The sequence below is a fragment of the Pinus tabuliformis genome, chromosome 3_2 (assembly GCF_031772625.1).
Source record: "Pinus tabuliformis cultivar Carrire ecotype Pingquan chromosome 3_2, CPIR1, whole genome shotgun sequence".
Lineage (NCBI taxonomy): Eukaryota > Viridiplantae > Streptophyta > Pinopsida > Pinales > Pinaceae > Pinus > Pinus tabuliformis.
In genome coordinates this window covers 220946899-221091077 of record NC_142302.1, presented here as the reverse complement: position 1 = coordinate 221091077, position 144179 = coordinate 220946899, and positions in this window count along the sequence as shown.

Sequence of the window (144179 nt, the reverse complement as noted above, 5' to 3'; positions counted from 1 at the left end):
TTATTATTGTTATGTATGATCTAATTATATTATGACCCCTTAGACTCCTATATATAACAAGGAGGTATTATCATTTGTATCATCCAATATTTTTTCATTTATATAATTTAAATGATGTTTTCCCCTCGAAGAGAACAATTCATAAGTTATTGAACTATGTTTTCTTATGTTCTTTGAGCTAGTTGCATAAAATTTTGTTTCAAAGCAATTTATAGTTCCTCCATTTGCACTGATCACTTGAAACTCTGGTGTTGGATATAGGAAGCAACTTAATTCCTTGGCTATCTTACAATGAATAAAATTATGGGTACTACCTGAATCTGTCAACATTATTACCTATTTCTTCTTGATATATCCTTCTACCTTGAGAGTTTGATGAGTGGTAATTCTTGCCAATGCATTGTAAGATATGGACAAATTCATTTCTTCTTTCTCTGGGGTTGGTTCCTAGTGTATATCCTCCTATTTTGATGTTTCTTTTTCATTTTATTCCTCCTCTTCACAATCTATGTAGAATAATTTATTGTCAACACACTTATGACCTTTACTGTATTTTCTATCACAACTATAACAAAGTGCTTTTGCTATTTTTTCCTCCAATTGTTGTGGTGTCAACCGTGTAGGTCATGGAGGGCTAGGAGTAGTAACACTTCCATCTTTATATTTGTGAGTGGTAGACTTCCTTGTTGCCATAATTTTGTTTTCAACTTTTCTTTCCACCCTGAATGCCTTCTCCAATGAATCTTTTTCCCAAAGGTGAACCTCATGTTGGATGTTATCCTTAAAAGTACCTATGAAGACATCAATCCTATGATCCTCTGGAATATCAGTTACCTTGATATTAAATTTTTGGAATTCCTTAATGTGCTCTGCCATTGAAACCTTCTATTTGAGATTTATCAATTGACTAAAGAAGGTGTTTCTCTTTGTATCCTCATAATGTGTTATCATTTCCTTCATAAAAATTGACTAAATGAAAAGTGGTATACGAGAAAAAATACATTGATACCTTAAAAAATAATCAGGTTTTAAATATAAATAAGTAATGTGTACCTTTTGTGTGTTTTGTACATCACGAAGATCAAAATATTGCTCCATATGTAGTATCCAATATGTTATTGAATCCTTTCCATAAAACTTCCTCATATTGATCTTTGGAATGGGGTGGTTCTTAAACCCAACATTGGAGTCTCTAAAATAATAATTCATATTCCTTTTTTCCTCATCATGATTTTCATGGATTACCTTGTCACCATTGGGAAGCATTTCTTCTAGCAACTTTTCCAAACCTTCCTTCAACTCCTCTATCTTGACATTCATCATTTCTTCCATGTCTGCTTTTAAACCATCATTCAAAACTCCCATGTCCCTTTTTATACCATATATCTTAACATTCATCATGACTTCCAATTAATTTTTTTATTTGTTGTGAGAGCGAGATTTGTTGCACTTGGTCTCGTAAATTTGATATATCATGTTGCATTTATTCCTCTTCTTCATGCACCATAGAAGATATTTATAGTTTCTTACTAGGTGTGTCCATTTTCTTTTGAGTAATTTTGGAATCAAACAATAATATCTATGCTTCACTATGCCCTTTGAATTAATTCAAACTGATTTTTCAAACAAAATTTATGTAAAATCTTAAAAAATACACAACTTTTTCTTAGGAGCTCTATATTGAAACTGTTGTATCTCTGTAATTTCATATCTACAAGATATTAACTTTCATCGTGTGGTAGCCCTCTGGTTCTTCTTTCCAACCCCACAAGTCAGACCGAGATTGGCTTCTTCAAGAAAGAGTTATGCCCAATCTTCCACGATGAGACCTTAGTATTATCACCTCAGTATTCAGGACCCCAATGTTTTCCCAAGGTATTTGAGGCTCCCAAAGGACTCCCACCTATTTTAGATCATGACCATGCTATTCATTTGATTCTAGGAAGTGTTCATCCAAACATTAGACCTTACAGATATCCCTATGCCCAAAAGAGTGAAATTGAATGTATGATCACATAAATGCTAGAGGCTGGTATACTTCAACCTAGTCAAAGTTATTTTTCTGCTCCAATAGTATTGTTGTACAATAAAGATGGATCATGGAATATGTGTTTGGATTATAGGGAGCTCAAAAATCTCACTATTAGGGATAAATTTCCCATTCATGTCATTAATGAATTGTTGGATGAATTACATGGAGAAATTTACTTCACCAAGTTTGATCTTCATTCAATATATCATCAAATTAGAATGAAGACTAAAGACATTCTGAAAACAACATTCATAACTCATGAGGGTCATTAAGAATTTTTGGTCATTTCTTTTGTCCTTACTAATGCACCTTTGACATTTCAAGGTTTGATGAATTCCTTTTTCAAACCCTTCCTTAGAAAGTTTGTGTTAGTATTTTTTTATGATATACTAATCTAAAACAAGTCTTGGAAGGATCATGTTCAACATGTTGATAGGGTGCTCAAACTATTGGAGGAGAAATAATTATATGAAAAAACCTCCAAATGTTTCTTTAGAGTACAGGAGGTGGAATATTTGGGTCATATTGTATCTCATGAGGGTATTAAGGTAGACCCTGACAAACTTAAAACCATTAAGGAATGGAAAATCCCCACAACCATAAAGCATCTGCGAGGATTTATCGGATTGATATGGTATTATTGCAAGTTTGTTAAGAATTATGGGAGAATAGAAACACCTCTAACAACATTATTGAGGAAAAGATGCATTTTCTTGTACTCTATAAGCAAGGCCTTTCAACATATTAAAGAGGAAATGTTCCAAGAACCGGTCTTAACTATGCCTGACTTCACAAAAACCTTTATTGTGGAATGTGATGCCTCAAGAAATGGAATTGGTGTTGTTTTAATGCAAGAAGGAAGACCCATTTCTTTTGAAGGTCATCCAATCAAAGGAAAGTATTTACACAAACCTATTTATGAGAAGGAAATGTTGGCAATACTACATGCACTAAAGAAATGGAGACTTTACCTAATGGGAAGAAACTTCAAGTTAAAAATATATCATTATAGTCTTAAATAATTTTTGGAACAAATATTATCTTCGGAAGAGAAGAAAAAATGGGTTGCAAATATGTTGAGTTATGACTTTGAAAACATCTACAAAAAAAGGAAGCAAAATTTGTTGCAGATGCCCTCTCAAGAAATGTTGAGGATTGTGGAAGTGTTGATTTGTGCCATTTATATTATCCAACCTGATTGGATAATTGAAGTAAGGGATTAATGGAAGAATGAAGAAGAGGTGTGGACACTCATTCAAAAGTCGCAACAAGATCTTAGTACATATGATACATTTAGATGGAAAAAAGATTCATTTTGGTACAAAGATCACTTACATCTTTGTAAGAATTTCCAACTCAAGAAAAATATCCTTTTGGAATTACACACCACCTCCTTAGGATGGCCCTTAGGATTTTTAAAAACTTACCACAGGGCTAAGAAGATTTTTTTTTGGGATAGCCTTAAATCTTATATTCAGAAGTTTGTGGCAGAATGTTTGGTTTTCAAACAAAATAAATTCGAGACAATTAAGACCCTATGTCTATTACAACCTTTATCCATTCCAAGTTAGTGTTGGGAGGAGACCCCAATGTATTTTATCGTAGGTTTACCCAAGTCTGAAAGAAAGAGTGCCATCATGGTGATAGTTGATAGACTTACCAAGAATGTACACTTTTATGCATTATCTCGTCCTTTTAAATCCAGTACAGTTTCTAATGCATTTATGGAAACAATTCAAAATCTACATGGAAACCCGAAGATTATTTTAAGTGATATAGATCCCATTTTCACTGGAAATGTTTGGAAAAAATTATTTTCTTGTCTTGGTAATCAAATAGATCATAGCTCATCTTATCATCCTTAAGGTAAACTGAGATAGTGAACAAATGTTTGGAAGTGTATCTTTGTTGCTTTGTATCTGATAAACAAATGTAATTGTTCAAGTGGTTACCTCTAGCTAAATGGTTACTTCCTTCCATACTGCAGCAAAAATGACCCCACTTATGGAACTTTATGGATATCATCCACCATCAATCACACCATCTTTAAGAGAAAATTCTAAGGTTCAAGTAGTGGAAGATCACATCAAGCATCAACAAAAAGTTCTCCAACTCTTGAAGGATAACCTCACTATAACACATAATTGAATGAAACAATAATTAAATCAACATCACAATGAAATAATTTTTTATGTAGGCAAATGTGTATTTTTACGGCTACAACCATACAAATCAATGTCCCTCAAGCAAGCAAGTATAATAAATTTTCATCCAAGTATTATGGTCCTTACAAGGTGTTACAAATGATTGGTACTATGGGATGAAAATTGGAGTTTCCTGCATCTTCTCGAGTACACCCAATTTTCCATGTTTCATGCTTAAATAAGGTTATCAGTGACAAGTTCCTAGTTCAAACAGTGTTGCCAGAACTTAACAAAGAAGGAAAAATCATATTTGTTCCTGATGCAATCACGGAAACAATAAACTAATAGCTACGGAATTGATTAATTTCAGAGTGTCTCATTAATTGGAAGGACTTACCCACTGAAGATTCCAAATGGGAGGATGAGAATATTATACAAAAACATCTAGAACTACTCAAGCGTTGGGGAAAACACTTTTTTTAAGGATAGGGGCATGTTAGGTTCCTATAATACTAGTGTATTCCCCTTATTGTTATTTTTAGTGTATTCCCTTATTTTTATTGTTGTGCCCATGTATCCCCAATGATGTTATTGTTATACCCCATAGAAGCCCAATATTAATATTATTGTGCCCTTACATTATTATTTTTATGTAGGCTCTGATTTTATTGTGACCCCTTAGACTCATATATATACCAAGGATGTCTTATCATTTGTAGCATCCAAGAATTGTTCATTTATGTAATGTAAAGGTGGTTTCCCCCTCGAAGAGGACAATTTTTAAGTCATCGATCTATCTTTTATTTTTTTCTTTGGTTCGGTTGCATAACACCATTTGATAGTTATTATTACAACTTGACCCATAAACTTCCTCAAACGAACTCATATTCAAGGAATCCTGAGACCCATTATTGTAAGAAAAATCTACAAGTGGAAGATACTCCTCCCACCTCCTTTGTTGGTGCATGAAATACAATCTCAACATGTCCTCTAGAATATTGTTCACCCTCTCTATATGTTCATCTATTTGTGGATGATAAGTTTTACTGAAGGAAAACTATGTACCCAAACCTAAAAATAACTCATTCCAAAACATGGAAATGAACTTGGCATCTCTGTCTGACATAGTCTTCTTAGGAATACCATGCAACCTCACTATCTCCCTGATGAAGACCTGAACTACCACACTAGATGAATTAGTAGACTTAAATGGAATGAAGTGAGATACCTTGGTTAACCTGTCAACCACAACCATGATGGAATAATTCTATCTAGATTTCCTTGGCAAACCTATGATGAAATCCATGGAAATGACCTAGAATTTCCACTCTGGAATTGGAATTGGCTGCAATATACCACCTGGATGCTTGCAGTCTGCTTTTACTTGTTGAAAATCCAAACAGCTTGAGATGAACTCAACTACCTCTTTCTTTAGATTCGGCTAGTTGTATAACTTCTTCACAGATGTTAGAGTCTTTTGATATCCCAAGTGACCTAAATATGACTTGACATGAAATTCCCACAAGATAAGCTTCTTGAGCTCATTGTTTTTTGACACATGGATCCTATCCCTAAATCTCACCAAACCATTTGTCATGAGATGATAATACTCATCCTGATCACTTGTACCCCACTGATATAACCTGTTCTTAAGCTAATGGTACCTATCATCATGTTATCCTTCCTATAAGATATGATCCTATAAATTTGTCCCATATGAACTCAAATTTGCTATGTGATTCATCTACACTCTTCTGCTAAGAGCATCTTCAACCTTGTTCTCCTTACTCTTAATGTACTTAATCTTGAAGTCATGTTCATTGAGCATGGCAAACCATTTAGCCCGACTAGAATTCATATTAGGTTGGTCAAACAAGTATCTCAGCCCAATGTGATCACTCATCAACACAAACCTTCTATCAAGAATATAGTGTTGTCACATCTTCAATGCATGAATGATCACTACCAACTCAAGATCATGAATCATGAATTTCTTCTCATGATCATTCAGTTTCCTTGACTCATAACACTTGTCCTTCCTGCATTAGGAATCCACCAAGTCCTCTCTTGCAAGCAGTGGTACATACCACAAACTCTTTATCTGGATCTACAATATTTATAGTTGGGGCATTTGTAAGTAACTACTTCAACTGCTCAAAACTAGTTGCACATTCCTCTGCCCATTCAAATTTCTTTCCTTTCCTCTACAATGATGTAATATGACATAGGCAATCTGTGAGAAGTTCCTAATGAATATCTTGTAATAACCTGCTAACCCCATGAATGATATGACCTCATCCACATTCCTTGGAGCTTCCCATTCTATGATAGCTCTTATCTTTTCTGGATCCATTGTTATTCCTTCCCTGGAAACAACATGTGCCAATTAATTTACCTATGTCTGAAAGAAACTGCATTTACTAAGCTTGGCAGACAACTGATGCTCTCTCAATAGTCTTAACTCTGTTGCTAGGTGTTCTGCATGTCATTAATGAATATTATCACAAAATTTTCCATATAGGGATGCAACAAACTATTCATCAAACACAAAAAAGTAGTTGGAGCATTAGTTAGACCAAAAGGAGCCACAACAAACTCATAATTCCCATAATTGGTCTAGAAAGCATTCTTGTAAATGTCCTCTTCTTGGATGTGTACCTGATGATATATTGATCTCAAATCAATCTTCACGAACACTGCTTCTCCCTTCAAATGATCAAATAAATCATTGATCCTTGGTAATGTGTACTTTTTCTTTATTGTCACCTTATTCAACTGCCTATAATCAATGCACAACCTAAGGGTACCATCCTTCTTCTTCACAAACAACACTAGTGCACCTCAAGGTGACATACTTGGCCTAATGTTTCCCTTGTCAAGAAGTTCCTTCAACTGCAACTTCAATTCCACTAATTCTGGAGTTCTCATCCTTTAAGGTGGCTTTGACATTGGTGTTGCTGCTAGTACCAACTCAATATAAAATTCCACTACCTTGGGAGGAGGAAACTCTGAAATATTTGTTAGAAATACATCCTGAAACTACAAAAAAACTGGATACCTCTTCAAGACTTCCACAACCTCAATATCCCTACCTTTATTATTGGAAACATTTACTTCAAACAATATACACGTTGACTTGCAACTGTGCTTTGCCTGCATAGTTGTAACCATTTGTACCGATGTAGACTTCTTCTTACCTCGCAAGATCCTCTTTTCTCCATCATCATCCAAGCACACAATAGCCTTCTCATAGAAATCTACCTTGGTCATATGAAGGAACAACCAATCCATACCCATAAGCATATTATATGATCCCAATGGAGGCACATTTAGATGCCCTGTCAGAGGCATACCATTCATCTCAAATGTACAAGCTCTTATCCAATGATGAAATCTTTCCTTATTACCTATAGCCAATGACACCAACAAAGACTCGACACGCAATTCTTTTCTCAAACAACACTTATCCACCAGGTTAGGATTAGCATAATTGTAATTAGATCTAGGGTCAATCAAAATAGAAACAAATTGATCACAAATCTTACCTTCCATCTAAATAATAAATGCTTAGTGATTCACCTGCTTGCACTCAAAAGTTGCATAGATCCATGAATGCTTTGTTTAACATCCCCAACTGTCTGTGCCTCTTTGGCATTGTAGATCTAAGGCTTACCACCTTGATATAGTGGAAAATCCTTCTTGTGGTGATTCTTTCCACATATACAACACCGCAAAGGTCCACTACCTATGTATAGTTGTTGTCTAGGCTAAGACCCATGTCATTTCTCAACTACATTAAACTTCTTGTAAGGAGAAACATTCTCTTTCTCACCTGCATCCTGAGGTCTTTCCCACTGCAATGGACACTTAACTTTAGTATTATAATTCAATTTCTGACCTTTCTTAGACTTGTTCTTATGCTTTGATTTCTCATAACATTGCTTCAACTTTGCAATGACTTCCTCCAACAACTAATGCTAATCATACTCAATCTTATCCTTAAATGCTAATTGTAGTCCACTGATAAATATCTGAACTTTTGTCTTCTGATCTTTAAGATAAGGCACATACCTAAATAACTCTAGGAACTTAGTCTTTTACTCCTCATTCGTCTTAGATTCCATCTTCAATTCATAGAAATCCTTAGCATTAATATCATAGTACCTTTATGACAAATACTTCTTCCTAAAGGGTCTCTTGAATTCATGCTAACTCGATTCCTTTGTCTTGATATCTATGCCATGATTCACATATTCACACCAGATGTTTTCTTTCCCTTTGATATTGTAAATAACTATCTTGGCATTTATGTTCTCTGTATATTCATGCAAATCAAATAACTTTTTGATACCAAGCAAACATGCCTCTGCATCTTTTGGTTCCTTCAACTCTCCATCAAATGTAGGTGGCTTGGATTTCTTGAATTCATCCAAAAAAGATCCCCTCTCACTCCTCCTGTAAGGGTGATAGTGATGACTACCATGATATCTGTTTAAACCAAAACTAAAGTAGAACCCGTATCCACTGCCTCTCCTGTCAGGTGTATCAAAAATCCTGTCATCTCAGACTATGTCATCCCTATCTGGCATGTGCCCACCATGATACCTTCTACCATATGCCCCATTATTCCTGCCCTCATGTCCATAATTGATCCATGGTTTCCCCTGTCTTTGCAAGTCTGAAAAACCCTTAAGGGTAAATGCATTGACCTCTACTTGTTTTTCTTGTGCCGTGGAAAGCCTTTCTATGACTAAATGATCTTGTCATTATCTTCTTTGCAACTTTTGATTTCTTCCCTTAGACTTCTCAAGGTATCTACTATGTCCGGAGAGTACTCATCTTTGTGTTGCTCATCTGATCTATAAGGATATTCTCATGAACTGTAATCCACCATTTTCCTAGTCATCTATGATAGTATTCTTCTTATAAACATACCATGTTAGATAAACCAAATATAAACTTAATAAACATACCTCGGTGAAGTTTAGAGGAGGATATCTTATTTGTAAAATCAAACAGATTAGCAAGATACATGTATATACGTAATCATATCAATATATCGACATCATGAATGATAACACTAACTACACATAATCACCTCATGCAAAACAACCATAACCATGACAATGCATGTACAATGACATGCATCTATCCCATCCAGTCCAAGTATTTGAACCATGCATTGATACAAATTTTTAACACGCTCCTCCCACATTTACCCACTTTAATTGGCCTATTCGGTTAAACATGAGATGAGGGATACTATAACATGACCCAATCTCCCAAATACAGTTAAGTAAGTTCAATTGACAAAATAAAAATTTACTGATGTTCCTGAGGAGCTACAGGAAAATTGAGAGATAAAAAACAACTCCAAATGCCCAAACCCTGCGTTGGGTTTCAATTTAGTGACTCGGGCCCACAAACACATGCATGACAAGGCCTCCATGAAGTTATAGGCCTCCAAAATCATGCATAAACCTATAAGGGTGCGGTTATGGACCAAAACTTCTAGTCCAGAGGGTGTGGTCCTGAATTCTGATCCACCATTTCAGGCTAGCCTTCATATCGTTGGCCTAAACTCAATGAGACATTCTAGAATGATAAATAACATCAAGACAAATCCATTAAACAAAACTTGATCAAGGACTTGACCTAACTAGGCCTAACCATGACTGACATTTCATCAAAAATATGGTGAACATGTAATCTATAGGTCATGAATGCATATGTGAACAAAAGAGTATGAAAATTATCTTAGATTCACCAAGAAGGTCTTATGCCCTCTCTTAATAGATGCAATAAAAATCATTAACAATTCATCAACTAATAAAAACATATCAAGAGCCATAGCTAGAATCTATTATGGAACTATGCTTATAATCAGCTTATAACTGGAATAATAACCATGATAGAACAACCATCAAAGCCACATAATAACAAGTATAAGTACTCATAAATTAAAACATGAAAATATCTCTTAATAACATTTGAAAAATCCAACCAATTCAGGGGCTGAACCAAACATTTATTTCAACCAATCATCCCCATGCCATATTCCAAGCATGAATGTGGAATTAAAGACATAAACAACCAAGGCTTCCTGGAGATTAAACCACCTCCACCCTCATTCTCCCGTGATCTCGCTCAAATTGGTCAAAATATCACATAATAAAATTGGTACATAAACAACCAGGGCTTCCCATAGATTAAACCACCTCCACCCCCAACCCTTGGGAATTTTCCTAAGACCACCTCACCTAGTTCCAAAATCTTCCAGCAATCCAAAGCTCAACCAAATAACAAAACCCCATCACACCATGGATATCCAAAAATGGAAAGGCAAGGTTGAAACCACTATCACATTGGGAAAAACACATGCCAATGACAACAAAAGAACCATATACACAAATGCATGTACCATCCATTCACAAATCAGCTAGGAACTCACAAATGCAACCTGTTACCTGCAATTCTTCCTTTTGAAGTTTCTTGATACACCCTTCATTGATCGTCCTTTGCTTCCATTGCCATTTCTTTTCCTTCCTTTACTTTCTTCCTTGCTTCCTCCTCTTGGTTCTCTTCTCTCTATGAAACTAATTCCAAATCCAAAGAGATAAAAGGTCAAGAACTGATCCTCAAAAGCTTTTTTATCATTAAGGCTTCTATTTTCTTAAATTTCCTCTATTTTTCCTTCAATTTTCCTCTCATGCAAACATGCAACCTTTCATCTCCCTTTTCTCCTATTTTCCTTTATTTTCTTAATTAAATGTCAATTAATTTCTCTTTTCCTTTACCAATTTCCTGAGCAATAATAAACTGAAAGTGACACCCACTAGGATGCTTTACCCAATAATTATCTTGAAATATATGTCCCATGGACTTGGTCTTATTTTGCCTTTATTACATGAACTTTTAATATGGGGTTGTTATGCCAATGGTGTGTTTAGTTACGCCAGCAACCACCATTGACTCCCCCCCCCAAATCATGGATTTGTCACCCTTATATTTAGTTACAGCTAAATATAAATATATATGTATTTATAATCATTACAAAAATATGGGTGCATACAAGGGGTGTTACAAACCTTCCCCCCTTAAAGGAAACATTGTCCTTGGTGTTCTCTGTAACTAGAAATCAAAAACAAAAATGGAGCTTTATATACATCTACATCTTCTTATTCATCAAATAAAAATGGGTATAACACCATCATTTGATCTTCCATCTCCCAAGTGGCTTCATTAGGTCCAAAGTGATTACATTGTACCTTTACCTACTCTATTGCTTGATTCTAGAGCGTAGTCTACCTTTGAACCAAGATGCAAAGTGGTTATGGTTGGAACTCTCTCTCGGATTCCACCTATATCACAAGCCAATCAACAATGAGATTAGCATCATGTACATACTTCTTAAGAAAATAAACATGAAAAACATTATGGGTATTCACCATGGGTGGCACAACCAATCTATATGCCATTGGCTCCACTCTTTGCAAGATTTTAAATGGCCCACAAAATATGGGTGCCAACTTGGCATAAGACCCCACTTTCAAGGAGATCTTCCTCAATTTGATGTAGAGACACACATGCTCTCCCACTTGGAATTCCTTGTTCATCCTATATTGGTCTACATAATTCCTTTTCTTATCTTAGGCTGCCTCTAATTTCTACTTGACCTTGACCACTTCCTCCTGCATTTCCTTCAACATATCAGGTCCAAGAAATAATTTGTTTACTGGGTCATCCCAGTTGATAGGAGTGTTGCATTTCCAACAATGCATTGTTGCAAAAGGGGTCATGCCTAGTGACTCATGTTGTCCATTATTATATGTAAACCCCACTAATTGTAGGGAATCTCCCCACTTCTTTGGCTAATGCATGACATGCATGCTAAAAATTTCCACCAAAACTATGTTCATTGTTTCTATTTGGTCATAGGTATAAGGATGATAAGCAACAATAAAAGCCAATTAGGTTCCAAAACTAGCAAACATTGACTTCCAAAAGTTAGAAGTGAACTTAGCATCTCTATCTAATACAATATCTTTCTATGTACACCATGTAATTTGATGTTGTGAATATATGTGTTTTTATTAAAAATTAATTCACATAATCAATGGAATTTTCAACCAGGGTTTGTAAACTTACGAGGACTTCATGTTGTATGCATGAGTACTAAGGCTCCTAACAGGTGATATGTTTTTCAAAAAATATATAAATAGTGGTGATCAAAATTAGGACAGGTTATTCTATTCTTTTGGTCTAGCTATAAGTTCACCCAATTATTGGAGAGAAAAATTGATAAGAAAAATCAACTGTTTACACAGTTTTTTTTTATCAAAACCTAATTTTGCAACAGTTCTGCAATTTTTCAGAAGTGTGTTGATTTCATAGCAATTGTGCCACCACTTGAAAAAACACACTCAAGGAACAAACAAGGCACAAAAAATTATTGAAATAAACATTACACCAATTATGCTGAAAACATTATAAAGTCTACTTGGCTAATTCTAAATATTAATGAACATTAACCAACTTAAAGCCTATAAGAAAATGACATATAAATAAATAAACTTGGAAAGAAAAAGTGTGCAATGCCTTACCTCGAGCAAGCTCAAACTCAATATTTTGCCTATTCTCAAAGCTCAATTAAACACACATAAATTCAGTAGCAATAGAAACACATCCACTAGAAACTTATATTATCAAAATTATAATAGAGTTTTGATATCAGTCGTCATTGTTTTTCAAAATATCACACATATTTATAAGCATGGAGGAGAATCTTGACCCTAGCAATTGACCAAACATCATCCCTAGAATCTACTAAAGTTCCTAAAATCGGAACAACCACTAGTTACACAAATTTAGCCTGTAAAATTATGGGAAAGCATCACACAATGTGTGTAAGGCATCATTCGGTTGGTCTATTTAATACAAATAGTTTTGAATATTTTTCCTTGGGTTGAATAGCATCTTGGAGCATTAACAAAATTTTGTAATTGGCTATGAACAACGTTCTAAAGGAATATGCCATATTAATGCATAACAAGAGGTATCAATACCTAGAAAGATGTCCGCTGACATTAGAGAAATTTTGAGGTCTAAAATGGGCCTCCCTAGGAATATTATAAAATAATAGTGAAACTAATAAAATAAAATTAGATCACATTATCAAATTTTATAGGGAAAAAAGAAAAAACTATTTTTTTTCAACTTGCATTTTCAACTTATCTCCCTACCTTTTTACTCAAATTTCGAGTAGGACCACTCATTGGATGCATAATTTAATTCCTCACCCAACGAGTATACATGTTGCATACTTTTGATGGACCTTGATACACAAAAAATGAGAAATACATGAAAAAATGTGATTGCAATAATATTTTTCTTGTATTTCTCATTTCTCCTATAGAAGGGTCCATCAAAAGTATGCAACATGGGTACTCCTTGGATGAGGAATTAAATTTCACATCCAACAAGTGCTCCCACTCAGAACATGAGTTAAATTGTAGGGAAATAAGTTGAAAATATGAATTTAAAAAGTAGTTTTTTTCTTAATCTTTTTACCTTTTTACTCCAAAATTGGTGAATCATCCCCCATGGTTGAAATCATCATCATGAATATCCTATTGGTTCTAACAAAGTTGATTTTGGTTGCACATTTTTGTTTTGAGGCTCATTTTTTACTTCAAAATTTTTCTAATGCTATCTTTTGACTTCTAGTATCCTTTCTGCCTAGATGTGTCATAATACGACTAATGTGTTCTTGAAAAATGAAGTTTTTGCAATATTGAAAAATGAAAATAAGTGTTGCAATTTATTCATAGATATATGTATATGGAACATCATACTATTAAGTACATCCTTAATTAATTTCTAGCTCTCTTAAAACAGAAAATAAGAGACTAACAAGACATGCAAGATACCTTTGATAACACTGTAATAATCACAAGATTAAAGAGTGTTAAAGGTGAAGGAGTGATATTGATAGGGAAAAGGAGGAAATATTTTGCAGCAAAAAGGGGGTATTTCATAGAAAATATTATTCATTTTGTAGCTCCAACACTCCCCCTACTGAAACTGATGCATGTCCACATGCATCATCATCATCTTATACTTCATGAAGTTCCGCATGTATGTTGCTCTAGGAATAGGATGGATGGTCAAATTCTCCCAGGTAATAGTAACCAAGACAACACTCAAGTTCCTTCCATCGATTTTTTTCCTCCAATTCATCTGAAGTAATAGGGGCCTGGTACTATCTGATAGGGAACCATAAAAGAGGAAAATGAAACCTTATGCCAATCCAATGAGCCCCATACTTAAGTAAAGAGTGATGGTATAGTTTATCCATGCTCAAAGCTAGACAAAGGTATGGGTACCCCATTGGAGACCTCTGTTGGAGGTACCTTGGGATCCCTTCCCATATTTCTTGTGCAATTGATAAGACTTTATAAGTTTCACCCTTGGCTATTTCCCTGAATTCAGTAACAATGTATCAATGATTGTGCAAATGATCATAGTATCTCCTACTTCCATCCTTAGTTGATTTAAGCCATCATGGATTAATCTTGTCAAGGGGTACTCCTCTATTCCCATAAGGCTTGAAGCCTCTTCATTGTTACATAGAAATTATGACCTTTTCCATTGTAGTAGGTTATTGATGTAGGAGACCAGTGTCCACAGGTGAATATCCCATACAAATGAATTTGGGTTCCACCTTGAGTTTTCTGGAAGAATAAAGATAAAAAAGATATAAATCACATAAAAGATTATAATTAGATTTCTCAATATTACTATATATATTTAGAAATTCCCGGGGTTGTAATATTTTATGAGGTTTCCCTGCAAACATTTGTTGTAACTAGAGAGTTACCCAACCCTCATGTAGGTAGACATAATAGAATCATGAATGGATCTGGGCAGTAAGTCGTTGCATGGCTAGATCAATTGTGTTTGCTTCAAGTTCTTTCTCATTTTGGACCTTCTCTTTCCACTTTTTTATTTTAGCTTCCTACTTGGCCTCTTGAGATATGTACATAGTGAACCACCTCTTCTTCATTTTTTCAATTACCTTCCTATGAGACTCATTGTCAATTATTCCCAAATCAAAAATATCATCCTTTATTTGTCACTATGGAAGATCAGGCTTAAGTTGCAGAAATGTGTAAGTATTAGTGATAATATCATAAAGAATAATGTTTATGAAATATTATGATTTGGTTGTAAATTCCTAAGAATATTGATTAGCCTTTGCCTCTAGGCCTTCCACCTCATCGATGGATTTCAACAAAGCATCCATATTTTGTAGTTTTGGCCTAAAATTTTGCAATTTTGCCTTTATCTTTTGATTTTGGAGCAATAATCTCATGTTTTTTTCAATAATGTTTAATATGTCATGCTGCAAAATAGAAATATTTTTGGCATAACCATCTTACCTTTTACATTCTTAAATTAGGTGTCAATTGTGCCAATTTGAAATTACATACCCTCCTATGGTGGACAATCACCCTTGTTACAAGTAGGCCGAAATTCTTGACACAAGCGTCTTTCTTGTTGATATTGATGGGCTCAAACTCCGATTCTGGTCCTATTTCATCATAATTTCCCATAGTATCATTGAGGATTTCCCCTAATTTCTTTCCCTTTCCTTTTGAAATGCTCGGTTGAAATAATGCCACTTAGAGCTTGGTTGCGAGACAAGCTCTATTTTTCCCCTAGCTACTAATTTTTTCGTAAGAGGGATAACAAATTCCCTTGGTTTCAACTTGCCACCTTGTTAAAATGGCCCCCACATAAACCCTATCCTAGATAATTCCTCTTCAACAATATTCCTTATGAGTCCTTGGTGGAAAAGTTCCAACTTAGGGTTCTTTTGTTTGTGAACGGTCGAGGCCATTTTGGTCAAGATCTTAAGAAGAAAGTAGGTCATATTCATTTGCTTAACCAACTAACTGCATTAAAATGTTGGGTCCCTATAATACTAGTGATTACCCCATTACTATTGTAGTTATACCCCTTATTAATATTGTTGTGCCACTATTGCCCCCATATTGTTATTACTGTGCCCCATAGAATCCCTCTATTGTTATTTTTGTTGCTTTATATTATTATTGTTAGGCCGGCTGGATTATATTGTGACTCCTTAAACTCCTATATATAGAAAAGAGGTTTTGTCATTTGAATCATCCAAGAATTGTTCATTTATGTAATGTAAAGGAGGTTACCCCCTGTAAGAGGCTGAATTCTAAGGCGTTGATCTATCTTTTCTATCTTTTCTTGAGTTGGTTTCATAACATTTGGTATCAGAGCTTTGGATTCTAGGGTTTTGCTGCTCCAAACAGGTCATCGTGGAATTTTCGCTATAACCTTTTTTTTCTATGACGTTTCAGAAGTCGTAAAAAAAACCCATTTGAGAAGAAATCGCGCTGAAACCTGGGTCTAAATTTCAGAGCTTTTCGCGCGATATTTGCGAAGATATGATCTGAGGAAGTTGGCCTTTTTGCAGACTCCTGAATTACATTCAAAACAGGTGACCTGGGGAAAATCGTCATAACTTTCTATCTGGGGATCGGATTGAAATTTCGTAAGAAGGTATAGAAAGAGGACGGACTGTAGTTTCTTGTATGCATGTTTCAGATCTAAAGGTCGAAATAGTGACTCTTGGCACGTCATACAAGTTCGCTCTACTGAACTAGTCTATAAGAAAGTCACTGTTGGAGATTTCACATAACTCTTCCTTGGAGAATCCAATTTGGGTCAGACTTGTGGAATTAGAAAGAGGACACAAAGGGCTACTACAGCTCACAAATTTAGAACTAGATGATTGGAAAGTAAAGAGATACATCAGAGGCAATATCAAGCTCCTACAAAGTGAAAAAAAGTGTGTAGATTTTCTTAAAATTTTGCTTAAGCTTGGTTTGAAAATTTATTTTGAAGGAATTCAAAGGGAATAGTAGAGCATTATTATCAGTAACTGATGCCCTGAGGAAAGAAAATGCAAACACCTAGTAAGGAACCTGAAAGCTCTAGCATGACTCATGAAGAAGAGGAAGAAATGCAACATAATATATCAAAATTACAAGACCAAGTGCAACAACTATCCCTTGCACAAAAAGGAACAGAATCTAAGATGGATGGTTTAAAGAAAGGTGTAGAAGCTAAGATGGATTGTTTAAAGAAAGGCGTAGAAGCTAAGATGATTGATGTGGAAGCTAAGATGGATGATTTGAAGATAGATTTGAAGACAAACATGGACGAATTAAAGATAAATATGAATAAGTTGCTACAAGAAATGGTCCCTAAGGGTGAAATGGTACTAAAGGAAACTCATGATGAGAACAAAAGAAATGTTAATCATGATTTCATAGACGCTAATGTTGGATCGAAGACTCACCATATTCCAAAAATCAATATGAGGAAGTTTGATGGCAAGGATCCTGCCACATGGATATTACAGATGGAGCAATTCTTCGATCTCAATAATGTGCAAAACACATAAAAGGTACGTATGACAACTTTATATTTGGAACCAAATCAGTTTGTATGGTATCAATGCTCTCGCAAACCATTTATCACTTGGGCAATTTTTATGGAAGAATTGATAGCACATTATAAGGATACAAAAAGAAACACTTTTTTTAGCCAATTGATAAGTCTCAAACAAAAGGGTTCAATAATGGAGCACATTGAGGAGTTCCAAAAATTGAACATAAGGGTAAAAGATATTCCAGAGGAGCATAGGATTGATGTGTTCATAGGGTCTTTAAAGGATAATATCCAACATGATTTTCAACTTTGGGAACCTGATTCATTAGAGAAGGCATTCAGGTTAGCAAGAAAAATGGAAAGTAAAATTATGGCAACCAGGAAGCATACCACTCACAACTATAAAGATGGAAGTGTTGTTTCCCCTAGTCTTCCACAACCTATAAGGTTGACACCACAACAATTGGAAGAAAAAAGAGCAAAAGGGCTTTGTTACAGTTGTGATAGCAAATACACTAAAGGTCATAAGTGTGCTGAGAAGAAATTATTCTACATAGATTGTGAAGAGGAAGAAGAAAATGAGCAAGAAAGGTCAAAAGAAGAGGATATACTCCAGGAACAAAGCCTAGATGAAGAACAAATAAATCCGACCATATCTTGTAATGCATTGGCAGGAATTACCACTCCTCAAACCATCAAGATAGAAGGACAAATCAAGAAGAAAAAGGTAATAGTGTTGATTGATTCAGGAAGCACCCACAATTTTATTCATTGTAAGGTAGCAAAAGAATTGAATTGCTTCCTATATCCAGCACCAGAGTGTCAAGTGATGATTGCAAATGGAGGAACAATAAATTGCTCTGGAAAGTGCCATAATATCAAGCTATCCATAGGAGAATATGTATTGACTAGCCCAATGCTTTCCATTCCAATGGGAGGTGTTGATGTTGTACTAGGAGTCCAATGGCTACAATCCCTGGGTACAATAGCTTTTAATTTTCAAGAAATTTTCATCAAATTTTCTATGGAAGGAAAGGAAGTTGAATTAAGGGGTATTGCAGGGAAACCAGGAAATATAATCAGCTCTAATAGTATGAAAAAGCTTCTAAAAAGGGAGCAAAGAGGTGTAATTGCACAATTATGCTCGCTAGATGTTTCCACATCGGAGTCGTCTATTTCTCCAGATCTCCAAAAAGTACTGGAAAATCATTCCAAGGTATTTGAGACTCCCAAATGTCTCTCACCTATGCATGATCATGATCATGCTATTCATCTGATTCCAGGAAGTGTTCCTCCAAACATCAGGCCATACAGATATCCCTATGTCCAAAAGAGTGAAATTGAACGTATGGTAGCAGAAACGCTAGAGGCTGGTATAATTCAACCAAGTCAAAGTTCTTTCTCTGCTCCAGTAGTATTGGTGCACAAGAAGGATGGATCATGGCGCATGTGTCCGGATTATAGGGAGCTCAACAAGCTCACTATTAAAGATAAGTTCCCCATTCTTGTCATTGATGAATTACTGGATGAATTGCATGGATCAATTTACTTCACCAAGTTGGATCTTCGTTCAGGATATAATCAAATCAGAATGAAGACTAAAGACATTTTGAAAACAACATTTAGAACTCATGAGGGTCATTATGAATTTTTGGTCATGCCTTTTGGCCTTACCAATGCACCTTCAACATTTCAAGGTTTGATGAATTCAATTTTCAAACCATTCCTTAGAAAATTTGTGTTAGTATTTTTTGATGATATACTAATCTACAACAAGTCTTGGAAGGATCATGTTGAACATGTTGACAAGGTGCTACAACTATTGAAGGAGAAACAATTATATGCAAAAAGATCCAAATGTTTCTTTGGAGTCCAGGAGGTGGAATATTTGGGTTATATTGTATCTCATGAAGGAGTTAAGGTAGACCCTAGCAAAATTAAATCCATTAAGGAATGGAAAATCCCCACATCCATAAAGCATCTGTGAGGATTGCTCGGGTTGACAGGGTATTATCTCAAGTTTGTTAAGAATTATGGGAGAATAGCTGCACCTCTAACAACATTACTGAAGAAAGATGCATTTTCATGGAATCTGGAATCAACAAAGGCCTTTGAACATCCTAAACAGACAATGTGCCAAGCACCGGTCTTAGCAACACCAGACTTCAAAAAAACCTTTATTGTGGAATTTGATGCTTCAGGAAATGGAATTGGTGCTGTTCTAATGCAAGATGAAAGACCCATTGCTTTTGAAAGTCGTCCAATCAAGGGAAAGTTTTTAAGCAAAGCTATTTATGAGAAGGAAATGTTGGCAATACTCCATGCACTTAAGAAATGGCGACCCTACCTAATGGGTAGACACTTCAAGGTAAAAACGGATCATGATAGCCTTAAATACTTTTTACAACAAAGATTATCCTATGAATAGCAACAAAAGTGGGTCACAAAGATGTTGGGTTATGACTTTGAAATCATCTACAAAAAAGGGAAGCAAAATGTGGTGGCAGATGCACTCTCAAGAAAGGATGAGGATGTGGAAGCATTGTTGTGCGTCATTTCTATTATCCAACCAGATTGGATCAACGAAGCAAGGGAGGAATGGAAGAATGACGAAGAAGTGTGGGCACTTATTCGAAAGTTACAACAAGATTCCAATATGTCTAGTACATTTAGCTGGCAAAATGATTCGTTATGGTACAAAGATCGCTTATACCTCTGTAAGAATTCCTAGCTAAAACAAAAGATTCTTATGGAATTGCACACTTCTCCCTTAGGAGGGCACTCAGGATTTTTAAAAACTTACCACAGGGTTAAGAAGGAATTTTTTTGGGATGGCCTTAAATCAGATATTCAAAAGTTTGTGGCTGAATTTTTGGTTTGCCAACAAAATAAAGTTGAAACAATTAAGACACCGAGTCTATTACAACCTTTATCCATTCCAAGCCAACGTTGGGAGGAGGTTTCAATGGATTTTATCACAGGTTTGCCCAAGTCTGAGGGAAAGAGTGTCATCATGGTGGTAGTTGACAGACTTACCAAGTATGCACACTTTTGTGCGTTATCACATCCATTTAAAGCCAGTAAAGTTTCTACTGCATTTATGGAAACAATTCAAAAGCTACATGGAAACCCAAAGATTATTGTAAGTGACAGAGATCCCATTTTCACTGGAAATTTTTGGAAAGAATTATTTTCTTGTCTTGGTACTCAGTTAGCTCATAGCTCATCTTATCATCCTCAATCTGATGGGCAAACTGAGATAGTAAACAAATGTTTGGAAGGATATCTTCGTTTCTTTGTATCTGATAAACAGACACAATGGGTCAAATGGTTGCCTCTGGCTGAATGGTGGTATAACACTTCCATACAGCAACAAAAATGACCCCATTTATGGCACTTTATGGGTATCAACCACCTTCCATCACATAATATTTAAGAGAAAAATCTAAGGCTCAGGCAGTGGAACATCACATCGAACATCAACAACAAGTCCTCCAACTCTTAAAGGATAACCTCATGTTGGCACAAAATAGAATGAAACAACAGGCAGATCAACATCGCAGTGAAAGAAGTTTTGATGTAGGTGATTGGGTATTCCTACGGCTACAACCATATTAGCAAATGTCCCTCAAGCAAGCTAAGAAGGATAATAAATTATCACCAAAGTATTATGGTCAGTACAAGGTGTTGCAAAAGATTGGTACTATGGCATACAAATTGCAACTTCCTGTAGCTTCTCGATTGCACCAGTTTTCCATGTTTCATGTTTAAAGAAGGTTATAGGCAACAAGCTCCTAGTTCAAACAATATTTCCAGAACTTGACAAGGAAGGAAAAATTATATTGGAACCAGAAGCAGTCACAGAAACAAGAATTCGATAGCTACGAAATCATTCAATTTCAGAGTATCTTATCAAGTGGAAGAACTTATCCGCTGAAGATTCCACATGGGAGGATGAGAATTTTATGCATAAGTATCCAAAACTACGCAAGCGTTGAGGACAACACTTTTTTGAAGGAGAGGGGCATGTTGGTCCCTATAATACTAGTGATTACCCCATTACTATTTTAGTTATACCCCTTATTAATATTGTTGTGCCCCTATTGCCCCCATATTGTTATTACTGTGCCCCATAGAATCCCTCTATTGTTATTTTTGTGGCTTTATATTATTATTGTTAGGTTGGCTAGATTATATTGTGACTCCTTAGACTCCTATATATAGAAAGGAGGTTTTGTCATTTGAATCATCCAAGAATTTTTCATTTATGTAATGTAAAGGAGGTTGCCCCCTCGAAGAGGCTAAATTCTAAGGCGTTGATCTATCTTTTCTATCTTTTCTTGAGCTGGTTTCATAACATAAAATTTGAATGTGATAATGATAAACTTTGTTATAGTGACCTTCACAAGTAACAAACCTCTGGAAATAATAGAAAACATCCAACCATACCTGTTGTAATAGGTTGTTGGCTTAGGGGGTCCTGACCCAGGTTCAAAGTTAAGTTTGCCAAACAAATCCCTGCACTACTGGCCCTTTCAGCACCAACCCATGGAGCGCGGACTAAAGTCTCACCTGAAGCAGTATGGGGGGATGTTGGAACCAAGTTTCCACACCCAAAGATAAGCGTGATGTTGTTTTATGCCTAAACCTGTCTTCGTGCAGATCGATAAGCCCTCAAGGATTATCGATATAACTTCTCTTAATGAGATTCTATACCTCCGCGAAGGTATACGATTGTCTTTCATGGTCCCTAAATAGGTGAATCAACCATTTACGTGCCTCTGTAACTACCTTTAAGTCTATATTTTCCCAGATCGACTTAATCATAATATTAACACGCAATAAGATATTCTTCGTGTAAACAATTATTATTACTCGCATTCATATGACAATGAAAACCATGTAAAATCGCGCATCAATATCATGTTAATTCATAAACCCATCATTCATAATAGCATAAAAGTGAATTCATTCATAGCAGAAATAGATAGACAAAACACATATATTTCTAGAATAATCCCTTTATTAATGCTTATGTTCTTCTTACAGACTCAAGGCTTCCTTACACACTTAGCTGTAAGGGTCCACAGACTCAGCTACAGACTCTACTCTAGGCCTCTACATGCAGAGCTACAGAGCCTCTCTACTACTCTATGACTTATTCACTCTTACTTCTTATAACCCATTACATCTTCATTCTTCATTACTATATATGCCTTAGACTCTATAAGGCTCTCCTTTTTATACAATCCCATGGTCGACGAACCATGGGTAGCTCTATACAAGCTGACAAAAATTATATAACAGAAGGGTAAAAGCATTTATGACACTTTACCATCTATGCGCTCCACGACCACATTTTAAGGAGACTTTACATTCTTTACAACAAAACTTGGGATTTTTTCCCCAAAACATGGGCTTTTTCCGCAAAATTGACCCTGGGGGACCTTGTCCCATTAGGTCTCCACCAAAAATATTGTGACTCACCTCCGAGTCACTCTTCTAGTGTGGAGATCTTACTGTGGAGACCTCCCAGTTTGACCTGTGCCACTTCTACCTCAGTTGCACTCTGCGTGGCAACCTGCTTGATCTGCTCCACCAGCTGCTCCGTTGTTGGTCCTACACTGTCTTCCTTTATCTTTTGTTGTGTCCTTTGTAGGCCTGCCAACTTCTCTTCAATGGTGGTAGAGATAACATAGGCCTCATCTAGCCAAGGCCCTAATCTGGCCTTGAGGACCACCTCTTTCCTTTGTGTTGCCTCCACCTATTCGAGAAACTAATTCACCTCATGTAGCTTAGCAAATCACTATGATATAGCAACTCTGCACGTCGTCACTCTTGCTTCATCATACTACTACTGTAATTCAAGGGCTTCCATATTCAATCTCTCCAGGTTAGGATCCTCCTGGAGCGTCGTGACTACCTCCATGGATTGCTCAAAGAGCGTGGTGCAGTTCACTACCACGACATCTACTGCTGTGAATCCATCCTTTACAACTGCCTCGTGCTGTTCTCTGACCTCTGGTGGATTTAATGGTTGTGACTTCAACTCGAGCTCTGTTATCTTCAGATTCAGTTCGAACTGAACCTTGGCCACTTCTAGTTTTTCATCATGCACACCTGCAACCAACTTCCTAATCTTGGCCTCCAACGACACTTCTTCTGGTATATGCAGTTCTGGAATGCTTCTGCATGCTTTAGCTACCATAGTTATGGTTTGCTCGTTCTACTCCTGAACCTTCTTCCATTCTTCTAGCATTGTTGCCTTCTCAATGAACATTTGTTCGTTGTTGACCTTGTACTCACTGATCATGCTCAACATGCGCTACCCTCGGGTCTGAATTTTTGTAATCACACCTGCTTATAGTGTGTGAAGGAATTCACTAGGGAGCGCAGCCAAGTTCAGACCAATATTCCTTAAACTGCCAACAGTAGCCTTTTTAGTGTCTACCCCCACACTTAAGGTTCCATTAGGAAGCGCGATTGTCAGGAGATCCAAGGATTGAACCAAATCTATTGCTTGAGTGGTTCCTAGTGCCAAACTGGTTGATGTCGCATTGCTCTACCCCGCACCTACCTAGAGTCTAGTTGTTTGGATCTGTAGCTCACACAGACCTAATTGTATGGCGACTAGTGCTTGCCTCTATTGCTGCTCAAACTACTATAGTAGTTTTGTTATTGTGTCATGCACCTTATCATAAATATTGTCCAATTCGACCTCTATCAAGGTAATTGGATCTAGCGATGACTTGGAGGCCTTTGTCTTTTTGCACGATCCTTCCTTCTCCTACTCCCTATATTGCTTCACCCATAAGGGAGTGCTTTCCTACTGGTCTTCGCTGCCCTGCTCTGACCCCTATTCTTCCTCCATTTGGGGTGAAGGAGATTTTTGACTCCTTTTGGAGACATGCTCTTCCTGCTCGGCCTTTTCTTTTGTGGTGTGCTCTACTTCTGCTCAGACCTTCTTTTCAGTCTCCTTCTTCCTCTTCTTAGCCACCAGTTGTACCTTCTGTCTGGCCACTTCCTTTTTCTTTTTCTCCATGGACTTTCTAGTCCTGATGGCCTCATCGGGTGGAACATGCCAATTTCCTGGCCAACGCTTGATGAATTTTGTAATTGCGTCATCTGTGGCCAGGTAGGGTAAGTCTAACCATTTCTGGTCGGGGTCCTTGCACACCCAGATTTAAACATGGTGGAAGTCTGCCTTGAAATATGCGTACCCCGACAACTGCTCAAAGACAGTTGGTGACAACCATGACTTCCATTTGATGGCCATGCAAATACTCACCTCCATCAACACCTAAAAGACTTCATGTAGATTGATAAGCCCTCAGGTCTTATCAATATAACTTATCTTAATCAGATTTTATACCTCTGCAAAGGTCTAGGACTATCTTTTGCGGTCCCTAAATAGGTGAATCAACCCTTTACACACCTCTGTAACTACCCTTAAGTATGTATTTTCCTAGATTGGCTTAAGTGTTTGATAATATTAACACGCAATAAGATATTCTTCGTGTAAACAATTATTATTACTTGCATTCATATGACAATGAAATCCATGTAAAATCACACATCAGTACCTTGTTAATTCATAAACCCATCATTCATCATAGTGTAAAAGTGCATTCATTCATAACAGAAATAGATAGAAAACACACATATATTTCTAGAATAATCTCTTTATTAATGCTTATGTTCTTCTTACAGACTCACGGCTTCCTTGCACACTCAGCTGTAGGGGTCTGCGCACTCAGCTACAGACTCTACTTTAGGCCTCTTCACACACAATTGCAAAGATTCCCTAATACTATAAGACTTATTCACTCTTACTTCTAATGACCCATTACATCTTCATTCTTCGTTACTATCTATGCCTTAGAATCTCTAAGGCTCTCCTTTTTATACAATCCCATGATCGACGAACTATGGGTAGGTCTATGCAAGCCGAAAAAACTTACATAACAGAAGGGTAAGACCCTTTATGACACTTTACCATCTACATGCTCCATGACCACATTTTGGGGAGACTTTACATTCTTTACAAAAAAACTTGGGATTTTTTCCCCAAAACATGGGCTTTTTCCCCAAAATTGACCCTAGGGGACCCTGTCCCAACAGGTCCCCACCACAAATATCGTGGCTCGCCCCCCAATCACTCTGCTAGTGTAGAGATCTTACTACGGAGACCTCCCAGTTTGACCTATGCCACTACTACCACAAATGCACTCTACGTGGTAGCTTGCTTGATCTGCTCCACCCGCTGCTTCATTGCTGGTCTTGCACTGTCTTCCTTTATCTTCTAGTGTGTCCTTTGTAGGCATGCCAACTTCTCTTCAATGGTGGCCGATATAACATAGGCCTCGTCTAGCTAAGGCCCCAATCTGGCCTCGAGTACCACCTCTTTCCTTTGCACTACCTCCACCTATTCGAGCAACTGCTTCACCTCATGCAGCTTAGCCAATCGCTGTGATATAGCAAATATGCGCATCATCGCTCTTGCTTTATCATATTGCTACTGTAATTCAAGGGATTCTGTATTCAACCTCTCCGGATTAGGATCCTCCTAGAGCATCGTGAATACCTCCATGGATTGCTCAAAGAGCACGGTGCAGTTTGCTACCATGACATCTACTATTGCAACTCCATCCTTTACAGCTACCTCACGATGTTCTCTGACCTCTGGTGGAGTTGATGGTTGTGATTTCAACTCGAGATCTGTTATCTTCAGATTCAATTCGAACTGAACCTTAGCCACTTCTGGTTTTGCATCGTGCACACCTCTAGCCAACTTCCTAATCTTGGCCTCCAATGATGCTTCTTCTGGTATATGCAGTTTTGGAACAGTTTTGCATGCTTAAGCTACCATAGTTGCAGTTCGCTCATTCTGCTCCTGAACCTTCTTCAATTCTTCTAGCAATGTCACCTTCTCAATGAACATATATTCATTTTTGACCTTGTACTTGCTCATCATGCTCAGTGTGCACTGTTGTCGGACCTCAATTTCTGCAATCACACCTGCTTGCAATGTGTGAGGGAATTCACTAGGGAGCACACCAAGTTCAAACCAATATTCCTCAAAGTGCTGATAGTAGCCTTTTTAGTGTCTTTCCCCACACTCAAGGCTCCATCAGGAAGCATGATTGCTGGGAGATCCAAGGATCAAACCAACTCTACTGCTAGAGTGGTCCCCTGCGCCAAACTAGTTGATGTCGCACTGCTTTGCCCTGCACCTGCCTGGAGTCTAGTTTTTTGGATCTGTAGCTCGTGTAGACCCAACTGTATGGCAACCAGTGCTTGCCTTTGTTGCTGCTCAAACTGCTGTAGTAGTCTTGTTGTTGTGTCATGCACCTTATCGTCAATATCATCCAATTCGACCTTTGTCAAGGTAATTGGATCTAGAAATTACTTGGAGGCCTTTGTCTTTTGGTATGGTCCTTCCTTCTCCTACTACCTATACCACTTCACCCAGAAGGGAGTGCTTTCCTACTGATCTCCTCTGCCCTGCTCTGACCCCTCTTCTTCCTTCATTTGGCACGAAGGATATTTTTGTCTCCTTTCAGAGACGCGCTCTTCTGCTCGGCCTATTCTTGTGCAACACGCTCCGCTTCTGCTTGGGCCTTCTCTTCAGTGTCCTTCTTCCTCTTCTCAGCCAATAGTTATGCCTTTTGTCTAGCCACTTCCTTTTTCTCTTTCTTCATGGACTTGCTAGTCCTAATGGCATCATTGGATGGAACGTTCCAGTCTACTGGCCAATGCTTGATGAATTCTACAATCGCGTCATTTGTGGCCAGGTACGGTAAGTCTAGCCATTTCTGATCGGGGTCCGTGCATGCCCAGATGTAAGCATGGTCAAAGTTTGCCTTAAACTCCACATACCCTGATAACTACTCAAACATGGTTGGTGACAACTGTGGCTTCTGGTTGATGGCCATGTAAATACTCACCTCCATTGGCACCCAAAAGACTTTTCTTTCGGTCACCTGTGCAACATCTTTCATGGCCGAAAGAGACACGAACTTTGCTGCTTCTGGTAAATCCTTCTCCACAAGTGGAAATTGGCTATCCTCTGGCAAGTCCCACATGACCAATAATATTGAGGGCAACAACCACGAATAGTGAAAAGTCTTACTCTTGTTCTGCACCTCTCTGTAGTTCGCGAGGAACTTGCTACACAGGTAGTGCGCCTAGTTGAACTGTACGCCTTCTGTGCAATAAGCCACAAAAGAAACTACTAGTGTTGGAACCTTGTCCACGTAGCACTTTCTCATCACCTTTCCAGCCAGAATTTGTGTGGAAATCTTGACTGCGAGGTTGGTAATGCAAGGTGGGGGAACCGCTCAAGGTCTGCCAAATCCAAGTCTTCAAGTTTCAAATGCGAGACACGTGCCAAGAGCGGACCTTCAAAGGTAATATTCTTTGGCAACAGGGAAGTGTTGAGGGAGAATTGTCTGACATCTAGGCCCTTCGAGACCTTCACCTTGCGCTTTTGTGGAGGGATATACTCTAGCAGTTTTTAAATAGGGTCCACCCCCTCAATGTCAATATCCTCTACGCCCTCCTTTGCCTCTAGATCGACGACCTTTCCCTTGTTACATGGAATTTTGTCACTGTCCCTTTACTCCCCGTTCCATGATACTAGAGGACCTCTACATTGAACCCTACATTCTTCCTCTTCATGAAGAAACTCCCATTGTGTCCCTCTTCATGAGCAGAACAATTCCCTTTTACATCATTTCCAAAAAATATTATGTTTTTCCCAATTTACAAGATCGGCACTAATTACCCTTGTTCTCCTCGTGCTGATATGCAGGGATTATAACTATCCCTAATTCCGACTGGAGCAATTGAGCCTTGTTCCAGTCGCACCAATCCTCTTTTGGAAAGTTTTTTAAATAAGGAGCCGAAGCTTCTAGCTCTAGAAGCTTAGTAACGAAAGTCTGGTAGATGGTTGGGTCGGATGGAGTCGAGGATGTCAGTTTGGGCTCCTTTCCCCTATTAGGATGGAACTATCTCAAGAGATAAAACCTTATCCCATGAGAAGAGGAACCATCTCCCATCCATTCATGCTATATAAACCTCCCTTTTTCCCAAGCACAAGCTAGTGCTAATTAAGTTTGGAGTAAACAACAACCTATTCATAGTTGTAGCTCTCTAGTTGTGTGTGAGGGAGAAGTGTGAATTTAGTTTAGTGTGAAGCCTAAAGGGAAGAGCCTTAAAACTATCATTGTTTAGGCCATCATGAAATACTAATGAAAGTGTGTGGGAACTTGTTGAGGGCCAAAAATGTCTACCTTGTTAGCACTAAGAATGAACTTCAAGGCTGAGAAAAGGCAATTCTGAGGTTACCACAAACCAAGCTTTTGATCTGGCATCTAGCCCTGCCAGAACAAAGAGGGCTCTCTCTTTGCCAACAAGATGTGGCTGCAATAAATGAAATTTTAGGCTAGATATGGAGTGCGGGGATTTGTTTGAAAGTTTTTGGGTCGAAAACAATAGGAGAAAGGACCATTTGGGCTATGGAGTCGATGCCAGTTTTTGCCGACAAACTTGGGGTAAAGTAAGTGCAATGTTCAGCCAAATAATGGATTGAAAATGTGAGAAGAATAGGGGAGAAAACTAGCTGCCCTGCAGGCATCAAACATGGGATGGATCTATAGTAGTAGCGTTAGACGAAAGAGAAACACGAGGTTGCTCAACAGAGCATCTAGCAAATGATGAATTCTGCAAAGGCAACCATTACATCTAATAGAAAAATCATCATGAAAGGAGCATCATTACAGATAAATTCCTAACATATCTCTTAGATCATGCTGAAACAAGGCAGAAAAACAAAATATGTAAGTGAATTATAGGAAAGACATACTAAACATAAACACCATGATGGATCCCAGGTCCAAAGGGAAAAAAACTGCTTTTTAAAAATGATATTCAGAAAAAATAAAAGAAAAAATAATTAATTAATTAAAATTACACAATGCCAATAAACCTCTCTGTCGCCAAAATCGAACCTCTACACTATGAAATTCATCAAATATATACATTTAGCTCATCCCTGTACTAAGGGAAATGAGCTCAACCATCTTCTTCAAAATAGAATTAGTTACATTAACCTTGGACCGAATTTCTGAAAATAGGTGTTAAAGATGAACTCATATCTCTTGAACCGTAACACCTGTTACAAAACTGAAAGAGGTTTTTGTATATAAGGTCATTTTGGAGAAAATCCTCTCTCACAATTTGGAAATTAGTTTCCAGTTGCTCAGAATATGTGCCAAAAAATCATCTCTAAAACAGAAAATCATTAAAAATTTAAATCTCTAAAAATAAGCTGTAAAGATCTAGTCAAATATTCCATTTCACAACACCTGTGAATAAACTGAAAGAGGTTTTTTTTATATGGCTCGTGGTTAGCAAAAATTTCCTCGGGCTTCTCTAAATTACTTTCCATCTGTTGTAAAATGGCACCACACTAAAATTACTAAAACAGTAAAATAAATGAAAATTTTGTTTTGTTTTAATGTAGGCTCCAAATATCACTTCATATCTCCCACATAGTAGCACCTGTGTATAAACTAAAGGAGATTTTGTTATTTCGTATGTGATAGACAAAAGCCTCTTTCACTTTTGTAAAATTCCTGTCCAAATTGATTTGTTAGTAAACTTGTCCCTGTGTGTAGCAACTGACCTCAAAACATGCATAACCAAGAATCAATCATTCATTTCGATCATATCTTCTGATCTGGGAGCCGGTTTTGGGAGTGTGATATACTGTTGGAAATATTTTTCTGAGCTACTTCTGATGAACATGCTTCAGATATGATTTTCACTGAAAATAATGTGCAAAACATAGAGCCCATTTTGATCCCTGGTGAGAGGTTGTGAAGACTGGAACTAACATGCCTCAACATTGGGGGATAACCAGCTGGTCCGGACCTTAAAGCAACTCCTTTTCCATTTGGAGTAGTGGCTCCGATTATTTTAACTAGGTACAGTTACCTTTTCCCTATCGCTATTGGTCTATGATGTATCTTTAACTACCAATAGACAGGGATATCAGATCACTTCTTCTTGCTGATCGGGCAAGAGAATGACTCTTAAACTAATTTGGGTTTAGCCAAGCCACAACTAAGATTTTGCCTCTTTGAGAAGAGGACTTCAAAGAATGTAGAACTTAATCTAAATGCAAGTTTATTATATAATGCCAACAAAATAAAATAATCTTAGTCCTATCTCAATTAGGTAGATATAGATCTAACCCAACTAAGAGCAAGATATTTACATGATAAGGATTTAAATATGTCTCGCTTTTAGTTAATATCAAGCTAATGAAGTAATTCAATTAACTGACATTATGGATACCAAAACACATCCTATTGAGACCTCTTAACTGAAATAATCAATCAACAACACTCAGGAAGAAATTCACAAAAATGATATTGATTGTCAAATCAGTAAATCTAATAATTAAACAATAATATGTGGAAATAGTTCACAACACATCACTATTTAATAAATCAGTTTTATAAGAAATATTTCTCAATAAATAGTTACTAAAAAATTATAATTTCATCCATAAGAGCAAAGATACATAATAAAAATATTGAGACGAATTACCCATATCAACACAAGTGCATAAACATGAATAAAATGACACATTCTTGTTATCATAAAAATGAAACTAGTATTTGAAACACACCAATTTATTGAATCAAGTTCTCTGACTTTGGTCTCCAACAGTCCTTTACATTTCTTGAACTTCTTCTTTCAAAGCTAGAGCTACAATAGTGCAAACTCTGCCCATCACACATAATTCAAGATACAAAAGAAAAATCCTCAATAATCCCCAGATTTGAGATTTTCTCTCCTCCCTCCTACAACTCTAAATTCTTATTGCAGAAGTTCCTTTAGAAGTCCAAAATTGCAGAGGAGAGCAGCCCCCCTATTACATTCTGCAATTTTCCATTTATAATATTTCCAAAGGTATTTTTGAGAGGAAATTTTGTTGAAGAAAAAGCAATCTGCCCATTCCAATTTTATTTGCTCAAAATTCCAATCTTTTAATTACTGGAGCATTTTCATTGATTGAGATCTTTTTCTCCATATCCCTTTTACTTTTTTTATGCAAAAAGAAATCAAAATAAATTAAGATGTAACAATAAAATTAAAATGTCATTTCTGGCATTAAAACAAATCTAATCAAATGCAATTAAAAAGGAAATATGAGCTTTCTATTGATGCATACAATGATTTTAATTGGCCAAAGATATTATTGATGCATGAATATGCAATTAGAAGAGGCTTGGGCAAATGAAAATGAAGAAAATAAAACTCAGAAAATTAAATTTGTTTAAAAGTTCAGAGCTTGATCTTCTGCCTATTTTTAGACCCAATAAATGACCAAATCTGTTAGTGAAACCTCCTCAAAAATGTTCTCTTGATTTTATATTTCCAATGAGCCGTCCTGGGCCTCATTTGGCCAAGAAAAACTCAATCTATGAGCCTCCAAAGTTGATGAGACAAATCTAGCACAATTCTAGAAATTCTGTTGCTGGGCTAGAAAATCAGAATTTTAATTAAAAGATCTAATCCTAAATTAGACTCTAATTATCTGATAATTAATTCTAATTTAATTGTTAATTATAAACTAAACTAATTATTTAATAAACTATTTATTAATTAATATTAATCTAACTAACTAATTAATTTTAATTTAATTTAATTAATTATATTATATATTAATTAATTTAAAATTAAATATTAAATATTAAATCTTATTTTAATATTAAACTATAACTACTACTCCACTTTACTCATACGTATGAGTAATTTTGAAACTCAAACAAAACATAAGTTAATGCCTCCATGCCCTTTTCGCAATCGGCAAATCGAGATAATGAGTTTATCGGGGTTCTTTAAAAATGTATCAATTGAGAACTCCCGATGCGATGGAGCGATCACATTATTAATTTTTTATTTTAATATTAAACCATACTCTCCTTACCATTCCATACTTCACTCATTTGTATGAATGAGTTTGAAACCAAAATCGAATCACGAGACTTGGTTTAATATCTTATGCCTTTGACTTTTTTTATGATCGGGAGAATGGGGTTTTCAAGGTTTTTAAAAATATTGCGATTAAAAACTCCGATGTGATCTTCCGATTGCATAATATATTTTTATTTTATATATATTATTTTATTTTTTGATTTTATTTTAATGAGGTTAAGTTATGAAATTATCTAAAGTGTATTTTGCTTATCTAAACTACAACCACTTTGACATTCTGGGTTTTCTAAATTAGTAATCTATCTAAAAATAGAAAATTGGAATAAATGACTGAAATCTCGATGCTACATGATTTGACTGGGTTATGTATAAGTAGAAATGAAAAATGTTAGTAATCACTAACTAGGGATTAATATTTAAAATAAATGCATTATTGAACTAATTTAATTACAAAAAATGGAATATTGTACATTTTACACATTTTTAACCGAGGCGACATAAATGATTAGACTTCAAAGGAGTGCTACTTACAAACCAGTTGACCAAATGAGGCGAAACAAGTATCAATGGAAAGCTTATAAAGAATCGATTTTAACAAAGAAATAAAAAATGAAAGTCTCCCTCGATCGGGGTGATGGAGTGGGTAATCAAAATAATTATAGATGTCAGAGGCTAGGAGGCGAAAGGACTGCCTACCACTGCCTACACGATTATACCGCAGGGCATGGTGGAGTCCTGCATGTCTACAATGATGTCAGAAGGGAGAAATGGCGTTAGGTACGTAGGTAAGAGGAGAGGTGATAAGGACGACAACGTAAGGTGGATGGGATGGCAAGTAGGTAAGGCAGAGTATGAGAGGGAGCATAAAGAAGGGAGGATGGCTAGATTGCAGGGTAGCGAGAGAATGAGAGTGGAGGACTAGCCATATTCGCATTCAGCAAGCAGGCATAATAACCACAGGTAGCAGACATCGACGACATGGCGCATCCAACCAAAGGAAGAGGTTGCGGAGGACGAGGAAAATTTGGTCCTTGTTCAAAGGACTTGGGAACCTCGGAACAAAGGAAAGGCAGAAGACCCATGGACGAGACTGTCAGGGAGGCAACAAAAACATATAAGGAAGGAATGGATGCAGGGATCCAAAAAATTATAGAAGAAATGGAGGAAAGAATTATGGAAGAGGACTCTGAGGACAAAATGGAGGAATGGAAAGACCACATTTCAAATCCTGGGAACACCAGAGAGAGACTACCCCAATTCAAACAGATCTTGCATCTGTACTAGCTCATGAAAAGACTGATAGGAAAATAAATAGAACAAGTGTCCATGGGGATGGCTCTAATCATCAGAGACATGCCAGACTATAAAAAGGACTTACAAACTATCTAGTTCTAGCTCTACAAGTAGGACATAAGACTGGACTGTATACAGCGACACATTCCATGTATTATTGAAATGACACCAGCACCAGGAGATCCAACTGAAGATCCAGTGACAGTTGAGTCAGAACTGGAAGACCTCAAAGAATAGTTGAGCACAATGACCTCAAGTTTTTGTTTTTTAGCGGCTAGCTTTCTTTTACATGCATGTTTATGGGATCTAAGACTATAGACTAGTTTTTAAATAGTTATGTATATATCGCTTGGATAGAAATACTGATAACTTATCATTTTTGGATGGCTTACAATATGCATAGGTGGCCAACAAACTTGGTTTCCCAATGGAAAAGTTGAGGCCACCTATTAACTGTATGTGGTTCCAGTTTTCTTTTATATATTTAGAAAACGAGGCTCTACCTAAGCTTACAAAAAAAAAAAAAATGAAAGTCTAAAAAAAAAATTAACAAAAGCGTAGGATAATCAACTTAAAAAATCCTAAAAGGGGTCTCCATTATTTGAAGTAAACAAATCAAAAATGGGGGGGTTGTGTTTTACCACAACAATGGTGACACATGGGAGAAGGACCAATTCTCTCTGCTTGATATGAATGATATTTTCCTAAAAGCAAAGTAAAAATAATTAAAGAAGAGAGAATTATTTTTTGAAATGTTTGACTAAGTTCATTAGTATGAATAAAAGCAAGAATCATCTTATTGTAATTTTTCTTAAAATTTCTCATAAATTAAAATATTTCAAAACTCCATATCAGTCCTTAATTAGTTTTAGAGATAAATGAGGGGACATTTTACAAGTTAGCTTTTTAAAATATACTCATTTGTGACAGGTAGAGCCATTGCTGCCAACAAACATCTATAGTCTCGACAGGGTTACCTTTTAATCATCGATGATTCAAAATCTCATCTATTTAAGAATTATTAACTTAGAGATAAATCCATTTATATATGTTTATTTTCTTTGTATTTTCTTTTTAGTTCTTAAAAGCCATTTTCCTGGTTTGATAGCCAGATAGTTGACAATGCCATTCACTAGTTATAATTGGACTGAACAAGCTGGCACGTGATGAGACCCCTTGTCTTATAATTGTTTGCAATCATAAGCCATTACCCTGGTTTGTTTTGTATTGTTGGTAATGTTAGCCTATTTTTCTCCTATGATCATGGTAAGCAGGCTCATGATGAGACCTCTTATCTTTTAAGTTTAAATATATTTTTGGATTACACTCTAGAAAAATAAGACTCTTTTGGACAGGGAGAATCATTGACTCCTTAAGAGTTAAGAATGACAATTTCAGTGTTAAAGATGCTTTGTTGTAAAGTGTCTTTACTTGGTTAAAAATAACTTTTATTGACTGATAATAGAATTCTAAAAGACCTTAATAAAATATTGAAATCTCAAAATAATTACAGTTTTGATGAAAAAATAATTTTCTCAGATTTATGATACTTTGTCAACTTCTCTTGTTTTGTAATTATCTTCCTTAAGTATGTCTACCTTTATAATAATAAAAAACAAAATTTATTAAGAGATTTTAAGAAAAAATTAATAGTATACTATTAACAATTTTTCCCTATGTATGCCAACCATTGTTAGGTAACAAGAAGACCCTCCATATAAATCATGGCAGAGTCACCAAAATCAAAACTGAAAACAAAAGAAAAGGATTCTTAAGCCAAAGTGAGAAAATAAATCCGCAAACAAAAATAAAAATGAAGAAATTTAAAAGTGGAAAGGAAAATCCAAGTTTTGAAAGATAAACTCTAACAAGAATGTTTATACCAATGTCTCAACAACATGAAGTAACATAAACTAATCATGTAATTATTCCTTCTTATGTCGAGATTAAGATAAATTATACTTTGCAGGGTTGTAAGTGTTTTATGCTTTAGATAGCAGTGATGATAAAATTCAGCCACAATGAAAACTTTCTATCTGATTTCAATCTTCTTGTTTCAAAGCATCATTTTAATCATTTTCTAATAAAAGGAATGCTTAAAAAAACAAATTAAAGGTTCAGAAACTTCTTAGTGTCTCTGTTTCAATGAAGATTATTTTTGCTTCTTGAAATAAAACCAGGAAAATAGTATAGGACTTCAAAATATGATTTGGCGGAGGATTGAAAGCCTTTATGAAGAGCTGCAAAACAGATTGTTTATATCAGCATAATTTAAAAACAAAAATGAAACTAAAGTAACAAAATGGAGGTTAATGAAAGTGGGTACATGAATCTTACCATTGGATAATTGCTTTTGATCTTACCTGAGAGGTGTCAGTTTCTCCAATATTAATTGACTTCTTCTTTTAGTTAACAATAAAAACATGAAGAAGTTAAGCTAACCAAAATCTTATAACCCAAAATCATTATTTATTTTATATAAACTAAAGCAAGCAGCAAAATGTAAAAAAGGGAATGCTTTGTGTTCAAGGGAATAGAAATTAAAACAAATACATCAGAAATGAGAATGAGAATATGTAGTGATGAATGTTCTCAAAATATTATAAATTACCTATAAACTCCATGATTTTTATAAATTGTCGAGAATTAAGACCAAATCCAAGATGATGAAATTTAAATGTGAGGATAGAGAGGTATTTGAATTTCATATTAATTATGGAATTATATATATTTAAAACTGAGATATATGAGAAATCGAAATGATTTAAATATGATGCAATTTTTTCATCAATTGCTTTAGTACCATAGTGGTTACCCAAAATTGCTCTTAAAATATTTCATACAACACAATGCCTTATTGGATGATTTGCATTGCATGTTTCTTCACCATGCTTAAAGTTCAATCTGCAAAATTTCACCTTTGTTGACATGCCATATATCGATCAAATGTTAATGGCATAGAGGCATGCATTTGAGTCTATCACATCAGAAAATTTTAAGATAAGATTTCATTTTAATTTTGCGATGCGATATATTTGTTGCAATGGAAAATTTGTGATATGAGAATATGCGATGAGATGGAGCGATCACAATATTGAAGAAATGTTATATCGAGGATCGGGGGATAGTCATGTCATGACTTTTACTTTGCAGATCGCAAATTCGGAATTGTGATATGAGCATTAATAAAAACGCGATGAAGTGATTGCGATATCGACATATCAGAATATTGGAAAATAGTCATGTCGGAAATGTTGATATTATTTTGCAATTTTGGCAATGCGATGGATGACGTGGCTCTTAGGTGGGATTGGCTTTGGATCTCAAAAGAAATCGGCGATCGGCAAACTTAAGTACGCGATGTAATAATTTTGATACACCGATATGCGATGAAGAATGGACCTGATAGATTTATTATGAGAATTTAATATCATATCAAATCCGAGACATCTGCACTTTTAAACTTATACCCCTACCATTATTGCAATTGAATGGACGCGATATTGTTTATGAACTTGATTTAACTTTCATATCGGGTCCAGAATTATGTGAACATCACAATATTGGTAAAGTCATTTTATCGGAGAATGAGCGAAAAGGAACATCAGAGCTGTATGAATTTTGTAGTATCGGCGATATGAAATGTTCCAATATGAATCTTTCGATACTTTTTAAATGTCTATTGGGTTTTATAATGAATAAAAGCAAAATTAATAAATGCTCAAATTCTGATGAATCAAATAAATTTTCCCCGAACTTCTTGCAAATTTGAAATGGGTTTGCTGCTTACTTCAAGTTTTGAAAATAAATGGAAACCTGCAAACGAAACAGAACAAGAATGAGAAATAAACTAAGAAAATAGAAACTAAATGACAATGAATTGATAAATGCATACCTGGAAGGAAATTGTCTGTAAATTTTACCTCATGAATCTTCAAATTCTTCTCTGGATTTATCAAAATTATGACTTTGTTCAAAATCATCTCATTGTTTATTCTAAATTAGAGTGGGAAATCAAGCTGAAGGAAATCAATTATTCATATTCAGAAAATTTGAATTTCATAGAATTCATCAGAAACAAAAATGAGAATGTGCTCCCTTTTGAATTGCAACAACAATTTATTACCTCTGCTCATTATGAATTATCTTGAGAAGAATCTATATTGTTATAGTGACTATTCAATAATGCATTTAGTAAATAAATATGATGCGTATTGCAGCATCAAATAATAAACTAAAGATCAGAATAGGATAAAGCCACTCATTATGAAAGAATATAATTGCAGATTCAAATGTGTGCACATAATAGCATGGACACCCTTAGGGTCATTTTAACCAATAACATAAACTTCAGGCGATTATAGTGAACAGTTAGACTGATTAATAATAATCAAATTGGTATTAACGTTTTGAGCTCAGACAATTATATTTTTCATAGGATAATGATGTCAAGAAGCTTTGTATCATTGAAACCTTCGATATATTAATCTCAAAAGAAAATCTTAGAAGGAAATCTTGAAATTAAGAAAAGTGGCTTTGATGTGATCGGTGCCAAGTGCAAGCTCAATTGAATTTAGTCAAGACATTATTCAAAATAGGTAGAGTAGAGGTATTCCTGCAATATATTTTGATTTAAAAATGGGAAGCAAGAATTAAAAAGTTTCCAATGAGAAGAAAATGTTTCACTGAACATGTATGAGAAGGGCTGGTTGCTTTGCTTTATTTATATCTGCAGAACTGTTAAGAATGAATTAACTACATAAAACAAACAAACTAAATTAATTCTACTGCTATTCTAACCATATACATGAAAATGACTAGGTATAGTCATATTTCCAGTGTAACCATTCTCTCATTTTAATTCCTTCATATATATAGTTCAAATGTTAGTAATAAAAATACAAATCTAATTGAACTATGAAAAATAAATCTATAAGTAGAATTTACAGTTATTGTTAGCAACTTAATTAAAATCTCCTTCTCTTGAAATTTCCTTTCCAATTGAATACCAATTGGATCATAGAAATCTGGATGGATTTCTATTAATGATTGAAAAGGTTTGAAAAGAGAAGATAACAGGATAGATTGTTGAGTTAAGATTTTAAATTCAAAGGCCTAGAAAAAATTGTTAGTGTTATGTTTAAGTGTTAAAATATTAACAATCTTCTATGAAGGAAAACTTTCCAAATATTTTTCAGATGAGTTAATGAAAAATGGATGGAAATCTGTTAGATATAATAGAAGATTATCAATTGAATTGGATTGATGGCCGGATTGTAAAAATACACTCTCTTGTTGACACTGCCTTTGAGAAAATAGAAGCTTTTGATAAAACATTAGCATTGATTGAAATTGAAATATTAATAGCTTTTGATGTTCATGATTATAATATGAAACTTCAATTTCCCAATAGGGCAATTCATCAATTGAGTGTTTGATAGTAAAGTGCTCAATATTCCAGCGTAAAGTGTCAAAATTTTGAAAAAATAAAATTGGAAAATAAATCTAAATTTAAACAAAATAAGTGAAAAATAAAAAACAAAATGAAATCACTATTGGTACAACTAATGTTACAACACAATTTGGATTGTTTTGAAATATTTTTTTTAACAAGGATTGGCCAGAATAATGAAATTTGAACAATTGCCAATTCCAACTCATGAATTAGAAAGAGAATTATGATTATGAGTAGGAATGAGAGCTTGATCATGATATGAATCATAAATTGGAATGTTTTCTCGAATGGTGAAATCATGAAGATAATTTGCTGCTCTAGAATGAGGGTTGATTGGAATAATTTTTAATTTGAAATGTTCTTCATTTTCAGATGTTATTTGAATTCTCTCATGAGGATTCTCTTGACAAGAATAGAGATCAACATCCTTAATGTCAGAGTAATTATCATAAATGACTTCACAATATTCTCTAGAATTCCCTTCGATATCGTTCAATATATCAAAACAAGAAGGAATAAAAATTTGATGTTCATTAATGGCAAAAGAATGATCAATAATTGTTTCTCGATCTTGACAAAAACTTATTGGTAATTCATTTAGATCAACCTCTTTATTTTCTGAAATGTCATCAATACCAAGAGGGGAAAATTACCATTAGTAAAAATATCAGGATAAAGGGAAAAATGTGAATCTAAAACAATGCATTTAAAAATGTCTCTATTTGAGAACTCTTGTACATTATGCTCATTGTAAATTTCAGATTGTAAATCATTCCTTTGTCTACTAGTGCTTTCTTGAAGAATTGTGCTTTGGTTCTCTGAATTTTGCATTTGCTCATCATGAAAAAATTCATAAATTTGTACGACAATTTGCATGTTATTATTTACTTTAATTTCTGCTTGTACTTGATGATTTGCAATCTGATTTTATGAATTCACTGCAGAGTAACTTTCAGGTTTCAAGGTAGCTCTTTCTCCAAAATTGCTGCTATTGTCTTCTTGTATTTGGTTAGAAATATTTTCTAAGCTTTGTGAGACCACTTCATCATAATTTATTTGAACATCCATATTGGAATTCCCATTTAAGTTGGAAGGGAATGGAACAAAGCTTAGACTAATTTCATATGGATTGGGAATGGGAGGAAGAAAGCAAATATATTCAAACCAATCTAGTGATTCTTCTTCTGTAGGTTTATCTTCGATTTTAAATTTTAAACAATTCAAATGAAATTGAATATTAAAATCTCTAATAGACTCATTTTCAAATCTTCGTAGATATTCAATTTCATCACATACCTGTTCATAATCATAGCTGTAAAATTTAGAAATAAAAATTGTAACAAATTTATTCCAGCCGTGAATTGAAGCAACTGGAAGAGTTCTACACCAGTTTCTGGCTTTTTCCGTAAATGTGAGAGTAAAAATTCTGCATAAAATGCTTTCATCAATTACTTGAAAATCATAATTTGAAACTTTTTGAATAAATTGAAAGACATGATTAGAAGCAGAAGAATTTCTCTTACCATTAAACTTTACCTGAGACAAGAGTCTTACCACTTCGGGTGGAGTATTAGAAGATGCACATCCATGGATACAACTTCAAATTGGAAGTTTAAGAGGAGCCATCGTGATTTAAATAAAATGTTAAAATTGAAAAGACTCTAATAGACAACAAGTTTCAGGCCCTCCTTCTAGCATCGAAAATGTTGAGAGCCAAAAATGTTTGTCTCAACATTGGGGGATAACCACCCGGTCCAGACCTTAACGCAACTCCTTTTCCATTTGACGTAGTGGCTCCGACTAGTTTAACTAGGTCCATTTACCTTTTCCCTATCGCTATTGGTTTATGATGTATCTTTAACTACCAATAGACAGGTATATCAGATCACTTATTCTCACTAATCGGGCAAGAGAATGACCCTTAAGTTGATTTAGGTTCAGCCAAGCCACAACTAAGATTTTTCCTCTTTGAAAAGAGGACTTCAAAGAATGTAGAACTTAATCTAAATTCAAGTTTATTCTATAATGCCAGCAAAGGAAAATAATCTTAATCTTATCTCAATTAGGTAGATATAGATCTAACACAACTAAGAGCAACATAATTACATGATAAGGATTTAAATATGTCTAGCTTTTAGTTAATATCAAGCTAATGAAGTAATTCAATTAACTGACATTATGGATACCAAAACACATTCTATTGAGACCTCTTAACTGAAATAATCAATCAACAACACTCAGGAAGAAATTCATAACAATGATATTGATGGTCAAATTAGTAAGTCTAATAATTAAACAATAATATGCGGAAATAGTTCACAACACATCACTATTTAATAAATCAGTTTTATAAGACAGATTTCTGAGTAAATAGTTACTCAGAAATCAAAATTTCATCCATAAGAGTAGAGATACATAATAACAATATTGAGACAAATTACCCATATCAACACAAGTGCAAAAACATGAATAAAATCACACATTCTTGTTATCATAAAAATGAAACTAGTATTTGAAATAGTAGTATTAGAAATACCAATTTATTGAATCAATTTCTCTGACCCTGGTCTCCAACAGTTCTTTACATTGCTTGAACTTCTGCTTTCAAAGCTAGAGCTACAATAGTGCAAACTCTGTCCATCACACATAATTTAAGATACAAAAGAAAAATCCTCAATAATCCCCAAATCTAAGATTTTCTCTCCTCCCTCCTACAACTCTAAATTTCTATTGCAGAAGTGCTTTTAGAAGTCTAAATTGCAGAGGAGAGCAGCCCCCCTATTACATTCTGCAATTTGCAATAATATTTCGAAAGGTATTTTTGAGAGGAAAGTTTGTTGAAGAAAAAATCTGCCCATTCTAATTTTATCTGCTCAAAATTCCAATCTTTTAATTGCTAGAACATTCTCATTGATTGAGATATTTTTTTCCATATCTCTTCTATTGTTTTTCTGCAAAAAGAAATCAAAATAAATTAAGATGTAACAATAAAATCAAAATGTCATTTCTGGCATTAAAACAAATCCAATCAAATGCAATTAAAAATGAAATCTGAGCTTTTTATTGATGCATATAATGATTTTAATTGGTCAAGGATATTATTGATGCATGAATCTACAATTAGAAGAGGCTTGGGCAAATGAAAATGAAGAAAATACAACTTAGAAAATTGATTTTGTTTAAAAATTCAGAGTTTAATTTTTTGCCTATTTTTATACCCAATAAATTACCAAATATGTTAGTGAAACCTCCTCAGAAATGTTCTCCTTGATTTTATTTTTCCAATAAGCCATCCTGGGCCTCATTTGGCCATGTAAAACTCAATCTATAAGCATCCAAAGTTGATGAGTCAAATCTGGCACAATTCTGGAAATTTTGTTGCCGAGCTAAAAATCAGAATTTTAATTAAAAGATCTAATCGTAAATTAAACTCTAATTATCTGATAATTAATCATAAGTTAATTGTTAATTATAAACTAAACTAATTATTTAATAAATTGTTTATTAATTAATATTAATCTAAGTAAAAAATTAATTTTTAATTTAATTAAATTAATTATATTATATATTAATTAATTTAAAATTAAATATTAAATATTAAATCTTATTTTAATATTAAACTATAACTACTAATCCACTTTACTCATACATGTATGAGTAATTTTGAAACTCAAACAAAACATAAGTTAATGCCTCCATTCCCTTTTTACAATTGGCAAATTGAGATAATTTGAAACTCAAACAAAACATAAGTTAATGCCTCCATTCCCTTTTTGCACTTGGCAAATTGAGATAATGAGTTTATCGAGGTTCTTTAAAAATGTATCAATTGAGAATTCCTGATGCGATGCATCAATGTTCGCATTATTAATTTTTTATTTTAATATTAAACCATACTCTCTTTATCATTCCATACTTCACTCATTTATATGATTGAGTTTGAAACCAAAATTGAATCACAAGACTTGGTTTAATATCTTATGCCTTTGACTTTTTTTTATGATCGGGAGATCGGGAGGATGGGGTTGTCAAGGTTTTTAAAAATATTGCGATTAAAAATTCTGATGCGATCTTCCGATTGTGTAATATATTTTTATTTTATATATATATATATATATATATATATATATATATTATTTTATTTTATTTTATTTTAATGAGGTTAAGTTATGAAATTATCTAAAGCATATTTTGCTTATCTAAACTACAGTCACTTTGACAAAAATAAAAATTAAACTACAGCCACTTTGACATTCTAGGTTTTCGAGATTAGTAATCTATTTGAAAATAGAAAATTGGAATAAATTACTGAAATCTTGATGCTACATGATTTGGCTGGGTTATGTATAAGTAAAAATGAAAAATGTTAGTAATCACTAACTAGGGATTAATATTTTAAATAAATGCATTATTGAACTAATTTAATTACAAAAAATGGAATATTGTACATTTTACACATTTTTAATCGAGGTGACATAAATGATTAGACTTCAAAGGAGTGCCATTTACAAACCAGTTGACCAAATGAGGCGAAACAAGTATCAATGGAAAGTTTATAAAAAATCGGTTTTAACAAAGCAATAAAAACGAAAGTCTAAAAAAAAAGAAAAATTATCAAAAGTGTAGGATAATCAACTTAAAAAAATCCTAAAAGGCGTTTAGCCAAAATTTTTATAGAAAGGGTCCCCATTATTTGAAGTAAACAAATAAAAAATGGGGGGGTTGTGTTTTACCACAACAAAACCTAGTTTTGCCAGAGGAGAAAAACAACGTCAAGACAATGGTCGTAATCTCTTATTGATTCAATATATATGCAACTATCAATTGATTTCCTATATAATGTGTCATCTCACATGTTTATGGCTTAATGTTTCTTGACATGTTAAGTAGGTTGAATTACAATTTGTCTATTATCACGGTTGTTGTTTGCTATTGTTTACTTGTTTCAGGTATTCGAAGAAGGAAACAGGAAATAGATGGAGTGAGAAAGCAAGTTCACCACCAAATGGGATAAGTGTACTAAGAGGTAGGCCCTCTTAATTGGTTCTAACCTAAGGAAATCTTCCATAGAATGTCTTGTTAGTGGCTAGACACATTATCAGGCTAGAGGAATTGCTTGTGTTCGCACTTATAATTTTACTTTACCACAAATTGATGACTCCACTAGGGAACCAATCCTTTTGTTTCCTTGCTTGAAATTTCATGGTTTTGTGTGAACTTTTTTAGTTTCACCATTTCCCTTTAGCTCTGTCTTCTTTGCTTTGCTTACTGCTTTGGGTCTGAAATTCAGAGTAGCAATTCTGGTCTCAACTTTTAAAATTTTTTATTTTTTTCTTTGCATCCTCGCTTAACATGCTTATTTCATTGACAGTCATGCCGATCGGTGCGATATGCTCAGAAACAGTCACGTCAACCCCATTTTAGCGCTTGTTGTCAGTTAGGTAGTCGCACTAATATCTGTGGGTGAATATTAGGGTTCACCTCAGATCTCGACCAGTGTGTCTTGCTCTTTTGTTTTCTGCCTCTGAGCTTGTTTTGACTGTGTTCTCCCTGACTAGAGAGCTTCATTTAGATTGGTTTGTGTGCTTGCTTGGTTTAGCCCACCCTCTGATGTGTTAAGTCTGGCCCTGTGTGAAGTTATTTTTTCTTTTTTCTTTGAATCCCTCGATCATCGCTAGTTGTCATTTAGGCAGTCACGTTGATCAGGCCATCAGTGCTAGCTATAGTACTAGTCAGTCATGTCAGTCATGCCTATCAGCGCTAGTTATCAGTTAAGTAGTCACTTTGGTCTCTGAGTTAAGAAAAAATTTGAATTTATCCCATTCCTATGCCAGTGTATCTTGACCTTTAGACTCCCTTCTTCATTTCTTCATTTTCGATTGAAAGAGTGAAATAGTTTCGTTTGTTCTCTTATTTTGAGTGTCTCTTTTCTCTTTCCAAGCATAGATTGCATTGCTTGGTTTCTCAATTGAAGCATTTATGTGTTTGGTTTGTTCGTTTTAGGGAAGAAGTTGCTTTTAATTTCATTTAACATGCTTTGGAGTTGATCGATGCTTGTTTGTTTGGAATTGTGAAAATTTTCATTAAAGTGATTCATGCGAAAGATTCATTTTGCATTTTATGAAAAGGAGAACATCATTCTAGTTTACTTAAATGAAGATATTGCATTAATATCATTATTGAGAAGCTAGAATTGCATCATCATAAGCATTGGAAATGAAATGAAACTTCTTATGTTGTTATAGGAAGATTAAGTTCATTTAGGAGATTTATTAGAGAAAGATTTCATTCTTTGATTATTGCATTGATTTTGTGTTCCCTATCTCTGAATTAGTGTTAACTTTCATTGAAGACAAAGATCTCTTTTCTCATATAGTTGTATATAGGAGTTTTCAGATGACAGTGGTAGGGCCTTGGAATTGAAACCTAATTCAAGATCAACCATTAAAATTTATTGAATTAACTTAAAGAAGCATTTAAACGTAACGCTCACATTTAGTGGTCTAGGCTAGAGACGTGTTCCAGTGTCTTTAAACCTAGCAACTATCGTTCGCTTCGGCATTAGACACCACTAGTACGGACTTGTGCTCCCTGTACCATCATGTATATAAAGGGAAACCCCACTAGGTTTGCAATCCTTTATTCGTTGGAAGCCGAGTCCGCCACCTTGTAAACACGATACACCGAACACAGCATTCGGGGAGATTTCCTACCTGTACTTCTTGGTTCGTCGGGAGGTATTCTGCAGTTCGCGGTTACCTAGTAATCCTTCATGTCTAGAGTACCCCGAGTATTCATTTTTTATCTTTACTGACTCTTTAAATTTTAAAACATCATTGAGCACTTGTCCTCTCGATCTCGTTAACTCCGAAAGTGACTAGAGTAATCTTTTGTCCTTTTCTCAACTCTTAAAACATGAGAAGGTAAAGTTTTCTTTCAGTGTTCTAAAATTAACTTTCCATGAAATATTCCTGGTAAAATTTATCTTCCTTAGTAATTATTTAGGGTCGATTCCAATGGAAGCATCTATAGACTCCACCAGTCAAGGGTTCCCCTTGGATGGGAAACCTGGTCCTTTTCCTTCTTTTGGAAATGTTGGTGCTCCTTATATGGCGACGTTGTCCCTTCCTGGGTTAACCATTGGTCTACCTGTCTGGTTGTTTTCGACCTCGGTGGTCGTGATTGTCCCTACTCCTGCCCCACCATCTCCTTCATTTGAATCACATCACGTTGATTCTAAAGTTGACCTCTCCCCTTCTTCCCCTGTTTATTCCTCTTCCTCTTCTACTTTGCATGGTGAAAGTTTGAAATCCAGTAACCAGGAGGCTAAGAAGAAGAAGAAGAAGACAAAGAAGAAGAAGTCAGATAAGCGAGAGGCCAACCATGCAACTATTTATCTAAATTCACTTCCCATCAGCAAACCTTTTGATCCTCAACAGAATGTCATATTCCCTTACACACTGTGTAAGGGTGACCATCTCCTTCGAGACTGTCTTGGCATCCCAGAGTTTTAGAGGCATGGTATCAAGACCTGAATCAACCATCCCCATCAACCTATGGAGATCATGGCGATGCTACACCTTCAGCTAACAATGGTAAGAATAAAGGGAAGATTAGATTCCCCTGTAGGTTATGTGAAGGAGAGCATCTTCTTCACCTTTGTCCTCTTATGGATAAAGCTTGAAAAGTTTTGGAAAACCTGACAACTCCTCAACCCCAAATTCCTGTTGGTTATTGGAGGCTTTATTCTAACCCTCTCCTAGTTGGTAAAGAGATTTAATTGGATTCATCTCTTTCCCATCTTGCTCTTCTTGAGAGAGACTCTCTTCTATCTGTTCCCAACCAACCATTCGTCAGAAAGAGTGTCGAATTGGTTCCACCACCATTTGATCACTCTGTTCCAGAAGAGAGTGGTGATCATACTACTCATTTTCTTCTCATCTCCTCAGATTCTCATGAATTTAAGAGTGACCCTCCCATCTCAGTGGTTCAAGAGCATCCCTCTCCTTTTCCTGCAAAGCATGGGGGTAATCATATGATACCCCTACCAAGTAGTTATTCCATTTTTTTATTGGAGTCAATTGAATGCTTTTTACCTTCCATATTATGTGCCTTTCCAGATCACAGTACAAGCCTATAATATTGTAGTACATGGCACTATATTAGATGAATGCGCGTCGGTTAGCATCATGTCTTCTACTACTTGGCAAGCTTTGGGCTCCCCAGAGCTTGTGCTTGTCACCCATAATCTGTTGGCTTTCAACGGGGGAACCATTCAACCCTTAGGGATCATTCCAAAGTTGCCTATTACTTTGGGAGGAAAGATCATCTATATATACATGATGGTAGTCCAAGGTCCCTTAGATTTCAATCTTCTCCTTGGACACGACTATGTTTATATCATGGGAGCTCTTGTTTCTTCTCTTTTTTGTGTGTTTTGTTTTCCACACGAAGGGAGAATTGTGACTCTTGATCAATTGTCATTCACTAGTCACCAAGCGCCTCCTTTGCAACCATTTTCCCCTATTGGTTTGCATTTTCAAGCAGTTCCTTCCCCGCCACAGGTCAATTATGTGGCTACCCGTTCTGTCTCCACATTTGTTGATGATCACATAGATGGTATAGTACATTATATACTAGGGGCATTGGAACCCAATCTGTCATTTGTACCAGTTGACATGTGTTCCTCCCAGAGCATAGTTCTCCCATCTAGTGAGGATCTCTTGGGAGCCATGTTCTCATATGGTCCATGATCAGATTCCGAGGATAGTTCCTAGTCTTGTGTCAAGCTCGTTAAAAAATGAATCAAGGAGTACGAGGATAATTATTTTCTCTATCAACCTCGTTAAAAAATGAAATCGATTTCGAGGATAGTTCTTTTACTATGTTTACCTCGTTAAAAAATGAAACAACTCCCTTTTCCAAATCATGTCTTCTATTAAGATCTCATAAAATCCCATTCGAGTATTTCTTGGATCTCGGAAGTGAACCTTCATTCCATCCACCTAGCTAAATGAAATGAAGCTTGGGGGGCATGTACCTTTTTTGAGTCATTATGACAGGGGCATGCAAACCTATTTCAAGCATAGTTTTTCATTTCAAGCTTTTGTCAACATGAAACCAAATCCAAGCAGAGTTCTCCATGGTTCAAGCTTGTGAAAAAATGAACCCATGCCCAATTTACATCTCGTGATTGCCTTTTTATCAGCAAATTTCTTCTAGATGACCCTTGGTTATTTCGTTCCATCACCGCCATATCTTTGGTCGATCATATGCTTTCACTTGGTTGTTTTTCCTTTCCTGAGGAACCACAACGATGAGTGGTTTTGTTATCCAGCCTCTTGATCATTACATGTTTTGAGTAGTTCCACCATAACCGGAACTAGTTACTACCCTCTATACCAATTGTTCCTCCAAACTGAGTCACGTTTCAGCTCTTTTCTCGACTCGTAAAACTCAAATGAAAATATTTCCGAGTATTTTTCCCTTTTGACTCGTAAAAGAGAATAAAATGGGGGGTTAGATTTCAAGATCTTTTCCGACCCTTTAAACATGAAAAGATAATCGAGCCCTTGTCGTTTTGAACTCATTAATGGATGCGAAACATTGTGCACCCAGTATACATTTACCCCTTTTTCGGGCTAGGATGCACTATTTATGAAAAAGGTACTCCTTGATTGAAATGGTCAAGCGGTTCTCTCAAGTATCGTTCTCTACCTTTTTGGGCTCGAGAGACACAAATGTATGAAAGGGGACCATGTGGAGTTTTCTCTTCCGTGTCTTTTCAAACTCTCTAAACATGAAATAGATATCGAGTTACACATTTTTCATACTCGTTAAAACATATAATGACATTGGATTCGTCACCATGACGAACATGAGCTTCTCCTTCCTAGGGATTGTTAAAATTAGTACGTCAGATTCGTCCGAAGGGTGAACTTACTGTGAAAGCATATGCTAACCCCTTCAAGCTTACGACTAAAAAATAATTGGGGTACCTACTAGAAATTTTGGGGGAGAATTTGAAAATCTAATCAGTTGTGGGGGAAACTCACTCTTGAACATGACACTTTCTACTTCGTGTCGGGATGGGAAATCCTCCTTTGTATCGTTGACCTTTTTGGGTTGGGTTGTACATTGTTTCCTTCCATTTGATTTCTACCCCATCATCATGACCACCGGTCCTATGGATCCAAAATCTACCAAAATTCTAGTCGTGTCACCGATATGTTCCAAAGTTGTCCTTCTGCAGTTACACTTACCCCTGATTCTTTGTATCATCCAAAATCATTTTGCATCCCTTTGTCTCATGTGGATGATGTGGGATACATTATGGCCCTCCTTTGACATGGTCTCTTCCTATCGACTTCAGCTCACTATCCAGGAAGTTGACCAAGAGACTCCCTTCCAGTACCTTAGAGCTTGCATGCCATAATGGAAAGTTCTTGACACTCAATGACAAGTTCGCATCATTGGATTTTGATCGAGTGATTTCACGGGTGTTTGACTTCGGTTCCTATATTCAAATTCCATGAATTCTGCTGATAGTACCTTGAGGACCATTGTCATTATTGGTGGTTTCTTTCGCGCTTGTTAACAATTTACATCATCGGTTGGTAATCAAGAAATTTTCTAGCATGTTCAACATCAACACATCCATTCACATGTTAGAATTGTACTTTGATCGGGTCATGTTGGAGCGCAAGACCCTGGGCTCAAATTACAAATGTCCAGGTTACAAAGTGGTGTGACATGGTTATGTTGATATACATGTCTCTCTTAGATGGATGGTTGTGACCATACCATGAGTTATCGTATGTGATCCTTTTCATTATTGGATGGTTGTGACCATACCTTGGTTTTGATATGATCCTCTCTATCGGATGGATGCACCCATGCCTGGATCCATTTACATGATCATTCTCTAGATGGCTTCTTCCATACCATGATTCATGTATCATTTAACAGATTTTTTAGTTATGTATATGTATCTATACTTGCTTGCAGGTTTTCCGACATAGAATTCGATTCCCTGTACTGATTCATAAAGCATTTAATCCCTGACTCTAGTTCGACCTTCACGCTTTAGGGGGCATATGTTACACGAGATCTTGTCACTGTCCCTATAATCCTCATTCCATGATCCTGGAGGACCTCTACAGTGAACCCTACATGCTTCCTCTTCATGAAGAAACTCCCATTGTGTCCCTCTTCATGAGCAGAACAATTCCCTTTTGCATCATTTCCCAAGAATCTTTTGTTTTTCCCAATTTACAATACCAACACTATTGACCCTTGTTCTCCTCGCGCCAATATGTAGGGATTAGAACTATCCCTAACGCTGCCCAGAGCGATTGAGCCTTGTTCCATTCATGTAGATCCTCTTTTGGAAAGTTTTTTAAATAAGGAGTAGAAGCTTCCAGATCTAGAAGCTTCGTAACGAAATTTTGGTAGATGGTTGGGCCGAATGGAGTCAAGGATGTCAGTTTGGGCTCCTTTCCCCTATTAGGATGGAACTACCTCAAGAGATAAGACCTTCTTCCATGAGAAGAGGAACCATCTCCCATCCATTCATGCTATATAAACCTCCCTTTTCCCAGGCACAAGCTACTGCTAGTGTTGATGTTGGTGTGCTAGTGTTAATTAAGTTTGGAGTAAACAATGAGCTATTCATAGTTGTAGCTCTATAGTTGTGTTTGAGGGAGAAGTGTGAATTTGGTTTAGTGTGAAGCCTAAAGGGAAGAGCCTTAAAACTATCATTTTTTAAGCCATCATGGAATGCTAATGGAAGTGTGTGGGAACCTGGTTTTGTCGGAGGAGAACAACAACATCAAGACAATGGTTGTAATCTCTTCTTGATTCAATATATATGCAACTATTGATTGATTTCCTACATAATGTGTTATCTCACATGTTTATGGCTTAATGTTTCTTGACTTGTTAAGTAGGTTTGATTACAGTTTTTTTATTATCACGATTTTTGTTTGTTGTCGATTACTTGTTTCAGGTGTTCGAAGAAGGAAACGAGAAATAGCTAGAGTGAGCAAGAAAGGTCATCACCAAATGGGATAAGCGTACTAAGAGGTAGGCCCTCTTAATTGGTTCTAGATTATGGAAATATTCCATAGAATGTATTGTTAGTGGATAGAACCATTATTGGGCTAGAGGAATTGTTTATGTCCGCACTTATAATTTTACTCCACAACACCCCTTCTCCTTCGCGCTCGATTTTTCTTTCTGCTGTGCTTGTGTAGCTGCATGTTTCCTCAGTGACTTGTGCACTAGCATTGACTTCTTTTGCTTATCCTTCTTTGGCTTAGGGACCTTTCTCGTCGGTGTAATATTTGACTTAGGCGACCTCAGTGCCATAGGAACTGTTGTTGGAATCTCCATACTCACAACCTCAAGGGTAGCTCCCTCAGAGGAAAGAGTCTCCCCAGTGCTTGCAGGTTTTGTGGGACCTAGTCCTAACATGATGTCTTGAATAAGCTTGTGGTCTGATTCGGAATATTAAGAAAATAAGGGGCTTGAGAGCAAATCCTCAAAGAACTCGAGGTTCATGTACAACAAACAGAATAAATCATAAATTCTCAGGATGCAAAGTGTTTCTCATTGGATGAACACTTGTAATTTGTAGGAAAATTAGAATTCAAATTTGACCGTTCCCCCCAAAATCTGTCCATAAATGTGAGGTTGGTGGCATATTTCCAAAGATTTCACACTTGATTTGAGTCTTAAATGCCTTAAATTCCAGCCGCCCGCTCCTCTTAGCCATCTTCTAGCAATTAAATCATTAACAGTGATTGTAACTGTCACTTTCTCGCTACACAGCGTGGTCTCCACACTTATAGCACAACTCCCTTCACGCTTTTTTTGGTACTATGACATCCTCCTATTTCGCGCAGACCCATGATCACACAACTCTATAACCTAGGCAGTGTAGTTTATAGTCTTGCACCTCCTTTCAGCTGCATGGAGTGCTAAGACTATACTACCATCATGTAATCATCAGGACAGATCCCTGGTGTATGGCTTTAATCGGCTGCCATTTACCTTTCCCAGAAATGGATCTCCATTCAATTTCACAAGCTGAACTGCTTCATCATCGGTAATCTATTTTATCACATATGGCCCCAGCCAATGCATCTGAAATTTTCCTGGAAATTTGGCGAACTTGTTATCATATAATAAAAGTAAATCATTTACCTTGAAGGTGCATAGTTTGATGTGCCGATCATGCCATGCCTTTTCGTGTTCCTTTTGTACCTACTGATGGAATCCAACCAAAAAGCTATCTTCCTCAAGCTCTATCAGCTGCGTGAGCCACTCTTCTAAGGATATATGGTTCGCCATCCCTGTGAATGCTGCTATGCATAAACTAGGCACGATATACTCCATAGGCATCACGGCCTCTACACCATAGACCAACCTAAATGACATCTAACCAGTAAGCTTTTTATAAGTAGTTCTATAGGCCCATAACATAGCTGGTACGCACACATCCCAATCATTCCTCTGCACATTACAAATCTTTGTTAGTACATTCTCCAATATCTTATTAAATTCTTAAACTATCCCATTGTCCTGAGGATGATATGGCATACTTTTCTGGTGATAAACTTGAAATTCTTCGGTCAATGTGTTGATCCTTTCATTAAGGAAATGCATACTGCGATCACTCATTAAAATTGTTGGACAACAAAACTTGGTCAACACATATTCAAATAATAACTCCACAGTTGTTTCCCCTATACAGTCTTTCATGGGTTGTGCCTCCTCCCATCTGGTCAAACACATGGTCATGGTGATGATGTACCGTGCACCCATCTTCTTTCCTGGAGGTTGAATTGGTCCTAAAAAATCAATTGCCCATTTCTCAAATGGCTGCAATGATACCTACGGATTCAAAGGCATCTCATTCCTCCATGATTGTTTGCCAATTCTCTGACATGCATAACATGCCCTATAATATGATTTGGAATCCTTATGCAATGTTGGCCACCACAACCCAGCGTGCAAAATCTTCTACGATATTTATTTTCCTACATAATGGCCTCCCATAGCTCCTCCATGAGCTTCAGCTAGAATACTGCTATGTTCAAAGTCGGGCACATAGCGTCGCAGTATCTCGTCTGATCCCATTTTATACAAGTGACCTGCAATAATAGAAAAATCTATCGCACGCACCACCAAATTCTTCTCTTGTTGGCTAGTGTATCCTTCTAGAGTTGTTCCTGTAGTCAAGAAGTAGATAATGTTTGAGAAATGATTTTCTGCTACACGTACTGTAAAGAACTGCACATCGGGAAGCCCCTCGTCTAAGTTGGTATGCTCCTCTCCAGTTTCAATGTGCGACAGATGATCTAGTCCTGCATTCAATCACCCTAGCTTCACAATCACTTTGAAATCATACTCCTGAAACCACAACAACCATTTGCATATTTCCCCTGCCAAAATAGGCTTGTTGATCAGGTACGTTAATGTAGAATGGTCTATGTACATCTTAAAGTGTCCGCCTAGCAAGTAAGGTCTGAACTTCTGGAGCACGTACACCATGGCCAACCCTTCATGCTCTGTCGTTAAATAATTTTTTTAGCCTTCGATAGCTTCCTGCTCATGAATTCTATCGGATGATTCAATTCTCCTTCACCGGCCTGATTCAACACTACTCAGAATGTGATAAATGACACATCCACATGCACATGAAATTCCTTCTTCCAATCTGAGAAGACTAGGATCAACGCGGTGACCATTTTTTCTTTCAATACATCCAGACTCCACTAATATTTCTCATTCCAGAAGAATGTAGCATCCTTTTTCAATAGCTTTTCCATCGGCATGATAATTTGGGTATAGCTCTTGATGAACTTTCGATAGTATCCAGTATGAACTAGTGTTGCGCGCAGCTATTTAACACTCCTTGGCACCTCCAAATTAATTATGACTGCACTCTTAGCAGGGTCCACCATTAAGCCTTGTTTGAACACTACATGACCAACAAGATTCTGAAAGGGACGCAAAATAGACACTCTTCAATTTTAGCATGATCTGATACCTCTGACGTGTATCCAGCATCAAGTGCAAACTAGCTACATGGCATTTTACCAGTCCAAACATTGTCCAATCTTCAAAGTATACCTCCAAAAACTTGTGAATTAACTCTTTGAATGCTGCAATGACTACATGTGAAAATATTGTCGGTGCATTCTTAAGTCTAAAAGGCATTACCGTATACTAAAAGCATCCCTACTCGATCGAAATGGTAGTCTTACTCCTATCTTCCAGCGCGATATTTATCTGAAGGTATCCAAAGAACCCATAAGTGAATGAATAGGTCTCTTGCTTGCCAACATTATCCAACACTTCATATGTGAATGGAGTTGGGAAAGGATCATGAATGTAAGCATTGTTCAGCTTCCTAAGATCTACGCAAATCCTTATCTCATCCTTCTACATATTTTCGTGAACTACCATAGGACTTACCCAATCAGACTCCTCCATTGGTTCAACAATACCCGCTGCCAACATCTTGTCCAACTCTAAGCGGATCTTTTCCTTGCACTTAGGATTAAGGCGGTATGGCCTTTTCTTCACAGTCTTCACATCTGGTTTCAACGTTATTTTCATCACTCCTAAATCGCCTATTATCCCCTTCAAGTTTGAAAACTTTGTAGGGAACAAATCTTGCTACTTGCGGAGCAAATCAGCGACCTTATCCACTGTAGAATCATCCCAGTATTCCCCTATCTTCACAAATGTTATGCTCTTGACCTGCGAGAAGATGCCAGAATACCAAATATGTGAAGAAATACAACCCAGAACACAGAACAGATGAGAAATAACAGCATGTATTTTATTATTCAAAAAGGAAAGTAATGTTCACTTGCCTCTTCGAGGGGGCAACCTCCAATAGAGCAGGGCTAGATTGAAAAATAAGACACGATGCTACTCAATGGAGAGTCTCTATCATTTATATAGGATTCATACATCTAATACCATGGGTCAATACCATGGTTCTTATTAATACCAGCTATCTAATACCATGGCCCATTTGCAACTAACTGTGGCCCCTTCTTTAAATGCGGGTCAACCACTTACAATTATTAATATGGGCTTTATTGACTCTTTAACTAACTATAACTGTGTCTTGACCCTATTACATAAATAAGGGGGTTAGGTTTGGACCCTAAAATGCCCTCCCCCATAAAACAACGTTGTCCTCAAGGCCGAATCTGTGGAAACTGCTGAAGAAAAGTGGTTGGTTCCCAGGTTGCATCTTATGCATAGGTCTCTTTCCACTTGACGAGGAATTCCTTGATCATGTGGCCGTACAGGTGCCATTCTTGCGTGTCAAGAACTTGTTCAGGTTGGAGCCATATTGAACCTTCTTCATCCAATTCTGGTATACTGGTTTGAATTCTGCAATTGTTCCCAACCACTTTCTTGAGGCATGAGACATGGAAGATAGGACGGATTTTTGCAGTGGTTGGCAAGGCTAGCTTGTAAGCTACTTCTCTGATGCGTTGAAGTATTTGATATGGTCTGTAGAATTTTGGAGATAATTTCTGACAACCCTTTGTTTTTTAGTGATGTTTGCTTATATGGTTGCAGCCTCAATAATACCTGCTCCCCTTATTGAAATGTGTGCTCTGAATGATGTTGGTCTGCCTATTGCTTCATGTGATTTTTAGCTTGATGGAGATTGTCTTTGAGGTGGGAAAGCATGGTTGCATGATTCTGTAGGCATTGATCCACTTCTTGTACCTTAGAGCACCCTGGAATATAAGAAGTAGGTGAAGGGGGGAGTTGACCATAAACTACTTCATATGGAGTCATCTTGGTGGTGGCGTGATAGTTAGTATTATACCACCATTCGGTTAGAGGTAACCACTGTACCCATAGATGTTGATTTTCTAAAGCGAAACACCTGAGGCAGGTCTCCAGACATTCATTGATTGCTTCAGTTTGACCATCAATTTGGGGATGATAGGAAGTACTGAGTTGTAGCTGGGTACCTTGTACCTTGAAGAGTTCCTTCCAAAAGTTACTGGTGAAGATCAGGTCACGATCAGACACATTGGAAGTGGGCATGCCATGCAATTTGAAGATCTGGTCCATGAAAGATTGAGCCACCAAAGTGGGTCTAAAAGGGTGGGGTATGGCGCAAAAATGATCATACTTAGAATGTCTATCCACAACCACCATGATGACTGACTTGTTTCCTGACTTTGGAAGACTAGTAATGAAATCCATAGAAACATCCATCCAGATTGAGGCAAGGATGGGCAATGGTTGTAAAGTGCTAGGGATTTGACTGTTTCTCCTTTGTGGTGTTGACACACATCACATTCAGCTACACAAGTAAGAATTTCCTTTTTCATACCTGTCCAAAAGAATGAACGTCAAGTGCGAGCATAAGTCTTCTGAAATCCTAAATGGCTTGCAATGGGAGATGAGTGCAACTCTGCCAAAATACGACTTTTGAGGGTGGATGCCGGTGATATCACTACTTTTCCCTTGTAGCAAAGAATCTCATCCTACCAAGAGTATCCCGTTATGGAATTTGGATCTGATTGCCATTTATTAATGAGTTGGGAGAGCGAAGGATGTGAAAACCATTCCTTGCGAGCCTCTTCAATCCACTCTGGAATGGGAAGAGAGATTTCTAGCAGGGTGCTTTCCTCCTCAAATTGGTGTGATAAAGCATCTGCTACAACATTTTCGCGCCCTTTCTTATAAATTATCTCATAATCATATCCCAACATTTTGGCTAGCCATTGTGGCAAGGATAGGTGTTGCTCCAAAAAATATTTAAGACTTTCATGGTCTGTGTGGATTTGGAAACGCCTCCCTAATAAGTATGGTTGCCAGGTATCCACTGCATGTGATATGGCCATCATCTCCTTCTCATAGGTATATTGTCCCAAACTTGTCCCACTTAATTGTTGGCTAGTGAAGGCCAAGGGTCAACCATCCTGCATTAAGACAGCCCCAATACCCGTACCTGAAGCATCACATTCAATCACAAAAGATTTGGTGAATTCAGGTAGTGCTAATACAGGAGTGGAACACATGGCATGTTTGAGAGCTATAAATGTCTGTTGTGCTTCATCATTCCAGAGGAATGAATTTTTCTTGAGAAGGTGAGTGAGGGGTCTAACAATGCAACCATAATTGTGGACAAATTTGCAATAGTACTTGGTGAGACCCAAAAATCCTCTCAAACTCTTCAAGTTCTTTGGTTGGGGCCAATCCTGAATTGCCTGGATCTTTTTGGGATCCACCCTAACACCTTCATGCCCCACAATGTGGCCCAAATACTCGACTTCTTTCATGCCAAAAGAGAACTTGGACAATTTGACAAATAATTTATGTTTCCAGAGCAGTTGCAAGAGTAGGTCTACATGTTGAAGATGTTTTTCCCAGGTGAGGCTGTAGATGAGGATGTCATCAAATAAAACAAGGACAAAATTTATGAGATGTGGTTTGAGAAAGTGATTCATGAGGCTCTGAAAAGTGGATGGGACATTACAGAGACCAAATCGCATTACCAGGAATTCATAATGGCCTTCATGAGTTCGGAAAGAAGTCTTTGGAATGTCTACTTCTTTCATGCGAATTTGGTGATAGCCCGAGCGAAGGTCTAGCTTAGTAAATAATTGAGCCCTATTTAGTTCATCCAGCAAATCATCAACAACCGGGATGGGAAATTTATCTTTGACCGTCAGCTTGTTGAGGGCCCTGAAGTCTAGACACATATGCCATTCCCCATATTTCTTGAGCACCATGACCATAGGTGATGAATAAGGACTAATGCTAGGATGAATGACACCAGCTTCCAGGATTTACTTGATGATTTTTTCAATTTCATTCCTTTGGGTGAAACGGTATCTATATGGGTGCACATTTGGTGGTTGTGCCCCTGGGACCAAAGTAATGCTATGATCATGTTCCCCTCTCGAGGGTGGAAGCTCATGAGGTTTTTCAAAGACCTACAGATGGTTGTTTAAGACCTGTTGCATCTTAGGATGAATATGAAGAGAAGTGGGCTCGAAGGCCTTGATGGCATTAAATTGGGTGATAACTTCATGGTGGCCCTTTTTTAACAACTTTTCCATCCGATGTGAGCTGATGACAGAAGGAGCACTGTCTTCGAGTCCACGGAGGGTATGTGAGTGGTAATTCTGCTTAAAGTTCATATATAACTCCTCAAAATCCATTGTGATTGGGCCGAGTGTGCGGAGCCATTTAGCCCCCAAGACAATGTCACACCCACCCATGTTTATGGAAAACATGTGGGTCTTTAGGTGGTAATCTCCCATCTGAAGTTTGACATTTTCACAACGGCCGTCTCATTTCATTATCCCCCCATCAACAATTTGGACCTGGAAATTAGAGACTGCTCTGACAAAACAATGCACTGCTTCTGTGAATCTTTGATGGATAAAGTTATGCGTGCTACCACTATCAATCAAGACTACTATAGGGCGACGTTTAACAAAACCTTTGATTTTGAGAGTTTGGGGAGAAGAAATGCCTACCAAAGCATGGAGTGAGATAATTGGTTCTTCTACTATAGCTGGGAGCTCATTGTCCTACTGATTGTCCTCATCTTCCTCCTCTGGTCCCTCATGGGGTGGGGCTTCCTCAATAGCATCAATTTGAAAGAATTTGGGTTCCTTGCATTTATGCCCCGGGGAGTATTTGTCATCACAATAGTAACACAATCCTTGCTTTCTTCTTTCCACCATTTCTGCTGGTGACACCTTTTGAACCTTAAGTGTTTGGGTAGTACCCAAATCTTGGGTGGGATGTCCCTTGGCTGTGAAATTTGAATGAGGTGATTGGGCCACTAACGTGCGTTCCAATACACGAGCCGTCGTACAAGCTGCCAGCCATGTGGCTGGGTGATGCATCTGGACATGGGATTGTATGGCGTCTTTGAGACCACTAATAAAACATTCCAAGTAGAATTCATCTGCCAGACCTCTTGTGCATAATTCTAATGCTTCAAATGTTGTATTATAGTCTTGTACTGTGCCTGCCTATCTGAGCTTAGTAAGATGAACCAAAAAATTAGATTCATGTTCAAAGCGATCAGAAAGGGAATTTGAGAATATCTGCCAAGTAATTGGCCTTGCATAGCATTTTTGATGCCACTGCCACCATTGCCATCTTTCTTGGTCCAAGTAAAGTCTTCCCACACTTAGCTTAGTATCATCATCTCTCATTTGATTTAATGTGAAATATTGGTCCATTTGTGATAGCCATATCGCCGGATGAGAGCCATCAAATTTGTACATGTCCAGCTTGGGTGGTCGAGGGTGGGAATGTTGGTGGTTTCCATGGAAGTGAAGAGAATGGATAGATTTTCCCTCATGGTCTTCATTAAAAGCATATGCCTTCACTTGTAACACTGACTTTCCCTTTGTGACTGTGTCATTTAATGACTGAATCTGCCTCGTTAACTCCTCCAACTTTTATTCAAGGGTGTCCATCTTCTCATTGGCCATAGCTTGAGCTCTGCTTTCTACCATGCATAAATCCAGTTCACTTGTCATCACTGTGAAAAAAATTGGGACCACCTAAAAATTTGAAGCTGACAAGTGAATGGTACCACCTTGGTCAGCCCATCGTCCTGATTCTTATGGGCTAAGTCCTGATTTTATTATTATTATTATTATTATTATTATTATTATTATTATTACTCTAAAAGGAGTTTTACTCCTTGCTTAGAATACTGCAGTAGCCAATTCTCAAAAAAGTTAATCCTGACCAATGTTTGGTGAGAATCACCCCAAGGTATAGGAGCCACAAGCCTCCCTGCACAAATAGTCAGATATGTCTACGAAACCCTCAACTGCAAAGTGTGAGTAGGAATGTGGCAACAACCAAACCCCCACTGTTAGATCTGAATGGTGGATCTGATTGTTGTGAATGCAACAAAACCCAACCTACTAGATCTGATCTGGCAAAGAAGATGATGGGTGATCTGTAGAGAGACAAGGGAACTATAGTCTCAAGGAGTGTCAGGTGCTACAGATCGCAATATACATAAGGGTCAAATAGTATTACTCAGCCCAATCTTTCAGGGCACTAACTAAGGAGGATCAACTGTACCCTTAGCCATACTACCCGACTACCCTATATTACGTGCAAGTAATCTCCTCGAGTGCTATTCTCGGTGTACTATAGTAGCAAGATGGCCGACGGTTTATCTACAGCAAGGTTTTAGGTGATCCTAGGGGCCTTCCGATATACCCAAAGGGTACGTGGAAGATAGTCTGCCCACGGTTCTGTCTAATGGTTACTACTCAAAGGGGTACCCACAGGGGTTACAAGGGAGTCCAACAAGTGTGACCACCTCTTGTATTTCCTGTGTGCATGCCTCCCGAAATCCGCAGGTTTATGCACTCAACGACAGATCCCGTGGTTTAAAGACACCGGAACACGTCTCTAGCCAAAAAACAATTATGCTAAAAATTGAGATCCCACTGGCCCTGGAAAGTGATTTGATACCACATGTTATGCTTTTGACCTATGAGAAGATGCAAAAATACCAACTATATGAAGAAATACAACCCAGAACACAAAACAAATGAGAAATAACAACATGTATTTTATTATTCAGAAAGGAAAGCAATGTTCACTTGCCTCTTCGAGGGGGCAACCTCCAATAGAGCAGGGCTCGATTACAAAATAAGACCGACTCTCCTCAATTGGGAGTCTCTATCCTTTATATAGTATTCATACATGCAATACCATGGGTCAGTACCATGGTTCTTATTAATACCATCTATCTAATACCATGGCCCATTTGCAACTAACTATGGTCCCTTCTTTAAATGTGGGTCAACCACTTACAATTATTAATATGGGCTTTATTGACTCTTTAACTAACTATAACTATGACTCGACCCTATTACATAAATAAAGGGGTTAGGGTTGGACCCTAACAACAAACTTCAGCTCCGTCTCTGTTCCAATGTTCACATGTCTAGTTTTCAGCAGTGCGGTGATATCTAGATTCTCTATCTGCGACCCCTCAACCTTACGGTGACCTTCTACCTCTCGGAAATTAATGTTCCTTGGATCCTCCTCTTCTTCTTCAGCAGTCACATTGTAGCACTCCAGCACATGGCTCACTTGGGTAGTCCAATCTAGTTGAATCCAATCCAAGGGATCCTGCGGTATTGTGAAGATTGCAGCCTTGACCTTTTGCAATGCTTCATCTATGAATTCAAATCCATCCTCAAAGCTAAATATCATCAATAATCCTTGCCTCAAAATATCCCATTTGTCTAGGTCGTGGCAGAGCTCTATCTCCAAGTACCAATTCATTGGTATTACATCCAAAGTGTGACAAAACAAATGCACCCACTCCGGTTGTAGTTCTTCTCCATAAGAATTAGTCCATTTTTCTAAGTGATTGCGCAGATCACTCCTCCCACCATATTTCTCTTTCAATTGTACCTTTGGGGGACTAAACTGCACCCTCATCATTCGTCTGTATTCGCACCATCCATCAAAATTTTATTTATGCATACCCCGCCATCTTATGGGTGTAGTGCGCAATGCCAAATCCAATGCTTGGAAGTGATGCTTCTCAGGCACTTCCCTTTCAAATGCATCCAAAAATTTATCTACATCAGTTAGACCATCATAGTAAGGAAAAATCCTTACCTCTGATGATACACAACACAACGATTTAGTCATCATGTTACAATGCAACGTAGATACTTTATGCAACCTATTATGCCAGCGTTCCGACTCTTCATCCAAATCCGATGTGCAAGAACTTCCACGATCCCATGCAATGCATCCATTTGCTGTAAGATTCACCCAATCTTGGTCTTGTGCTATTATTTTGTAGATTTAGTCCAAATCATCATCACTTTCATAATCGCGGACCAGTTCAGTATAGCGCGGTCGTTTTGCAAGGTCAAGAGGTACTATTACATAGAGCGATTTACTCTCAAATGACATTGTTTTCTTCTTCAAATTGATAACTCCATTCATTTCAATAGCCCAGTCGATCCCAAGGAGATTTGCAGACCCATTCACTTTCTTCAGGATGCTTTCCCTTATTTTTTCCAGTCGTCATTCCACTTCACAACAAAATATTCACATTAGGATCCTCTTCACATGGTTCAGCCCTCATCATCTATAGGTTTTGGGTAGGTTGTTGTGGCTGTGTCCCCTTTTCCCGCATCTTAGCTATTAATACAGGGCATTCTTTTATCGCATGGTCAAATTGAGTATAGTATCAGCACGACAGGAACATTAGGTTCATACATTCTCGTGCATAGTATCCTGACCCTCCATAATTGTAGCAAATAACTTGTCCCTGGCCTCTCGAAGGTCCTCCTCTGCCTCAACCTCGCCTGTTCCCCTGATATCCTCCTCGCGCTCCCCTAGCACCTTGATCTGGGCCAATTTGTCTGCATCTGATACACACACGTTCTCTCCATCATTAACTCATAGGTATGACAATTGTGCCCATCATGACCCACTTATTTACAGAAGTTACATAAGAGTTGTTGTAGTGTTTGTACAAATTTCTGAAGCAAGTGACAATTGTCTGTCACATGTTTTCCATCTACCTGACAGATAGCACACCACAGTGCGGCCCCTGTACTTGGCCCTGCTTGGGCTTCCAACCTCAAAGGCATTGGCCCTCCTCCTGCAACATAATTCGTGAAGACAGGGTAGTGGTCTTTATCATGCTCCTGGCTCTTACATTTGGGACACCAAACTTCTTTGCACACCTTTGGCCGAGCTTCTCTATCCTCCTTTAGACTTTGGAATTCTAGGCAAATATTTTGAAACTTCACATGAATCTGCTGAACTCCCACTGCATCATCTTGATTTGGTGTCTCATGCAGTCTCATCGCAATCTCCAGGGCTTATGCCTTGGTCCCAATCTTTTGTTATGATAAAGCAACCCTTAAATGAGGCAAGGGCGAAGCCACAAACCATTCGTGGTGTTGCCCATCTGTAAGATTCATGTTAGCTTCACGGATCTTACATTTCAATCTCTAATCTAGCTCCCAGGGTTTCTCACCCGACTTCATCATGATTTCCTTGAATCCAACGATTAATTGCACTTCAGACTTGGGCCTACTGAATTCCTTATTCAATGCAGTCTGAATGTCTGATAATGCAACTATCAATTTATTGGTGTACTACTTAAAGTACCACGTTAGCGCGTGATCCTGTAAAGAAGTAGCCAATGTTTCTTTCTTCATCTAATCATCTGTAATATTCTGGGTTGTTTATACGACCTTCACAACAAACCAAAACTTGTTCAGGTCCTCATTCCCCAAGCCCTTCAAAAGAGGCAACTTCACTGCATTCGCTATATTGAACGATGGTGGAGGTGGTGGCAGTGTGGGCAAAGGTGTACATTGTGGAGGTGAAGATGGAGGTGGTGTGGGCAGATGGGGTATTCGCAAGAACCCTTGCCTTATTAACTGGACATCGCTCTGTGGTGAAGCATGTGATGCTCCTTTGTTTTCACTCAAAGGAGGCTCAATCAATGGGCTATATTCATGACCTGTTCTCCTTCTATCCTTGAATAACTTTCCACTTCGTGTAGCTCCAAACATCAAGGTAATTTCATAACCCGCTTTTCACATAAGGGAATTTTAATCCAAGTATTCAAAGATTTCAAATACTTACCTCACGGTCCCTTGAAGAAACGTCACTCTACTTCCATGTAGCTAACCGAGGTATCGACCGTGAACTCTGTCACAAACGCTCCAATGACACGATCAACCCATTGATTTACAATGCACGTGATATTATCTTCAGAGGCTTCCAATCTCCATACTAACTCCGGGGTCCACACTATTGGATCGTCAAAACTCCACCTTCCCTAGCCATCTACCAATTTAGCGATCCAATCATATAGCTTGATTGGGAAGGAACAAAAGAAATTTCATGTATCTCTATGTACAAATACTTGTCCAACCACTGTTCTTTCGTCAATCGCAGATTTTTGTTTTCTTGTGCCACAAATTCATGGATCCTTCTATCCAACCACTCCTCAATTTCTTTCTTTTTTGGATTCCAGTGATGCAACATCACACATCTCTTTATGTAGATATTGGTCCCGGTAATGGAACCATTTCTTCGCTTAGTGGGTCCTGACCGAGGTTGAAAGTTAAGTTTTCCAAAAAAATCCCTACACTACTGACCCTTTTGGCATCAACCCACGGAGTGTAGACTGAAGTCTCACCCGAAGCAATATGGGGGGATGTTGGAACCAAGTTTCCACACCCAGAGATGAGTGTGATGTCATTTTATGCCCTAAACCTGTCTTTGTGCAGATCCATAAGACCCAAGGGCTTATCGATATAACTTCCCTTAATCAGATTCTATACCTACGTGAAGATCTACGAGTGCCTTTTGCGGTCACTAAATATTTGAACCAACTCTTTACACACCTCTGTAACTACCCTTAAGTCTGTATTTGCCCAGATCAGATTAAGTGTTTGATAATATTAACACACAACAAGATATTCTTCGGCTAAACAGTTATTATTACTTACGTTCATATGACAATGAAAACCGTGTAAAATCGTGCATCAATACAGTGTTAATTCATAAACCCATCATTCATCATAGCGTAAAAGCACATTCATTCATAGCAGAAATAGATAGAAAAAACACAGATATTTCCATAATAATCTCTTTATTAATGCTTATGTTCTTCTTACAGACTCGAGGCTTCCCTGTGCACTCGATTGCAGGGGTTCACACACACAGCTGTGGACACTACTCTAGGCCTCTGCACACTCAGTTGTAGAGACTCTCTTCTACTCTAAGACTTCTTCGCTCTTACTTCTAATGACCTATTACATCTTCATTCTTCGTTACTATCTATGTCTTAGATTCTCTAAGACTCTCCTTTTTATACAATCCCATGGTTCATAGATTGTCATAATGTTTTCTTCTCAATGATGTACGAAAAGAACCCACTTAAGATCATGGATGACAACCAATCCAAACAATAGAAATGACTGCTAAACATTGTAGTTTTGCAGCTATTGATAGAAATAAAACTTGCCAAAATTCTGATCTATGCTGCAATCATAATTAAACAATGAAATAAAGAGTAATAACCCCAAAAAATCCAATGGTAACCAGATATGTAAATAATTATTTTATTATAACACCCATGAAGGGAACAAATATATGTTACTAGCCCCCCTCTATGGGATGGGTTCTTGGCAATCCTCAAACACTTTTAGCTTTTGTCGAGTCTCTTTCCTCTATAATGCATAAACCCAACAAAAATATGGTGTGCGACAATGAAAATAATCAAAAGTGAATAATGAATGGAAAAACCTCCTATTTATAACAAAATATTGAAGTATCCTCGAATAATGAGCAATAATAAAATATTATTGATCCCATCCTTGGAATATTTTATTATATTTGTTTAGGAGGGAAAAAGTATTTAAACTTTTATTTAGAAATAATAAATAAATAAATGATTTATTTATTATCAAAATGAATTAGTTAAGGAATAATAAAAAAATATTGATATATTTAATTATTCCTAAGGGATTTAGTCAAATTTAACAAACAATAATAATTAATTAGTGAATAATTAATTATTCTTAGAGAAAAATAAGATAAATAATGATTTATCTGTTTATTTTTCATGATTGGGTTAAATTTGACAAGGAATAATAATAAAACAGTTGTTAGATTAATTATTCCTAGAAGACAATCAAATAAATAATGATTTATTTAATTATTCTTCATGGGTTTAACCATAAATCACTTAATAAAGGTGGTTTATTAGGTAATTTCTCATAGTGAAAGCCATTTTACTATGGTAAAATTGGCTTTACATGGTGTACTTAAATCCATCTAGTAAATTAGGCTAGATGATCAATTTTTGGTGATAACAGATTGCGCCCCAATGTACAAGTGCTAGGAGAAAAACATATGACCGAAGTACATTGTAAAGACACATCACTTAGACAACACACCGGAGTCAAGGAGAGAGAGAGAGAAAGAGACCAATGAAGCTGAAGCTGAGAGAGGATAGTGATGGAGGGGGCGAGACTAATGAAAGTATCCTTTTTTTTGTGGTACCAGACCTCAATGAGGTGGGGGAGGCATACCTATACCCACTAAGATAAATTAGTACAAAAATAATGGTTCACCCAGAAACATGAAACTGATCAATAAAGTACATGCTAAATGGTACATGACATGCTGGCATAACAGAGCCATAAAATAATACAATGTGTCCCATATACATAATGCACCTAGTAAAAACATGAGCCAGGACTGAATACAATAATATCTGAGTACATGAGATACAAAGTCCCTTCCCTCAAAAATATGGGTGGGGGGGAGGGTATAACAACCGGAGAAGCTTGTTGTTGGGAAAAGTATCCAATTCGGAATGCCCCTATCCCACTCTAAGGTGTGATAGTTCCTTAGCAACAAACAAGGAAAACTATCTGAGTATTCTTCTTTACGAAATGTAAATGGAGAAGAAGGATGTAACTAACTTATGTCTTTCGCTAGCTTGTCGATCCAATCACTCTCCTCTTTTGATTGTTTCCCGCTGCCTGCTCCTTCACTGGTCCAGCTTCACCAAGTTCCTGCAAGATCACAAGAGAGGAAAACTACACAAAAGACATGGATTTACATTCATAACTAGTTTAGGATCAGATATAAACTAAATATGCAAATATAACAAAGCATCATTGATATACAAGCATATAGGAGAAACTCAAATAGCTTTATTGATATGATAACAAAGTCCAAGAAGAGATACAACCAAGTGAGTCCCGATCCATCATCTACCTCCCAGCAACGGAATCCCTTCCTCTCCTCCAACAAAGCATAAATCACCCAATGTACTAATCTCAATCTCAAACCAACAACAATTCTCTGCAAAGTACAAAATTCCAGCCCCCTGAACCTCTGGGTGAGAGATCCATATATAGATGTAAGCAGAGAGGATGAGTCAGCTTATGTTTTGACTTTTGGCTTCTCTCTGTCAGTTCTTGCTTCCACTTGGAGGTTGAGAGCCTCTTAATCATCACTAGTCGAATTCATTGAGGCAAGTGTCATTGGAGAAGATTCTGGAAGATTCCATGGTCTTTCCACCTCGTTGAATGAGCTTGCCATTTGTCATTTCCCAGTCAGCGCACCCTGGTAGTGCTTTTAGGTGCATTGCAACACACCCAGCTAGTGTACTGGGGTGCACTGCAACGCAGGCAGCTAGAAGAGCTTCTGAATTGATCCTGAATTGACTGTTTCTGAGTGGTTTTTGGTGGAGAACTTCTGGGAGAAGCTGTCATTGGTTGACCTTGTTCCTTTAGGGGCAGGAACAACTCTTTTAGGGACTTTGGATCCCTTGGATTATGGACATTTCATGCTCAATGTTGTAAGGCACAAAAATGTCTATAACAGTTGCCCCCTAAAGTATGAGGCTGTTTATCGGGTGAAATGCTTTATTAGGAGAATCCGAAGTTCTTCCAATGCTGGGAGGAGACCTGTAATAAGATACAATACAATACATTATTTTTCATACTGTTTTCATGATCTAGCTGAGGCGGGCATTCCCATGCTCAGCTTTATAAATTCATTTTTCTGTACATAGAACAGACAATCGTCTGATGGTAGACTGATGATTTTGATGAAATCATCATCCTTTTGGTAGGATGATTATCTGCTGCAATGCTGTACATGTCAATGTCTTTATTTTTCCTGAATATATATCGTAGCCCAGATGGATGAAACTAGATCCGGGGTCTTCAATCTCGTTCGATCTTCACTCTAAGTACAAGTCGATCCATGTGACAAATGTTCTGAAGTCGAACATGGAAAGACATCGCTTGATTACCAGTCAATGATGTAAATTGTTAACAAGCGCGAGAGGAATCACCGATAATGATAATGACCCTCAAGGTACTGTAGTACAATTCACGTGGTGTGAATAAATGACTTGGTGTCGAACACCACGCAAAATCTTTCGGTCGAAGGTCATTGATGTATACCTGTCACCGGAAGTGAGAAACTTGCCATTGAGGCATGCAAGCTTCAAAGTACTGAAGGGGGTGTTCCTAGATCAGCTTCTTGGATAATGAGCTGATGTCGACAAGAAGCGATCCGTCAAAAGAGGGCCTTAATGTATCCCACATCAGTGACACGGAACGGAGAAAATGATTTTTATGGAGGTGAAAATGATCTGATGATATATGGTTCAGGGTGGCGGTCATGAAAGAATGAAGGATAATGTATGGTAGTGGATGGGACACGGTTGACTTCTCTGGATGACTTCTCTTGAACATATCGGCGACACTTGTGTGATGGATCGGTAGCATTTACCCCAAAGGTGGATGGTATGACAAAACCATGGTGATGTGACCGGTGAATGAAACAACCCAACCCGACTCAGGCACGGAGTGGAAGTGTCATGTTCAAGAGCGACTTGCTACCAATAAAAGTTCTTTGAGTTTCTTCCCAATTTTTCCCCAGTCATTTCTGACCAGTACCTCTTTATTTTTTTCAAGCTTGAGGAGGATAACATATGCTTGTTCTATAATTTGCCCTTTGGGCAAACCCATCGCTATGTTTTAACGAGCCTAGCGATAGTGAAACTCGTTCTCGTCTAAAGACAAGTTTGTCGCTATTAATGTTTTTTAACGAGTCTAACGAAAAAGATAACTCGGTCCTTTTCATTTTTAGAGAGTCTGAAAAGGTACGTAAAGATAAATCCAAAGTTCCTTTTTCGTCATCTAATCCCTTAAGTCCGAAAAAGTATAAAACAATACAGAAGGGATGGATTTTTGATAGTTTTAACGAGCCGAACAAAACAAGCGCTCGATCTTTTTGTGAAATAATCCCTCAGGTCCAAAAAGATTAAAATCTAGAGGAGGGATAGCACTTCCGGTCGCTTTAACGAGCTGGAAGGCCAAAACTCGGAAATCTTTTCATATTTTACGAGTCAGATGAAAAGAGCTTAAAGAAGACTCGTCTTTTGAGGAACGAGTGATAAACGGGTAGCAGCTGATTCCAGGTAAGGGTTGCAATTTTCCAATCACGGCAGTGTCACAAGGATGGCTAGTGAAATCACTCTTCGCAGCTGTTCCTCAAAATGGGTAAACAATCAAAAGGAGGTGAATGATCGGCCAACGGGAAAGTGGAGGTGACGGTGCAAACATGACCAAGGCTTTAATGGCTGATAATGTTACATTCACGGTGGTTATTTACCGGAGGGTAGTTCATTTTTTAACGAGCTTAAACGCGGGTTGAAACACTTGCTCGATCTTATGTTTATTTTTTAACGAGCATGAACTATGTGCTAAAACTGCTCGATATCATTGTTTACCGTTTTTATTTATAATGTCCTTGTGCTTTATTCTATCAAGACTTTAATCAAACTCATGTGTACATGCATATTTTGGTCATGTTCGTCCAGTAGTTCGCCTGAGAGTGCCAGCCGCTGCCCCCGCAGGAGAGGCTGCCGGGAGGGTTATTCTTCGTGACCTTGATGTGGCCAAGACCCTCACAGCTGTGCAAGAGCAGGTTGAGAGCCTTACTCTCGGTATTCCAGATGTGAGGATCGACGAGTTACCTTTACAGTTGCAGCGGCATACTACTGGTGTGCCTAGACGATGGACTCGTCTCTTACGCATGACCGCACAGGCTGTGACGTGCTATCATGAGCATCACTAGACTAGGGTGACCCCTAGCATTTTGAGTTTTTGGGTCATGTGACCGATTTTGTCTTGGTTACAGAACATTATATGTAAACCATAAACAGTTATATATATATTTTAATTTTCGAGGTTTTATTCTGGTTGAGTTATATGATCCACATGTAAAACATTGATGATGTGTTTCCTTTTATAAATGTCGCAAATGTCTATCTAACACATAGTTTGCTAATGAGTCAATTAATGTATTTAAGTTTCTGGAAATATGTTGGTATTGAATCAAATCAAATTGTCTTTCCAAAATCTTAACCCTTAGGAACATGCGATAAATGGCTGGGTTGCGGACGGAATATATACCATTGAGTTGTAGTATTACGAGTTGTGAGTCTAGCATGACGATTAGTCGGTGTATACCATGGGTGATGGCATCAGAGAGCAGTTCTATCAACGCGCTATACTCAGCGATGTTATTCTTTGATTGACCAATACATACACCTCTGAAACTTACTAACTCGCCGCTTGGATCAAAAATGGCCCAGGCTGCGGAGGATAGGTTCCGCGAACTACAACTCGCTCCGTCGGCATATCCAACACATGTCTCCAAAAGGTTTGACATCTGCAATAAATGTAAAAAGGTGGATTACTCAACCAAAATGAACACTTTAGCGAAAACAAAATACAACAAAAGCATAATGGTTACTATTTAAGCATAGTAATGCTTGAGGTACAACCCGTTACGAGGTTGCGCTTGTGGAATTCCGTCATAATCCATTAACTCGTAGGCTCCTTTTGTTAACACCCGTTTAACAATATAGGGGCCCATCCATAAGGAATTAAATTTACCTGCTCCCAATTTATCGGATTCTTGGTCGTAAAGCAAGACCAAGTCACCTTCTGAGAAGACACGGGGTTTGACTTTTTTGTCAAACTGAGCCTTGAATCGTTTCTTATGGGCTTCGTTAGCCAAAGCGGCATCACGACGGGTTTCATCCAATTGGATTAATTCCAAGAAACGGGCCTCTTCCTCTGAAGTTCCGGGGAGGAGATCGATTGCGAGTTTAAGAGACGAGATTTCACACTAGACTGGTAAGACTGCTTCCAGGCCATATACCAGTTGGAAGGGTGTGAACCCGGTCGCATTCCTTACCAATATTCGGTAAGCCCACAAGGTTGAGTACAGGATTAGGTGCCACCTTCTTTTGTGAACTCCGATCATCCTTTGCATCATACGCTTCAGGACCTTGTTGATCGCTTCAACTTGTCCGTTGGCTTGCGGATAATATGGGGTAGAGCTGTCGTGAGATAGCCCTAGCTTGACAGCTAATTCAACCATCATGTGATTGCGAAAATGCGATCCATGATCCGTAACTATAGCCTATGGTACGCCGAATCTGGCGACTACATGATTGAAAAAGAAAAGGGCAGTTGTTTCACCAGTGTTATCTAATGTAGGCATCGCCTCGGCCCATTTGGTAAAATAGTCAACGGCGACTATAATATACCCATGCCCCCCGGTCAAGGTGGGGTTACATGTCATGAAATCGATGCCCCATATGGCGAAAGGCCCAACAACAACTATTGGGTGTAAAGGTGCGGGTGGTCTTCTGGTTTTGCTATCAAAAATTTGACAAGCATGGCAACTTCTGACTGCGGTTATGCAATCTTTGAACATGGTTGGCCAGAAGTATCCTGCTCGTAAGATTTTTTGTGCTGTAGCATATCCAGATTGATGCCCCCCACACGCGCCTGAATGACACTCATTCAAGGATTTTTCGGCTTCCTCATGGGTGAGGCACCTTCTCAGAATTGTTTCGATACCACGACGATAAAGCGTATCACCGACGATCATGTAGTCTTTTGCTTGGTATCGTATACGTTTTTGTTCAGAGTGAGAGGTATTTGGCCTAAATTTTTGGGTCTGGAGGTAAATTATTATATCTCCATACCACTCATTGCTTGTAGATATCAGAAACAAATTCTCATCCACGATTGATTCTTCGGATGTTTCATCGTTGGACGACGATGGGAGATCGCACAATAATTCTGCGAAAACTAGAGCTTTCTTTGATTTGGATTTTACAAATTCCAGATCAAACTCTTGAAGGATTGCTATCCATTTTGAATATTTGCCCCCCAGCAACTGTCGCGACAATATATAAGTCATGGGGTTGCAATTTGACAGAATGGTAGTTTTTCGAAAGAGGACATAGTGTCGAAATCTTTGTATCGCTTGAACAGCTGCAAGCGCTAGTTTTTCAACATAAGAATATTTGCTTTCTGTATCATTTAAGTTTCTACTTAAATAATATATAGGGCATTCAATTCCATCGACTTCTTGAACTAAAACCATTGCGATGGTTGTATCTGCTGCAGCCAGATACAGGTTAAAGTCTCTTTGATAATCGGGTGCGTACATTAATGATGCTTTTATTAAGGAATCCTTTAAAGCATCAAAGGAAGCTTGTGCAACCTGATCCCAGACGAAGGGTACCTCCTTTTTCAAAAGACGTGTATAGTGATCCGTCAAAGGAGGGCCTTAATGTATCCCACATCAGTGACACGGAAGGAAGCATATGATTTTTACGGAGGTGAAAACAATCTGATGATATATGGTTCAGGGTGGCGGTCATGAAAGAATGAAGGATAATGTATGGTAGTGGATGGGACACGGTTGACTTCTCTGGATGACTTCTCTTGAACATATCAGTGACACTTATGTGGTGGATTGGTAGCATTTACCCCAAATATGGATGGTATGGCGAGACCATGGTGATGTGACCGGTGAATGAAACAACCCAACCCGACTCAGGCACGGAGTAGAAGTGTCATGTTCAAGAGCGACTTGCTACCAATAAAAGTTCTTTGAGTTTCTTCCCAATTTTCCCCAGTCATTTCTGACCAGTACCTCTTTATTTTTGTCAAGCTTGAGGAGGATAACATATGCTTGTTCTATAATTTTCCCTTCGGGCAAACCCATCGCTATGTTTTAACGAGCCTAGCGATAGTGAAACTCATTCTCGTCTAAAGACAAGTTTGTCGCTATTAATGTTTTTTAACGAGTCTAACGACAAAGATAACTCGGTCCTTTTCATTTTTAGAGAGTCTGAAAAGGTACGTAAAGATAACTCCCGAAGTCCTTTTTCGTCATCTAATCCCTTAAGTCCGAAAAAGTATAAAAAAATACAGAAGGGATGAATTTTCGATAGTTTTAACGAGCCGAACAAAACAAGCGCTCGATCTTTTTGTGCAATAATCCCTCAGGTCCAAAAAGATTAAAATCTAGAGGAGGGATAGCACTTCCGGTCGCTTTAACGAGTCGGAAGGCCAAAACTCAGCAATCTTTTCATATTTTACGAGTCAGATGAAAAGAGCTTGAAGAAGACTCGTCTTTTGAGGAACGAGTGATAAAACAGGTAGCAGCTGATTCCAGGTAAGGGTTGGAATTTTCCAATCATGGCAATGTCACAAGGATGGCTAGTGAAATCACTCTTCGCAGCTGTTCCTAAAAATGGGTAAACAATCAAATGGAGATGAATGATCGGCCAATGGAAAAGTGGAGGTGACGGTGCAAACACGACCAAGGCTTTAATGGCTGATAAATTTACATTCACAGTGGTTATTTATCGGAGGATAGTTCATTTTTTAACGAGCTTAAACGCGGGTTGAAACACTTGCTCGATCTTATGTTTATTTTTTAACGAGCATGAACTATGTGCTAAAACTGCTCAATATCACTGTTTACTATTTTTATTTATAATGTCCTTGTGCCTTATTCTATCAAGACTTTAATCAAACTCATGTGTACATGCAGATGTTGGTCCTGTTCGTCCAGTAGTTCGCCTGAGAGTGCCAGTCGCTACCCCAGCAGGAGAGGCTGCCGGGAGGGTTATTCTTCATGACCTTGATGTGGCCGAGACCCTCACAGTTGTGCAGGAGTAGGTTGAGAGCCTTACTCTCATTATTCCAGATGTGAGGATCGACGAGTTATTTTTTAACGAGCATGAACTATGTGCTAAAACTGCTCGATAACATGGTCTAATTTTGATTTTTTACCATAACTAGCTTTTCTCTTTTCAAAGTTAGTACTGTACCCTCAATTCCTGCATCAAACTAGTTAGAAATGAATAACATTTGCTTGAAAATGAGATTAAAACCCTAATATTTCACTTTGAACTACGTAAAAAGCAATTAAAAAGTGTTTTTACCTCTCATTTTACCATTTCATTTGAACTTGGTTTGTTGGAGCTTTGGAGGTGCCTCTTCCCCCTTGATTTTCATCAGCTGATTTCGGGAGATTCTGTGGATGATTCTCGGCGCCATCTAGACCAGGTAGGAGCTAAACTTGAGCTCTTTCATTTCATGGTTTCCTTTCTGCATTCTGTGCTTGATTTCCTATTTTTCTGAGCCCCTGGGGTTTGATGGGGTCGCTCTGCCATCAGCGCACCTTGTGCACTCGAAACCTGCGCTGAATGTCAAGCAGCATGAAGGCAGTTTGACCTTCAACGTAGGTGGAACACTGTGCAGGTGCGCTGGGCGCAGAAAAGGATTTTGTTGTACAGTTTTTGATGAAATGTGGCTTTGGTTTGCTTTCCCTTGGAGTTTCTGAATTTGAAGCAAATTTGAAGGTGGAGGCAAATTGATGATTGCTTGGACCTTGCAAGGGTCAAGACGAATCCCATCCTTGGAGACTACAAAGGCAAGTAAATGACCAGAACCGACGCAAAATACACATTTGTGCGGATTGAGTCGTATCTTGTAGTGTCGGCAACGTAGAAATATCGCTCTTAAATGCTGTGGATGATCAGTCCGCTTTCGCGAATGAGCCGGAAGGTCGTCGAGGTATGGTTGAACGATGTTCTTGATGTCATGGAAGGCATAATTCATTGCCCTCTGAAACGTCGCCCCTGCGTTCTTTAAACCAAAGGGTAATTTTCGATATGCGAATGTGCCCCACAGACAAATGAATGCAGTCTTTGACTGGTCCTGTGGGTGGATATTTATTTGATTATACCCGGAAAATCCATCCATGAATGAAAAGATTTCACATCCGGCGCATTCATCAATTATCTGGTCGATGAAGGGTGTAGGGTAGTTGTCTTTTGGACAAGCTTGGTTTACATCCCTATAATCGGCACACACTCTAATTGTCCCTTGTTTCTTCATAACAGGGACAATATTCGATACCCAATCGGTTAGAGGAACCGGGTAGATGAAACTAGCATGGAGAAGTTTTTCAACTTTTGCCTTAATGGCAGCGGCTTTCTTGGGGTGCACCTGCCTGAGCCGTTGTCTTACCAGTTTGACATCTGGATACATCTTAATTTCATGTTCAACGATACTCGAGTCAATGCCTGGCATTTCATCATATGACCAAGCGAAGACATCTCTGAACTCGCGAAAAAGAGCATTATATATTTCCAGTTCTTAAGGAGAACAACCTTTGCCGACATAAATATTCTCTACAACATTCGTTTTAGTCGAGATATTTATGGCTATAGTCTCTTCAATATTGGATAAGTTTTGCTCGGAATCCACCGTATTTTACAGTATTTGATAGGAATTCAAAAACTGAAGGATGATAAAGGTCATCTTGAGTATCTTCTTCATAATCTGGAAGAAGGGAACGATGGTGGCAACCATTCCATGGTGCCCCCTCAATCAACATTGATTGTAAAATTCCTTCGTCGGTTCCATGCACTCGTGACCAAGGATCTAAAGGGGTACCATATTCTCTAGACCTATCTACCCAAACACTTGATGAGCGTTGATTCGAGTTTTCCTCCCATGCTAGAAACATTGATTGCTACAATACTTCTATTGGGCTTGGGGGCGAAACCATTGCATGATCCATGTTGATATCATCTTCTGAGATCTTCGTGGAAGATATCATATTACAGGTTCCTATCGACGCTACTTCCGCCAAATCAATTGGAAGTGGAAGAGCGAAAGTTCCCATTAGTATAGGATCTTTTAGTAGGCCTACTCCGATATTTTGAAGCGAATGGGGGCTTCCATGGATCATGGGAATGCTTCCCGTAACTTGTGAACCGTTGGGGAGGAAGTTTTGTTGGTCGACGATCGTAATCCCCCCTTGAAAGGGGAATGCGATCTTTTTAAAATAGGTCGACACGACAACTGCCATGGCATATATCCACGGTCTTCCTAGCAGGATGTTGTAATCAAGATTCCCATCGATGACTTCAACATCTATTTCTACTGTTTTTCCCCCTAGTTCAACCTTCAAGTTATTTAGGATACCATATGGGGTATATGTCCTTCCGTCGAATGCTTTTAATGTCGTCGAAGATCGCGACAAGGTTGGAGATCCTAAAGTTTTCCAGCAACTCATCGACATAATACATGTAGATGCCCCCTCATCAATAATTGTTCGGTGAACAGTTTTGTTGAGGACTTTCACTTGAATAAGGAAATCTAGTTGAGTTGGTAACTGTGGATCGTATCCTTTGTGGTCAAAGGATACAAGATTGGAATCCTTAGGATCAACCCCACCAATGGCTGATAACAAAGCCTGCCTTTGGGATGGACAATTTTGTAGTACTTCAAGAGTCGACATAGCGGATGGCGATTGGGCCAAATCTTCCACTATGTTATAATGTTGCGCTGCTCTGGCGCGAGGATTAAATGTCGACTTGTGTACTACTCCCTTTGGCGGTTTTATTGTTAATTCAGGAATGATGGGTGGTACAACTTCTGTCGAAGTTGTTGTCGAACTACTTGGTTGATCTTTACCTTTATCGTTCGACAACTGTGGATTCCCGTAATCTTTGTTCCTTGTCGAAATCAAAGCATCATTTTGCTGCTTCGAAATCGACAACATTAGCACTTGTGACAGGGAAGCATTTCCAATATCAACCATATTTGTGCCTGGATTTGGAAACGGATCAGTTAACACAGCTGAGGTTTGCGAACTTTTAAAGAATCTTTTAAGCTCAGCTTTGTATGGACATTGTGAGGTCCAATGATCCTCATCACATATGTGACATCCCGTTGTGGGGGGTTTCCTATTTCTAGGAGGGTTAAGAGAAGTTTTTTTAGGAGATGACTCACCTTGTTTCTTCTTCTTCCCTTTGCTTTGTTTCTTCTTGCTTCCTGGTTGTTTGGTTTCTTTGCCCTTATCTGCTGATACGACATTTACTTCCGAAGCAATAATTTCGTCTTTTGCATTTTGATCTGAAATCTTACGGGCTTTCTTGGAGGCAGGCTTTGTCGATTTCACGTTTGTCGTTCCAATCACACCATCGCCGACATGAGAGTCATTGTTTGATTTAGGAGGAGGAGGAATTGAGAATTCTGGTCTAGGGGCGTCAGGTATTTTGTCGTAGAGCATGCCAGACTGAGTATAGACCAAGTCTAGATATTGCGCACGAGTGATAACTTGCTCTTCCGTTACGACTCCCCCCTTTGCCACATCTTCCGTTATGGCAGGAAGTAACGACTTGATAAACCATTCAGCTAATAGCTGATCGGGAACGTACGTTTTTACCATCCTACGACGACGTCGCCACTCATGTATATGATCAGATATGTGAGTGGCCGTTGTCTGTTTGAAGTTGGTTAAGATTTCCGTTCCCGTTTCATACCTTATCGGTAATTGAAAATGGGTTAAGAAAGTCGTGGCTAAGGTGCTGAAATTGTCGAACGAAGCTATAGGCAATTCAATATACCATTTTGCCGCTGGACCCGTTAACGTCCTCTGAAAAAGGCGAAGCCTTATCGAATCATCCTTTAGGATGTTTGATGAACACCATAGATGAAATGTCATCACGTGATTCGATGGGTCTTCACCTGGATTTCCATTAAATTTAGGAATATCTGAAGGAAGTTTGTGAGGAATCCCTGGCCACTAAGGGGCGAAAGCAATTGGATCGTTTGTTAACCGGTGTAAATCGGGTAACTCTAAAGTTGCCACGAATGGTAACTGTTGATTCAGGTTAGGTGAAGCATACCTAGGATACGAGGGAATTGCCTGAGCAGTTGGCCTTTGCATACCAGCATAATGTAGTTGATGCTGGTATGACTGATACGGTTGGTGGACATGACCACCGTAAAGTGGTTGATTTTGACCATTTTGAATGTACGTTTGTCCACTGTTCGCAAAGATCTGCTGCTCAGAACCTTGGTACACTTGTTGGAATTGTGGTTGTTGGTATTGCACCAGCCACGGTTGTGAAGCCATGCTCTGTTGTGCTATACTAACTGTTGGACCAAGATGCGGGGTAATTGTACCCGTTTGGACCTGTGTCGTCCCACCAGTTGGCGATTGTGGTTGAGTCACAGGGTCAATGGGCTATTGCACTACAACCTCAGAAATCTGAGGTTGACATACAAGAGGCAGCGTTTGAACTTGTGACACTGTTACAATAGCCGGTGTTGTCGAGATGTTCGACATAGGTACACATTGTTGCATAGAATACACAACTCTTGGTTGTTGGGGTAGTATAGGTACCCAACCACTTGTCGTAACTCCAGTATAACCTAAATACTATTGAGAACTCCCGTATGGATATCCTCTCGGAGGGGGTAATGAAAGGGCATACTGCCCCCCATACGGTGGTAACCCGGAACTCAAGGGGATTGTTTGCCCTTGGGGACTAGATTGCCCAAGTTGACCTCCAAATGGATCAATTTGTCGAGTCTCAACATAAGAGTTGCCGGATATTATTCCGGAGGAACAAACAGGAACGGACCACACTGTCGAAATAGTCCCTGGATGGACTCCTTCTAGCGGTTGTGAGCTAGTCGGGACAGACGGTACACCGGCAAACATTGTCGGAGTGACGGTAGGGAGTTCTGTTGTCGCTGTGTCATTCGACATAGTCCTAGATGTTGACGGTTGTTCAGACATTTTGAGTCTATCCAAAAGATTACCTAGCGATTCTACAGGAACTTCCACTGGTGGTAGACTAACTTCTGATGTCGAAGGAAATAGAGTGACCCCGACTCCAAAATGTGTTGGAGTACTTGCTTGCGGATCTTCTACAATTTCCTCTATCGCAATCAAACCAGGTGGAAGGGGAAGACCATCAGGTCCGTAAAATATTTCTCGTGCCGAAGAAGGGGTTGAATCGACAGCGACAGATGTTTGAGGAGCAAGGCTCTCCGAACCGGTTGCAGATGGAACTGGTTCAGTAACACAAGTGTTTGCTCTTAGACTGGGATCAGTATCACTGTCCCTCTGTGGCTGTTGAGCTTCTTCTGTAGAGGCAGGGTTTCCAGAAATGTTTGGAGTAACCAGAATCTCGGATGTTGTTGGAACACTTGTTCTAACTTTGATAGGAGATTTTGAACCGGTTAAACGAGTCTGCTTGGTCCGTACTGTTTTCGATTCCGGAGACAAAGACGGTTGACTTGTAAGCCTCCGCGAATGACGGGGTTTCAATTGACTTTCTTCCACGATTGCGGATTACTCGATCAACCAAAATACAAAAGGGGAAAGTGTGTTTCCGAATTAAATGAATTTTTAGATGCTTTAGACACAACTTGCTTTTTCAATTTTAAAGAGTCGAGAAAAAGCTAAAGATGACTCTAGTCTCCTTCGATTTTTAATGAGCCTGAAGTGACAAGTGCTCAGATGGACCTTTTCCGTTAAGGAGTCTGAAAAGGAATGAAAGGGACTGCTCTGGAGTTCTAGGTAGAGGGTGTGCCAAACTTTTCACAAAACCACAGAATACTTTTTAGGGTACGGGTGGTCAATCTTCTCGAATGTTGTGTTTAGTGCATTATGATCAGTAGGGCGGCCGAAACGGCTTCCTACGTATAAAGGTTTTATTCCTATAAGGGTCTCCCAATATATACTCGACGGTACGTGGGAGCACAATCCGTACTGGCACTTATCGTCTCTCAGGAGTAATCACCCAACCATCAGTGAGGCGACCAGTGACCAGGTTTTACGACGCCGGAACACGTCTCTAGCCTAGACCTCTATGTTGTGCGTTAAGTTACAAAACGTTGTTAAGTTCATTCAATTTATTTTAGGTTGATCTTTCTTAGAAGTTTGCCTTTTTGGATCACCACGAGATGTATGATACAATTCCTAAATGCAGTCTAAAGATGATAAGCAAGCTTTTATATCTTTTCAACAATGAAAATCCTAGCTACAAGGGGAAAAGAAAGACACCATCTTTTCTCAAAGAGCATAGAGCACACAGTAATGCACTTTTCCTAAATCAACATACAAACTTTCAAAATGCAAATGCACATATGCATGTATTTGTTTTCACTTTCTTAATATTGATGCCTAAAAAGAAAGCTGTTGTACAAATTTGAATTCGATTTCAAGTGAAAAACACAAACAAGTTCCTTTTTCGAAATCAAAAAGACGATTACGACACTTTATGATTTACTTGTTTCGACACTAGAAATGCATAAATTCAAACCAAACGACAAAAGTAAAAGCTTAATCAACTGTGAACAGCAAACAAACTCACTCCTAAGATCAAAACGACACTTACGACAGGTCTAGATCTAAGGGCGACAATATGACTAGTTTACTTTTGTAATGGGAAACTGTAAATGATGTAACAAATACACAAAGAACAATTACAGTTTCTTTATACAACTGAGGCGGAATTGAGGCAAAGAAAAGGGGTTGTAGATAGGTACACTCACTGATAACAGGCTGCAAAAAATAGAGATAAAACTGAGCAAAAGGAAGCAGGGAACCACAACTACACAAGGCAAAGGCTGATCAGCGCACCCTCAGCACAGAGAAACTGAACTTCAGTGAAGGTAGCCTTCATGGGACCTGCGTTGAAATGTAGAACCTCTTCACAGAGTCTATGCTGAAGCAGAAACGAGAGTTGTTTCTGGGTTCTGGGTCACGGTTTGCAGTTTAATCTACGGTTTTTGGCCGGATAAAAGCTATCAATTAGGTACAATTAGAGGGATGATTTAAAGGAGGACTAAGATCTATCACAAAGGGCTGTTAGAGCATTTGTGGATCAGGTGTTCAGATCATAAACAGGCCCAGCGAATGGACTAGAGTAGCAGATCTCTACTTTGCATTTGTAAATGGCAAATGCAGTTCGATTCGACACTCTTGAGTTTATGAGATGAACAACAATAGAAACACAAATAAACTAACAAGATACTCTCCCCAGTGGAGTCGCCAATTTGTTGTTGGGAAAAGTATCCAATTCGGAATGCCCCTATCCCACTCTAAGGTGTGATAGTGCCTTAGCAACAAACAAGGAAAACTATCTGAGTATTCTTCTTTACGAAATGTAAATGGAGAAGAAGGATGTAACTAACCTGTGTCTTTCGCTAGCTTGTCGATCCAATCACTCTCCTCTTTTGCTTGTTTCCCGCTGCCTGCTCCTTCACTGGTACAACTTCACCAAGTTCCTGCAAGATCACAAGAGAGGAAAACTACACAAAAGACATGGATTTACATTCATAACTAGTTTAGGATCAGATATAAACTAAATATGCAAATATATCAAAGCATCATTGATATACAAGAATATAGGAGAAACTCAAATAGCTTTATTAATATGATAACAAATTCCAAGAGGAGATACAACCAAGTGAGTCCCGATCCAGCATCTACCTCCCAGCAAAGGAATCCCTTCCTCTCCTCCAACAAAGCATAAATCACCCAATGTACTAATCTCAATCTCAAACCAACAACAATTCTCTGCAAAGTACAAAATTATAGCCCCCTGAACCTATGGGTGAGAGATCCATATATAGATGTAAGTAGAGAGGATGAGTCAGCTTATGTTTTGACTTGTGGCTTCTCTCTGTTAGTTCTTGCTTCCACTTGGAGGTTGAGAGCCTCTTACTCATCACTAGTCGAATTCATTGAGGCAAGTGTCATTGGAGAAGATTCTGGAAGCTTCCATGGTCTTTCCACCTCGTTGAATGAGCTTTCCATTTGTCATTTCCCGGTCAGCACACCCTGGTAGTGCTTTTAGGTGTGTTGCAACGCACCCAGCTAGTGTAATGGGGTGCACTGCAACGCAGGCAGCTAGAAGAGCTTCTGAATTGATCCTGAATTGACTGTTTCTGAGTGGTTTTTGGTGGAGAACTTCTGGGAGAGGCTGTCATTGGTTGACCTTGTTCCTTTAGGGGCAGGAACAACTCTTTTAGGGACTTTGGATCCCTTGGATTATGGACATTTCATGCTCAATGTTGTAAGGCACAAAAATGTCTATAACAAAGCTTTCTTGAATAAGGAAGGGCTCTACAAAACTGAATGGATCATCTGGAGGAGACGTGCATGCTATGAACACTATGATAGGTAGGAACTAAAACCATCAACTATGTGGAACTACATCTGAGGCTGTAGCATAGTAGGTGTGCATTCGGGCATGTGGGGAGGTAGCTGAAGGGCCACCCCCTCATGAATTCTGAAAACATCTCACACACACCCAAGAATCACTGGGACAATATGCTGCATCACTAGACTATCAAGTGTATAGATCATGAACATGAAACAATGAAGTCACATGGCAATAATGAGACCTTCTATTCGATCCAAGGTCCCGAACAAGAATGGAAGCTGGAACCAAGATACATCACCCTCTAGACCGTTCTTCTGGAATAAATGAGTTGATGTTGACAGAATAGGGCCCACGATAGATAACGAAATGAGGATCCTCAACTAAAGCACGAGGGAAAATAGTAATGTGATTAATGGAATGACACCATGGATAATGGAAAAAGTGGGATTAAGGGACAAAAAGATGACTTCCCTTGTCAGAGCATAAAGTGCATGGTTGACCTGGCAGCGACTGAATCAACTCTGGAAGGGATGGGGACAGTATGACTACAAACCAAAATGGGTAACACACGATGAATAGTATGAAAATATGGATGGAATACCGTGACATGATATAATGGGACATGAAATAGACTCCAATAATGCAAGGGTGACTCATCGCTGATGCTTTGAACAAGGGTGACTTGGTGACACTGCCACACAAACTAGGCTCAGTGAGGACCATGAAAACATGAGTAAATGATGGTTACTCATGAAAAAAGTTGACATATGGTATGACAAGTATTAAGAGGAGGTGGACCTCAAAGTAAAATTGTCCCTTTATGGCGAAATTTGATTTTGAGAGACAACAAAGCAGTCTTCTTGGAAAAATGGTTTACGAGTGAAGCATTGAATCATTAAAAACCGAGGAAGACCCATTTTAGAGATTAGTGAGAGATTTCCAATGGTGCTGACAGTTCGTCAAACCGGGCTACGTTCTTGTCATAATGGGCAATAGAAAAAATTGGGGACTTTTCTATAAAAGGACATTTTCCCTCCAATTTAGATTCATTTTCTAAGTGATTTGTGGTGAATTTGGAGAGGAGGAAAATGTACTAAATCTTGTGGAGATCATAGCGGACAAACCAGCCATTGGAATCGGGATCTGCAACTTTCAAGCAAGTGGCCTTACTTGTCTAAAGATGGCCTTAATGCTTTTTGGAATGATGCTTCCTATTGAAGAATTAAGGTAAGAGGAAAACAAGAATGAACTACTAGAGGAGGTCTAGAATCATCTTCACCCACGAAGTCAAACATGGGGACTATGTGGACATAGAGTAGAATATTTGAAGATATGGTATCAAACATCTACGATATGCGATGTGCATATGGCTTGCTAGAGAGGTCGGTAGGACAAAATATACAAGGAATGGGAGGATAATCGACCATACATAGATCCAGTGGGATTTAAGTCGAGACTTATGTAAATCAATTGAGAAGATGGCCAAGGAAAAACCATCATGGCCCCAAGCATGGGATGTTGATATGGTATGCAAAGGTGGGAATGATTCCCCCCTAGCAGGAGGAGTTTGTGGAGTGCCATTGTGTTTCGAGTGCTCAAAAAATGGATTCAAGCATCTTGGCCCAACTTGGCACGAGGTCCTCCAAAGGAGATGTAAGGCGTATGTGCCCCCCGGTATGATATGGGAATACTCGATGTATTTAGAGTTAAGGGCTCCAAATAGTTATATGATACATAATGTGATTATGCATTTTGTATGACGATGATGGTTCACCATTTGTGTGGTTATCTTCTGTGGTGTACATGTGATAAATGCCAATCTAGAATGTTGTTTGCAATGGTATCTACATAGTGATTTTGGGCTCTAGGCACATGACTTAAAGTAATGGTTTTGAATTCACATACCAATAACTTCACTCGTAGATGTTTTCTAAATATGATCTGGTTATGCACATGATACACACCATTCAATTGCATGACAAGTAGCAAGGCATCTAAATGAACATGAAGATGAAGGATGTGATTAGCGAGGGCATCGACTAACAAACCTATCACTACATCATATTCAGCCTAATTATTGGTGGCAGATCCAATGCACACGTTGTTTGACAGGAATAACGTATGCAAGGGGGTAAAAATGGCCTAGGTTGCTGAGGCTAGATTCCAAGATGAGATGATGTGATCTACCTAACTTTATGGTAGAAATAAAGACACACAAATCAAACGGATGTGTTGTGAGAAACATTTCTGAAGGCAAAGTGTATTGGGAGAGTTAGGAAGGAGATGGCCTTCGAAATCCTTGTGAAGGAATGCCCCATTTTTCAAGTGTAGGGGTAATGAGGGGTAGACATAGCTTCCATGGTGTCCTCATCAGGCTGGGAGATGGGTGGATGGCAGGAAGGTTGACTACATGATGTGACTGCATTACCTGGTGCATCAACCTAAGGAATAAGGTTCACATATGCATCATCTTGAATGGTAGATGACAAACTGGTAGATGGAGGGTCTGCTAATGTTGAGACCTCGAATTCTGTCAAAAACGGTTTGGTAGAAATGCTCGCAGCAACCTTGGGATGGTTTGCTAGCGAGGAACTCAAGGATGATGATAGGTAAAGAATGGGGCCTATGGTGTCTGTCATCTCGACATCGGGGGAGGGGATCACAATAGAGGGGTCAGAGTTTCCTTATTCTGGTTGATTGGTGGTACTAGAATCCACATGTAAAGGAGTACTTGCTCTACTATGAGTGGCCTCATATTCATAAATTTCCCTAAGGAAATCATGAAACTCATCGAGATGAGGGAAACAATGGGAATAGTGACCATGAATATCATAAAGGGCACAAGGGTGGTTTGTGCAAAACATTTTGAGTTTCTTAGGTGGGACCGGTATGTCAACATGGACTTCCAGAATATTCGATTCAAGGAACGCTTCATGAACCAAAGATTTAAGTTGAGGAAGTTCAGGACAATTGTTGGTGGCATGCCCAATAACTTCACACAAAGCACACGGCTTTGGGGCCTTAGGGGTTGGAGGAGCTTGGGGAGACATGTCCTTCAAATATTTATTTTTGGCTTTGCCCCCCTGGCCATATACTTTTGCAACAAGAGTTGGTTCCTGTTGAGGTTGTGATGGTACCAAAGCAGTGGTAGGGGTCATGGGCACCAGTTAAACCAAGATCAAAGCGTGATATGGTCGTGGCTGACCAGGCGGAATGTTTGCGGGTGGATCAATGTACCATACTAGGATCCTGAGAGTCATGTTAGGAAGGACCAGCGAAGCCATGAAAAGTATAGAAAAACTCCCAAAGGGGGGATTAAGAAAGGTATTTGGCCAGAAGGATAATGTCCTGATGGAATAGCTCTTGGATGGTTGAGACCTATTAGAACTATTCTAGGTGGGAACATAGGAGAGGCACCCACAAACAGAGGAGGTCCTGTGGGAGTAGGTCTAGAGGGTTTAGATGGAAGAGAAATAGTAGGATGTTGAGGAGCTGGCTGTTGATCAGGTGTACCAAACTGCTTAAGGGTAGCTCGTGACGCTTGTAACATTCAAACACTCATGGAAGTAGGTTTAGATATGAGAGGGGGAGGACCAGGGAAAACACCCAATAATGAGGAATATTTATAAACTCCGGATGAGACATTGGTGCAAGGAGTGTACAACTATTTATCGGATATCGACGAGATGATGGACTCGGGGGAGGTCACGGATGTCGGCTTGTTTTAATTCAATTGATCAATGGTAAGGATCTTCCATTCATGGGGAAAGAACATCTTGAAAACACTGCAGACGTGACAACTAACATGGCATATGTGTAACTATGACCTAAGAGAGTATTGTAATCCAAAGGGGCATCGATGACTTTGATATTGACATGGATAGTCTTGCCCTCAAGGGTCACTGGACAGTTGTGGTACATGCCAAGGGGTTGGGAGGAGTTTCCATCCAAAGCACGTAATAAGGTGATGGTGGAGGGGGACAACTCAAGTGACTTGAGTTGTTTCCAAACAGCAGTGGACATCACACAAGTCGATGCACCTTCATCAATAATGCATCTGGAGAGGATGGCATTACGAACTCTAACTGGTATCTGGAAAGCAACAGATAAAGGCAATGGGGGAAGCTCTTATGTATCAATTGGGAAGACAATCAAACAATCGTCGAAAGGGTCCACTACACCCAACATAGTTATTAGAGCCTTGTTTTGAGAAGGGAATGGCTGGAGGACTTCTAGTGTCGACATGGCAGCAGGGTATTGCGCCAAGTCATTTATTATACTGTATGTATGAGCAGCTCTGTTAGAAGCCACATTATGGTGTAATAGTCCCTTTGGAATCTTGGGAATGGCCTCAACTTTGGGTTGAGGGATATGTAAAGGACCATTTGGTGTCATAAGAGGCTCAGCGGACACTTTGGATTTGGGCTCAGTAGCTGACGAAGTGGAGGGCTTTTCATATTGATGCAACCGAGTTTGTAGGTTGATATTGGAGGGTTAACCTCATCAGAGTTCATCATCAGGATCTGGTAGTCACCAGGACTAGAAGGTTGGGGGAGGTGGGCTGCTTGACCTAGCTGAGGTTGAGCAGCAACAAATCCTTGCTGAGGGAAAGGATTTGTGAGCATGGCCGATTGTTGTGGCGTAGGATTCTGAGGCAATTGTTGACCTCAAGAAATTGCTTGAGCTTCCCATAGTTGGCACATCTGGGGTAAAAGGAGACACTCATGTGTGTAATGGGCATGTACACCACAACACGCACAAGGCTTATTCATATGAATAGCCTTGTTTTTCTTGGGTTGGTTGCCCTATTGCTGGTTGTTAGTGTTAGGATGGTTCCCCTAGGGTTCACTAGGTTGGTTACCTTGGTTACCCTTGTTACCCTTCCCCTTATTCTTTTTCCTCGAATTATGGGGATTGTATCACTCTGCTATATAAACACCTGGCCCTAAAGGGGAAGTGGCTACTAGGGTTGAGGATGCATGGGAGGCTATGGCGCTAATGCTGGAGGGGCTAGGAGGAGCATAAATGTTGGACGAACTGGTTCCCCCTATGGGTAGCCATAACTCTGCTAAGAATATGGTGAAGAGTGTTAAATGGATCCAATGATACCGTCGGCAGCGTGAGATGCCCCTGGTGCATTAGCATTGCCAGGATGAGGGAGGTCTGGAATAACGGTATAGACATAACCTGATTGAGCATAAATCAGATCATATCTCAAAGTGGTCTGGAGAGCTTCTTCCTCGGTCTAAGGAAAATGGGATGTGACATCCTTCTTGATGGGGGATTAAAGTCTCTTGAGAAACCAATCTAGATAAACAAGGTCTTTGAAAGGCAGGGCACGACATGTTCTCCTCCTTTGACGCCACTCTTGAACATGGTCCGAAAGGCGCGTAGTGGAAGATTGACGGAATGTGGTCAAAATCTTGGTACCAGTGTCATACTCGAGAGGTATCTGGAAATATGATAAGAATGCTTTAGCAAGCATTGTGAAAATGGAATGAGAGGCGGTGAGCTGGTCTACATACCATTTTGTAGCGTCTCTAGTGAGTGTGCGTTGGAAGATCCAAAGACGAATGGAGTCATTGGTTATGGAGTTGGAAGAACACCACATGTGCAAGGATCGAACATGGTTGGCAGGATCCTCTCCAGAAACACCCTCAAACTTTGGGATGTTTGAGGGAAGCTAAGTCGGCATAGAGGGCCAACCAGCATCATGGTTTATGGGGTCATTTATTAACTGGTTAAGTTCCAATAGACTTAACCCATGTATAAAGGGGAGCATGGGGGCTGCCAGAATGGTTCCTAAGACTATTCTGCCTGATGTGATTACTGGTGTAGAACCGAAGCCACAACTAGGTTGGGTTCCTGCACCAACTATGGGTCTAGACATGGACATGATATGTGGTGGAGGAGGCTCGGAATCAGATGAGGAATCAAGAGAAGAGTCAAGATGGGGACTCGAAGGGCTATGAACTCTAACCCAATGGGGAGGAGTAATATGCCCAAACGAAAATTGAGGTTGAAGGCCTAATAGGCTCCATGACTCATGCCTTGGTGGCACAATGATGGAAGGACACATAGGACATGGAAAAGGTGAAGGGAGATCAACAATATATCTTTTGTCTATGATGCGGTGAGATAAATTTAATATGTTAAGTCTTGGCTTGGCGGTGTAAACCAAGCACCCTTCGCTCAAGGTGTTCTTGTGTGTGCAAGTGTATTAATTGATTAAGCCTAGATTGTGTTTGTAAAAAATAAAAAATCTTGTTGCAAATAAACTTAAATAAATAACAAAAAATAAACAACAAAACAATTAACTAAACCCCACCTAAACTGGGTTTGAAAACACTATACTTCTAGGTGTTTAAACCGATGGAAAACACACTGAAATTGTCAAGAGATTTGAATGTCAGTGTGACTAGGATCAAGTGACTCTAAGCTGCTGGAAAGTGGTGCAACAACAACAAAAAAAACAGAGGGGAAGATTGTTGCAAAAAGATAGGGAGATGGGTGAAACACCTAGGGAAACCGATGGGACCCTAAGGTAATGAACAAACAAGTTTGAATGTGAAACTATGAATGGTGGCAACCTGTCTAATTAGATATGAAACAAAAGGTTACATATCTGGAAAATGTGGTTGAAAGTGATGCAGAAACTCAGACTTCTCACTCAGCTAAACTCCTCCTAGAAAGGCGGAAGTGTACTAGAAGCCCTAAGGGAGGCTAAATTCGATTTCGATGAGTAAAACATAATGGATCAAGGCCTAAGCGGGATGAGACAGAGGTCAAACACCCAACAGAAAGTTCTCCCCAAAACCCAGAAACAGAGCTGAGAAAAACCCTAAAACCTAGGAATCGTAGGTTCTGACCTGTTTTTTGATGAAATCTCACTTTTGGGCAGAAAGTTGCATTTTGGAGCCCAAATCGTACCTTTTGGGCTGAAAACTACGATTTCTGCTTTGAGACTTCCAGTGTGAAAATTTTAGAAAAAAGTGTCGCCTTTGTCGCAACTAATTCTTGTGACCTACTGAAACAACCAGAAAGCTTGCGGAAGTCAGAAATTTATCAGGTCTAGGATTAGAAAACTTGGAAACATTAATAGAATTGAAAAAAGAAGAAACCCTAAGCTAAAAACCAAAGGTCATCTAGGTTTCTGGATCTGAAGTATGAAACCCAACAGAGTCGCAAATTTGTTGTATTGTTTTCTTCTCAAGATGTACGAAAAAGAACCCACTTAAGATCGGGGATGACAACCGATCTCAACAATAGAAATCACTGCTAAACATTGTAGATCTACAACTATTGATATAAATAAAACCTGCTAAAATTTTTATCTATGCTGCAATCATAGTTAAACAGTGAAATAAAGAGTAATAACCCCAAAACATCCAACAGAAACCAGATATGTAAAGAATGATTTTATTATAGCACCTGTTAGCGCTTGAAATTTCACCTCAGGCTGAGAAAGGTAAACCTCAAGGCCACATCAAACCATTTAGCCTCGTAGCTAGCCCTACGGGGCAGGAGAAGGCTCTCTCCGGTCTATCTCGGTAAAATCTTCAATAGATGAGATGACCAATAAGGTAACACTGATATTAGGCTAGTAAACTGATCAAAAAGGTTGATTTAGGGTTTTTAGGGTTTTTGGTGGCAATTTGAGGAGAGGGCAATTTTGGGTGCGGGGATTGGACACAGTTTCTGCAGGGGGTTCTTTGGGGCGAGGTAGGAGACAGTACTGATGCCTTTGATTGAGGTGGATGATCAGGAATGACAGGTGAGGAGCCAAGGAGAGAAAACAATAACTTTGAATTCCCCTTAGACAATAAAAAACATTGAAATTAAACAAACTTAAAAGCAGAGCATGGCAAGCATGAATTCTTACTTTAACACTTCATTTGTTTAATGTGCAGAAGTAAAAGAAAGGAAATGATTCACATAACACACTTACAAGTACATTTAGAAACACACCATCAACAAATGAATCCACAAGAATCCCAAAGAGGACTGCAAAACCCTGGTCTTCCTTAGCCAAAAATTCCAGAGATACAGTGAAATAATACAATGATAGCTTCTCCCTCAAGAGTCCAACCATGAAAATGAGCAAGAAAGTACATAATATAGATGATCTAACCTCTTTCCCTACCTCCATGGGTCGAGCTCACTATCCTAGGAGCTGTTTCAACCACTTCTAAACTAAGCACTACAAACTAGGCAGTCAAAACAACTTGCTTCTATAAGCTAGGAAACCAATTCATTCATTTAATATTTACCCTTTTCATGAATGAATCTTCTAGGAGTGTTACATAAGAGTAAAAATGTCTTTCAAGTACAATAATTACATCAAAGATAATCATAATTCACCCCAAAAAGTCAAACTGGGTCAAACTGCGTTTTTTGGGCTATACAGTGCATTTCTGGACAAAACTGCCTGACAGGTCGCGCGCCACTGCCTGACGGGTCACGCGCTTTTGGAGCCATGTTTGGGGCACTTGCAGGTGGCCAAATTGAGCAAACGTGGGCTTGTTGGAAGGGTCTGTGAGTCTACTTTCCAACCCAACTAGAATTTCTGAATTTGGAGTTCATTTACCCTGTCAAAACTCAAATCTCCCAAGACTGCTTTCTGCAATTCAAAAAAGTGGCAGAAAGTCAATTTTTGCATGTATTTTGACTTTCTAGAGGCCTAAAACTTCACCAAATCTCAAGTACATCCATGAGCATATGTAACTTTGCATGACAAATCTGGAAATGATGAGTTTTGGTCAAAAGGGGTTGCCCTGATGTAGGGTCGCGCGGGGGGTGAGACCCGTTAATGGGAAAAACCTGCAAATTGCCAAAAAATGCCAAAATTCACCCAAAATTCTCAAAATTTCTTGGGATTTGTGCTGTGGCTAGGCTATTTAGTGCCTTGATCCTTGAGTGAAGCCTCAGCCAAGATACGGAGGGGATTTGGCCTCTTTCTCCTTTTCAGTGCCTCGGTCAACTGCCTTTGAAACATTTTCATCTTTGCCTTGCACACATGCATTCTTGCCCAGTAATGGTTCTTCATGTTCCTTAGCAATCTCTTCTCTTGGTTGGCCTTAGCCAATAGCCTCTCCAAGTGTGCATTGACCTGGATGAGCATGGACTCCCTATCAGCAGGCAATAGGTCACCGGGCCTCCTTCTGTTCAAGTTTCGGTCTCCTCTAATCCTCCATAGCTCATCAAGGACTTTCTCATCCTCTAACTGTTTGTTGCGCTGTTCCAATTATGAGATTGTCCATTGTGCTCCCTCTAAACTCCTCTGCAAGGCATCATTTTCAGCTCTGAGATGCTGAATGATCTCCTTTGCCTCTTGGCTAGGAGAACTGGTCTCAAGATCCACAAGCTCAATATCCGGAACTCCTGATGGCCCCTCATGACTCATGGGCTGCTTGCCCCTCCCTGGTACCTGTGCTGGTGAAGAAAGCGAGGCCCCTTCCACCTGATGTGGAGATAACACTCGCTGAGCTGATGATGAAGGCGAGACCCCTTCCACCTGCTGTGGAGATAGTACTCGCCTAGCTGCTGCAAATAAGGCCCTTGGGCCTTTCTGATAGGTAATCAGAGGTGAGGAGCTGACATGTCTAGTGACAGGGATGTCATGCTGCTGAGATGGTCCTCCCTCCTCGTGAACAACCTCGGGATGTGGCGAGGGTGGTGCTGTGAAAAACTCCCGAGAGATGAACTCCTCCCATGAGATGCCCTGCTGAGTCAACTGATGCAATACTACAAGCTGAATCAAACCATAATGGTATAGGCTCCTATACTGCTGTGCCGGGCTCTTCCTCTGCAACATGGGCACCATCCTCTGAATGTTCTGATAGAAGAAAACCGGGATGTTCATCATCCTCACTCGGGTGAAGTGCATCATGAGGCGAATATGATATGAATATACCTGTGAAAATCTGCCCTCACAGGTGAAATAGTGCATAATGAGCCTCATCATGGGAGCATATTCGCTCCTAAGAAACCTGAATGGAAACACACCTGCCAAATGTCTCATAAATGGTGGTCGGACAAAAGGCTCAAAGTGAACATTATCCAGCACCTTGCGCTTGTTCCACACCTCCCCAACATTAGGTATCCCTGTGGCATGTGAGATCACCTCGGGTGTCAATGTAAAGTCTACCCCTGCAAGGTTGACATGTCCATCATGCAAGTGTAAGACAAATAGGCGAGCCAACTCTCTATGGTGCTGAATCCGTGAGATCCTCTCACAAAACTCATAGCATGACATATACTGAAAACATGTGACTGCCATAGGACAAGCCTGTAATTCTGCTAAAGAGGTGGGCTCCTCTCGCTTATGATGTCCACCCTTTCCACCCTTATGAGGCCTCCTCTGTACCTCAATCTCTGAAGCTGATGACTGGTCATCACTCTGCTCATATGTTTCGGTTTCTGACATGTTTGAGGAGCAGAGTGGACAAAATGTACTGCTGTTTCTGCCTTTAAAAGTGTTGAATTCTATGTTGTTTCAAGGGGACAAGGACATGAGGGAAATGTTAGGGGAGGGACCTTTTTACAAGGAATTGGGAATATATGAATATAACAGGGAATTTAAGGAAAACATTGCAAACAATTATTGCATATAGGAATACATGTTTATAATCAGGAATATTGGGAAATCATTTGCAAAAATCACTGCATATGGGAATACATGTATAGAAAGTGAACATATGGGAATATGAATACATGCATTAACAGGGGAAAATAGGGAAACATATTTACAAAACTCTTTACATATTCACCAACAAATTCTTGTGTTTACACATGCATATGGTGCAGCAAGATTAGGGTTTGAGTTTTTTTGATGCTTTGGGAGAGGGGTAGGGTTTGCATTTTTAGTGATTAGGGAGAAGGGAGGGTTTGCATTTTATTTATAAAATAGTATGGGAAAATAGATATAAATACAAATGTGAGTGGAAAGGGGAAGGAGGGAAACAATTACAAAGGGAAAAAACCTTGAAACAACACAAACCCTAGCACATTTTAACCATTAATATTGCAGTCATATGAAGCCTCTTCCACTTGCACAATTTGATTCTTAAACACAAGCATGAGGGCCTTCAATCATAACCAACAACCAAATTGAAGTGTAGAGGGCCTACCTCAAACAACTTGAAGATTTGGAGGGAGTTTGAGCGATTTTGAGTTGAGTTTGCAGGGGGAACGTTGACGGGTCGCGCACCACGCCCAACGGGTCGCGCGAGCTTGACGGGTCGCGCCCGTTACAAAACAACACTGCTGGAAACCCTCTGACGGGTCGCGCGCACCTGACGGGTCGCGCACCTGGCCTGACGGGTCGCGCGACTGTCTTGAGCCCGAATTCGACCAGATTTTGCCTAAAGCTCTTGGATACTTGCTCACTCGCACTTGCCAATGCCTTGGATGCATAATGAGAGTAAAAGGAGGGAGATTGGGTTTTTATAAACTCAATTTGAAAAAATTTCATGCTCAAACCCACTTTCTAAAGTTTCTCATTGACACTTTACAAAACTGACTTTTTGGCTTCCTTTGTCCTGTAATTGACTCATTTAGTGCTTTGAATTGATTCTTTTTGCAGGTAGATCATCTGAGGGATCTAGGCAAGGGGACCAGGGTTGCATTTTGTCCACTGAACACTTTTGAAATTTCATCACTTTTTACAAAAATTTAAAATGACCTTGGCTTTAAAAACCGAGTTTTTAAATCCAAGGTGAAAATTAACTTTACAATATTGAAATTTGTGAAGAAACACTTTTAAAATCATCCCTCCGGCTTGCTGGGCACCATTTTACCTTCAGAGACATGACCTTGTAAGCATACTTGACCAAAACCCTAGGCCTAGGAAATTGAGCTCAAGACAAGACAAGACAAGCTTGAAAGAGCTTAATGGCTAAAATGACCTAAACCAGCAATACCAAGAGGGGTATAAACACACCAGCTCCTCCATCAGGGTTATGGCATGCCTAATGGGATGCAAAAATTAACACTGATGAGACACCTACCTATGCAAATGCAAAGAGTTTTGATCACTGATGGAGGGCTCAAGACCGACTCTAACAGCACCCGTGAAGGGAACAAATATATGTTACCAATCCCCCTCTATGGGATGGGTTCTTGGCAAACCTCAAACACTTTCAGCTTTTGTAGAGTCTCTCTCCTCTATAATGCATAAACCCAACAAAAATATGGTGTGCGACAATGAAAATAATCAGAGTTACAAAAGTGAGTGCAAGAATGAAAATAATAAAAAGTGAACAATGAATGGAAAACCCTCCTGTTTATAACAAAATATTGAGTTATCCTTGAATAATGAGCAATAATAAAATATTATTGATCTCATTCTTGGAATTGCCACTTGGAATATTTTATTATATTTGTTTACGAGGGAAAAAATATTTAAACTTTTATTTAGAAATAACAAATAAATAAATGATTTATTTATTATCTCAATGAATTAGTTAAGGAATAATAAACAAATATTTAATTATTCCTAAGGGATTTAGTTAAATTTAACAAAGAATAATAATTAATTAGTGATTAATTAATTATTCTTAGAGAAAAATAAGAAAAATAATAATTTATCTGTTTATTTTTAATGATTGGGTCAAATTTGACAAGGAATAATAACAAAACAGTGGTTAAATTAATTATTCCTAGAAGACAATCAAATAAATAATGGTTTATTTAATTATTCTTCATGGGTTTAACTATAAATCACTTAATAAAGGTGGTTTATTAAATAATTTCTCACAGTGAAAGCAATTTTACTATGGTAAAATTGGCTTTACATGGTGTACTTCAATCCATCTATTAAATTAAGCTAGATGATCAATTTTTTGGTGATAACTCGGACCATGGGTAGGTCTATACAAGATGACACAGCTTACATAACATAAGGGTAAGACCCTTTATGACACTTTACCATCTACGCGCTCTGCGACCACATTTTGTGGAGACTTTACATTCTTTACAACAAAACTTGGGACTTTTTGCCCCAAAACTTGGGCTTTTGCCCCAAAAGTGACCCTAGGGGACCCTATCCCAACATAGCTCCTTATTAACACCTTGCTTTAAGTCAAGTGATCTTGCAGTGTCTTTTACAAAGGGATGCCAATTCTAGGACGAAATCTTCAAGTTTTTGTACCATTTTTCATCGATTGCAGGGAGCTTAATGTTTGCATCCAAATTCTCCTCATTCACAGGAATAGTGATACTATGGACCAAGGCATTCTCCCCATTAAATATTTTGGTGAATTCTAGTGCAATTGGGGTGTAAAAACCTTGTAATTTTTCTAAGAATAAAACCCTTTTTTCCCAAAAATAATGTTCTAGATGACCTAGTTCTCACTGATTTCAACATTGTCGGGTTATTTTCTCACAATAGTTCCCTCCATTTCCACTCCTTTGTGAATCTACCTGTTTGATACACTATTGAAATTTTCCCTCTGCAAATTTTCTCCTTTATAAGCCTATCAATGTACTGCCCTTGCCTCGAATAATTGTGCCTAGTAACTTCCTTCAGTTGTTGATCCAATCCAAAAACTTTCATTTCTCAAAATTAATGCCCATTATTGTTTGTGATTCTAAATCCCCAACTGTCTAATCTCATAATTGTAATTGGACCTTGCTACAAATGTATACTACAAAATGGTGTTGTAGACTGATACAGTTACAAAATCAATATCACTGCTATGAAATGGTGGTAGTGGTGTAATGTACCATGTAGGGTGATTATTAAGTATTAAAGGTGACCATAATGGTAATATATTATTGTTGGAAATTGAGTTGAACAGTTGTGTGACACAAGGTTTGGACAAGATACAAAAATTTTATGCCAACAATAAAATTTTATAAAAAGTCATAGGAATATATAATTGGGGTACAATAAATGATAGGTAGGTCTATAGGTTAACAATCAAAAAGGATAATTTGGTAGGGGTTACCTAGTTAGGAAGGATAGGTCATGTAAGGGGAGAAATAGGTATGGAAAATGGCTAGGACATAAAATAAATGAGAGGGATAGTGAGATATGGGAGATGACTTGGGATATGTAAAAAATAAGAGGGGTAATGATCATGCTCTCCAGGTGTGACTACATAGTACAATTGATTATTAGTTATACCTTATGAAAATGTCATTAGTACTTATATACATTATAGAAATAAACTAAGAAATAGTTAAGAGTACCTGGATCGTGGTGATGGGCATGCCATGAGTAACTTTGTCGCTTCTTGTCTTCATTAAGAAATTTGATTTTAAGGAATAATATATAATGAATAATGATCATGTTTCCCTGCAAAATGGATCATACCAATGTCAATTGGTGTCAAAATAAATCATCCCAACAATGTTTTGTTAGAAATTATATATTATGGAGCAATGGAACACATAAAATATTGCAGAAATATAAACACAGAAAACGCATAAAACAAGAGAGACACAGATATACATGGTTCACCCAGTTTGGGCTACGTCCACCATGAACAACCAGTCCTTCCTTTCTATTATCCAGCAAAATGAAGAGACACAACCTACAACAGATCCGCTGTAATATCCTCTATTTTCTCTCACAGTCTCACCTCTCTATTTCCCGCTCACAGAATACACATATATCACACAGCCTCAAATACAATGCCCTCATACAAAGAGAGGGGTTGCCTTCTAGGGCAAAAAAACCTAAACTAAACATAAGTTATACCATCAGATCATCTGCCTAATGAACGGCCCAGATTGACAAGAAATTACTATACTTTTACAAGGCAATTTTACAGTTGTTTTTAGCTTCGGGGGCACTGCCCCCGAAACCCCCCGCCAAGGGGGGGCTCCCAAAGGTTGCAACCGCCCCCTCCTGGACCCCCCTGCAGCGAATATTTTACGGGCGGCGTTGCCGCCCCCATTTCAAACTGGGGTCCAATGTGGCGATACCTTTGAATATAGAAGATAATCAGGCTCCACACCCAACAATCTCCCACTTGGATATTGATTGTAGCAACTCCACCACTGCTCCATTTGCTGGAAAATGACTCCTCTTTGGACCTGGCTATTTCCCATCTCCATCGTCATCCTTGAAGACCAATTGAAACTGAGCATATTTTCAGTTTCTCCCTGGTTACAACTTTTGTTAGCATATCTGTAGGATTCTGGCTAGTGTGTATCTTTTCTAGCTTCAACTCTCCATCTTCCAACATTGATCGTATGAAATGGTACTTGAGCTGTATGTGTTTAGTCCTGGAATGAAATGCTGAGTTCTTTGCAAGATGAATGGCACTTTGGATATCACTGTATAACATGCCCATATCATGCTCCTTACCCAATTCACCCATAAACCTTTGTAACCAAATCATTTCTTTACTAGCCTCTGTAGCAGCAACATACTCTACTTCTGTTGTTGAAAGTGCAACAACACTTTGGATTTTTGAAAGCCAACTGACAGTTGTTCCTCCAACAGTAAATACATATCCTGTAGTGCTCCTCCTGTTATCTTTGTCACCTTCCATATCTGCATCAACATATCCTTGTAGGGAGATGTTTGAACCACCAAAGCATAATGCTTGATTTGTGGTACCTTTCAAATATCTGAGAATCCATTTCACTGCCATCCAATGTTCCTTTCCTGGATTGTTCATGTACCTGCTTACAACTCCCACTGCATGTGCAATATTAGGCCTTGTGCAGACCATTGCATACATTAAGCTTCCAACTGCTGATGCATATGGAACTTTAGACATATAATCCATGTCTTCTTGGGTCTTTGGGCACATTTCCTTGCTAAGTTTGAAATGGCTAGCAAAAGGTGTACTAACTAGTTTTGCATTGTGCATGTTAAATCTTTTCAACACCTTTTGTATGTACTCATTCTGAGACAATGTTAATTTACGATTTTTCCTCTCTCTAGTTATTCTCATACCAAGGATTTGTTTTGCAGCTCCCAAATCCTTCATTGCAAATGAATTTGCCAATTTTCTTTTGAGCACATTTATTTCCTGCATGTTAGATCCTGCAACAAGCATGTCATCTACATACAATAACAATAAAATATAGTTGTCATCATTTTGCTTTTTCAAATAAACACAATGATCAGAGTGACATCTAGTATAACCTTGTTCAGACATAAACTTGTCAAATTTTAGATACCACTGCCTTGGAGCCTGTTTTAAGCCATACAAGCTCTTCTTCAACTTGCACACTAGTTTCTCCTTCCCTTTCACCTCATATCCTTGTGGCTGCTACATATATATCTCTTCCTCCAAATCCCCATGGAGAAAGCTTGTCTTTACATCTAACTTCTCAAGAATCTGCAAAAATTCAGCTGCTACAAGACTTAAAATAGTTCTGATTGAAGTCATTTTAACAACAAGAGAAAATATTTCATCAAAATCAATACCTTTCTTCTGTGCAAACCCCTTCACCACAAGTCTAGCTTTATACCTCTGTTTTCCTCCATCTTCTTCCTTCAGCTTGTAAACCCATTTATTCTTCAATGTAGTTTTTCCTACAGGCAACCTGACTAAATCCCAAGTTTGGTTATGCATTAAGGAGTCCATCTCTTCTTCCATGGCTACCTCCCACTTCTTCCTACTTTCAACCTGCATTGCTTCTTCATAACATTCGGGTTCACCGGAATCAGTCAACAATAAATAATATAATGAAGGAGAGTATCGTTCAGGGGGTCTACTTATCCTAGTAGATCTTCTAACACCATTTCAGGTGTTTGGGGTGCCTGTTGTTGTTGTGGTGGTTGTTGTTGTTGTGCTTGTTGATTATTATTATTTTCAGGCACCTTTACTTTTTCAGTGATTTCATCAAGAACTGCGTATTCCTTGTTTTCCTTTTCCTATTTCTTTTCCTGCAACTGATTCTTATACAAGACCTTTTCATTGAATATTACATCTCTGCTCCTAATGATTTTGTGATTTTCATAATCATATAAGCGATAACCAAAATCATTAACACCATATCCAATAAAGGTACATTTCTTTGACTTTGCCTCAAGCTTTGTTCTATTTTCTTTATCAATATGGACAAAGGCCTCACAACCAAAAGGCTTTAAAATAGAGTAGTTTACCTTTTTACCTGTCCATGCTTCCTCTGGAACACCACCATCCAAGGAACTTGAAGGCCCTCTGTTTATTAGATAAACAGTAGTATCTACAGCATCTACCCAAAACTGTAAAGGCAATCCTGCATGCAATCTCATGCACCTTGCACGCTCCATGATTGTTCTGTTCATCCTTTCTGACACACCATTTTCTTGTGGTGTTCTTGGAACTGTCTTCTCTCTGCTAACTCCGTGCTCTGAACAGTACCTATCAAACTCCTTGCTGCAATATTCACCTCCATTGTCTGATCTAAGACACTTCAATTTCTTTCCTGTCTCAATCTCAACCAAAGCTTTCCATTTCTTGAAAGTATCAAATACATCAGATTTATTCTTAATATAATAAATCCAAGTTTTTTTAGTTGCATCATCAATAAAAGTAACATAATAACGAGAGCCACTGAGATATGATACCTGAGTGGACCCATACATCTGTATGCACAAGATCTAATTTTCATTCTTCTTTTCTTTCCCAACTCTGAGAAATTTGACTCTCTTCTATTTTCCATAAATGCAATTCTCACAGAAGTCCAAATCAACATTCTTCAAACCCGGCAACAAAATCCTTGAGTGAAGAATCTTCATCCCTTTTTCACTCATGTGTCCGAGCCTATGATGCCATAATGTTGCATCTGCTCCTTTGGAAGTTAAAGCATTAACAGAGTTAGAAATACCATTGCATAAATACAATGTATCAACCTTTTCGCCTTTTGCTATTACTAGGGCTCCTTTGGTGACCTTCCAAGTTTTATCTGTGAAAGTTGTCACACAACCTTCACAGCCTAACTGCCCTATTGAAATCAAATTTTTCTTTAGATCTGGAACATGCCTTACCTCCTTTAATAGCCATTGGTTCTCGTTCTGCTGTTTTACAAGAACCTTACCCATTCCAACGATTTTACAAGGTTTATCATCACCTAGACGAACATGCCCAAAATCTCCTTGAACATAGTCATGAAAATATTTCTTATCAGGTGTGGCATGGAATGAAGCCCCTGAATCTACCACCCAGGAATCAGTAATATTTTCGAAAGAAAGAATCAAAGCATCTTGTAACACCTCACCTGTCACATTTGCTTCATAATTGTTTTCTTGTTGTGCATCTCCTTCTTTTCCCTTCCGAGATGTACAGTCTTTCTTTAGGTGTTCTTTCTTTCCACATTTCCAACACACTATCCCCGATCTGGACTTGGATCTGCCTTTCCTTGATTTACTGCGATATCCTGAGCTCTTTCCTCTTTCAATTTCTCTTCCTCTAGACTCTGCACTCAAAGCATTTCCCGATGTCTCACCGGAGCTTTTCTGTCGCATGTCCTCGCTAAGGATAGCACCGACAACATCATCAAACTTTAAATTACTAGATCCAGAAACAGAGTTACTAATGGCCATTACCAAACCATTCCAACTTTCTGGTAATGAGCACAAAATAACAGAGCTCTAACTTCATCATCAAAGTTTACCCCTACAGAACTTAACTGACTTGTAACTGTATTAAAATCATTTAAATGGCCTGCAACAGATCCACCTTCTGATATCTTCATATTAAATAAACGTTTCATAAGAAATACCTTGTTTGAGGCCGAGGGTTTTTCATATAGTTTCGAAAACGCCTGAATCAAACCCTCTGTCGTGGTTTCCTTCGAAATGTTGAAGGCGACTAATGCAGCAAGGCACAACCGTATTGTTCTGAGTGCCTTTCTATTGAGAAGGTTCCATTCTTCGTCTATCATACCCATCGACATCTTTGATTTTCCGCCCAATGGTAGGTATAGATCTTTCCGATACAGATAATCTTCCATATGCATCTTCCACAGCGAGAAGTTTTGGCCATTAAATTTCTCGACCCTAAACTTACCATCTTCCGCCATTTCTCCCACTCGAACCAGGAACCCTTCTTTCCTGCGAGTTTATCAGCCAAATAGACCTTCGGCTCTGATACTAGTTGTTAGAAATTATATATTATGGAGAAATGGAACACATAAAATATTGCAGAAATATAAGCACAGAAAACGCATAAAACAAGAGAGACACAGATATACGTGGTTCACCCAGTTTGGGCTACGTCCACCCCAAACAGCCAGTCCTTCCTTTCTATTATCCAGTAAAATGAAGAGACACAACCTATAGTAGATCCGCTGCAATATCCTCTGTTTTCTCTCACAGTCTCACCTCTCTATTTCCCGCTCACAGAATACACATCTATCACATAGCCTCAAATACAATGCCCTCATAAGAATAGAGGGGTTGCCTTCTAGGTCAAAAAACCATAAACTAAACATAACTTCTGCCATCAGATCATCTGCCTAATGAATGACCCAGATTGACTAGAAATTACTATAGTTTTACAAGGCAATTTTACAGCTGTTTTTAGCTTCGGAGGTGCCGCCCCCATTTCAAATTGGGGTCCAATGTGGCAATACCTTTGAATATAGAAGATAATCAAGCTCCACACCCAACATGTTTATTTATTACTACTATTTTTTTTTCTCTTTTTTTTTCCTTCTTTCTTTGTTTTTCTTCGAACTCTACAAGTTGGAATCCCAGTTTTCCAACACAAGATCTTCCAATTGCACTAAAAAACAGTTTTCACAATTAGAAGTCTTATTTCTAGTGATTCCAACCAGGAACTATTTTTCTAACATTACCAGTGCTGGTAACGCCTAGAATCCAAGTTTTCACTACCAGCTCTTCGTCTTCTTCTTCTTCTTCTTCTTTTTTAACAATTGTGGACTAGAAAATTAAAGAGTTTTAGAAGAAGGTGAAATATCCACTTTCTCTATAACTTTTATATAGAAATGTTCTTCCAACCCATTAATCCATTCTTCTTTGGATTGGGTTTTCTAGTACACTTTTAACTAGTGTCTAATGGCCATTACAGGTGTTTGTACCTCATCGAAAGTATGAAGTCATACTGACCCATTACCAAATATTGTCTCAATTTCATAAGGCCCCAGCCACAGGGTATAAAGTTTACCTTTAAAATCCTTTTACCTCGAATCAAACAGAGGGCCCAATACCCTTCTTTAAATTTCTTTTTCTTTATGAACTTATCATGCCATTTTAAGTGTTGTTATTGCACAACTTTCGTCTAATGAAGGAAATATTTCGAATCTCATAAATCTCATTAAGCTGATTTTGTCAATTATTTTGTGTCTTGTAGAGATCCATCCCTACTTGCAAGGTGGTCCTTAATGTTTTGGTCTTGAATTTTATAGGCAGCACAACTTTCTTTCCATACGCAAGCTCATTTGTAGTGAAACCTGTAGTATTTCTCTACGGGATCTTATAGGCCCACAAGGCTTCTGGCATCTTTTTAGCCCAATATTTATGATGTTTTTGTGTTGTCTTTGTCAAGATATTTTCAATACCTTATTGGTAGCTTCAAAATATCCATTAGCTTGCATATGGTAGTAAGTAGACATTTGATGCTTGATCCTGAACCTCTCGGTGAGATTTTGGATAATTTTGGAGGTCAACTGACTTCCATGGTCTGTGAAAATTTCTTGAGGTATGCCAAATCAAAAAAAGATTTATTCATATAGAAATTCATCCAATGTGTGTTAAATTTCCTTTGTTAAGGCCTTTCTCTCCACCCACTTAGTCACATAATCTATACAAACTAAGATGTATGCATTTTTCTTTGATGGTGGATTAATTGGCCCCACAAATTCAAGGGCCCACTTTTCAAAAGGCTCCAACATTATCTGTGGTTTTAGTGGCATCTCATCATATTGCAATGGCTAACCCATCCTTTGACACTTATCACAACTCTGACATATTTCTTAGTGTCCCTAAAAATTGTAGGTTGGTAGTATCCCTGTTGTAGAATTTTATTTGTAGTCCTTTTTTCTACAAAGTTCCCTCCACAAGGCGCATCAAGACAATACCTCAAAATGTCGCAAATTTTGTCTTCCCAGACACATCTCCTAATCCATAGGTGGAAAATGTTATGGAAGTCTTCTTGCTTTTGGGAACGGGTCCCCTAGGGTCAATTTTGGGGTTAAAAGCCCAAGTTTTGGGGCAGAAAGCCCAAGTTTTTGTATAAAAAGTGTAAAGTCTGAGCATTTTGTGGTCACGGAGTGTGAAGATGTGAAGTGTCATAAAGGGTTTCCGCCCTTAGTTTATTTAAGTAATGTCGACTTTAGGAGATCTACCCATGGTTCGCAGGCCATGGGATTGTATAAAAAGGGAAGTCTTAGAAGAGTATAAGGGAGTCCAATTCAGCATTGGTATGTTTTGAGCCATTGATGAATGTAATGGGTCTGTGAGAGCTAAGAGAGAGGAGTCTTAGCATAGGAAAGAGGCTCTCCAACTTTTTGCATGGAGGCCTAGGGTAGAAGTCCACAGCTGAGTGCGCAGACCCCTACATCTGTGCGCACAGGGCAGTTAGTCTGTAAAGAAGATCTGAAGCATCAATAAAGAGAATTATTTTGGAATTGTTTGTGTATGATCTATTTTAATTCTGTTATAAATTCATGTGATTATGTTATGATGAATAATGGATTTATGTTTTAAGGTTGTCTTGAGGCGTGAATCCATATGATTTGCTTTGTTATATGAACGCAAGTAAGAATATCAATTTACGAGAAGATCATCTTAATGCATGTTGAAGTTATCAGATACTTAAGCTAACCTGGGTAAATACAAAAGTAAGAGTAATTATAAAGGCGTGTAAGAGTCTGACCTGCTTGTTTAGGGTACGCGAAGGATAGTCGTAGACCTTCGCAGAGGTCTAGGGGATGACTAAAAGGAGTATATTGATAAGCCCTAAAAGGCTTACCAACCTGTATGAAAGAAGGTTTAGGGTATAAAATGACATCACTACCATCTCTGGGTGCAGAAAATTGGTTCCTGCATTCTGCCATACTGCTTCGGGTGAGACTTCAGTCTGCACTCTGTTGATTGATGCCAAAAGATCTAGTAGTGTAGGGATTTTCTTTGCTAACTAATGCTGAACCTGGGTTAGGGCCCATCAAGCCAACAAATGGTTCTGTTTCAGGACAGGGATCTGCATAAAGAGATGTACAATGTCGCATCAATGGAATCCAACTAAGAAAGAGATTGAAGACTCGTTGGATAGAAAGATCCACGAACTCGTGATGCGAGAGAATAGGAATCCACGATTGATGAAATAACAGTGGTTGGATAGATATCTATACATAGAGATACATGAAATCTTCTTCTATTCCTTCCGAGTTGAATTATACGAGTGGATTGCGAAATTGGTAGACGACCAAGGAAGGTGGAGGCTTGATGGTCCAATAGTCTAGACCCTAGAGTTAGTGCAGAGATTAGAAGCCTCTAAAGATAAGATCACATGCATTGTCAATCATTGGCTCGATTGTATCATACAAGGATTCATGATAGAGTTCGTGGTCGATACTTTGGTCAGTTATAGCGAAGCAGAGCACTGCTTCTTCAAGGGATTGCGAGGTAAGTATTTAAGGTCTTTAAATACTTGGATTAAGATGCTCTTGTGTGAAAAGCAGGTTATGCAGCTACCTTGATGTTTGGAGCTACATGAAGTGGAAAGATCTTCAGGGATAGAGGGAAAACATGCTTTGAATATAGCCCACTAATTGGACCTCCTTTGAGTGACGACGAGGAAGAAGCACATGCTTCTTCGTAGAGCATTGTTCAACTGATAAGACAAGGGTTACGACGAATACCCCATCCACCAACACCACCTCCATCTTCACCTCCACCACATACGTCTTCACCCACACCACCACCACCATCCAATATGGAAAATTACGTAAAATTGACTGTATTTAAGGGGTCAGGAACTGAGGACCTAGACCAATTTTGGTTCATCGTGGAGGCCATATGGGAAGCTTAGGGTATTACAGATGATCAGATGAAGAAATCAATGTTGGTTACTTCTTTGCAAGAATGCACACTAACATGGTACATTAAGTATTACATTGATAACCTGATGGCTTCATTAGCAGATATTCAGACCGCGCTGAATAAGGAATTCAGCAAGCCCAAATACGAAGCTCAATTAATTGTGGGATTCAAGGAGATCATGATGAAGGCTGGAGAGACACCCTAGGATTTGGATGATAGGTTGAAGTGCACAATCTGTGAAGCCAATATGAATCTTATGGATGGGCAGCACCGTGAATGGTTTGTGGCTTCTTTCCTACCTCATCTAAGGGTTGTTTTGTCACAACAAAAGATTGGTGCCTGAAGTGCAAAAGTCAGGGGCATGACAAAGATCACTATCCAGTCTTCGCGAATTATGTTGTAGTGGAGGGAGTGATGCCTCTGAGGTCGGAAGCTCAAGCAGGTCCAAGTACAAGGCTTGTGCTATGGTGTGTTATCTATCAGGTAACTGCAAAAACATGTGACAAACAATTTCCATTTGTTGCAGAAATTTGTACAGACACCTCAATAGCTCTTCTGCAACTTCTATCAATTAGTGGGTCATGATGAGCATAATTGCCGTAGTTATGAGCTAATGATGGATAGAACACCTACATATAGGGGAGTACGAGGCGAATTTTAGGGGCAAAAATGAGGCCAAGGTGGATGAGGACCTCTAGAGGTCGGGGACAGGTCATTTGTTACAACTGTGGAGGACTAAGACACTACACGTGAGATTCCATGAACTCGACACGTCTGTCATGTGGATATTATACTCAGTTTGACCATGTAACAGAGGATTTCCCTGTATTATTAGCTAATATACGTAAAAATGTGGCACAACCTCAGCAACTGACTCAGAACCTATAGATAATGAGGGCTTAGCCTCGCGAGGAGGATCCTAAGGTAAATATTGTGTTGCGGAGTGGAATGATGATTGATGAAGATAAGGGGAAGAAACCTGAAGAAGGTGGATGGGTCCACAAAGCACTAGAAAAGGAGATTGGTTTTGATCTAGAGCACGCAAGGGAAATGTTCATGGAAGCAAAGAAAAGCTTCACTAAGGCCTCTACATCAGGAAGTCAGGAGAAGCTAGCTGAAGAGATGGACCCTTCCATGCTTACTACTTTGTTGGAGACCTGTATGAGGCTATTGCACGATAGAAAGGATGTGAAAGGAATACAGGAGCTGGTAAATAAATGCAATGGAAAAGAAAATTCTCCTGACGGACCGTGTGTAGTCAGGAAGATTGGTAAGAATAAGGCAAGAACAGGGCATGAGATGAGGCTCACCGTGCAGATAGGATAATATGAGATGGATCAAGTTATTCTGGATCTGGGGTCAACACGAATGTTTTGCCTAAATAGACATGGGAGAGGATGGGGAGACCTACATTGCAGTGGTCTCTTATTAAGTTAAGAATGGAAAATCAACAGAAAATCATCCCCATGGTAAGATTGCAAGGAGTAACAGTTGATATTGAGGGCGCGAGTGCATTGGCTGATTTTGAAGTGATAGAGATTGTGGATGATAGCGATCCCTACCCTGCAATCCTTGAAATTGATTTAGGTACTAACATGAATGGGGTAATCAATTTTAAGAAGCAAAAGATGATATCTGAGAAGAAAGCCCTCTATGTAGTAGTGCCCCTAGACCCTACAGAAGGATCACACTATACTAAATTGCTCCACAATTATGAAAGTGATGATGATTTGGACTAGATTTATAAGATAACTGTGCAAGGTTAGAATTAGGTGAATCTGAAAGCAGATGGACGCATTTCCTAGGACCGTGAAAGTTCTTGCACATCAGATTTAGATGAGGATTTGGATCACTTGCAGAATCGACTGTATGAAGTATCTACATCGTGTTGTAATATGATGACCAAGTCGTTGCATTGTGTATCATCAGAGGTAAGGAGTCTACCCTATTATGATGGTTTAAATGTTGGAAATAATACTGAGAGGGCACTGAATCAGTATTATCAGATCAAAAATTTTATTTCCCAAACAGATTTATATATGCTACTTCAGTGAAGTGAACTAGCATGTACATGTGACCGTGCTTAAAGAAACCAGTGTATATGCAGAGAACTTGTGATTTAGAAAGTTTATCATGCGTTGAGCTTAAACCAGTATATCAGAGATTTATTAGACAGTGTAGTACAAGCATAATAGAGTATCACACATAAGAAACACACATGAACACCAAGATTTAAGGTGGAAACCTAATGTGGGCAAAAACCACCTGTTGTTGTTGTCTCCGTCTTCTTTTAAAAATAAGAAAATTTGTTTACAATCTTGTAATTGTGCAGAATCATACTAGTACGCAGGCTTCTACCCGCAGAAGGTTACAACCTTCTCATTTTTTCCAGCTTCTAGTGGAAGGGAGCTACAACCCTCTAGCTCTTGTACTAGCCAATATGTTTACTAGTACATAGGTTCTAGCCTATAGAAAACTCCACTCTTCCACCAGGGACCACGTTTCATGAATTTTCAGATTAGATACTCTTGGATCACAACACTACAATTTGAAGGCCACATTTCATCAAATTTTCACACTAGACCCATCAAAGCCTTTTAAACTTAAACTACATCAACCAATATTCAGTTAATCTGAACAACCAGATCACTGACACCAAAACATTGTGCTGAACCCAGAACCCTGCATCATCATCCAGAACCAGCTGTAACCTCAAAAATCATGCATTAGAGTGTATACGCTACTTGGTTGAGCCCGACCTGCATGTATACACTACTTCCTTTAACCCAACCTGCGTATATCTCTACATATATTGAATCATAAGCCTCTAAACCATAAACTATACTAATCAGTGACATTCTAAAGATTTACTGTCATATTACAGAGTTCAAAACAGATAGTATCAAGGATCACCCTTCCTTCTCAATCAATCAATCAATCAGACTCAATTTCCTTATACAACAGTTCTACATTCAGATCTAAGAGGACTTCATTGACAAACAATAGTAAAACAACAGAATTTGATCAGATAGATCAGTCAGATCTGAACATAAGCTTTTGTTTTTGTATACGCTACTTGAAAGATTCAAACCTGCGTGTACACGCACTTTGGCTGAGATGAACCTGCATACAAATCTGCAAATTTTTTGACTCAGAACTTTGCTACAATTTCAAACTTCAAAAAAACCCATATCATGGTAGATAACAAGTAGAATAGGTGCAAAACATCAGATCTGGTCTCAACCAATATTAGATCATTCAAGAATAAGTCATTTCAAGTCTCATGATTCTTGATCCAATGTCGAACTCAAGGTTCACATGAAAATTTCAGATCCAATCCAAACATAACCTTGCAATGTAATATATATACTCCAGATAGAAGTATTCCTTAGAATATCATTGCTTGCACACTTTGGCCTAATAATCTTCTCCTCCTTATATACTCTTAGGCCTTTCTCAATACCTTGGACCAAATGCCTCGGACCAATTACCTTGGACCAAAATACCTTGGATCAAATACCTTGGACCAAAAACTTGGTTTTCCAACATGTATGCGCTTTTCCTCTAGTGAAAGTGCGTGTACACATTATACGCTACTTTTTTTCTGTTAAACCGCGTGTATACACGGCTTGGAAAAAGTGAACTAGTGTATGCCTCTCTTTCTTCATTCTTTGGAGTTTGATCTGTAATCCTCTGTTGTTAACCTATTGCACTGTGAACTTTTTTCTGAGTGAGTTGCCATCAAGGACAACACCTGTATCATAATGCCAACAATCTCCCCCTTTGGACTTGATGGCAACAACAACACCAAGACACTCTCCCCCTTTGACATCAAGAGCAAAGGGCAAATGAAGACTCCCATATGCTATTCATGCTCTTCCCTGGGTATATGTTGAATTTCCTGATTGAGCTCCCCTTTTTACATGTTGAGATGCACTGAAACCATCCATGCTCCCCCTGAGGACAAGCAGAGTCTGAAAAAAATATTCTCCAAAGGAATAACATGACTCTATAGCTCAACTATGTGAGTATGAACTTCTTATCACCAATGACTCATACATACATCCATCTCCCAACCAAGTGGGGATATACCAAATTTGACTCATCCACCCAACCAAGTGGGGATATACCAAATTTGACTCATCCACCCAACCAAGTGGGGATATACCAAATTTGACTCATCCACCCAACCAAGTGGGGATATACCAATTATTTATACATGATAGAAATATAATTACATCATCCATCTTATGCAAAGTGGGGATACAAATTACAACATTTGTCCAATAGGACTCGTTCCAATGTATGAGAAGACATATCACTCCCTAGACTTTTACATGACTTAAGCAACAAAAGTATACATATTTGAAGCCATAACTAGACTCAGAAATGATAATGCCAACAATGCAAAATGTGAGTGAAGGATAACGCTCCCCCTGAACCTATGCTACCTGTGCATTGTTAACAAGTCAATGATCAAGACATCTTTGTTAGTTAGATAAAAATTAATGAACAGAGCATATCAATAGATTGTAATCATCAACAACAAATAGAGCACCCATATCAGAGTCTTCCCTACTTTTTTTCTTGTCTAAAAAACATATATGCTCCTTGACCCATAGAAACCCGCGTGTGTACGCGACTATACTTCATGAAACATGTGTATAATAAACTTTCTCTGAAAAATTAGATTTAACAGCAAGATGATTTAGCAACTACTCCCAACATTTGTCTGAGATATTCAAATGTTTCTTTGGGCAGTGGTTTAGTGAATATATCAACAACCTGTTCTTTGGAGGGAACATACTCCAATTTTACCTTTTGTTCAAGAACTTGTTCACGTAGAAAATGGTATTTGATGGGTATGTGCTTGGTCTTGGAGTGCATGACTGGATTCTTTGAAATACTGATGGCACTTGTATTATCATATAGAACGGAGATCGGTGGAGTATATGTGATATGAATGTCTTGCAAGGTTTGCATCATCCAAAGTAGTTGTGTGCAACAAGATGCAACAACCACATATTCTTCTTCAGCAGTAGATAAAGTAATTGAACTTTGTTTCTTGCCAAACCAAGACACTAACCTGGAACCCATATAGAATGCACCAGCACTAGTGCTTTTTCTGTCATCAAAACTTACTACCCAATCTGCATCTGTATATGCATGAAGAGTAATATTTGCATCTCTAGGATACCATAAACCAAAGTCCTGAGTTCATTGAAGATATTTGAAAATTCTTTTGACTACCTGAAGGTGTGATTCCTTTGGGTTTGCTTGGAATCTTCCAGCTATTCCTATTGCATTCATGATGTCAGGTCGGGTACCTATTAGATAAAGCATACTACCAATCATGGATCTGTAAGTTGGTTGATGTACTGCTAATGATTCATAATTTGAGCTAAGACTGCATCTTGTTACCATTGGGGTACATACAGGTTTAGAATCTTCCATTCTATACCTTTTCAAGATCTGTTTGAGATATTTGATTTGTGAAAGAAAAATACCATCTTTATTTTGTTGAACTTGTAGACCAAGAAAATAGGTAAGTTCACCAAGAAAAGACATTTCAAATTCTTGTTGCATTACTGAAGCAAAATTCTAACTCATGGATTCTTCATTGCTACCAAAAAAGATATCATCAACATAAACAATAATAATTAGAAATTTATCAATTTCAATCTTTGTATATAGATTTCTATTTGCTGAACCTTTTGTAAAACCTTGTTGGTGTAGATATTTATCAAGGCAGTAATACCAGGCCCTTGGAGCCTATTTCCTGAACATTTGCAGGAGTTACATATTCATCTAGCATAGCTTAAGCCATTTGTTGAACTATTCTATTCATTCTTTCAACCACACTGTTTTGCTGAGGAGTCCTTGCGGTGGAGAATTACCTTGTTATTCCATGTTATTCACAAAAGTCAAAGAATTCATCCAAGGTAAATGCCCCTCCTCGATCAGATCTGAGGCATTTTATTTTCCAATCTGATTCATTTTCAACCAAAGCTTTGAAGGCTTGGAACTTTTCAAAAGCTTCATCTTTATGCTTTATAATACCTATCCAAGACATTCTTTAAAAATCATCAATGAAAAAAATAAAGTATTCTTCTCCACGAGGTGACTTTTTCCTTGATGGTCAACATAAATCAGTATGGACAAGTTTGAGAGGCTTACTAATTAACCCTTCCTTTTCCATGAATTGAACTCTTGTTTGCTTGCTGATTTGACATGAAAATATTGTATTTTCTGGGAAGCTGATATCTGGAAGATCACGAACAACCTTGAATTTGCATGATTTTCTTATTTGAGAAAAGCTTAGATGTCCCAATATTCTATGGCACAACCAATTTTCATCATTTTTGCTTAGATAGCATTGTTTTTGTCCTCCCTTGAGTATGTATAAGTTCTTTGGAGTTCTTGTACCTTTGATCATGGTCTATCCTGTATCAAGCTCAAGAACAACACACCCATTTGATCGAAAAACCACTTCATTTCCTTGATCACACATTTGACTAACGCTCAACAGCTTATGCTTTAAACTATCTACATACATAAAATTTCCAGCTTTAACCTTTTCTTTCAAGAAAACATAGCCTTTACCTTTTATGATAGCAGGAGTGTCATTTCCAAATGAGACATTCTTTTCCTTTTCTAAGGAATTATATGGGTGGAGCTTTTCTTTGTCACCAGTCATGTGTTTTGAGCATCCACTGTCGATGTACCACTAATTTTCTTTTCCTTCTGCATACAAGGCTATACCACATCTTTCTGTTTGAGATTATTTTCTTCTCCATATCTTGGGATTTAATGGAGTTTTCTCTTTTTGAGATGTTTGCCGAAATTTGCTTCTGCATTCAGATTCTTCATGACCAAAGTTGTTACAAATTGAGCATTCTATTTCATTTTCATGAAGATAAAAGTTATTATAGGAATTTTTCTTGATCCCTATGAAATTCCTTTGATTTCGTGCTTCTCTAGTCATGATGGTTTTATAAGCAACACATTGAGCAGCTTTGTTTCCAAAATCATGACATGGAAAACATTGCCCATTAAAGAAGTTCCTGCGACTATCGAATCTATTGACCTAGTGATTGTAGTTTATATTGATATTCATCTTTGGAGAAAATTGAGTATGATTTACCTGAGGTTGGTTGTGGCTTCTATTCATCCTTGACGTAAATTGAGTCTAATTTACCTAGTGATATGCTTTATGCCTTTGTTGACGATTGTCATACTTTTCACTGGTCTTTGCTGCATATAGCTTTTGTGTAGGTTGAGAGCTTCTGTGATTGAGATGCTTCTTCAGTATATCCAAGACCTGTCTTTATCAGAGGAGAACTCTAAAATTTGATAATTTCATTTAAAGTTACTGATCCTTTAGCAAATCTAAGATTGAGAGATTTCGTTTTCTCAATATCCTTTCTTAGACCCACAATTTCACATTCTAGTTTTTCATTGTGTTTTTCTTTGTCAGCAAGTTGGTATGTCAAGGTATCTATAATCATATTCTTTTCTTATAAACATATTTTGATTTTAGATATTTCTTCATGAAGGTCTTCCTCTTCTAAAGCATCCCAAAAATTATCATCGTCATAAGCCATGAGAAGTTTGTAATCTTGTCCAGTTTCATATTCATCACTATTAGATAAACCATCACTACCTTCATGAGTATAGTAACTCCTTTTATTCACAACTTGTTTTCTATTCCCTTTTGCATATTCCCTTCCTTTTTTAAATTTATCTTTATGAGGACATCTGGCAGCATAATGACCGACGTTACCACAAGAAAAGCATTTGAAGGGTAATTTACCTCTAAATATTCTAGAACCATGTTGAAGCTTTTTGACAAAGTTTACCTCATCATCTTCTTCTTAAATATGTCTTGATTCATTTTGTTCTTCCTTTCCTTTTTCTGAAGCTTTGAATGTGGCTTCTCTCATATCTGATGGTCCTCCTTTTCTCATCTCAAAGGCAGTTAAGATTCCGTGAAGTTGTGTCATAGTGATCTTTTGCAAATCCTATTTTTCTTCTATGGCAGACACTTTGGATTCAAATTTAGTAGATAAGGATCTCAAAACTTTCTCAACTAAGGCAACTTCTTTAATTTCTTCACCCAAATTCTTCATACAATTGAAAACCTCATCTATATGTAGGAAGTAACTAGCTATGGTTTCATCACTATGCATCTTAAGACTTTCATACTGAATTCTAAGAGTTTGGAGCTTAGCAAGTTTTACTTGAGAGTCTCCTTCATAGCTCAGAACGATCTTGTCCCATATTTCTTTGGCTAATTTGAGCTGCATGACTTTGACAAAATCTAATTGTGACAAACTTCCCAATAAAGTATTGACAACTTTGGCATTGGTTTCATATTGATTTTTACCTACCGTATCTATAGGAATTGCTATTGGAAATGTATATCCTCCTTCCAAAATTTCCTAGACATCTGTTCCAGGCAATTGTAGATAGGTTGTGGTTCTTGTTTTCCAATAAAAAAAGTTGCTCCCATCAAAGATTTGAGGTCTGATGGATCCCATGCTTTCTTGATTATACATGTTAATGGATCTCCCTTCAAGCGATCAAACTTCTTCTTAAGGACCTACTTTTATGCCAATTGTTGGAAATAATACTGAGAGGGGGGTGAATTAGTATTATCAGATAAAAAATTCTATTTCTCAAATAGATTTATATACGCTACTTCAGTGAAGTGAACTAGCATGTACACACGACTGTGCTTAAAGAAACTAGCGTATATGTAGAGAACTTAGTGATTTAGACAGTTTATCATGTGTTGAGCTTAAACTAGTATATCAAATATTTATTAAACAGTGTAGTAAAAGTAGAATAAAGTATCACACATAAGCGACACACATGAGCACCAAGATTTAAGGTGGAAACCTAATGTGGGAAAAAACCACCTACTGTTGTCATCTCTGTCTTCTTTTAATAATAAGAAAATTTGTTTACAATATTGTACTGGTGCAGACTCATACCAGTACATAGGCTTCTACCTGTAGAAGGTTACAACCTTCGCTCATTTTCCAGCTTCTACTAGATGGGAGCTACAACCCCCTAGCTCTTGTACTAGCCAATATGTTTACTAGTATGTAGGTGCCAGCCTACAAAAAATTCCACTCTTTCACCAAAGACCACGTTTCATGAATTTTTAGACTGGATACTCCTGGATCACAACACCATAAGTTGAAGGCCACGTTTCATCAAATTTTCACACTGGACCCATCAAAGCCTTTTAAACTTAAAATGCATCAACCAATATTCAGTTAATCTAAACAACTAGATCACTGACACCAGAACACTGTGCTGAACCCAGAACCTTGCATCATCATCCAGAACCATATGTGACCTCGAAAATCATGCATTAGAGTGTATATGCTACTTGGTTGAACCCAGCCTGCATGTATATGCTACTTCCTTTAGCCAAACCTGCGTATATCTCTAAAGATACTAAATCATAAACTTCTAAACCACAGACTGTACCAATCAGTGACATTATGAAGATCTACTATCATATTATAGAGTTCAAAATAGATAGTAGCAAGGATCACCCTTCCTTCTCAATTAATCAGTCAATCAGAATCAATTTCCTTAGATAATAGTTCTACGTTCAGATCTAAGAGGACTTCATTGACAGATAGTAGTAAAACAACGGAATTTGATCAGATAGATCAGTCAGATCTGAAAGTAAGCTTTTCTTTTTGTATACGCTACTTGAAATATTCGAACCTACATGTACACACGCTTTGGCTGAGACGAACCTGCATACATATCTGCAAATTTTTTGACTTAGAACTTTGCTGCAATTTCAGACTTCAAACAAACCCAGATCATGATAGATAAAAAGTAGAATAGGCGCAAAACATCAGATCTAGTCTCAACTAATATCAGATCATTCAAGAATAAGTCATTTCAAATCTCATGATTCCTAATCCAATGTTGAACTCAAGGTGCACATGAAAATTTCAGATCCAATCCAAACATAACCCTGCAAGATAATATATATACTTCAGATAGAAGTATTCCTTAGAATATCATTGCTTGCACACTTTGGCATAATGATCTTCTCCTCCTTATATACTCTTAGGACTTTCTTAATACCTTGGACCAAAACCACTTAGAACCATTACCTTGGACCCAACACCTAGGGTCAATACCTTGGACCAAATGCCTCAGACCAATTACCTTGGACCAAAATACCTTGGATCAAATACCTTGGACCAAAAACTTGGTTTTCCAACATGTACGTGCTTTTCCTCCTGTGAAAGTGCGTGTATATGTTATACGCTACTTTTGTTATGTTAAACCACGTGTATACTCGCCTTGGACAAAGTGAACCAACGTATACATCTCTTTCTTCATCCTTTGGAGTCTAATCTATAATCCTTTGCTGTTGACCTACTGCACTATGAACTTTTATCTGAGTGAGTTGCCATCAATGAAAACACCTGTATCATAATGCTAACATAACAGATGTTGATAAATTTTTGGTTGCATTTGAAAGGGAAGTTCCAGAGAAGCATCACTTCCAGGCCTTAGATTGGGCGCTATGTGCTACACCTACGAGATGGTGGGGTACGCATAAAGATAGTTTTGATGATTGGTGTGTGTATAGGAAACTGATGAGATTGCGGTTTGGTCACCCACAAGTTTGGATAATAAAGAAATATGATGGAAGGGATGATCCACCCCATCACCTGGCCAAATGGACTAAGGTCTATGGAGTAGAGCCACAACTTGAATGGGTGCATCTGTTTTGTCATACTTTGGATGTAATACCGATGAACTGGTACTTGGAAATAGAGCTCTGTCATGGCACTGAAGAATGGGATCTTTTGCAACTGGGATTCTTGATGACATTTAGCTTTCAGGATGGATTTGAATGTATTGATGAGGCATTACAGGAAGTCAAGGTAGTGATCTTCAGAATACCACAGTATGCCTTGGAATTAATTCAACCATATTGGACCACCCAGTTGCACCACGTGTTGGAGTGATACAATGCGACTGCTAAAGAGGAGGACGAGGACTCGAGGAACATTAATATCCTAGAGACTGAAGGTCACTGCAAAGTTGTAGGACTACAAAATGAAAATATAGATATCACCACACAACTAAAAATAATACAAGTGAACATTGGAACAGAGGCAGAGCCAAAATTTGCAAAGATTGGGGACTACTGGGATGATGCAGCAATAGATAAGGTCGTTGAATTGCTCCGCGAATACCAAGACTTGTTCCCTATGAAGTTCTCAGGCCTAAAAGGGATAATAGGTGACTTGGGAGATATGAAAATTACATTGAAACTGGATGCAAAACCGATCAAGCAGAGGCCTTATCGCCTCAATCCAAAGTATAAAGAAGGGGTCCCTTTAGAGTTGGATAAAATGATTGTGGTGGGTATTATTGAACCAGTAGAAGAGCCTAATTGGGTGAGCCCAATAGTAGTTCAGGAAAAGAAGTAGAAGGATGAAATAAGGATATGTGTAGATCTCAGGAAGTTGAATGACGCTTGCGTGCATGACCCCTTTCCGACTCCGTTCACCAATGAAGCGTTGGATAATGTAGGAGGAAAGGAAGCATATTCATTCACGGATGGGTTCTCGGGGTACCATTAGATCAAGATCGTGCTAGAGGATAGAAGTAAGCTGACCTTCACCACGGAGTGGGGGTGTTTCCAGTATACCATAATTCCTTTTGGACTGAAGAATGCACCGACGATCTTTTCGCGCGTAGTCATCTCGGCGTTTAAGGACTTCATTCACAAGTTTCTGGAGGTATACTTTGATGATTGGATGGTGTTTAGGCTGGTGAAATTCCATGTAGCTAGCCTATGATTGATGCTAGATACATGCCAGGTATCAGATCGTGCTCAATTTGAATAAATTTTTGTTTGTGTTCCTTTCGGAATCTTGTTGGGCCATGTGGCGTGCAGACAAGGATTAATGGTTGACCAAACTAAGATAGTACTGAAGGCCAGATTGGGGCCTTGGCTGGATTAGGCCTATGTGCTCACTGCCACCATTGAGGGAAAATTAGCTAGCTTACAGGCAACACAACAAAAAGTCAAGGTAGATAGCGCAGGCCCAACAATGGAGCAGGTTAAGCAGGCGGCAACGCAATGTGCCGCTGAAGTTGTAGTGGTACAAGTGGAGCTGGAAGGTCTTCGAGACACAATATCCATGCCAGCAGAGTGACTCAGGGGCGAGTCACCATATTTGTACTGGGGTCTTGTTGGGAACGGGTCCCCTAGGGTCAATTTTGGGGTTAAAAGCCCAAGTTTTTGGGTAGAAAGCCCAAGTTTTTGTATAAAAAGTGTAAAGTCTCCACATTTTGTGGTTGCAGAGCACGAAGATGTGAAGTGTCATAAAGGTTTTCTACCCTTATTTTATGTAAGTCATGTCACCTTTAGGATATCTACCCATGGTCCATGAACCATGGGATTGTATAAAAAGGGAAGTCTTAGAAGAGTCTAAGGTAGTTTAGTTCGGTCTTGGTATGTCTTGAGTAATTGATGAATGTAATGGGTTTGTGAGAGCTAAGAGAGAAGAGTCTTAGCGTAGGAAAGAGGCTCTGTAGTTGTGTGCAAAAAGGCCTAAGGTAGAAGTCTGCAACTGAGTGCATGGACCCCTACTCTATGTGCACAAGGCAGTTAGAGTCTGTAAAGAAGATCTGAAGCATCAATAAAGAGAATTACTCTAGAATTGTCTATTTATGATGTATTTTAATTCTGTTATAAATGCATATGATTATGTTATGATGAATAATGGATTTATGTTTTAATGTTGTCTTGATGCGCGAATCCATATTCTTTGATTTGTTATATGAACGCAAGTAAGAATATTAGTTTACGCGAATATCATCTTAATGCATGTTGAAGTTATCAAATACTTAAGCTAACCTGGGTAAATACAGAAGTAAGAGTAATTATAAAGGTGCATAAGTGTCTAACCCGCTTGTCTAGGGTACGTGAAGGATAGTCGTAGACATTCATGGAGGTCTAGGGGATGACTAAAAGGATTATATCGATAAGCCATAAAAGGCTTATCGACCTACGTGAAGGAAGGTTTAGGGTATAAAATGACATCACTACCATCTCTGGGTGTGGAAACTTGGTTCCTACATCCCCCATACTGCTTCAGGTGAGACTTCAGTCCGCGCTCCGTGAATTGATGCCGAAAGGGCCAGTAGTGTAGGGATTTTCTTGGCTAACAAATGTTGAACCTGAGTCAGGGCCCATCAAGCTAACACTTGCAACCAAATATTTAGCAATATCTATGAATCAAGGTGTTTTAGTGGGCAAAGAAAACATTTGTTGATCAAGAAAAACATCATCTACATAATCAAATTTATCTTTGTTCTGGAGTCTTGATAGAAAATCGACAACGACATTTTCTTTTCCAAGCTTATCAATAATTTTAATGCCAGATTCTTGTAGAATAAGAAACCATCTCATCACCCTACCATGAGTAATAGCTTTGTTCATAAGATATCGAATGGTCAAATGATCAGTGTGCACAAACTTGCGATATCCAGTAATGTAATGATGAAATTTTTTGATTGCATGAACTATAACAATGAGTTATTTCTTAGTAACTTTATAGTTTAATTCAGTTGGGGTTATATTTTTCTTGATTTAGTAGATGGCATACGTTTTTGTATTTTCTTTTTGTCCTAGTACAACCCCAATAGTTGTGTCTAAATCATCCATGTGGATGTGGAAAGGGAGAGACCAATTAGAACCTCAGAGAAGGGGGGTAGTGTACAATTTTTGTTTAAGTGTATCAAAATCTAGTTGACATTGGCCATTCCAAGAAAATTTTGTAGCTTTGGTTAACAAGTGAAAGAGGGGAGAGGCTATCTTAGTAAAAATTTTCTCAAATATACGATAGTATCCCGCATATGCCAAAAAGTTTGGACATCCTTTTGTGTAGTAAGGGTGGCTAGCTTTAGAATAACTTCAATTTTGGTAGGGTCCACTCTAATCCTTTGACATGGAACATGATGTCCTAAAATTGTCCCTTGGTTATGAAGCATCTGATAATTTTCATCAATAAGAGTGATGTTAGTTTCTTGAAAATGGATTAGTACCTTTTCTAGGTTTTCGAAGGCTTCCTCAAATGTATCTCTATATATAGTAAAGTCATCCATGTAGATTTCAACATAATCATGGATTAAATAAGAAAATATACCATAAACAACTTGTTGGAGGTAGTTGGTGTGTTACACAACCAAAAAGGAATTACTCGGTGTGCATATGTACCCCATGGGTAGGAAAAGGTAGTCTTTTCCTTGTCTTGAAGAGCTACTTGAATCTGATTGTAGTCGATAAATCCATCAAGAAAAAAGAAAAAATTCTTTCATGTTATGCTATCCAAGACTTGGTCAATAAATGGTAATGGAAAATAACCTTTTAGGATAGCCTTGTTCAAATCATGATATTCAACACATATTCACCATCTTCCACTTTTCTTAGGGACAATAACTGGAGGGGAAACCCACTTGCTGTCAAAGAGAAGGTAAATAAAGTTAGCAATACTCTTTCATATTGTCTTTTAGAGCAGGATTCATCCTCATTTGAGGTTTTTTGACAAGTTGAGCATCCCTTTTTAGGTGAGTATGGTGAGTTCAAAGGTTAGGAGAGATATCCTTTATATCAGTGTAATCCCAAGCAAAGGCACCACAATTCCTTTGAAGCATTTCCACTAGTTACTTTTGCTGGGAAGGTTCTAGATGGGCATTGATGTTAAGGTTTTTTCTAAGGTGGGTTTATGAAACCTTACTCTAATTACCAAAACTTGGTGAGGCTAAGGAATCCAATTGTTGTACTACTTTAGAAATTGAGAAATTTTCCCAGAAGCATCTCCTTAGGTTTTGAGTATATGGTGAAAGATGATCATCAATATTTAAAGTGGTACAAATCAAGTCATCTTTAGTGCCTTCTTTGAAAAGGTTTATTTTTTCTAGAATCATGATAGGTTGAGTGAGTTCTTCATCACTATCCTCAAACCATAAGGGATTTTCAAATTCCAATGAGGGTTTGGCAAGTGGATTGAAGGTAAGCTTTTTAGTGGAGTTCCCATGTAAAATAGTCATGTCCCTTAATCTACAATTGATGTAAGAATATGTTGTGGCCAACCAAGGTCTTCCTAAAATTAATGGGTAACCACCAAGGGTAGATTTAGGTTGAAGAATTATGAAGTATATTGTATGTGTTTCCTGTAGGCAGTCCTTGGCTGCAAAAACTACACCAGGAAACCAACTCAACCAGCCTTTAGGTTCAATCTAGCCCTTGAACCAAAGAGAGCTCCCTTTTTTGTTACAGGGCTTTGTTTAATGTTGTTTACCTATCACTGAACAACAACCTTTCAAGCATAATGGCTAGATTGATGGTTTTAATTGGGGTGGTTTGCGATCAATGACAATCCCTATTCATCATTAAAGGCCTCTCTCACAACATCCCTTCTAAAAGTGTCAGCTTCCAGCCTAATAGAATGACCTAGCTTTTCAAGGATTATGATAGAAGAATGTAGGAGACTCCTAATAATTGAGCAATTAACCTAATTACTTAACACTAGGGAAATTTAGATGTGTGTAGAATATTTATACAACCCAACAAAACATATTCAGAAGAAGATAGAAGGACAAACAATAATCAGTTCAAAGAAGAGCTAACTCAGACAGACAGTCCAATATACTAATCTCTTTAAATGATTATTAACTTGCAGGGGATTTCATAGAGATTGAAACTCAATCTATTCTTACCCGGATCTTCTATAATACTTTGAACATGCGTAGAAATGTTTTTATGGAAACACTAGAAAGACATACTAGAAACACAAATTCTGTCATAAATTGGAGCCGAGGCTTTCATTAGAAATCCTATAATAGAAGATATTACAGAGTCAAGAGCCTTGGCATCAAAAGCCAATGCTTGTTTATTACAAATGAAATAATATATAGGAAAACCTTAAGCTGAACCTTCATCTGTTGTTAAAAAATTTTACGGATCAAATCCTAACAATAATCTAAAAATAAAACAATCTCTCTAATTTATCTGCTGGAAACATTGAACTGCTTGAAAGTATCTTGTCTTGAAATTTGGAATTGGTTCACTAGTGGCCATGTTCTGCCTTTGTTTTTTGATACCCAAACTACTCTCATCTTATGCCATGTGTTGAATTTTAGTTGTGGCATGGCCTTGATTACCCGAAATATGTAGTGTGTTGCCTCGAATTGTTGATTTGCTTGAGTCAAATTCCTTGGAATTGAATTTGGAATGCTTTTCCGCTTGTCTTAGGTCTTAAGAATAGAGAATGTAATCCTATGCCTACTGATTTTCTACCTTGTTACTTTGAAGTTGTTAAATACTCCCTTATTCTTTCTCCCTTGGTGTTTTGCAAACTGCTGACGAGAAATCCAAGTGTGATATCTCGATGTGTTTTGCAAACTGCTGACGAGAAATCCAAGTGTGATATCTCGATCGAGATATCTGAACTACTTTCAGCACTCCATAAAAACGCAATTGTTGCAATACAAGTCCTTTCTCAAAGACACCTGAAGATTTTAATAAATTTTGTTTGATACAACAAATGAAATGAGGTGTAGTGTTTTCCAATTGCTACATCAGCTTGAAAATTTACCCCTAAAACCAGTAATGGATTTTGGATGGGGGCCCTTGGTGGTATGTGGTTTCAAGTCAGGGGGGTGAAAAATTCACCATAGGTTGCCACATATAGAAACATGATCTTATCAAAACCACTTTTTGGATCCCCCTTCTTTGTTAAACTTTGGAAAACAAGGGGGGCTCGAAATGAATGATGGTTGTTGATCTATGAGCCTTAGCCGTTGGGGTTTAGGTAGAAACTATATAATCAGGGCTAGCAGACCCAAGACCAAAACCTTTTTGGGGCTTAAGCCCTTAGGCTATAAAACGGGGCCCATTCTTTGGAACTATTATGCTACATGGGACCAAATAATATGTGTTTGGGCCTTTAGAATATCGAGACTTCGCAATCAGCGATTTTATAACGTAGTGCTTGGTTTCACCCTCCAGCACTTGCGATCATTGATCACCTTTCGTGTTTATCCCTAGTCCTTTGGCTTTTCACGTAACCATAGTTAAGCCCTCATATTGAAGATCTTTTTCCTGTTAATTCGCAATCAGAACTTTTAAAGTGTGACAAGTTTCAAAATTCCTATTGCGATCACTGATCACCTTTTACATGTGGCCCTTGGTCCTATGAATCTTCATGTGCCCACATCTATCCCTCTTATTAGAGCCCCTATCCTAGAACTTTTCAATTGAAGGTTTCACTCTGATGCACAACAAGCCTCAAACTCCCACCACTGATATGTTGTTACTGATGTCATCACTGCCATGTGTCAACCTGTGAGTGGTGACACATGTCACCCATTTTTGGCCCCTTATGACCCTTGAAAATGTCGAATCCACCTTCCACATGTCCACTGTATGACCACGTAATTACTGAAGTCATCCTCCACATGGCCCTTATCGTATCCAATTGCTAAATGCCACACGTCCCTTTGGGAGGAGAGAGAAAAGGCCCAACCTTACCCTGTTTCATGATGAATTTCCTTTATAATTTTCTTTTAGTGTTTCTTGGGACTTTAACACTGGAAGCTTATTTCCTAGCGATTTAACACTTCAACGCAACATTTATCAGATAATACGATATGTGATTCCCCTTTGGACCTTCAATCACCAATTTACGATGCTACGGGACTTCCTATCGCCGAGATCCTAGACTCGACACTTAGCCTCTTTCCTTTGTTTTCTAGATTTTGAATAGTTAGCTTCAACTTGTTCTATCTTTTGATCCAGGAGTCCATTTGGGGAGTTCTATATACTGTTGAAAAAATAATTCAGATTAATTTCTAACGTAGAAGGTCTGATGAAGATTTAAGTCCTTTACATTCTTGAAAAATGTCCTCAAACTTCCCTATATTATTTATTTAGATTTCCAAAGAAAATTTATATAAGCTTAAGGATTTAGCCAGGAGGTAGACTAGCTAAAATTCAATTTTTTTGTAACTTTCAAGGGTGTCAAAATAAGTTACAACATCATCTCCAATGGGGACTACTTCCCCTTGTGGGATGCAAAGAAATAGTAGACCAACTACCTTATTGTTGGGCAATGGAGTCATGCCATCAACCTGTGACCTGAAGTTGCATCCTGCTATAATCAAATTGATACTCCCTGAACACTGCAATATTTAACTCTAACCTCAACTTATAATCTGACCACTGCAACTTGTGACCTATTCCAAATCCTTTTCTGAAAGCATTATTGCAAACTTAGAGTTGAAATGAAGTAAATTTTGGAAAATCAAATTTATTTACAGATTTCTCCATTCCCAATAAGATGAAATATAGGTCTTGACACAAGTTCTTCTTTTTACTGCAAATAGAGTTTCCAATAGAATAATGTTCATGCCAAGTGAATGATGATAAACAACCTCAGATCTCATAATATATCTTGCTTTTTATATCATTTGTCAACATAGCTCATTGTTCCCATCCAATGCTCATCACAACCCTTTGATTCACCAACAATTGTTTCAACTTTGGATTAGCTATGTGATGTTTGATAAGTGATATTCAAAGCTTCATTAAAAATAACTTGATTTCTGACCTGCAGCCCATACCTTTAAGTGTTTGTGATACATCAAATTTTCAAGGTTATTGCAACTACACATTATATCCTTGAAAACATCAACTTTCCCATCTATATGTTGTGAAAACATGAAATAGTTCATAGTTGAGAATCTATCAATGTCTAGGCCTCCAAATTAATTTTAGTAATGCTTTTTGTTTCCATTTTTTTTCATTTATAATACTCTCAACAACATCTCTCTTACTATCAAACAATGATGACGAATAAAATTGAACAATGATGTCCAACTTTGAGAGGCTTTCTTCCACGACAATTGATGTAAGTATGACATCAAACATATGACCAATGTAAACAAGTTTTCCTATCTATCCATTGCTAACTATTCCTAGCAGAAATAATACAAATCTTAAAATAGTTAAGAAAATCTCACCAAAACCTCCAACACTATTGCTTTAAAAAATAATTACTCATTTATTGCTTACCAGCTTCTTAAAATGAAATAATCCTTATGCTGCAAACCAATTCAATCCCACATACCTCTATCTAACTGAACTGAAAAAATTTACACTGTTAGGTGTAATCTTCTTTCCAATGTAACCAAGTGAGGAGTGGGTTTATTGACAAACCACATTGCTAGTAGCTGAAAATATGAAAAATATATACAATATAAAATTCGAATTCCATAGAAAAATTTTACTCACAAGTGAACTTTGGGAGTTTCATCCTCTATGGAAATATTAGATTTCTGATCATGGCTAAGAGAAAAAGACATATACTGTGGATTTCAAGTACCAATGAAACTTGCATAGCAGTAAAGGCAGTTGAATTCTTGAAATAGTGGGATTGGTAATCTAGTGGAATCGCCATATGAAAAAGTGGAGTCACCAAGTGAAAAAAATGCAACCAATAATAAATTCCTACTCCTTCACTAGCAATGAATAGATATAATATTTATTGTTCTCCAGGGAAAAATATCTCTTTGTTACTTTGCTCCCCAACAATGGTGTTAAATGTTGTACGTGTTTCCACTAGGCAGTCCTTGGCTGCAAAAACTATGCCAAGAAACCAACTCAACCATCCCTTAGGTTCAAGCTATCCCTTGAACTAGAGGGGGCTCCCTTAGTTTTTATGAAGCTTTGTTTAATGTTGTTTACCTATCACTGAACAACAACCTTTGAAGCACAATGTCCATATTTATGGTTTTAACTAGGGGTGGTTGGTGATCAATGCCAATCCCTATTCATGATTAAAAGCCCCTCTGACAGGGTCCCTTCTGAAAGTGTCAACTTCCAGCCTGACAAAATGAATTAGCTTTTCAAGGATTATGATAGAATAATGTAAGGAGATTCCTAATAATTGAGCAGTCAACCTAATTACTTAAAAAATAGGGAAATTTGGATGCATGTAGAAGATTTCTACAGCCCAACGAAACATATTTAGGAGAAGAAAAAAGGACAAATGATAATCAGGTCAAAGAAGAGTTAACTCAGATAGACAGTCCAATATACTAATCTCTTTAAATGATTATTAACTTGTCGGGGATTTCAGAGAGATTGAAACTCAAGCTATTCTTACCCAGATCTTCTATAATACTTTGAACATGTGAAGAAAACAGGTTTTGGAAACACTAGAAAGACATACTAGAAACACAAATTATTTCATAAACTAGAGTTGGAAGGCTTTCATTAGAAATCTTATAATAGAAGCTATTACAGAGTCAAGAGCCTTGGCATCAAAAGCCAACCCTTGTTTATTACAAATAAAATAATATATAGGAAAACCTTAAGCTAAACCTTCATTTGTTGTTACAAGATTTTAGGGATAAAATCCTAACAATAATCTAAAAATAAAACAATCTATCTAATTTATCCGTTGGAAACTTTGAACTTCTTGGAAGCATCTTACCTTGAAATCTGGAATTGGTTCACTAGTGCTCATGTTCTGCTTTTGTTTGTTGACACCCAAAATATGCTCATATTATGCCATGTTTTGAATTTTAGTTGTAGCATGTCTTTGATTACTTGAAATATGTTTTGTGCTACCTCGAATTGTTGAGTTGCTTGAGTCAAATTCCTTGGAATTGAATTTGGAATGCTATGCCACTTGTCTTAGGTATTAAGAATAGAGAATGTAATCCTATGCCTACTGATTTTCTGCCTTTGTACTCTGAAGCTGTTGAATACTCATTTGTTCCTTCTCCCTCGATGTTTTTCAAACTGCTAATGAGAAATCCAAGTGGGATAGCTCGATCGAGATACCTGAACTACTTTCAACACTCCACAACAACACAATTGTTGAAATAAAAATCCTTTCCCAAAGACACCTAGAGGTTTTAATCGATTTGGTTTGATACACTGAATGAATGAGGTGTAGTGTTTTCCAATTGTTGCATCAAGTTTAAAATTTACCCTAAAACCACTAATGAATTTCGTGGGGGGGGGGGGGAGGGGGCCGCTTGGTGGTATGTGGTTTCAAGTCAGGGGGGTGTGAAATTCACCATATATTTCCACATACACAAATATGGTTTTATCAAAACCACTTTTTGGATCCCCCCTCTTTGTTAAACTTTGGAAAACACGGGGGGTCCAAAATGAATGATGGTCGTTGATCTATGAGCCTTAAACCACATGGCTTAGTTAGAAACTATATAATTAGGGCCAGGAGACCTAAGACCAAAACCTTTTTGGGGCTTAAGCCCTTAGGCTAGAAAAGAGGGTCGATTATTTGGAAATATTATGCTACATGGGACCACATAATATGTGCTTGGGCCTTTATAATATTGGGACTTTTCAATCAGAGATTTTATAACATAGCACTTTTTTTCACCCTCCAAGACTTGCGATCACTGATCACCTTCCATGTTTAGCCCTGGTCCCTTGGCTCTTCACGTGATTGTAGCTAATCCCTCATATGAGAGTTCCTTTTCCTAGAAATTTGCAATCAGAACTTTTAAAGTGTCACAAGTTGCAAAATTCCTATTGCAATTGTCGATCACCTTTTGCATGTGGCGCTTGGTCCTATGACTCTTAATGTGCCCACATCCAACCCTCTTATCAGAGCCTCTCTCCAGAGGTTTTCAATCCAAGGTTTCACTTTGATGCACAAAAATCCTCAACCTTTGATCATTGATATGAAATTGTTGATGTCATCACTTCCATGTGTCAACCTGTGAGTGGTGACACATGTCACCCATTTTTGGCCCCTTATGACCCTTGAAAATGTCGAATCCACCTGCGACATGTCCACCGTATGACCACGTCATTGTTGACATCATCCTCCACGTGGCCCTTATTAGATCTAATCGTTGACTATTATGCATCCCTTTGGGAGGAGAGAGAAAAGGCCCAAACTTGCTCTAGTTTTTGATGAATTTCCTTTAAAATTTTCTTTCAACATTTCCCAGGACTTTAACACTGGAGGCCTATTTCCCGATGATTTAACACTTCAACACAACATTTCTCTGATAATGTGATATGAAATAACCCTTTGGACCTCTGATCTCCAATTTCCAATACTGCGGGACTTCTAATCGCCTGGATCTAGGACTCTACACTTAGCTTTTTTCCTTTGTTTCCTAGATTTCACAGAGTGAACTTCAACTTGTTCTATCATTTGATACAGGGGTCCATTTGGGTAGTTCTATATACCGTTGGAAAGATAATTCAGATTAATTTCCAATTTAGAAGTTATGATGAAGATATGAGTCCTTCTGATGCTTGAAAAATGACCTCAAACTTCCCTGTATTATTTATTTAGATTTCTAAAGAAAAATTATATAAGCCTGAGGATTTAGCCAGGAGGTAGACTAGCTGAAATTCAATTTTTTAGTAACTTTCAAGGGTGTAAAGATTAGTTACAACAAATTCAACTGGATATTCCTAGGAATCTATGGAGACAACAATATCTTCCACCACTGCTTATGGCTTGATAGTATATCAATAAGCTAATTAGAGGACAGTGGGAGTGGGCCTCGGGCTAGATAACCCAAGTCTTTCCATAGTTTCTTTAGTAATGACATTAATATTTTCCCATAAATCAGTTAAGGTATTAGCTATAGGGGTTTTACCGACATTGGTTTCCATGACAGGACTCCTAGGATATGCATATTTGGTCATTGAGTAACTGTTGATAATTCTAGAACCTCCCAACATACAAGTGATCTCCCCAATATGAGATCCCAATTAGAGCTCACATTGTTTGGCGTAGGAGTCCCATCCATAAATATGGAATGAATTCCATTAACTTAGATATTTTACTTGGCTTAAGTAATTAGAATGAGAGAGTAGTGCACATGTGCTTTTGAATGAGCAAGAAAGTGTGCTTTGTGGAATGTTCGATTGTAAATGTATCAAGGTTATTTCACTGCAAGGAATAAAAGTGTCTCTAAAAGAGAAGTAATAGTACTAATCTAGTAAAGACGCACACACATAAACAAGGAAGAATCATTAGACATCAAGCGAAATAGTTCACATAGATGCAACGATCATTAAAATCATTTCAACACATTTCCAACAAATTGAGCACCAAAGTCACTGAAATAGTTCATTTACTTTAGTACATATGAAAGGAAACATAAACCACAAACATTATAAGAATAGTCTCAAAATTTCCACGATCCATGCATGAAAATGTGTTGGTAGAATGGATTCAAGTATTGAGCAAAAGTTCCAAGATACATGAGTACAATGAACATAACTAGCTCCAATAGTGGAGTGTTAGAGCCACTATTTTCTCCCCAAAAGTACTATTTATATCTCTCTAATGCCTTGTGGCATAAGACAAGGTGAAAAGTACTTTTGTTGAGTAGTGAGGCTCCTTTAATAACTTGAGGCATGACCTTTCATATCCCCATGATTCTTCAATTTCTCATATGACTCTTCAACTTCTAATTACCTTTGGACTTCTACATAAATCTTGGACTTCTAAATGACTTTTGGAATTACATGTCTTTTGTACTTCTTCATATGGATTTTTTTTCCATACATAACTCTTCGACTTCCACTTATTTTTCTTTAAAATAATTACATCATGCTTTCCACATCATCATGTGGTGAGAACATGGCATATCACTAATATTGATGACTTGGACTCATAATGACCAATGACATATACTTTCTTGATGGGTGACAAAACTGCAACCTATATCTTCGATATTGCATGCAACTTCCATGTTTTTGATGTTTTCACCCTCCAAATGGTCTTTGATCATATGGAGGCTTTTAGGCTACTTCGATGATCAGAATTTAAATGTTCTTCATTAGGTCACATTGTGTGTTCATCATTCTTGAATGCTTCCTTTGACTTCCCTCTTTGTCTGATGTCTTCCCGCATCTTTGCCATGCTTTTCTAAAATACCTACAACTAAAATCACTCATGGTAAGTAAACATCACTCTAAGAATTCTCCTAGTCTAACATGTTTCATGTTAAACTTTCTATTTGTGATTTATGAGTGTGGTCAAGAAGGAAACAATATGCTTATGGGCATAGGGCGTAGTCTTAAGGATGAAGGGTTGAGTGCTTAAGGATTAAGGATGTGTTGTGCACTCAAATGGGAGAGAGAAAACTCAAGGGATGGCATAGGGCGCAAGTCTGAAGGGTGAAGGATGGCCATTGAGGCTTGGGAGTGAGGTATGCACCCAAGGAGGCCAAGAAGGGTGTAGCGCACAAGTCCAAAGGATGAAGGGTTCAAGCTTGGGCATTTCCAATACATTGTGCACTCAAGGAAGCCATGAAGGGCACAGGGTGCGAGGTTGATGGTTAAATGGACCATGATGTTGCTTAGTGCTACACCATGTGCTCAATAAGGAGGAAGGTATTCCATAAGGGCATAGTTCAAAAAGGGAAGGAGAGGATGTTATGAACCAGCTCACAAAAAGATAGAAAAGAGAGATCCACGCCTTAGAATTCAGCCTCTTCGACGGGGAAACCTCCTTTACATTACATAAATGAGCAATTTTTCGATGATTCAAATGAAAAAACCTCCTTTCTATATATAGGAGTCTAAGGAGTCACAATATAACCCAGCCAACCTAACAATAATAATATAAAGCCACAAAAATAACAATAGAGGGATTCTATGGGGCACAATAATAACACTATGGGGACAATAGGGGCACAACAATATTAATAAGGGATACAACTACAATAGTAATGGGGTAATCACTAGTATTATAGGGACCCAACATGCCCCTCTCCTTCAAAAAAGTGTTGTCCTCAACGTTTCAGTAGTTTTGGATGCTTCTATATAAAATTCTCATCCTCCCATGTGGAAATTTCTACGAATAAGTTCTTCCACTTCATAAGATACTTCGAAATTGATCAATTTCGTAACTGTCGAGTTCTTGTTTTTGTGACTTCTTCTGGTTCCAATATAATTTTTCCTTCCTCGTCAAGTTCTGGAAATATTGTTTGAACTGGTATCTTGCCGCCTATAACCTTCTTTAAACATGAAACATGGAAAACTGGGTGCAATCGAGAAGCTGCAGGAAGCTCCAATTTGTATGCCACAGTACAAATCTTTTGCAACACCTTGTACAGACCATAATACTTTGGTGATAATTTATTATCCTTCTTAGCTTTCTTGAGGGACATTTGCTTATATGGTTGTAGCCGTAGGAATACCCAATCACCTACATCAAAATTTCTTTCGTTGCGATGTTGATCTGCCTGTTGTTTCATTCTATTTAGTGCCAACACGAGGTTATCCTTTAAGAGTTGGAGGACATGTTGTTGATGTTCGATGTGATGTTCCACTGCTTGAACCTTAGAATTTTCTCTTAAATATGATGTGATGGATGGTGGCTGATATCCATAAAGTGCCATAAATGGGGTCATTTTTTTTGCTGTATGGAAGGAAGTGTTATACCACCATTCAGCTAGAGGCAACCATTTGACCCATTGTGTCTGTTTATTAGATACAAAGCAACTAAGATATCCTTCCAAACATTTGTTTACAATCTCAGTTTGCCCATCAGATTGAGGATGATAAGATGAGCTATGAGCTAATTGAGTACCAAGACAAGAAAATAATTCTGTCCAAAAATTTCCAGTGAAAATGGGATCTCTGTCACTTACAATAATCTTTTGGTTTCCATGTAGCTTTTGAATTGTTTCCATAAATGCAGTAGAAACTGTATTGGCTTTAAATGGATGTGATAATGCACAAAAGTGTGCATACTTGGTAAGTCTTTCAACTACCACCATGATGACACTCTTTCCCTCAGACTTGGGTAAACCTGTGATAAAATCCATTGAGACCTCCTCCTAACGTTGGCTTGGGATGGATAAAGGTTGTAATAGACTTGGGGTCTTAATTGTTTCAACTTTATTTTGTTGGAAAACCAAACATTCCGCCACAAACTTTTGAATATCTGATTTAAGGCCCTCCCAAAAAAATTCCTTCTTAACCATATGGTAAGTTTTTAAAAATCATGAGTGCCCTCCTAAGGGAGAAGTGTGAAATTCCATAAGAATCTTTTGTTTTAGCTGGGAATTCTTACAGAGGTATAAGAGATCTTTGTATCATAACGAATCATTTTGCCAGCTAAATGTATCAGACGTACTAGAGTCTTGTTGTAACTTTCGAATAAGTGCCCACACTTCTTCGTCATTCTTCCATTCCTCCCATGCTTTGTTTATCCAATCTGGTTGAATAATAGAAATGGCGCACAACAATGCTTCCACATCCTCATCCTTTCTTGAGAGTGCATCTGCCACCACATTTTGCTTCCCTTTTTTGTAGATGATTTCAAAGTCATAACCCAACATCTTTGTGACCCACTTTTGTTCCTTTTCAAAGGATAATCTTTTTTCTAAAAAGTATTTAAGGCTATCATGATCTGTTTTTACCTTGAAGTGTCTTCCCATTAGGTAGGGTCGCCATTTCTTCACTGCATGGAGTATTGCCAACATTTCCTTCTCATAAATAGCTTTGTGTAAAAACTTTCCCTTGATTGGACGACTTTCGAAAGCAATGGGTCTTTGATCTTGCATTAAAACAGCACCAATTCTATTTCCTGAAGCATCACATTCCACAATAAAGGTTTTTGTGAAATCTGGTGTAGTTAAGACTGGTGCTTGGCACATTGCCTCTTTAAGATGCTCGAAGGCCTTTGTTGCTTCTGGAGTCCATGAAAATGCATCTTTCTTCAATAATGTTGTTTTAGGTGCTGCTATTCTCCAATAATTCTTAACAAACTTGCGATAATACCCTGTCAACCCGAGAAATCCTCGCAGATGCTTTATGGATGTGGGGATTTTCCATTCCTTAATGGCTTTAATTTTGCTAGGGTTTACCTTAACTCCTTCATGAGATACAATATGACCCAGATATTCCACCTCTTGTACTCCAAAGAAACATTTGGATCTTTTTGCATATAATTGTTTCTCCTCCAATAATTGTAGCACCCTGTCAACATGTTCAACATGATCCTTCCAAGACTTGCTATAGATTAGTATATCATCAAAAAATACTCACACAAATTTTCTAAGGAATGGTTTGAAAATGGAATTCATCAAACCTTGAAATGTTGAAGGTGCATTGGTAAGGCCAAAAGGCATGACCAAAAATTCATAATGACCCTCATGAGTTCTAAATGCTATTTTCGAAATGTCTTCAGTCTTCATTCTGATTTGATGATATCCTGAATGAATATCCAGCTTGGTGAAGTAAATTGATCCATGCAATTCATCCAATAATTCATCAATGACTGGAATGGGAAACTTATCTTTAATAGTGAGCTAGTTGAGCTCCCTATAATCCGGACACATGCACCATGATCCATCCTTCTTATGCACCAATACTACTAGAGCAAAGAAAGAACTTTGACTTGGTTGAATTATACCAGCCTCTAGCATTTCTGCAACCATACGTTCAATTTCACTCTTTTGGGCATAGGGATATCTGTACGGCCTGATGTTTGGAGGAACACTTCTTGGAATCTGATGAATAGCATGATCATGATTACGAATAGGTGGGAGACCTTTGGGAGTCTCAAATACCTTGGAATGATTGTCCAAGACTTTTTGGAGATCTGGAGAAATAGATGATTCCAATGTGGAAACATCTAGCGAACATAATTGTGCAATTACACCTCTTTGTTCCTTTTTTAGAAGCTTTGTCATACCGTTAGAGCTGATTATCTTTCCCGGTTTCCCTGCAATACCCCTTAATTCAACTTCCTTTCCTTCCACATAAAATTTCATGAAAAGTTCTTGAAAATTAAAATCTATTGTACCCAAGGATTGTAGCCATTGGACTCCTAGTACAACATCAACACCTCCCATTGGAATGGAAAGCATTGAGCTAGTCAATACATATTCTCCCATGGATAGCTTGATATTATGGCACTTTCCAGAGCAATTTATTGTTCCTCCATTTGCAACCATCACTTGACACTCTCGTGCTGGATATAAGAAGCAATTCAATTCTTTTGCTACCTTACAATGAATAAAGTTGTGGGTACTTCCTGAATCAATCAACACTATTACCTTTTTCTTCTTGCTTTGTCCTTCTATCTTGATGGTTTGAGGAGTGGTAATTCCTGCCAATGCATTACAAGATATGGTCGAATTCATTTCTTCTTTATCTAGGCTTTGTTCCTGGAGTATATCCTCTTCTTTTGACCTTTCTTGCTCCTTTTCTTCTTCCTCTTCACAATCTATGTAGAATAATTTCTTCTCATCACACTTATGACCTTTAGTGTATTTTCTATCACAACTGTAACAAAGCCCTTTTGCTCTTTTTTCTTCCAATTTTGTGGTGTCAACCTTATAGGTTGTGGAAGACTAGGGGCAACAACACTTCCATCTTTATAGTTGTGAGTGGTATGCTTCCTGGTTGCCATAATTTTGCTTTCCATTTTTCTTGCTAACCTAAATTCCTTCTCTAATGAATCAGGTTCCCAAAGGCGAACATCATGTTGGATATTATCATTTAAAGTCCCTATGAACACATCAATCCTATGCTCCTCAGGAATATTTTTTACCCTTATGTTCAATTTTTGGAACTCCTCAATGTGCTCCATTATTGAACCCTTTTGTTTGAGACTTATCAATTGGCTAAAAAAAGTGTTGCTTTTTGTATCCTCATAATGTGCTGTCAATTCTTCCGTAAAAATTGCCCAAGCGATACTTTGTTTACGAGAGCAAATCCATTGATACCATACAAACTGATTTGGTTCCAAATATAAAGTTGCAATACGTACCTTTTGTGTGTTTTGCACATTATTGAGATCGAAAAATTGCTCCATCTGTAATATCCATGTTGCGGGATCCTTGCCATCAAACTTCCGCATATCGATTTTTGGAATATGGTGGGTTTTCGATCCAACATTAAATTCTATGGAATCATGATTAACATTTCTTTTGTTCTCATCATTAGTTGCCTTTACTACCCCTTCACCATTAGTGACCATTTCTTGTAGCAACTTATTCATATTTATCTTCAATTCTTCCATCTTATCATCCATGCCATCAATTTTAGCACCCATGCCATTCATCTTAGCTTCCATGCCATCCATCTTAGCTTCTAAGCCTTTCTTTAAATAATCCATCTTAGCTTCTACATCTTTCCTTAAACCATCCATCTTAGATTCTGTTGCTTTTTGTGCAAGTGACACTTGTTGCACTTGGTCTCGTAATTTTTATATATGACATTGCATTTCTTCCTCTTCTTCATAAGTCATGCTAGAGATTTCAGGTTGCTTACTAGGTGCTTTCATTTTCTTTCCTCGGGGCATCAATTACCGATTCAAACTAATTTTTCAAACCAAGCTTATGAAAAAATTAAAAAAAAAACTACACAGCTTTTTTCACTATGTAGAAGTTTGATATTGAATCTGATGTATCTCTCCAATTTCAGATCATCCAATTCTAAAATTGCGACTTGTAGTAGCCCTCTGTGTCCTCACTCCAATGCCACCAGTCTGATCCAATTTGGATTCTCCAAGGAAGAGTTATGCAAAATCTCCCAAGATGACTTGATTATAGAATAGTTCAGTAGAGTTAACTTGTACGACGTGCCGCGAGTCACTGTTTCTACCTTTGGATCTGAAAAATATATACAAGAAACTACAGTCCATCCTCCTTCTGTACCTTCTTACTAAATTTCAATCTGATGGTCAGAGAGAAAGTTATGAGGATTTTCCCCAGGTCACCTATTTGGAATGTAATTCAGGAGTCTGCAAAAAGACCAACTTCCTCAGATCATATCTCCGCAAATATAGCGTGAAAAGCTCTGAAGTTCGGACCCGAGATTCAGTGTGATTTCTTCTCAAATGGTTTTTTTTTTAGCTTCTGAAACATCGCATAAAAAAGTTATAGCAAAAATTCCACGATGACCTGTTTGGAGCAGCGAAACCCTAGAATCCAAAGCTCTGATACCAAATGTTATGAAACCAGCTAACAAAAATATAGAAAAGAGAGATCCACGCCTTAGAATTCAGCCTCTTCTAGGGGGAAACCTCCTCTACATTACATAAATGAGCAATTATTCGATTATTCAAATGACAAAACCTCCTTTCTATATACAGGAGTCTAAGGAGTCACAATATAACCCAACCGACCTAAAAATAATAATATAAAGCCACAAAAATAACAATAGAGGGATTCTATGTGGCACAATAATAACAATTTGGGGACAATAGGGGCACAACAATATTAATAAGGGATACAACTACAATAGTAATGGGGTAATCACTAGTATTATAGGGACCCAATAGAGGATGATGCTTAGGAGATCTCTATGCACTCTTGGAGGGCACAAGGAACACTCTGAATAGGGAAGGGGTCTTGAATAAGCCTTAAGAGTGCATTATGTCCTCTCTTAGCCTTAGTGGGCTATCTTGTGCAGCCAAAATTTGTTTAAGTCTGAAAGATAAAAGAAGGGGCAAACAAAATGAGTCTAGACATAAAATAGAGTGTGACACATACCAAATCATAAATAATACTTAGACAAGATTTAACAATGAGAAATACACATTAAAGCGCCAGTGTACAAACAATCTCCCAGCACAATAGAAAAAGTGTTTGCAATTGTGACCAAAAGTGTCGTTTTTGTACAAACAAAGGTATTATAACCATGAAATGTACTAGAGATGTTATAAGTAATGAAATGACACTTACAAATGATCAACAACACTTGAAACATGTGAAATTAGTTTAAAAAACACTTGACAACCAAATCGACACTTGATATGACAGTTTGGTAGGCTCCAATATTTTAATGTAGTGAAGTTTTGGAGGGTGTTGTAGTGGCAAAAAAACTTGGCGACACACTAGGTAAACTTCAGCTTCTCTGCCTAGGAATAGATTTTCAGTTAAAGGGTTAGTCCTTTAGGAAGTATTATTCACCAATTATATTTCTTTGATTTCGCCTTTCGACCTGGTTATATACATATCACTTGACTTTCCTTTCCTTGGTTCAAACACACAACATATATTCCATATCATAATTTTTTCAATCTAGGAAAGGATAATATATATGGTGAGTTTAATATATTTAAAGTATGAGTTTCATCTTTGGTGTTGCTCCATTTCCAGAAGGCCTAAATGGTACTCTAATGGAGTCATTATAGGAGCACAAGTGTTGCTTTGCTACCAACGAGCTTGAGTAGTACCGCGGTAAAGTCACTTTCTTCACCTCCCTACGTAGGAATCCTTCCTCTTCTTTCACCATTTATTTATTTGTTTAATAGGATTGTTCTTAGGAACTTATTATTTCAATGGGAGGAATATGGATCCTAACTTATTGAGAGCATAAGATGTTGCCCCTTCATATAGGTATTAATATAACCTCTAATATTGGTTTTCTCCCTTTAGATTTTCCCCTTATCCTTTCTCTACTAGATTGGATAAGCATGTACAAACAACAAGTATATTTAATACCAAGTTAAGGAGTTGGGATACTAGAATAGATGTGGATCTTATAGGTTCTTTCAAGGTTTTCTTCTTAGATGTATCATATTTTTTGTCCAGACCTAGCTTAACCTATGGCATATTCCAAAACAAATAAGAAGAATTGATAGATAGCCAAGCATTGTGGTTGTCACATTTCCTCTTTACTCTACCACAAAGCCCTTTTGAGTCATGCACTCTTTCACACAAGGTATTGTTTTATGTACAATGACCATGACACAAAAAAATGATGGGAAATGACTCGACACAAAAACATAAGACAAATAACGAATGATAATAAAACAAACTATATAAGGAATGAAACGTAGAGTTGCTACTAGAAATAGAGCTCCAAATCTTAGCCATTAACAGGAATAGGATCTGTCCTCCCATCTAAATATTTCAACTTGAAGGCATTATGGCCAAGTTTTTGTTTGAAGGTATAAGGGCCTATCTATAGATATTTTAACTTCATCTGTTTTCATTTTTGTTCATGGGCTTTATCCCACTTCAATAATAAGTCACCCACATCGAAACTCTTGGTCCCTACATATTTCTTATCGAAGCATTTCTTAGTACGGTTTTGGTGTATGGAAAATATTTCTTTATATTTGAGCCTTTATTCCTCAAGTTTAAGAAAAGTATGTATCCTTCTTTGAACCAAAAGGCATGGTCTGCCTTGGAACTCTTGAGAGAGTTTAAAGGTTAGGACATACAGGTTAGGAGGAAAGATAACTTCTTTACCGTATACTAAGAAGTATGGTGAGGTTTTGAGGGAGGGTTTAGGAGTTACATATTTCAGATAAAATGGTTTTCTTGATTATGGGAATGAGCTTTTTGTTTGTTGATTTTGCTAAACCATTTCCATATGGGTAATAATTTAATGAATGCTTTAATACGATACCATTTTCTAATGTGAACTCATAAAGTTTCAATGAAGAAATATAAGTTGCACTATAAAATACAAGAGACAATGGAATGCCAAACTTGGTTATGATGTTTTACTTTAGGAATTGGATGACTTCCTGGTCATTGACTTGTTTTAAAGGAGCTGCCTCAGTCCGCTGAGTAAAATAATATGTCAATGTCAAAATATATCGGTGTTTCTTTGACAAATGTGGAAATATTTCTATAATAACATCTAGTCCCCACTGTTGGAAAGGTTCCTCAACTACTACTGGTAGTAGTGGGAGGACTGACTTCTAGTCTCGACCGACACATCTTTGATAATTTGGTTGTTTGTGGTCATAAGCATGAGCGTCTTTGAATAAGGTGGGCAAATAATAACCAACCCTAATTAATTTATGTGTTGTTGTATCACCTGCATAGTGTCCACCTATCGGTTTATCGTGAAAATATCTTAATATCTTCTCTATTTTTTGAGGCTCTATGCATCTTAGAAAGACACCATTATACTGATTTCTGAAAAGAACTCCATGAACGAGATGATAAGATATATATTTAAGGTGAATTTCCTTCTTTTTTTTGTTTGATAAAAGGGTGGGAAAGGTGTCATGCTCTAATTATTATCATATATCTTAATACCATGGCATTTTTAAGCTTGTTTGGGGAACTTATTCAATGTTATACATATTTATTTCCTACTCACATCTTGAAAGGTCTTTCTCTGGAGCATCTCTTGTTTTTTGTTGAAGACCAAAATTGTTCCTTTTTTACACATTCCTAAAAATCCATTCTCTTCCCTTTTTACCATAATAACTCCAATTAAGTGTCATCTTGCAAGGTTATTGGAAAAAAAAAATTATTTAATCATATTTTATTCATAATTTCATTTTTTCTTTAATATTCGATTTAATATTTGCACAAGCTACAAGTTGCATTAATTCTACAACAAATAATCGATTTTTCATCTTACTTGAATAATCTACAGGTTCTTAAACATCAATTGAGGAACAAAGTATATGAACAAGTAGTTGGAAACTATTGGGTGTGGAGCATGATTATTTAGAGGTCTTTGTTTCAGCCGGATGTATACCCCAGGAAGGTTGTACACCCCTCCACGCGGGGGGGGGGGCTTGTACACCCCCCCCGCGGGGGTCCAGGGGGGCTAACCCCCCTCGGCTGGGGGGTCTAGGCGCCAGTGGTCCCTCGGTGGGGGTTTCAGGGGCAGCGCCCTCAAAGCTAAAAACATATGTAAAATTTCCTTGTAAAAGTATAGTAATTTCTAGTCAATTTGGGCCGTTAATTAGGCGGATGATCTGACGGTAGAATTTATGTTTAGTTTAGGGTTTTTTGCCCTAAAAGGAAACCCCTCTCTTTGTATGAGGGTATTGTATTGAGGCTATGATATAGATGTGTATTCTCAGACCGAGAAACAGATAGGTGAGACTGTGAGAGAAAATAGAGGATATTACAATGGATCTGTTATAGGTTGTGTCTCTTCATTTTGTTCGATAATAAAAAGGAAGGACTGGCTGTTTGGGGTGGATGTAGCCCAAACTAGGTGAACCACGTATATCTGTGCCTATCTGGTTTTATGTGTTTGTGTTTTTCTGCATATTATATGTCTTGCATTTCTCTATCATATATAATATTTTTCTATCAGAAACTAACACAACAATATCCACCTATTCCTTTGATCTCGCAAAGTGATAAGGATATCATATGAGTTGGTCAATGTGGAAGTCAACCTAGTGGAAAATACCAAAGACAAATCAATTGAGCGAGAAGACCTTAGATTTAAGTTGATATTTTTACTCATGATTTACTTCTTCGATAGAAAATCATGAAGAAATGTTATCTTATTTAATAAATTTTATTTTAAGATGTTCTATTGAGAAGGATAGGCTTAAAAATCTCCAATCCGTTTAACAAAGGAGGTTATAAAACTTGCCTCTCGGCACGATGATATGTGTGACTAGTTATTATTTTTAAAACTCTTTGCAATGAATTAATTAATCTCTTGATTCCACTTTGTTGTGCATATAAATGTGTGGTTAAAATTTGATGATCTCTGCGTACCTACACTCATGGGAGGCTCCCCTAGCAGCTGTAAGGTTTCATTTTTATTTATTTTTCTGTTTCATAGAATTAAGTTATCATAGTGATTATAACTCTGACTTTTAGAATAACGTTAACAACAATGAATATAGAATTTGATATATATTTCGTATCATAATTTTTCGTACAATTACTTTCATAGATTTAGTCTCATTGTGTGAGGATGAATAAACTAATCAAAAGGATTTATTATGCACATGTAAATTTTGATTGATAGATTGCCTTGATTTGGAATTTTTAATTAGTTCAAGGTTTTAATTCTGATAGTGTGAAGAATAATTTGATTTTGCTGGTGTGATATTTATTTATGCAATCTAAGATTAGCTTTCTTTTCTACAAGTGTGAAGAGGATTTAGATTTGATTTTTCTAGTTACTTCTACACTTTAGTCTAGCTTTATTTTTGTGAGTGTGATACTTTCCTTTCCTGCAAGAGTGACAATCTTTCTACTTTGAGTGATTCTTAGATAAAACATGTGCATGAAAACATCCTAATTCAATTTGAAAATTTACTCACATAATAAAGAATCCTAGCACAACTAGTGCACATACACTTCATCAGTGTACAAGCCCTGGTCGATAATTTATGAAGTAATTTAAGATCAACTAAATTACCAAACATTTTGGCGTCGTTGTTGGGGAAGTGCATATAGGATTACTTTTATTTTTTAGGAGTCTTTTCATTAAAAAAATTAATAAAAAAATATTTATGCATAGGGAAAGAGATTCTAGGGGTACGTTTATATGTAGAGGTAGGAGTTCAATTCCAACATCACCACTCACCCCGCCACGACCTCGTAGTGCCATACCACCCACCGACATTCATATTCCATCATTTGCAGGTATACATAGACTTCCTAAGGTATAGATATCTGAAATCCAACTAAAATATTCACCAACTTTCTCTACTGAAGTCGTAGTAGATGAAACTACATCCCCAGCAATAGTAGTAATCTTTCTATATTCAACTCGAGAACAACTTCTAGGAAAAGAATTGGAAGTCCATAGTGAAGAGGAAGAAGAAACTTATTTTATTCCATCGGTAGAAGAACCAGAAGAGGAGCTAGAAAATCCAATTGAAGAAACCTATATTAGCTCTGAGGAATCTACAATGTCAGTGGAAGGAGAAAGACAAATACATAATAAGAATGGTGAATTTAGGATTGGAGGTGGAAGAGATATAGGAGGAAATAGAGGATGAGGTGGAGGAAAAGGTGGTAGAGGAGATGCATAACCTTTTGGGTTTCCCATCTTAGATGAAGATACCACAATTAAAATGAAGTATATCTCACCCTCCATCCTCCCTAATTTCCATGGAGTAAGACATGAGGATACTGAAACATTTCTTTTTGAGTTTGAAGTTTTGTGTAGATCTTAGGACTACTTGCTTGATTCTCAAAAATTGAAATTGTTTCCAACCACTCTTAAATATGAAGCAATTAAATGGTTTATGGGATTAGGAACACATACCATAAGAACATGGGAAGAAATGAAAAATGTGTTATTGGATAAATACAAATATTATTGTATACCTCATAATCTTAAAGATGAAGTCGTTAAAATGATGCAAAATGAGGATGAAAATCTTGAATATTTCATTGAAAGATGTTCTTATGATGTTTAAAGGACTAAGATGCATAATCTAGATTAAGAAACTCTAAAATCTCTTTTGCTAAAATCCATTAGATATGAGTGAGTAGATATTCCCAATTTAATGGGTGAAGGAGATTTTTCTGAGTTATCATTTAGACAAATTTGTGAATCATGTACACACATTTCAAGAGGAATGTCTAGAACCAGGAAAAATCCAAGAGACCTTATTATGTCTAGGATTAATAAATATGTAACTGGGACAGTAAGTAGAGAATAAATAGGTAATTTTCTTAACAAATTTTAATCATAAACCTTAGGGAGTATTAGTGAACAAATAGATACCCTTATCCAACAAAAAGTTGTAAATGTTTCATTATCAATTTTGTGTCCTAAATGCAAAAATAAACATGGTCTAAGAGAATTTCCTCTTGATAGTGTATAAATATGTGCTATCTGTGCAGAAAGTCATATCACAAAGGAATTCCCTTCAATTCTTGGACTTAAAGAATTCTTTCAAAATGAAGTTGAAATAATCCAAGTTGAGACACTGATTTTTATTGGTAAAATACCATGGCCACCACAACAACCAAATATGGTACAAGGTCTTAATCCTCAATCCCAATCATATCCACAAGCTCAAAAAATTGGAATACTCTAATGCCTTGGAAAAATTGGCCACCTCAAAATCCATTATGGACACAAGGTTGGTAGTATCCTCGAAGGAATCCTCAGTATAATCAATTTCAACAACCATTTATCCCATATAAACCTCCATATTATCCTCCTTAATCAAACTCTTTTCCACAATTTCAAAATCAAACACATCCTTCTAATAAACTACTTCAATTACCATTCACATCATACCCCCAAAAAACCAATCAACTACCTACCAAGCCACTTCCAAATCCGAATAATAAACATTCACAACCTGTTTACAATATAGAAGGTCAAAATTTCCAAGCTTGCATGATAGTTCCATTAGGTCTAGACAATGTCCAACTTAGATCTAGTAGAGTTTTGGAAAATAAGTTACCATCTATTGCTATCCATGAATATGGAGAGGATGAACCCCTTGAGAAATAAACATCTTTTAATCAAGAAGAAATTACTCAGAATGAAAGCACCCCTATACATGATACTTCAATAAACTCAACTCCCACTGCAAAGCAACATTATGTTTCTGTTCAAAATCCACATTTTCCTAAAAGGCTAAAAATTGACAAAGGAATAGAAAAACAAATTGTGTTGCTTGAGTACGATATGTTAGATGAAGTGAATAATGTTTTCATCAAAATTCCTTTGTTACAAGTTATAAGGGAAATACCAATATTTGCAAAGACAATCAAGGAGTTAAGCATTAAAAACCCAAGAAGAAAAAGAAAAGAAGTTTAAAAAATTCAGTTAGTAGGAAAAATTACGGATATTATGATGGGAAAATCAACAGTTCAGAAATATCTAGATCTAGGTAGTTCCATTGTAAAAACACACATTCATGGTATTGATATTCCAAACACATTGATCGATTAGGAGAAACTATCAATATCACGAGTAAACAAATTATGGATAAATTAAAACTTTCTAATCTTCAGTACACACCAACATTACTATAGTTAGCAGATGGATCTGTTATCAAACCAGATGGTGTATTAGACGGTGTATCTGTCTCCTTAGATTCTTGGGAATATCCTGTTAATTTTATGATTTTAAATCCCAAGAATAATTTAGGAGGACACCCATTGATTCTAGGTAGACCATGGTTAGCTACAATTGATGCTTTTATAAGTTGCATATCTGGTGATATGTTTATTTTTGATGGAAACTCTACTAAGAAATTCACACTCTATCCTCTTGCAAAAACAACAATAGAAGTAGAAAGTGAAGTTTGGATAGATGATGATATTGAATATTTTGATATACAGCCAATATTTCTACTTCACAAATAGATGAAGAAGATAAAATTTTTAATTTAATGAATAATAATGATTCTTCCTCATATTGTAAACAAGATCAAAATTTTCAAGAACAATGCAATGTTGAATACTTATCATCTCATCAAATGAATTTACATTCTATGGAATAATTTGGTGATTCTCTAATAGAAATCTTTCGAGGAAATAAATTTAACATTAATGATAATATGAAAGAATACCAAAATAAAAAATTGATAAAGATGTTACAAGAACATTCCTCTGCTTATGCATGGGAATACACTGATATGAAATGAATTGATCCTAATACTTGTATGCATAATATCTATATTGAAGAAAATTCCACACCATTTTGACAACCCCAAAGGAGGATGAATCCAAATCTAAGGGAAATTGTCAAAGAGGAGTTACAAAAACTGTTGAATGTGAATTTAATTTACACAATATTAGATAGTTAGTGGGTCTTACCATTAGTGGTTGTTCCAAAGAAAAATTGAAAATGGATAGTATGCATATATTATAGGGAATTGAATAAATCTACCTTGAAAGATCATTTTATGCTTCCCTTTATAGATAAATTCCTTCACTACATTTGCAAGGAAAAAATATTTTTCATTCTTGGATGGTTTTAGTGGATATATCCAAATCCAAGTAGCTTCGGAAGATAAAAATAAAACAATTTTTATCCATCCATGAGGAACTTATTCTTACCGAGTACTTCCTTTTGGATTATGTAATGCACCTACAACATTCCAAAGGGTAGTTCT